This window comes from Centrocercus urophasianus, unplaced genomic scaffold (genome assembly GCF_019232065.1).
Source record: "Centrocercus urophasianus isolate 14NV4802_14NV808 unplaced genomic scaffold, USGS_Curo_1.0 seq_17, whole genome shotgun sequence".
Lineage (NCBI taxonomy): Eukaryota > Metazoa > Chordata > Aves > Galliformes > Phasianidae > Centrocercus > Centrocercus urophasianus.
The window spans coordinates 12449169-12592727 of record NW_024884722.1 but is presented as its reverse complement, the minus strand read 5'-3'; the positions used below and the strand labels follow the sequence as shown (position 1 = coordinate 12592727).

Genomic DNA, 143559 nt, shown 5'->3' with positions numbered 1-143559 from the left:
CATGCTGGCTGTGCTGCTGTTCTGTGCTCCCAACAACACTGCCCTGATTTCTATCCCAGTTTCCCAGTCACATCCAAGGAGGGGATAGGAAGGTTTCTGCCAGCTCCCTAACCATCTTGTCTCTCCATTTTCCACACTTTGGGCTCTGCTCAGTATGAAGGGGATATGTTGCTGATAGAAATTGAGGGGTTATAAGCTGTCTATGCTGCCGAGAGATTTCCTGCTTTGGGGACTAGAACCTTGTGGATCTTCATTCTGCACTTGGCCAAGATCCTTCTCTGTTGGCATGGCTTGCCCTGCATCTGCTGCTTCCATGTAGGATTGCAGTTGTTGGTCCTGTGTCCAACTGGAGGCATGCTTGGGTTTTTAGTCTCTGCCAGCAGTTTCATGGGGAATTCTCTCAAAGAACTGGCAGTCCTCTCCAAGGAATTGACTGATAGTACTGAGGTGCCCAGAGATGAACATGAACAGGCAGCAGTTGCTGTCATGCCATGAGGGGTTCTTCTCCATTCATCTGGTTGTGTATGAGGTTTGGCCTCCCTGGCTACCCTGCCCAAATTGCAGTTTATTTTCCAAGTCACGGTGAAAACAGCTACAAAGGGCAAATGGCCCTCCTGGTGCAGTGGGAGGAATGTACGCAGCTTGTTACCGCAGGGCTCAAACCGTTCTGTGTTGTCACTGCTGTCGGTATTTGGAAAAGGTGGCAGACATGGATAATAAGGGAGATGTCAAAGGTTAAACAGCAGAGATTAGATGAACACAAAGACATGTTAAGGAAGTGTTAACTTCTTACCGATTAGACCAAAAAAAAAAAAAACCCAAAAAACCCGAAGGAAAAAAAGCAGTACACAGAAAAAAAACACTGTTTCAAAAGGCCTTGGGAGTTATCAATGAAACAGCAGCATTCTGCTGCCCCAGGACTAAGGAGAAGGGAAGAAGAATGGCTTTGGCTGGCCTCAAACTAAAATCTGTGACAAGATCAAAGGAAACCAGATCTGCCTGGCCACCCCCTCCTCCTCCTAACATTACCACTGCCTCTTGCTACAATAATTGAATCAGGTTTGGCGTTTGGGGAGAAGGCTTTCTGGGTTTGTTTTTAGAGTTTAGTTTAATGGATTTATTTTACAGCAAGAGGTTTTAAGCAAATCCCACTTGAGCAGCCCTTGCCGTGGCCAGAGGGAATGGGAGTGACTGGTGGATGTGAAGAGCTCCGTCTGGGCTGGGAAGGTAATTTCTGCTGAAGCAGGGAGATTCTCTGCCCTCGTCTCTCACCCCATGGCCAAGGGCAGTATTGCACTCTGAGTCTCGGTCCTGGCTTGAGAGCCACAGTGCGTATGTGAAGTCACCTCTATTTTTTTCCCTACTGGAAATCCACTTTTTGTCAGCCTGTAGGGAAAACTGCTACTGGTATGCTGAGAATTTATTGCTGAGCTACTCAGTAGTGACTTGGCAACCCATCCTGATGCTTGTGCCTCTGGCTGGCGGTCAGCGCAGCTCTGCTGCTCAGAGGCAGCGTGGCTGACTTCCAAGGGTTGGAGAGGCTCTGAGGTTTCCTTTCTCTCCCATAGTGATGCACGCTCTCGCTGTGGCCGCCCCATGCCTTTGTTGCTATCTTGGAATTAGTTGCTGAGTGGTGCCTTGCCCTGGCCAAGACCCAGGAGAAATGATATAAGATATCCTGGAGCCTGTACAAGTACTCCAGTGCTGGAGTCTGTCCTGCTCCCCACTGAGGTGACTTTCAGCTTTAATTCCCAAAGCCCTTAACTTTCATCTGCAGGCCACAAGCAGCTTTCATGTCCTTCAGCTATCTCTGACACTAGTCTGTGAACATGCAGCTGCCATACGATTGTAGGACAACTCTATGTTATCCTGAGAATGGTACAAAAAACCTCAAAGTCAGGTAGGACACAGGTGAAACCTTAGTGTACGTTATAACCTAACAGCAGGCAAAGAGGTTCCCACATGCACACTGCTATTAGTAGGATGGGAAGTAAATAAGCTTGCCAATAATAGCTGGGGGTTGGACTTAGACTCAAACAGTACTGCTTTCCATGGGTACCCACTTGTACCTGGTGAGAATCTCACTCATCTTTGCTACTCAGGTTCCCCCATTCTTTTATTGCAAATCCTTCTCTGCGGATTCAGGACAGAAACCTACTGTATTAGAGCTGAATCTGCTTTCACAGAGCAGACCTCCCCTTCCTACTGTCAGCTTCCTCCTGCTTTTGAGCATCCAGGCGTGCCTGTGTACAGAGCTCAAACTTCCCCTTGCCATGGTCTCTGATGTGGTAAACCACTGTCTGAAAACTGTGGGTTCTGCTGTCCTGAAAGCTGTTCAGTTCCCAAGCAGAGCGAGCTCCTTGCCAACAGCACCACCTACAGCCAGCAGCAAGGAGCGTTGAAAGAGGGCAGGGTGCAGGCCGGAAAGCAACGCTGCGGTTTTTACCCACGAACCTGATCCTCCCGGGTTCTGCAGCAGTGCTGGGGAGGAAAGGCAACCAAAGGACAGGCTGCCCAGCTTTTTGTACTGATGTATTTATCCCAGTCTGTAAATAGCTTTCACTGCCTGTCCAATATTCTCTCTTGTTTTCCTAACACTCCCTCCTTGCTATCTCTCCCCAACACTACCGCTCATCCTGGCCTATTCCACTGAGGCAGTTAAGGCTTTGGGGCACAGTGCATCTCATTCTGTAAGAGTAGACAGGTAATGACAAAGGTTAAACGATGCTTAAGAGGCTTTTTTTCCCCTCCCTTCTTAGTTTTCTTTTGGTAGAATATTGTGGTGCTTGCCTTTCTTAGATTGCCTGTATTTTTTCTTGCTACCTCCAGAACAAAAACTATCATTGTCATTTGACTACAGAGTAAGTTTTCAAAGGTGCAATCTGTCTGAGTGCTCAGAGCTTGCACTGTGCTTACTGAATTCTGCAGGTCCATGCATTCTGAGATACAATGACTAAATCAAAGTACTGTGTCTCAGGAAGAGGATGGGAAGCTCTAGTTTCAACAGGTCTGCAAAGGTATTATTTCCTTTCTCTTTGGGAATGATATTTGACAGGAACAGAACAGACTAACCACCTTGGTACTGAACTGTGAGATAAGTTTGCAAAGTCCACTTGTTGAGCCTGAGGGGCTTTTTGCTCAGTCTGAGGCAACTGGAAGTGGAAACTGCAGTTGGCACGTCTCTTTCTGCCTAATGTATGGCTCCTCGAACAAAGGCAAGAGAGGACATCAGCCCTCTGCCAACACCACCCTGCCCTCTGTGCCAGCCCACCCCGAGGGACTTTCAGCACTGGCAGTGCTGTTCTTACTGACTTCTTGTTTGTGGTCCGGATGACACAGCAGCGCTGCTCCTTCTCCACAGAGACACTGTAGACCTCCTTGGGGTAGGGCAGGTTACGGATCCGCCACTGGAAGCTGGTCAGGGTGTCCTTCCTCATGAAAACAGGCTACAGCAAACAAGTACCTTTAGCAAGGCCCCTCCAGCTGTCTCCTCTCTCTTCCTTGTACCCTTTCGCTTTTACTACCCCAAGAGGCTCCGTATGGGACTATTTCTTCTTTTCCACTGGATTGTTAGGGAACAACTCAAGAAACTGCCAGAGCACCTGTTTTGAAGGGCTAGCACTTACTGCTAGCCTGCTCTGCTCTGCTTGTAGGCAGAAGCTAGAAGCAGAAGCTGAAGGCATTTACCAAGGGAGTCCCGCAGCAGTGTTACAGTGAAACTGGGCCTCTGCCCCAGTCTGCTGCGCAGAGCTGCTCTTGTGTTTCAGGTCTATAGAAAAGAAAATGAGAGACTAAAACCTCTGCTTCCTACACCGGTGGGACAGGAGGTTAAAACAGGCAGTGCTGTGTTGAGGAGCAGCTCGTTACATACTGCCTCTGTTGGCCGTCCCCATTATCACCTCACTTTCTATCCACTGATTTGTCCTGACTCTTCCTTTCAGCCTACCTTTTTGGAAGCTAGCACAATAGCTGGCTACCACAGCAATGCAGTTTTTCTATTTATATGGACCACAAATCTCCTGAAGACCTCAGAAGAACCTACACCATGCCCTCTTTCTCCTCAGACCTTTGGGATGCTTTGGAGTAGAGCGCTGGGCAGGTTAAGGCTGTCTCTTGGGGCAGTGAGTGATCTACAGACTACAGATTACTGCTGTAAGCACAAGGCTAGGTAGACAGTTTTAGGTGCAGTGGTGCCTGCAGACTCTTACATACATTAGAGCTGCTTTCCTTTATGAGCTGTGATTCCAGTGGTCCCAGGAGAGGTGAAGTTGGGTCTCCCACTTCAACCTGCCACTTGCCAGTGCCCCCGAGGGTGTTCTTCTCTCGCCACCTTCTACCTGTAGAAGGGAGAAGAGATTTTGTTACTCTGTTTCATATTCAGAATTCCAGCAAATTACCACCAAAGCTGTGCAGCACCCTAAACTGAAATGATAACAAGCCTCTTTCCTTAATTTCAATTATTTCCACTTCGGTATAAGTGGATCAGTTAGCTGGACTACTCCCAGATCCAAGAATTGTGCACTAACTGCCTCTTTTTTGCTATTTGATATTGAAGCCATAGTAGGTTCACAACAGATGCTATGCCGCAATTGTGGTTTTGGATAAGATCTGTAACCAACACCTTGTCTGTCTGTGGCCACAAAAGCCACCAAAAAGCACGTTTCACCCCAGCACGTGCCGCAGCCCCTGTCTGGCTGTGTGAGCTGGCAATCCCGTTCAGTGCAATTATGTCTGCTGTGAGTGACGAGCAGTTTGGGAGTGAAGCAAGGTTTGCTCGAGGAAGTGAGAAAACTCTGGGTCTAATCAACCACAGTTATGTCCCTTCAGAAGGAAGTGGGAGCTCCAGGAACAATTCTTTCTGGAATATTTAGGAGCACTTCCTTCCTGCCCAGACAGTGCCTTCCACCACTCCAGCCCTGCAAATACTGACCTACCACTCCACTTACTCACTAACTGGCCAGTCTTCATGTCATACTCTTCAACCATCTCCTTCCCATCCTCAAACTGGTAGTGGATCTTCCGCTTCCCTAGAAGTAAGGCAGGGTTGAGAGTCAATAGGAATAGGCTTACTCCTGGGAGTAGAGCCCCGTCCCCTCGCCTGGGACCGCACCCCCTCTCCCGGGACCTCGTCTCCTTCTGCGAGGGCAGCAGCGCAGGGCCGTGTCCCCACGTTTGCAGACCCGTTTCCTCCCTTAGGACCCAGGCCGCGCTCTCTTCCCGCAGGGCCGCCCGAAAACGCCCCGGCTGGGAATAAAGGAGAAGGCAGGGCCCCATCCCGGCTCGCCGCTTCCGTTACCGTCCTGCACCAGCGCGGTCTTGCTGGCGGCCCGCAGCCTCTCCAGCCAGCTCGGTACCGCCATGGCGGCCGGGGCCCGTTGCCACGGCAACGCGACCACTTCCGTCGCCGACCGGAAGTGCTTTCGGCCTCTGCCGGCGACCCGTAGGTGAGCGCGGCCTACCGCGGCGCCTGGGCCCGATGCCGGGCTCAGGTCCCTTCCCTTCTCCTCCCCTCTCTTCCCCTCCCCTCCGCTCCCCTCCCTGCGTGCCGGGGCCTTCTGTCAGCCCTCGGGGACCTCAGGGGATCGCTTCCAGCCCCGGAGCTCGGTTCCCCAACAATAACAAACCAACAAAGTCTATGAGCAAAAGGTGCAAAGCTTAAGTTGTTCTGATTGCACGCGGCTCTTCTCAGCAACTTTCTCCTTTCTTAGCGCTGTTCAGCAGCTGCAGCCTCACAGCCTCACTGCTCCCCAGGGGAGCGAGGCGCAGCCCGGCCTATGGAACCGCAAGGGATTGTCAAAGCCTTTCCCAAGAGGAAGAAGGTGAGGGATGGCTCAGGGAAAAGCGTCCCTCCAAAGATCCCGAAAGAAGGAACGGAGGAGCCCGAGGGTAAGTCCCTGTGACGTGGTGTGGGATATAACGGCCGCATCCCAGCTTGCTGGCTGAAGGTTCTGTGCCCCAAAAGGCTTCTTCTGGCCCCCGAGTGCATTTTCTGTAGAGGTATGGCTGGCTTGCTTCAGTGTGCCCAGCCGTGGTCTGAGATATGTAGCCCATTTGCTTCAGGATGCTGTTTCTCTGTCGCTGATCTCCTGTCCTTGTGCTTTTCCTCAGCGGAGTGGCTGAAACCAGTCGCTGCCTATGTGTTGCAAGCTGGCATTGGCCAAGCTAGGGCAGAGATCTTCCACAAGCAGATTGTCCAGAATGGGGGATTTGTACACAGCCGTCTCTGCTCGGAGGTGACACACGTCATTGTAGCCGAAGATATGGACTGTGATCGGGCCTTCCGGCTCCTCAAATTAGCCAAGCTGCCTTCGAGGTTGCAGCTGGTGAAGGCATCCTGGCTCAGTGATTGCATTAGAGATCAGAAGCTGCTGAATACCGCTGGCTACAGTGTCTTTATCCCTCGGAGGTAGGCAAATACCATGCTGTTTTTCCTCCATGTAGTGCCTCAATCCTAAATTGAATTGCACTAAAATTTGACCTCTGCTCACAATCTCAGACTACATCTCTTCACGGCTCCCTTGGGCATGGCTCAAAATCCTTTTCTGCCATACAGATAGTGAAATTTAGTGATTCTGTGACTGGTTGCCATTCTATGTGGTAGCAGAACTTGGAGCAGAGCCCAGAGTGCTAGTAGGAGTCTTGTTGCTTACTGCTGGTGATAAAGGCTCTTCTTAATCTATCAGTGATAGAAAGATTTTCTTATTTTTTTTAGAAATACTGGGGGTTAATTACTGTTTCTTACTGCAGATGAAGAGCAGAGAATTGACAACTAGTCACAAGAAGAAATAAGGAGTGGAACAGCAGCAACCACATTTTAGGGTCAGAGTGTTTTGATGGAAGTGCAGAAGTGTTTTAAGGCTGAGGTAGATTGGAGTGGAAGTTGCAGTTCAGTGGAATGAATTGAAACTGGGGGGATTGAGCCAAAGCCAGAATAATCTGGGAGTAAAATTCACATTGTTTGTTTCATTCCAAAATATGTGTAAAGGTTTTTTGGACAAACTTCTTGGAGCTCGTAAGTACTCCTCTGCTAAGGTGTCTGATCCATGGCAGGTACCGGGAAGAGGGAGAACAGCAGCAGCAGTTCCTGGGCAGTGAAGAAATCCAGTCCTCAACAGAGGAGAGTGCAGCAGAACCAAATGTTAAAGCACAGGTGGGGGATTCCTCACAGCAAAACCTGGGCAGCCTGGCACAGCAGCAACCGTCTGAGGTGAGGCTTCCCATACAGGCTCTGCTTCCTGTGGACAGGTCCTGTGTACTACTTTTGGTAAGAGCCTTTCTGCAGGGCTATGATTTTCTGAGCAAAGGGATGTTTTGGGTTATTTCAGTGGGTTGATGTTGACAGGCTTGGACTGTAGATGTGGCTACTGCTTCTCTTTATCTCTTCAGATGTTTTAAGTAGAAAAAACACCCCTTAAATTCCCATCCCTATCAGAATATTTCTAGCTGAAGCAGTCCAGGTGCTCCTATCAGGCCAAGGCTCACTCCAGTGTTTCCCCTGCCTCTTTTTGAGCAGTATCCCCTGGCTGAGAATATCTCCCTTCAGGAAGCACTGATATTTCATCTCATGTTCCTGCCTGAGCCACACTGACACATTCTCTGCTCCTTGGCAAGAATTCTGTTCAGACACATGTGCAGTGGATCAGATTGCTACTAGAATGATTGTGATGGTGTGCTTAAAATATCTGTGTTGGGGTATTGGTGGCCTGTGCTGTGAGTCAGCTTCTCCAGGTCTGCCGTCAGCTTTGTCGTCTTTTCCTGCGTTTCTGTCCAAGTTTGCTGAACTCTTTTCTGTGTTGGCATTATCCAGATCTATCTGCAGCAAAGTCACCCGGACCTCTTAGAACATCAGCTACCTTGTAATGCTGGTAGCTGGTGCTGTGTTTGCTGACTTGGCCCCAGATCGTAGGTGCTGAATTTGTTTTACGAAGCACTACAATTACTTTCTAGTTGGCATCCCACCAGGGTCACCTTTATTTTAGGCTTTCCTTTTTCATGAACACGTGCCTGGGGGATCTTTTCTCCCCACGTTTATTGTCTAGTATGACAGGGTTGGCTACTGCTTCTTCACTGTATCGCCTTTGCAATTACCCTATCTTTGCCATTTATTGTAACTCCAGTGGCAGTCATTAATAACAAATCTCACACTTAAGAACAAGAAAGGGACTTCTGTGCTGTTATGGATCCTGTGGCAACTGTCCTCCTTTCTTCTCATGTTTACTTGTGGTGGTCAGACAGCTGATGGAGTCTGTGGGAAGCCTTGCTGCCTTTTTTTCTTTTAAATCCCCTCAAGCAACCATACTTCCTGTTGGTCTGCATGCAGAAACAGTATCTGTAGGCACCTGAGTAAATTCCCTTGGTCAAAGCTTAGGGCTGTGTGGGTTGAGAGGAGAAGCCACTGGTTCTGCTCTAAAGGCAGTACCTAACACTTAAAAAAATGACACCAACAGAGAAGCTGAAACTGAAATCTTAATGTGGAAGTAGCATCCATTTAAGCACTGAATGTTTTTTAGCATGGATGGATGCTGTTCTCTAGGCAGCAAGGAGCGTGCCAGTATATCATACTGAATGGGGACTGCTCTGAGAATTCGGGGTTTGGATGTGAACTCAGCAGAAGTCCTGTTGCCAGTCGGGCTGTAGCAACTGCCTTGTGATTGGCATCAGGTTGCTGTAGTTTTCTACAAGGTAGGAAGTGGTGCCAGTTATTCACTTATGGAACCCTGTCACTGTTTGCTCTCTGTCCAGTGAAGTGTTGCCTCAGCCACCAGGCTCAGGCTGCCTTTCTGGGACAGACAAACCCGGCACAACCCATTCTCACCCAGCTCTGCAAGCCACCTGCTGTAGGATGGTGGAGTAGCTTAGAAGCTCACAAGGCTGTCGTTTTGTATGCGTGCTTGTAAAAAGTCCATCAGCTTTTTTGGCAAAGCACAGAGATTCTGGGGTTTATGTACTGTTTCACCTATGTGACACTGCTGGCTGAGAGAATGGGAATTGCATGCTCCAGCTGCAGAGTTGTTTACATTGTGCTGGATAACATGCTCCTTAAATGCTTTTAAGGGGCTTACTAAGCGATCTGAACACTCTGAGGCTTTGCTGCCCTTGGAGGGAACTTTGTCTTCAGGGAGTTGCATACAGGGTTTCAGAGCAAATAAAACTACTTCAGTCTATCAAATCCTCAGTCTGACCCAATTTTCAGAGTTATAAAACAAGATTACAAAAGGGAAAGCACAGGAACATCCTGCCTCTTCTGCCTAATGGCTTCAGCTCTGTATCTTGCAGGGACTTTGTTTGCAGGCCTCCCTAACCAGCAGGAACAGGTTGTAAAGATGTGGCTCTGCCTTAGGCTGATGCTCTGCAGAAACTCATAACGGGACTTGTGTGCAGCGTGTAACTTCAGAACAAATCCCAAACAGCCCTGTTTCTTTCATATTTACTTCCATGGTACAGGAGCTCATATATCTCCATAGACTCCTGTGTTTATACATAAGGAGAGAGGGGGACCCAAATGAGCAAAGCAGTCTTCAAAGCCTCTGTTCAGCTTCCTCCTTCTATCCCTTTTGTTCATTACCTGAAGCCAGGGGTCATTGTTTCTTAAGTCCACACAGAGGCATCCTAATGCTGAGAGTATCAGCAAATGTATACATTGGTTCTTTCTTCTGTCACTGAGGAATGTGGAGTCCTTTGTGGCATTCCTTCCTTCCCCTTTTCTCTTGCAGATAGCCACGGGGAAAATAGGGAGGGGGGGGGGGGTGTTGTAATTTAGTACCCTGTTAAGATTTTGTCTGCAAAGTGAAAACAGAGTACAGGGCGTATCTCCTGTGATCTGCATGGTGGGGTGGAAGGCACAGAGACTGAATGTGAGAGATGTGCCTATACAGACAGCAGTTCAGCAATAAGTTCCCCAGTGGGAGTGCGTGTGTTCTTGGGTTGTATCTGAGCTGCAACCTCTGTTCTCCTGTGCTTTGTGAGATGTGCGTGTATTTTCAAGGGGTGCCTGGGTAGCTTAGAACATTTAGAGCTGTGTATGCATATAACTAACAACTTCCTGAGATGGCAATTTGAGCACTGCATACCCTGGAGGTTGGTTAGCGCTCTGACTTCCTACTCCCAAGAGCAGGCTGTGCTAACGGGACATATGTGAGGCATGCACTTATTCTCACATGACTGCTTTTCTACCTCTCCCTAAAGAAAGTCTGTGATGATGAAGACAGCGAAGGAGAAGATGCGAGTGTCACTCAGGGAGATCTGGAAGCACTGATTTCTGGCCACTATCCTGTGAAATTGTCAGAGGAGACCAGCGGCAGCTCTTCCGCAGTGGCCCAGCCTGTCAGCAAGTGGGTTTGTGCACAGTCCTCCCACAGCAAGAAGGAGAATCACAACCAGTGCATCACAGAGAAGCTGGAAGTGCTGGCAAAAGCCTATTCTGTCCAGGGGGACAAGTGGAGATCTCTGGGCTACATTAAAGCCATCAATGCACTCAAAAGCTACCACAAACCAGTTACCTCCTACCAGGTAAAACACTTCCCCAGAGTAGTGGAACAGAGAGATGGACTCTGCATCCCATCTTTTTTGTAAGGCAGATCTGTTCCTGTTTCTGTGTGAAGTAGCTGATCTTCGTGCCTTGGGAATTGTGTTGTAAGTTGTTATTTAGCGAGTTGGATTCGTTCACCACCAGCAGAATCTTGGAATCAGAGCCTCTACCCCATATTCAAACTCAGAGCCTCTTAGGGTAGGATCTGAGCACCCACGAGGTAAATGCCTTCCCTAGGTTCAAGGCAGGGCCATTTCCACTTTCCTCATAAACCTCAGCAATGGGCTAGCATTGGAGATAACATATAAAATCAGTTGAATCTGGAGCTGGCTGACTGTGACAGCCCAGCTGTTCAGTATGGTAGTGTTTCAGTCCTGTTCTGCATGCTTGTCTTTTTTCACTTGGCATTGAACCTATGTCAGCCAGATCTGAAGATGAGCAGCTCACAGAACTAATCCTGCCGCTTAACAATCACTGATCTGACTGGGTTCTGAGTGGTAACAGCTCCCCAGCTTGTGTGTGGCTTCTGTCACCTCTGATTTCTTTCCAGGAAGCCTGTAAAATTCCTGGGATTGGGAAGCGAATGGCAGAGAAGATCCTGGAGATCCTGGAGAGTGGACATCTGCGCAAGCTGGATCATATCAGTGAGAGTGTGCCTGTGCTGGAGCTATTTTCCAACATCTGGGGAGCAGGAGTCAAGACAGCTCAGATGTGGTACCAGCAGGTAAGTTTAGAGCTTTATGCAGTGGCTCTTGGGCTGTGATTTGAGGACTGCTTGTGAGTACAGCGGGGAAATTACTTTAACAAATAGTTTCCGATTGCCAGTATCCACAGATAGGATTCAAATCTGCATTAATGGGAGTAATTGTGAGGCTGGGTCCTGTTGTGGGTGTATTTGGGGAGAATGGAGTGCAAGCAGCCAGGACTGAGTTTGGTTGTGGGGTAGACGGCGAAGATGTGCGATAGGAAGAGTGGAGGAGGACACACACTGTCTATTCTGTTGCCATCACTGCTTGCAGACTCATCTCTGCTCACTGAGTGACACTGTTAGGAGCCAGCCTTGAGCCAGGATGTCTTGGGTGTCAGTCCCCAGTCCAGTCGCTGCCCTGTTGTCCTGGCTGGCTCCTATAGCTGTTAGAGCAGCCACCCACCTTGGTGTAAAACAAGTGACAACATGAGCCTGTCCAGCCCTCTGGTTAAGTTCCTTCTCAGAAGGCTCATTGTTTCCTGAGCATTGATCAAGTGAAGCCTGCCTTCCTGTAGTGTTTTGCTTGTGAATGGCTTCTTTGCTGTCTAAAAATATGCCTGTGTTTCCACCATCGGCTTTCCTTTACCTGCACCACTTGATGTCATTCAAGCTGTAAAGAGCACAGAAGCCTTAAGAACAGAACCCTTCTGTCAGGTTCAGTTAGCTTTGAAGTCATTGTGGGTGGAACTTAGGAGTATGTGTGAGGATTGCCTAAGTATCTTCTTTCCAGTAACGAGGCTGTAATCTCTACATGCAATTTCAGAAACTGTGACTAGCCTGGTCTTGAGACAGGTTAAATTCAATCTGCCCTGGTGCTAGTGGAAAGCATTTGAAGAATGAGGTCTCAGCAGAGGTGTGTTCTGCACTAGGGGTTCCGGACGCTGGATGATGTCCACACGAAGGCGTCTCTCACCAGCCAGCAAGCCGTGGGCCTGAAGCACTATGAGGATTTCCTGGAGCGCATGCCTCGGGAGGAAGCTGCAGAAATAGAGCAGACTGTGAGTAGCTTGCCTCTGAGCCCTTGGAGTGCAGGAGCTGCTGGGATCTGACAGGAAGTTGCAGGCTGTGGAAGTGTCCCTCTGTTATAGCTGAGTTCTTGAGCAACTTCTCTGAGTTTGTCAGTGCTTGGGTGACTGCTCTTGGCTATAAGCCCACCAAGCACTTACTTTAACCTGTGAGAACGATCAGTTTGAGTGCTTGGCAAGAAGGAGGATACTTCCCAGCTGTCAGTTCCTCACAGTGCTTCGAAAAAGACTAATGTGGCATGATGGCTCGAACAGGTTCTAGCTCCCCTTTCCTGCCTCTCATCTTCTCTGATATCTGGTTTTGGCCAAAGGCCTGAGCTGATTTCTCTGATGCTACTTCTCCAAATGAGTCCACGAGCATTCTGTGAGCTGGTTGTTGGTGTTGAGACAGACCTTGGATATCCTTGGTAGAAGCAGAGGGGATCCAGGCACAGAAGGGGGTTGCTCACTCTAGTAAGCCGTGGCTCTCCAGGACCGTGGGGTGCTAAGTCAGTGTACCCTAATGTGAGCAGAGAGGAGCTTGGGGCTCCGTCATTGCTACCCCTGTACTCTCTGATCACCATGGAGGCAGCAAGCAGCGTGACCCTGTCACTCGGCCACAGGGCCTGGCCACAAAGAATACCCTCCTGCCAGGCTCCTGCTGGGGTGTCAGTCCCGTATGCCGGATTAGCCAGTTTGGTTGTGAGTGGTCCTTTTCCCATGCAGGCTGGTGTGAGGAGCTGGCTCTTGGGGCTGGGCCTATTGTTATCTTGATGGGATTACTGTGCTCCCCTCCATACACAGGCACACACCTCTGATCCAGGCCAGGGAGAGAGAATAAGGGATTAGTCACTGTCTGTGCCGCCTGTCACAGTGAGAGCTGATGAGCTTTTAGGCTTTTGGGTGGGGTTGGGAGTTTTCTAGAAATCTTCATTTAAAGCCAGAAGGGGGGCAAGGACACCAGAGGAGGGCTTGCTCCGCATGAGAAAGGGTTGTGGCTTCTTGAAGCACCTCTGGGGCAAAGGTTAATGGGTTTATCTCTTGCTAATGAAGGATGATCCCCAAGAGTGACAAGGGACTGTGGGCATGGACACTACCTTCCTGAACCTCAGCCCCTTGGCCTCGTCACTGGGAATTGCTGAGCCCCTAATTATTTGCTGCCAACAGGGTTATTGGCACAATCAGTCCAAGAATACTTCTGTCCAAGAACATGGGAGCCTTTCTTAAGCATTTAATGAATGAAGCCATCAGAACTGGTTCTGTCCATGCAGAGTGAGAGCTGGGATCCAGCCTGGAGGGGGCTGCAATAGTGGTATCTCTGATGATGCTGCCTCCCTAAAACTGCTGCATCTTCCAACTTGTCCCAACCTAGCTGCAGCCAGGCCTTCCCCAAGAGCTGATACCAATGGCCAACTTGTGGCAGCAGCCTAGTAGATCATTGTGTTTTGGCAGCGGGCTGGGCATTTGCAGGACTGTATGAAAGCCATCCCAGCACACGTGGCTTCTGACAGCAGGCCAGTCTTCTCCTTGGGGCAGTTTGCCATGCCTGCCAAGTGTCAGCTCTGTACAGAGGCTCTGGAGCTGCAGGACTGGCTGAGGCAGGTGCAAGATCATTTGCTGTCTGGACAGAGAGGGCATTAAGAGAGTAGTCTGTGACTCTTCTCCCCTCTTTCCCCCTCTGTTCTTGAAGGTCAGACAAGCAGCCCTGGCCCTGAAGCCTGGGCTCGTGTGTGTGGCATGTGGCTCCTACCGTCGTGGGAAGGCCACCTGCGGAGATGTGGACGTGCTGGTCACTCACCCGGATGGTCAGTCCCACCGTGGGCTGTTCAGCAAACTGCTTGACAACCTCCACGAGAGCGGTAAGAGGGCTGGGGGCTGGCACATGGTGCTCGAAGCTGGTCTTAGCAGAGCCGAGCCAAGGAGGGACTGAGGTCAGAGCTACGCATGAGTAGCATTTGTTGAAGGGCAGGTGATCGCTCCTCCCGTCTTGGGAGGCCGTCGGGGCTGAGGCTGTGTTGTTGTAGGGACCCTGCAGCACACCGAGACGCCTCAGCTGCTGCCTGGATGGTGGAAAGTTCAGAATGGGGATTCCAGGTCTGCTGCTCAGTCCCCCTCTGCCTGCTCCCTCTCCTCAGGCTTCCTGACAGATGACCTGGTGAGTCAGGAGGACAACGGTGAGCAGAAGAAGTATCTGGGGGTGTGCCGCCTTCCTGGGCCAGCCCGTCGTCACCGCCGTCTGGACATCATCGTGGTACCTTACAGTGAGTTTGCCTGCGCCCTGCTCTACTTCACCGGCTCGGCCCACTTCAACCGCTCCATGCGTGCCCTGGCCAAGACCAAGGGCATGAGCCTCTCAGAGCATGCTCTCAGCATGGCCGTGGTGCGAGGCCCTGGTGGTGTCAAGGTGGCATCCGGCCACGCTCTGCCCACCCCGACCGAGAGAGATGTCTTCGCTCAGCTGGGGCTGCCGTACCGAAAGCCCTCGGAACGGGACTGGTGACCCCGGTTGGCAGCCAGCACTCCGAGCTGTGCTGATGTTTTGAGGGGTGCTGGCTTCTCCAGCGCTGTTCTGTGGTGGCTGTGAACTGGGTAACGGATGGCAGCAAACGGACTCCTGCTGCTAGCAGAGCTTTGTGGCTTCACCCAGCAGAGGGCGTAGGCTGGAAAGGCTGCCCGGCGTCACGCGTCTGCCTGTGCCTGGTTCTCAGGCAGCCCCTGGCTACTGAAGGGGCTCACTGCCCATCAGCTAACCCTGGCCTGGCTCTCTCTAGGGAAGCTCCAGAAGGCTGGCTTGGAGATCGTTATGCCAAAAGCCCTCCTGGTGCTTGAGTAGTGGGGGAGAGTGATGCATCTTCCTCTCTGTGTGAGCACAGATGCCCCATAATCTCTGTTCTGAGCTGTGTACGAAGGCAGCGGGGATCCTGCCTGGCCTGGAAATGAGCCCCTTTTCTCTGCTTGCTGCTGCTGGCATCTGCTGCTGTGAGAACTGCAAAGGTCTCCCTGTGCTGCTGCTATGTCTTCTCTCTGTCTGACTTGTGTTGTCCAATGGGTCTCATTACACAGTGCCAGGCAGCTTCCCCTGGAGCCAGGTGAGCCCTGAGGAATATGTAAAAACCCAGTGTGCTCCATCTACATGTTCTCAGTCCATCGTGTGCTGAGCATCCTGCAGTGCAGAGTGCTGCGATCCTCCTGGCCTGGGCACAAGGGCTCCTTTCCCCTCTGTGCAGGAAAGAAAAGGCCCTTTGGCTTCAGGGTGACTGTGCTCAGGATTGTAATGGTGCTGAATGTAACCTGGAAAGGCTGTGTGTTTGGTGCATGCAAAGCATAGAAGCAGAGAGAAACACGGATAATTCAGTGTTAATCCGGGCAAAGCAGAGCTTTCCCGTTTTTTGTGTGTGATGACCAGGAAGTCACCTGGTCTGTATTGATCAGAGCCAGTGTGTGTGTGCACATGTACAGGTGTGCTAACCCCTTCTATTCCAAGGGAGTGAATTTTGTTTCTCAGGAAACCTCAACTATTTTTATATTCTGGAGATGAATTTTGTGGAGGCTTTCAGTGCTCTGCGGCATCAGCTGCTGGTGAGGCCAGGGTGTTCCTGCCTCAGTCTCTGGGGCTAATCTGGCCTTACACTCCCTTGTCTTGTAGGGGACCTGGCCACCCCCACTCCACACTTTGCTGCATCTTTGTCACGTGCAGGGATGAGCTGTGTTTGCTGCCAGGGCAGCCACTAGGCCATCAAACCTGGCTGCTGGGGAGCTGCAGTGGGGCCTGGGCATTTGCTGGGGAGGACTCAATCCAGGCGGTGTCCTTGGTCAGCCCAGCCCTTGTACAGAACGCCTGGTGGAAACGAATGTCTTCTGGCATGCACTGGTGCTTTGAAACATGAAGTGTAATAAATCCTTTCTCTCTTTTTCATCCAGCTCTGGGTGCCGTGGTGAGCTCTTCCTTGGGGGAATGGGGCTGCCCCTCTCGCCAGAGTCACAAGCTGGGGACAATGCTACTGGTGGGGGAGATGCAGTACTGCTGTCCCCCATCTCTTTTCCCTTTGTCCTTTCCTATGGGGCCACAATTCATTCTGTGGTGCCAATTGAGTGCTGCAGCAGCCATGCAAAGCTGTGGTCTGGCTGTGTCTGCTTTTACAAAGGGGGAGGGCTGGGGCCGTTCTCTGGGCAGCGCAACTTTCATGGGGACATGAAGAATTCCTGCCAGCCCCCTGCACTCTGAGGGAAGGGTCTTCTGTCTGTCCCTGTCCTCCCATCCGTCAGCTCCCTGTCCAGGAGCTCTGGAGAGGACAGAGAGCCCTCCCGTGGCCAGCAGCAGCTGCAGCTGCGTGGTCCAAGGATGGGGCCATTTCCCCTGCAGATGCAGCACGATGGCCCTGCCGGTCACCAGGAGTGGTGCTTCTGGGTTCCAAAGGCTCCCACTTCCCCCTTGTGCTGGGCCAGGCAGAGCAGCACCAGTGACTGGATCATGCTGGACTGGGCAGAGCCTCCTGCCCTGCACGGAGGGGACAGAGCACCCGTTCTGCATCTTCTGAGTCACTTGCAGACCTCAAGGTAGGGATTACCTCCACTCTGGCATTTCCCAAAGCCAGGTGTGGCTCTGGGACCACTCCTCTGCCTGTGCAGCAGAGCAGGAGCTGGCCACTACGTGTCCCCAGCCCAGCTTCTGTCTCTTCTAATGTCACGCAGAAGAAGGTTCAGAAGAAGGTTCAGGCTCAGGGCCCCAACGGAGCTCCTGGGGTGCCTGGGATGGGTGTATGCCTGTGGGTGCTGAGCTCTCAGGATGGCTGCAGACAGGGTGAGCTTTAAGATTGCTTTAAGCATCTCCCATGGGGTGTTGATTGGTTCCTGCACCCCAGGAAGGGCCTTCAGTGCTTTCCCCCTTCCTGTCCTCCCTGGCTGTGAGTCCGATCATCCTGAAAATTAAAAAGAAACCCGAACACAGCAGCACTTGAAGAGACTGAGTGGGGACAGGCATTGAGTTCCTGCCGCAGAGCCCCTCGCTCCCACTTCTGCCCTGTGTGCCCCCAGTGTGGGCACACTGTCAGGCACTTCCTGTCCCACCCAGCAGCTCTCTCTGCCCCCAAAAGTAAAAGGAAGAAAAAGCCGTGCTGAGTCACAAGGCAGCTCTTCCCACCCTGCTTCCTACCCCATGGGGGGGATGCCTCACCCCCTGTGCCTGTCCTACAGGGGGCAGAGGGGTGCAGAGGGGCCCTTTGGGCTCCTAGCGGTGGCACTTTGTACCATGAGCAAATATTTGCTAATGGCAGCACGGCCGGGAGAACCTAGCGGAGCTGCTCCCCCCGCCGGGGCAGGCAGGGAAATGAATATGAATTTATCATGATTAGGTGAACCCAGCAGGGAGAGCGGGAGAGAGAGGGCCAGGCAGGGAGGGGGCGGGCGAAGATGGATCTGTGCAATAAAATTAAATAAGGACACCAAATAGAGTCGCTGCTCGCGCGCCTGCCCGCCCGCGTGCGGGGCCTCTCCCGCCCTCCCTCGCTCCTCCGGCTTTGCTGATTTCTCTCTTTCCTCAAATTTATGAGGCCAATTATGAAGATGAGGTTGGAAGTTCTCAGAAGTTCACTAAATGCAAAGTGCGGTCCCTGCTGTTCCCATCAAATTAATTAACCGAGCGCTATTGATGGCCGGGCGACGTCGGTGCGGCGTGGAGCGAGAGGGAATGGCTGCTGGGGTGCAGCTGGGGGGGACGGGGGACCCTGTGAGGTGTCCCAGGGCAGCAGCCGTGTGCCCGGTGCACCCCTGCCCATAGGGGTGGTTCCTGGGGGTCCTACACAGCCCCTATGTCTGCTGTGTCCCCATAGCAGTGAGATACATGCTCTATGTGCGACCTGCTGGGATGCTTGTAGGTGGGAGATGCAGAGCCCCAGGCTGAGCTCAGCCACCACCCAGCCAGCCCTCCCCTCACTCATTTTTGGGGGAAAACAAACCCAAAGCAATTATGTTGCTCAGAGACACCTCACCCCTGTGCTGCAGCCAGTGCTTGAGGCTGGCAGGGGACGGTCCCAAGCCCTTTCAGAAGGCCTGGTCCTGAGGCCCCGGATCAAACCCAGAAGGTCTCCATTTGCTGCTCTGCCGCTCTGTGCCTCAGTTTCCCCCCTCCTTGCATTTCTTGGGGCTGTTTGCTCCATGCATTGCCAAACCAGCATCCCAGTTTCCAGGGAGCGCAAAGACACAGAGAGATGCCCCCCAGAACAGCCTGATTTGGCACCAAATATTTGTGCCATGGATTGCTTGCACTATCCAGGCATGAGAACCTTCACCCCACAGTGCCACGAGGTCTGAGACCACGCAGCCCCCCCATCCCAGGGCTGTAGGGCCGGCTCTCCTGCTGCCCCGTCATCAGTGAGCTCTGCTTGGGCCACACGGCGGCACAAACAGCTGCGTTTACAGAGGCGTTTCTCTCCAGCAGAGCCATAACTCAGCTCCCGTCACCACGGGAAAGGGGAGGCAGGCTCTCCAGTCTCCTCGGATGGGAGACGTGTTACTTGCCGATAATTTACCTGCTCGTGTCAAATCGAAAAAAGAAACAGCCCGGCAGCTCCTGGGCCGCTGACGCTGGGCTCAGAGAGGGAAAAAATCAATCCCAAACCCAAAGGAGCGGTTTGAGAGCAGCCGGCTTTGGGGCCGGGCTCCCTGCCGGCTGGTGCTGTAGGGCTGAGCTCGCAGCCTCGTTCTGCCCCGCAACCGGCCCCAGCCACGGCCCAGAGCTGCGCAGGTGGGGTGGGAATGGGAGATGATGACGAACCTCGTCGGGAAAGGAGGCGGAAATCAGGGAGAGGTGAGGGGACAGGCAGCAGAGGGAGCTGGAGGACCGGGTAAGGGCAGCGCGGGGATGCCCGAGGTGGAGGCGGCCCGGCTCCGTGCAGCTCCTTGTCTCGGGGATGGGATGCCGGGGTAGGAGGTGGGTTGAGATGGCGCAGTGACCCCAAGCCAGGGGCGGGCTCAGCCCGTGCCCGCAGCCCGGCTCCTGCACCAATCCCTGTCACCTCCTCCAGTTTTACTCGCAGCGAGGTCCTGAGCCGGCAGCACTGAGCCTGGAAGGACGCTCATCCCAGCAAGGGGATTTGGATGGCTCTGTGACCATCAGCAGCAGAGCAGTGAGCCATCAGGGAGCGGGAGAACCTGGTGCAGGTACGGCAGAACCTGAAATTGTCCCCCTGCTCTGCTCCCTCTGCCTCCTGCTGAGCCCCGGGGTGCAGAACTCACCAATTGTTCCTGCAGTCAGCACAGTCTGCCTTCCCATTTGGCAGGCCATGCTGTGGGTCTGAGCTCTGGGGACACCGATCCCAGCTGCAACCTGCCGCCCTCCCACCTCCCTCCCTCTACCCTTGCCATTCCCAGCAGCAGGAGCCAATTCACAGCCATGGGTGCCACGCTGGGACAGTATGGCCCCTGGAGCAAGGGTGGTCGAAGGCACTTGCTGCTCCCAGGAAGCAATGCCCACAGCAGGAAGGTCTCACTTTTGCTGCTGTGCCAGGTCCTGCAGTGGTCTTTGTGGTGCCTCCAGGCTTCTGCTGCTGTGGTCTCTGCCATTCCGGATGGGAACTTGTCATGCTTTTCAACAGATAGCATTTTTCTACTCCCCATTTCCCATGCAAAGCTGCAGCAGCTCACAAGAGATGCGGCAAGACCCCCCACCCTGCTCCTAAGATTGTACCACTGGGACACGCCAAGAGATCGCCATTGAAACACCCAAAGGAGGCACCACTGGGACACCTCAAGGGTTCCTATGGGAACACCATTGGGACACCCCAAGGATCCGTCAAGGGGACACCCCAAAGGGCCATCACTGGGATGCTCCAAGGAGACACCATTGAGACATCTCAAGAGGACATTATGGGGACGCTCCAAGGAGAAGCCAGTGGGACACTCCGACGGCCAGCACCCACAGCCACTGGGGGATTTGGGTCTGGGGGGGCCCTCTTGCTCATTCTCCGTTTTCTGCCTTAATTAGAACCCGGAGAGACCGGGCGAAATCGCATTAGCGCGGGGCCCCGGTGCGCGGAGCCATCCATCTTTTTTTATTACAGCGTAATGGGGCTGCTCGCGAGGCGCCGTGCGATTTGTCACAGGCCTCGTTCCCTGATAACGGGCATTTGTCATCACTTTCTTCCCGTGTTAATGTCATCATCGGCGGGCTGACAGGCGGACCCGCGCAGGGAGCGCTGGCGACAGACCACATCCGTCAACCTAATATTTCCGTGGCTGTGGGGATCGGCCGGGCTGAGCGCACGCATTAAGGCGCTTATGGGGGAGAGAGAGGGAAAGGGAAAAAAAAAAAAAAAAGCTAAAAAAAAAGCTAAGAAAAAGAAAAAAAAAGAAAAAAAAAGAGCCATTTTCATTCATTAAAATGTTGGCACGAGCGAGTCACTGCATGGGACACAGCCATGGCTTTCTGCTGGAGGACGCAGCATCTCCTGGATCGCATCTGGGGCAGCAAAAGGTCTTCGGTAAGAGGGGAGGAGAATAAGTGGGGTGGTTCCCCACCATGTCCCACCCCAAGGGTTTGTGCCAGGGCTCATTGGAGGTGTTGGTGGGGTGAAGTGAGCAGCCTCAGCCCCCATGGGGTGATGGGAGGGAGGGGAAACCCCCAGTCCTCCCACCAGGGACCTGACCCCGGCCTGCTGCTGATGATAATTTGTGGTTGGGGGCACTCAGGGCTTCGCCCCCCAATATTTGGCTGTTTCCATGGAAACTGGGGGTGGGGATAGGGAGAAAGGTGCTTGGGATCATGGGTCTTCATGGGGGGGGGGTGTGTGTGTGTCATTTTCAGTTCTTTTCTATTCTTTGGGTAATAACGCAGAATAAGGATTTTTAATTTAATGTCTGTATTTCTAATAGCTCTGCAGGGCACCTGGGGGCTTTCAGCCGGTGCTCCCAGCCACTTCTGCCCATTGCCTCCCCGGCTCTGCCCTGCACATCCCAGGACATCCCACCCTCTCCCAGGTTGGGAGTTTGGGGTTTTCCCCAACAGCCGATGGGGAAACTGAGGCACACAACGCCGCTCCCCCAATGCGCTCCCACCGTAAATCGCTGCCCTCCAAGGGCCGACCGCCTTTTAGGAAGGATTTGTTGGGGGTGGGGGGATGGGAGGAGTGGGACACGGCTTGTGTGCGGCGGCAGCGATGCGCTCCCATAAATCGAGAGGCAATAGCAGCAGTGGGGGGGGCACGGAGCACCCTGCCGCCCCATCCCTGCACTCTGCAGCATCTCCCGCTCTGCACAGAGCGCAGCGTGGAAAATCCCCCGGCGGGGAGTGCGGACGCGTGTTCTTTGTAAATGAAGAACATAATTAACATTAAATTAAGGTAATACAAATGAAGACAACACAGCGCCTGACAGGATGAGTGTTTGGGGAGGCAGTAGAGAGAAGTGATTCATATTTTTAATTTACTGTACAAATAGACTAGCAGGGCTGGGGGGGGGGAAAGGGCCATCCGAGTGGAGTGGGGATTTCTTTGCTTTTTTTCCTTCTTTTTTTTTTTTTCTTTTTCTTTTTCCCACTGTTGTTTTGCTGTGCTTTAAGCACACAATGACTATTAAAGTCAACTGCCCATATAATAGGACATCTCCTACATGAGCGCTCTCCGAGAGGCAGCTTGCTGCAGCCATAAATCCCGGCAGTGCCATCTGCTGGCGCGCACCTCGCGCCCCGACCGCCCCGGCGCCGACCCGCTTCGCCGTACGGGATCCTTCCTTCTCTTTCTATAGGGAAGCACGCTTGTGCACGTATAGCTATTTTCTGAATAGCTCATCCTTCAAAGACGCGTTTTGGAGAGGTTGGGTTGGGGAGAGTTGGATCCCAGGAAACGTGCTGTGGTTTGGAATGACACACATCTTCACTCTCCTCTCCACCCAATGCTCCCTCCCTCAGCACTGGGCACACGTAGGAAGGCACCCGGGGCAGATCACCTCTGTCTTTGCTTCCACAGATCCAAGCAAGGCCGTGAGTACCCTCACGGTACCGAAGTCACTTCTCTGTAACACCTCTGATTTTTTGAAAGCCTTCCCCTCACCATCGCTGTGTCATCCCCTCATCCTCAGTGCCCTCGGAGTATGGCTGAATCCTTTTGGTGGGTTTGGGCAGTGCTGGAGCCCTGTACTTCTCCCAACCCCATGAGGGATTATTTAGAACTACAAAATTGTTTGAGTTGAAGGAACTCTTAAATGCCACCTGGTCCCATGCTCCTGCATTGAACAGGGGCACCCACAGCTTCGTCAGGTGCTCAGAGCCCATCCAGCCCGACCTTGGGTGTCTCCAGGGAAGTGAATGTCCCCACCCCTCCCCTCTCTGGACAACCTGTGCCTCGGCCCCAGTTCACTGGACAATTTTGGTGGTAGGAGGTTGTTTGGACTCAATGATGTTAGAGGTCTCTTCCAACCTTAATGATTCTACAACATGACAGCAGGGCTCGTGGGTCACACCGGCACACAGGGGTCGAGGGGTCACTGCTTGCCACGAGGACGGCACGGGGCATCTCCCAGGCTGCCCAGCACGCCGGGTGGGAGAGAGAAATAAATACCGGAATAAATAAATACCAGTGGCAAAGAGGCCTGAAATGATGCTGTCGTTTGCTGGGAATGAGAGACACAAGTGTAATTTAGGTTTTGATATTATGAAAGTCTCGCTGCTCTAAAACAGCAGGGCACTCAGTGCCTCATTAATAAAGGATAAACTTGGAGTCTATTTACAATGCACTTTTTGGGGTTATTTACACTCCATTATACATATGTAATGCTGCACATATTTACCGCTCTGTTCTGCTGCCGAGAGCAGCAGAGTCGGGAGGGGGACGTGGAGGATGCTATGGGGCCGTGATCTCTGCTTCCACGGTGTTGGACCAGGCAGTAGGGATCCATACGGACCAGTCGCTGTTCCCATGCGCATCGTCGGGCTGCGGGTTGGCAAGACGTCCAGCAACACCCATCGTTGTCCCTGCTCCCCTCTCAGCACTCGCTGGGCTCAGGGCAGGCTGTGCTCTGAGCCCTCCAGGCTGCTCTCTGTGGCCCCATATCCACGGAGCCTCAGCAGCCCCACATGGCACGGTGGGGCGAGGGGTTGGCGGGCAGCAAAGACACGGCTGATCTCCACGAAGGTCTTGTTCTTGGTCTCGGGGACGATGAGGTAGACATAGAGGGCCACCAGCAGGCAGACCCCACAGAAAACCAAGTAGGAAAAGGCACCGGTTGACATCTGGGGACAAGGAGAGGGAAGGGTTGGGGCGGCTGGTCTCGGCTCCTGGGGGAGCAGAAGGGTCATGGCCATCCCAGAGCCCAACCCGAGGCCATTACCTGAAGGAACGGGAAGATGAAGCCGATGGTGAAATTGCAGAGCCAATTGAGAGAACCCCCCAGGACATAGGCAGCCGAGCGGTGGGACTGCGTGAAGAGCTCGGCTGTCATCAGGAAGGGGACGCCAGCTGTGGAGGGATGGTTGGGTCAGTGGCAGGGGACCAGGATGTCACGGCCCTTTGGGACAGTGGGATGGGTACTGGACAGGGAAGCTTCAGTCCTGGTGCTGTGCCCGGGGTCCCAGTGCTGGGGATGCTCAAGTCACCCTCGTGAGAGGTGCTCCAAGGAAGGAAATGAACAAGCAAGCAAAAGTGATAATAACTCCAGGAGGAGTGCAGCCCCCGATGGACTCTTACTCACAGCTCGCCCAGAATAGAAATATGTATATTTTTGTTATAAAAGTCCTATTCATCATTGTTTGTGAACAATGAGCCATTAAAATCCTAATTAAAGATGTAATTACAGTGAATAAAGTCTGGGCTGAGGATGAATTATAGATCTGCTAACGGCTCTGCTAATACATCAACTGGGTAAAGCAGGGCAGGTTCTGTGCCTGAGGTCTGGAGCACCCAGCTCTATGCTGTCCCGTCCCCACCCCTGGCCCCACAGCCCCCAGGCCCACCTGGCCCCATGCAGAACCCAGCGATGATGCCCACCACGCAGGCGACGGCGACGTAACGCATCCAGGGCAGGGCAGTCTGTGGTGGGACACGGGATGGTGGGACACCAGTACAGAAGAGAGATGGGTGGTCAAGGGCAAAGCAGAGCCAGCTCAGGGAGCACCCATCCCATCCACTGGAGGGTTGGACTTGGTGATCTCAGTGATCTTTTCCAACCTTAATGCTTCTATGCGTCTGTGATTCATCCCTTCACCACCCAGCCCTCATTAAGGGTTGCCCGGGGTTGGAATCTCATTAAGGCACCCAAGGCCCATGGGATGGCAATGTCCCAGCCCTACCTGAAGCAGCAGGCAGCCGGTGATGCCTGCCAGGCAAGTGCCCATGGCACAGAACCCGGTGATGATGAGGGGCCGCCGGCCCAGCTTCTCAATGGTGAAGCACTGCCAGGGGAGAGCAGAAAGCAAGGGGACAATGGGGATCCCACGGTGGTGATGAGGGTACACTGTGGGTCCAGGTCCAGCTGCAGGCATGGAGTGCTCCTGGTGGCACCTCTATGTCCTCATTCAGATATATGTCCTAAAACTGAGCCTTCTCACCCCGTTCTTCCACCCCGTTTTCCTGCCACCCCCCTGCAGAGAGTGGCACAGATGGTATATGGGGTCTATCTGACCCAAGGCTCGATGGTGCTGGGTGCTGTCTGTCTGTCCATCCCTCACTCACCCCAATCAGCCCCGCAACAACTTCAATGGCGCCGGTGCCCACAGTGGTGTACGGGATCTGGGATTTGGGGATCCCTGCGTTCTGGAAGATGGTGTTGGTGTAAAACCAGATCTGCCAAGGAGGGGACTCAATGTGAGTGGGGGCACAGAACTCTGTGTCCCAGCAGAACCAGGTTTCAGGACCAGGACTCACGGCATCGATCCCTGAGAGCTGCATGCCCACATTCACCACCGCCACCGAGAGGGTCTGCCAGCGCACCGAGCCGTCCCGCAGCAGCTGTCGGACAGAGACCGTCTGCACCGAGGAGAGGGACTGCTGCTCCTCCTTCATCTCCTCCAGCACCTCCTGCACATCAGGTGTCCCCAGGAACCGGCGCAGCGCTGTGGGTGAGGGTGGATGGGTGCCCATAAACACGGCATGGGGGGATCCACTGGGCTGTGCATCCCTGGGAGTCAGGGAGATGCCCTGACACCACAGTGATGGGCACCAGGGAAATGCTATGGGATAGTTGAGTGGGAGAGAAGATTTGGGTTATACGGGGTATGGGGGCTGTCAGGGTAGTGTGGTAGGATGCATACAAACAGGTGGTTCCCCCCTAGGACAACCCTCACCCTCAGTTGCCCCACAGACATCATTCCTCTCTATCAGTAGGAACCGTGGGCTCTCTGGGAAGCAGTGCAGCAGCAGGAGCTGGAGGGAGGCAGGGATAGCCACCACCGCTAGGAACAGGGGCCAGTACCCGTCCTGGGGAGAGCAGAGATGGAGATGTGTCATGGGGAGGGCAGTGCAGGGCCTGTGGTAGGGGCACAAAGGGGACATTCCATTGGGGGGTAACCCTTTGGGAGGGCATCCCACTGGGGGACATCCCGTTGGGCAGTACCCCATTGGGTGATACCCCATCCTGCTCACCTGGCCCAGCAGCTCAGGCAGCCCCAGCACCTGTGCGCAGAACACCCCCAGGCAGATGAAGATGCTGGGCAGGAGGCCCAGGAAACCCCGCAGGTTCTTGGGAGCGATTTCTCCCAGGTAGAGGGGCACCACGCTGAGACAGATACCTGACAGCATGGACAGCAGGGCCAGGCGGTAGGCAGCGAGGTGGCCACACAGACAACCCCCAGACCCTCTCAGGGTTAGGGTTAGGGTCTTCTCCACCCACCTGAGTGCAGCCCGGTGATGGCACGGCCGATGATCACCATCTCGGGGGCTGCCAGCTGTCGGCTGAAGGCCATGAGGCCACCGGCCAGGAGGACGAGCAGAGCGCTGCGTCCCAGCGTGCCGTGCCTATGGGGTACACACAGCAGTGGGGCAGCCCCTACGGCCCCATCTGCCCCGTGCCACCCCCTTACCTGCCATAGTGTGCCACCAGAGTCCCCACCAGCAAAGAGCCCCCCAACCCGCCCAGGGCGAAGACGGAGACGGTCAGAGAGTAGAGGAGGGTGAGGGGCCCAGGGGGCAGCCCGTGCCCATAGCGCTGGGACCACGTGGCGTTGTAGAAGGCCTTTATGTGCTGTGGGGCAGAGAGATGGGCACTGACTGGAGAGGAGAAAGGTGGGGGGCCAACAGCATCACAGCCAGCCCTGGGGCAACAGCCTGAGGGAAGAGCCAGCACTTCACTGTTGGGCAGGAGTTGGGGTCCCACCGCCTCCATGGAGGGATGCAGATCCCGGTGGGGCTGTGCCATCCCTTACCGCCGCTGGCGAGTTCACCACGGCCAGGTTGTAGCCATAGAGCATGGAGGAGCCGAAGGATACCAGGAGGGTGACGGAGAGCAGGGGGCAGGTGAGGCGCTGGGGGAGAGGAGAGCAACAGAGCCCTGTTCCAAGCACATACCCCAGCCCCACAGAGCTCCCCAGTAGCCAAATCCCAGTCCTTGGAGTTTCTTCTCCCCCAGCCCCCCTTTCTGAGCTCAGTAGTCAGATCCATAGCACTCAGCAGCTCCCGGCTCACGCACACCAAATCCTCACTAATCCCAGTCGGAATCCCGAGCTGGGAACTGGGGGGGGGTTACACACCATGAGGGATGTGGGGAATGGGGATGGGGCAGCCCCCAACCCAGACCCCTGCCTACCCAACACTCACCCCACTGATGTCCCTGCTGGGCCGCGAGGTCCCCTTCTCGTTGGTCTGAGGATGAGGAGGAGGGGAGGAAGGCAGCCCCTGTGCCTGGCTCTTCTCTCCCATTTTCAGATGGAAGGAGGGAAGGGAAAGGAAAAGAAGGAAAGGCAGTCTGAGTATTGTCCCCTGGGCTCATTGGAGGCTTCAAAGTGGGTGGAGGAGGAGTCTGGAGCCCTCCCTGCCTCAATGGTGCTCCTCAGGACTGGAGGCAGAGGGTTGAAGGGGATGCCCACATCTCCCAGCACCGCCATCAGCCCCCCACCATCACATCGGGCTGCGAGGCAGCTATGCCCCATCTGCTGTGATGAGGGTAGGAGGGCTGGTGACCCACGTGTCCTGATGAATGGGGGCATCTGCCCTTGTCGGGACCAGGGTGGCAGAGCCCCCAGCCCCAGGGTGCAGCCCCCAGCCCCAGAGAGTAGAGATGCAGCTCATGGCAGCTCAGAGGAATCCAATTTTGCTGCGGCCAGGAGCTGCCTCCCCTGCTGCTAATGAAGTGCCTTTAATTAGCAGCCTAATAGCAAGCTCTTAATTTGCTGAACAGCCAGTCAAAAGGATGGGGACCCCACTAAGCCAGGCTGGCAACAGCTCCAAAAGCTTAAAAGGGACAGGCCAGGCTGGCTGGCCCCACCGTGGGACAGGTCCCTCCATACGGGACTACCTGTGTCCTGCAGTGACGTTCCGAGAGCCCCTCCATCTCTCTCTGCCTCAGTTTCCCCATGTCTTCACTGGGACATCGACCCGCACAGATCTGTGGGACTTCGAGGGCTCTGTCCTCAGAGCAGAAGGACAAGGCTGCTGTCACGGGGCTGTCACTGGATTTAGGAGTAAATCTGGGTTACTGTCACTGGTCCCCAGCAGCTGCTAAGAGCTTTGGTGGATGTGCAGGTGGGGACAACGTGGCAGGAAGGGAGGGGGGTGAGGAGGAAGCCTGAGGTGTCAATTAAGGGCCACTGGGGAGCCGGGTTAATTGGAGACACTCCTGCGACCTGACCCAGCGATGGTGGCACACGGTCGATGGGGACAAGCGCTGGCAAGCAACCCCCACTGCTCTGTGCTGGGATGCAGCTCAGCACTGCGTCTTACAGGCAGCCCCGGTCCTCCCTGACTCCGTGTGCTTTGGGGGGAAAGCAGGAGCCAGACCCCAATCCATCCCATTCCCTCCCACTCTCACCCCTGCAGGACCGCTCGCAGTCACCTCCTTATCTGGGTGCTCTCCCACTGCAGGAAGGCCATGTACCTGCACGGAGCCCTTCCAAGCCCAGGTTTTCCTCCTCCAAGCCCAGCAGCCCTGGCACAGCAGCCCCTCACCTCAGCAAACATCCCCAGCAGCCACGAGGCTCCCACCATTAAAGTGCCCAGCAGGCCAACACCGACTGATTTCCCTCTTCCCCAAACACTCCTTGCTGAAGTGTGCATACAAAATTGAAAGAAAAAACAAGAAAGAAACCACCACCAGAAAATTTCATTTTAAAGCCGTGGGTCGATCAAACGCTGTTAATTTGGAGATATGGCAAACATTACTTTCCTTCTTCATTTGAAGTGGAAATAAGGCACACATTTTTAAAAGGAAAGGGTAATTAAGCACTGAATCTATTTAAGATAAGCTGCCTGGCACTCACTCTGTTCCTGCAGAAATTTACAATGAAGATTGCTTTTCTGTCTCAGATCCTGTGCTCCTGGATGTGAAGGCAGAATTGCTGGGAAGTTCTCCAGCTCACTCTGATGGGTTGGAACTGGATGGTCTTTGGGGTTCCCTCCAGCCCCACTATTCTGTGACTCTCCCATCTTTGGGGTCCCTTCCAGCCCAACCATTCTTTTCTCACCTCCGGGGTCCCTTCCAACTCGATCACTCTGTGATTCGATGACCCTTGTCTTTGGGCATCGATGGGAAGGAGAGGAAGGGTTGGCTAGGGATAGAGCAGGATAGGAACAGCAGAGGATAAAGCAGCATCAATCGACGATGTATGTATTAAAAATCCAACCCTCTCCAAACAAAGCATGTGGCTGCTGGGAATGCTGTCACAAGGAGAGATGGGGATTGGAGGTGACAGGACTCCCAGCCCAGCAGAAAGCAGGAGGTTCGCCATCTCCATCCCCTGCTGCTTCCCAAAAATGGAGCCAGCAGGGAGAGCGGCAGCGGGCGCGCGGCAAGTGTTTGTTTTCTGCCCACCCTGGGAGCCGGGATCTTAAAACCGCAGTCGCCTTTGTGTTAAAAGGGGCTGTGAAGTAAAACGGGAAGATCTGAGGTTGCCATCCGCAGAGCATTTTTAAGAGAAAGGTATTCTGAGGCCAAGGGTGCTCGCGTTTGAATTGTCAGCATTTCAGCATCCCCAGCCATTGTGTCGCATGGCGGTGCAGCGATATGTCAATTACTCACTCATTATTGAACAGCAGGATTCTGATTAGCTTATAAAACAAATTTGTGCTTCTCCTACCAGGATCTTGCAAGTGTACCCAGAAAAGCACAGTCTTTATACTTTTATAGGCAAGATGGTTGTGGCTCGGTGCGTCGCATCCACTCTGACTTACAGGGCAGACGCATTCGACCCAGCTAGAGGCCACCAGTCATTCGGTGGAGTTTGTTAATTAAAAAGTATGCTGTGGTTTTAGGAAAAAGTCGTGGTGGTGGTGGTGGGCTTTTTTTCCCCTCTTTCTGCCTTCCAGAGCACAGACAGAGGCCCGGCAGCAGCCCCCAGGCTGGTGCTGGGGCAGGGAGGTTCGTGCATGTCCAAGTGCAAGGCACAGCCCTGACGGTCCAACACTGTCCTTCATCCCAAAAGGAACACAGGAGAGGTTCACAGCTTAACCTTTGTATTTGTATTTAAGTTATTTTCTGAACAGTTAAAAAAAAACAAACCACACTGTTACCATGACCCTAGCTCAAGTGAACATTAGTACATTAACTACACATCACCGTAACATAATCACAAAATTCAAAGCACTCGTTACTTAAGAATCCAGATAACAAATATAGCAGAGTAACAAACCAAAAACTCTGGAGAAGCCACGTCCTTCCCCCCCTCCCAGCCCTCAGTCTGAGCAGGGATGCAGCACAGGACAGTTTTTGGGGTGACCACCTACTACAAAAGGGACCCATCCAGCAGTCAGTTACCACACATTAAGGGCTCGTACATCCATGCACATCAGCATCCCTCTGATTTTCAGTGTATCAGTTTAACGTCACCGAAGATTAACCAGTGGTGACAACTCCTGTGAGATATCCACGGGACAAGCAGGGAAGCCCAGCGGTCTTTGGGAACAAGCACAAAGTCACGGGGAGAATTTTCTGACAAGACAAAGGATGATTTATTCTGGCTGTGTATCAAAGCTCACCATGGGAGAGAAGCTCTGGGAACGTGCCAGGAGTTAGGCCACAGCTCATTAAAAAAAAAAAGGAGTGAGGGGGAAAGGAGGGGAACCAAATCTCAGCCTCAGCAGGCGACCACCCCTCCCAGCCCACTGCTGGGGATGGGCAGAAGGAATGTGCCCGTGGGACCTGCTGCTTCTGTTCTGGTATTAAGTGAGGACAAAGACTGTGGCCCTCACGCCAATCAACCCAGTGGGCAGGATGAAGAAGGGATTTCATACAGAGACCTCTCCAGGGACAGCTGGGTCTCCTCCCGTTCCCCTTCCTTCTGGGAAGCTGTTATTGCTCCTTGGGGAACAGCAGCAGGGCAAGGCTCAGCACGTCAGTGCATCATGCATGCCACTGGGAGACCTGGCAAAGTCCTCTTGGTCACTGCAGTTCAGACCTCTCACCCTGTGCTCCCATTGCAACTTAAACGTGGGCATCGCTGGACCCGCCCATTCCTGCAGGCACTGCTTGATGACCTCCTGGCATTTCTGACGTCCTCACAGTAACCCTTCATCCTCGTGAGCCAAGTACACCAGCTAAGAACCCTGTTTTTGCAGCACTGTCCCCGCTCGTGCAGAGCTCCATCTCACCCCCCCGCTTCCCTCCTAGCCTTCAGCCACACAGTTCTCTCCTCCTCTCCTCCCCCGGCCTGCAGCAGGAAGGCTGGGGCTCCTCTCCTCGCATCTCTCCCCAAGGAGAGCTGGTAGTGCTGTGCCTCAGCACAAACACCAACTGCATCAGCCACAAGTCAGACCTACAGGTGTGAAAGGAAGGCGCTCTCAGAAACGTGCTGCCCCGTCAGAGCCAGGATGCTGAGGGACTGAGAGCCAAGCCTGGAGCCCTGCTCAGACTGAGGAAGGAGTGAGTGACAGGGGCAGGGAACATACCTGGGGCAGGGAACGCGCATGGTAGTCTCCAGTTTTTTCAGTGTTGTTAAAAAAAAAAGCAAAAAAAAAAGCAAACAAGGATCCTTTAGAGCTGGAGCAGGTGGCAGATAGGTGGAGCACGGTGGTCCAAGTCAGCTTCCAGTTCAGGAACAAGTGTAAAGCATTTCAACGTTTCTGATGATCAGGCTTCTCGACTTGTCACCTGCATCCTTCCCTTCCGGCAGCGGACGTGTCTGTCCCTGAAGGTTACTGGGGAGGAGACAGCCACACAAGTTCCCTCGCTGCAAACTCCTTTGTGCCATTTTCTATTTGCATATTTTAAAGCAAGCTGAATTCCTCTGAAGATGAGAAATATTTGCAGCACAACGGTGTCAAGGAGTCACAAGCAGGAGACGGTGTGGCCAGAGGGACTGTCCTGCTTTGGATGCCCCACACCTGCAGCACTCGGATCCCGCAGCGCAAGGGGAAGGCTCTGCGAGCTCCCTGCTTGTGGGAGAAGTGACCATCTCTATGCAGCAGAGGTATTTCATTTCAAAGCCATGTGCAACACTTAAAGCCCACAGACACCTTCAGCCCCTTTTATCTCCTTTCTGTAGGCAGGTGCTAGCTCTTTTCATCATAAGCTCTGCAATTACTCCTACCTGGCTGAGGGATTACCCATTCAGTTCATGCTGAAACCTCTCTCACAGGTGCTCTTGCACTCTCACGCACAAGCACACGTATGCTAAGGGGGGAAGTTTAAAAAAGCCACTCTTCTCTGACTCTGAGAGATGTACTTACCAGACCGCTCCTCCCTGTGTGCAAATGAACACCACCAAGTGCCAGCTTGTGGCAGCTTCAAGTTCAAGTTACATCAGTTCAGTTTCCTTCCTAGCTATCAGAAAACGTGTACAACTCAGGGATGGGTTAAGAATCCTCAGCCTCCTGCCGTTCTGTATGAAGTACCCAGACACAGTCCTTACTTGAAGGGGAGACACCGTTCCTATGTTTGCCAAAAAATGGGAGTTCAGCTGTTGCTCTCAAACTGTACCTTAAAGAGCTCTGGACAGCGGAGTCTGAACTACAGTACCACTTGAAATACCCAGCACTTAGAAGTTACAACACAGCAGCATGGAGCAGCAGGGCTATGACAACCATGGCAGTCTGCAGCAGTGTGCTCCCTGCGCCTGGCCAGCCAGCCTTCTGGTTCTCCCAGATTTCTGCAGACAGTAAAATAAAACACACCTCTGCAGGTGCTACCCACAAAGATGCAACTAAAATATTAGAAGTTCTGCAGCCGTCAGAGGCTGGAGTAACAGATCACTGTTTTCCACAGTAACCTAAATGTGAAAGGCAGAGGACCGGACAAGATGAGGAAAGTGACTACCAGACCTGAAGCCAAGCTTTATCCCCTACTGATATGTAACCATGCTGCAGACCTTGTAGTAACTGAACTAAGAGGAACTGTGTGCAAGTAGGATTAAGAATTAGACTCTGAACTTCAACTGAGAGAAGTCTGGGATGTAAACTTGGATGCTCTCTGCTCCCCTTCCAGTTTTGCTCTGGGACTGCAGTGCAGCTGATATGTGTAACTGTCTGAAATCCACAGCAACCTTCTTAGACTCAAAAGTAGCATCAAAATTAGTTGCAAATGAACTTATTATTATGATCCAGAACATTCAGGGCTCTGCAGAGGTAGGTCATACTGGCAGTGCTACCTGAGCAGAGTAGAGCTAACCTGTGAGATCCTTTTTACAGCAACAGTTCCAACAGAGAACAGGAGTATCATCACACGCTCTGAGCTGCTCTTTTGAACTGAGGCAGTCTCCAGGCTCAATGAACATACAGGAGCTGGGTGCTCAGCACTGCTGCCCACGCATTTCAGGAACTACACCAGGTGCTCCTCAAGCACCTGCTTTCCATTCCTCCCTACATCCACTGCCATGTTGTCCATCCTGACTGTCACCAGAACAATTTAAGCCCTCTGGACTGCTCTTTGGGGACTCTTGGTCCAGCTCCTTGCAAAACTTCATTGGTAGAAAAAGCACATCCCAAGCAATTAGACACAACACAACTGCTTCCCTAGCAAAGTGAAACTGACGAGAATAGCTGAATAAAATGTCCCATCTGCCAAGTTCCAAGTTTAAAGGGTGTTAGAAAGCCTGTTTAAAACCCTTCCAGCCCAGAAACAAAGGACCCTGTTTCCTACTGCAGGACTGGAGCACCTCCCCACTGAAGCAGTGAGGGTTATTCAAGACGTGGGCATGGCCTGGAATGGCCAGGGACTGATATACACCCTCTCCTGATCCAGTTGCAGGCCTGCTGCAATTCCCTTCAGCTCAGTAAAAAGAGGTATGTCACATCAGATCTCTGTCTAGTTCAGAGACATGCAGAATTGTTTCACACGTCCCTCTCCTCCAGGGCTATTTTTATCTTCTAAACAACAGCAATTTGCAAAAGACTCAGCTAGGGAGCAAAGATCCAGCTCAGCTACCAGCAAAGGGACAAATCATCCCGTGTCCCTGAACCGCAATGCAGCATGCACACAGGTTAGACAACAAAGGCGATCCTATCCCTCCCACCTCAGGCTTTTTAGCAAGGCCAGCCCCAGAAATGTTGCAGAACTGCTAACCTTACTGCCTGTGCTCACGGCCACCACTGCCCACCTGCCATCACCAGGGGACCGTGCCTTTGGATGGAAAGGCAGGGGCATATCCAGCTTGCCTCCTTGCCCCAGCCTCAAACCTCAGCCAGAACAGAGAATGGTTCCTAAGCCATCGGCAACACACTGCCTTCAGGGAGAAAAACGGGGGCCAGATTGTCCTTTGCACAAATGATTCCTTTGTTAGTGAAATACTGCCCTCAGACAATGTTGCACCGGGACAGGGGGAACTGGACATCAGCCCCAGTCCCTCATGCTTGGGACTTTGGCAGAGGAGAGCTTAACTTTTCACTGAATAGCATTCCTCAACCAAGCAGATGTTAAAGGAGACTACAATGCATATCCAGCTTTCAGAGGGTTAGCAGAGCAGGCAGGAGAGAACAGAGATGGATTTGGCTCATCACAGTCAAATTTCAAGGGTCCTCTCTCCAAAAGAATGGTCAGAACAGCCAAAAGCTGCAGTGGTGTGGGGAGTGAGGCCTGGCGTTTCTGTCGCTCTTCGGAGCTGAATGCTTTACAAAGGCCTAGCAATGGAGATGGATTTCAGCGGGAGAGCAGCAGCCTCCTCCCCACCCACCCTCCCACCCTGAGGTGACTCTCCCAGCAGGGTGAACTGTGGCTGTAAGTCTTCTGCTTAACAGCAAAGCAACACGTTCTGGCAACATCTTAAATATATTCACAGGACATCTGTGACTGGGTTTGGAGGGAAACCAAACAGGGTAAAGGGAAGGGGAGTGAATAGGAAAACGGGGATGAGGGAGGAAAGGGATAGATGGAGAGGTTTAAAAATGTAATTAGTTCACGAAAGATAAAAGTCATCTTCTGATTTAGCAGCACTTTAGCAGTCAGCCACGCTGAGTAGACCCTGTCTGAGATCAACCGCATGCCAACTTTGTTCCAGAAACAAGTCTGAGAGCCTTCTCTCTTCGGCAAGTATTGGTTACGTGGATAGTTCTTTTGTCCTGGCATTGGCAGATAATATAAATACTGCAGCTTAAATGAGTCCTGAGAACAAAAAAGAGAAGAAACCAAACAAACCCCATTTGTACTAAGCCTTTCAATGATTGAAAATAACGTCTTACTGATCAGAGTGTTTGAGAAAATCAAGACAGCTGATGTGACAGCGCTGACACATCACTGCGTATTTACTCATCAAACAAGATATAAGATGTGCTCCAGAACAGAGCATTTTCATGGAAAAATGTCACTGCGAACACTCCCTGCAGAAGCCTGCCAGCTCATCTGCCTTTTTTCTCAAGCTACTAACAGCAGTGGTACCCATCACAGTGGGCAATCATGCCATGCCACTCTGATTACAGACATCAGACCCACTCTGCAACTGACCCAAACTTAAGAAACACAATTTCCTCCCCATACTATGTTGGCCAAGACAAAGGGATAAGGCAATAAGCAAACCAGCCAGGCTCAGACATGAGCAATTTACACCCATGCTGTAGCAAAAGAAGTGCTGGGCCCAGTTAGTAAATGATTTTGCATATTGATGCACCTCGACTTAATTTGCCTGGTCTTGTGCCTCAGTGCCTCCTCCCTTAGCCAAACAGTTCTCTTGAATCAGCTTGCTGCAGAGTGAGAAGGATGGTCACCACTTCAGCAGGAGGGAATAAAGCTGACGCCTCTTGGCAAAACGCTCCTGCCTGGTGAAACTGCCCAGGGTCAGGCCATCTGCACCTCTTGTTAGGCAGCAGCTGCTCTACTCGCTCTGCAGAAACCCTTCTTCCTTCTAGACAGCAGTAATAGCTGATTTAATTATTGATGATGATGGACAGTGGAGGAGTTCTTCAGGGGAACTCACAGACACCGCATGTCACAAATACTTGGATAAAGGCCTTCTTGTAAGGCAACAGAAACCACTCCTTTCCTTTTACAGGACACTGCAGTTACTGTCCAATCAAAATGAGAAATACTGATAGACCCAGCTACGTATTCAAGCTGCATGCTCACATTACATCCAGTGTCATCTCTGAGATAATTTTTACCTGTGCGAGTGTGAGGTACAGTGTACTGTTATTTATCTTGAGATGTAGGTGTATGTTCTGGATGGGGAACGAGTGGATTCTGCTTGGGCAGCTGGGTCATTCAGAAAATCCCAGATGAGGATGGTGTCATCGTGTGAGCTGCTGACGATCTGGAACTCGTCAAACTGAAGTCGAAAAACTCTTCCAGAATGCTCCTAAATGGAAGACACGGCATGTGAATTCACAAATTCTAGCATTATATTAATTTCTCAGTCAATAAACCTCTTATGACACATCGTCCAGCCCCATATCTAAACCAGCCTTGGTGAAACAAGCTTGCTCTATCTGCATTCTTGGCTCGCCAGGAATTTTACATTACATTTATCGCATTACTCCTTCAGTCCCCATGAATGCACTGTGAACAAACCGAGCTCCCTCCACCATACAAGGCAGCCTTGTGAGGCTGATGGGAGCAATGCCTTCCTTGTTCTTTGGCTCCTTCCTGAAATCACGGTGTTCCCAGATGCAGTAGGTTACAGGGGGATTAGGATTTTGCAGTCAAGGCTTGGCACCACTGCTACTGCTCAAGAGGGGAGAGCTTAATACTGGAGGACACTAAGGAGCCTGTTGTAAAGTCCAGTGACACAGTAATAATTCCTCTTAAGTAGTTCTAAAAATATGAACTAGAAAGAGCATTCTTTATAGCCTGCATTTTGCTCAGAGGCTGAGTGGAAATGGCATGATGATTTGGCAACAGTTCAGACTATAATTAACAGAAGGTAGCAGAAAGATCCTGGATATCAAAAAGCAAATCCACTAGGCTTTCCCTTTTGTGCTAGGCACTTTTTCCTGGTGCTTACTGCCACAGGAGTGAGCAGCAGCCTCCTCAGGAAAAAAGAGGACACCATGCAGGCGGGACAAGCCCTCTCTCTCTAATACACATTTTGCTGTGGTTCCCTGTGGCCTAAGGTCAGGAAAAAATGCTTAGAAGCATTTTATAGCTTTTTCAAGTATTTGCACAAAAGAGAATTGTTAGCTACTAAAAAGGAAGCCTGTGTCTTATGGCACAGAACTCTGAAAATACAGCTTGGTTTGAAAGCATGGAGAGAACAGAACAGCTGCCTTAAAGGGAGCCTCTAAAGCTCCAAATTAAATACACACACTCCAAAATCAGATTCTGTTTTTATGACAATTTTGTTATAGCAGCCCAACCATTGGGACCTTCCTGATCTTCTGACCCAATAAGTGTACCTTATAAGCACTTCATGGGCTTCTACTCAGTTCCAAAAAGAAAAGTATTTCCAGATCCTGTTTTGTATCAGTGAAGTAAAGCAGTAGTTGCTAAAAAAGTACCACAACAATAACCAGATCCACCGAGGCACCCTTAACAAAGGCACCAAGAGAGAGGTATTTCTACAAACTATTCTGAAAAGTCCTTTTCCTCCCAGCCCCTGTAGGCTAAGTAAGACTGCCCTAGAAGTTCCACACAGCCCTCCCCAACACGGTTGCAGTGGCAATAAGCAGGCTGCACGCCCTGAGCTCAGGCTGCAGGGAGCTGGGCCCTTCGGCTCAGAAGGAGAGTTGTGCTGTTTGCTTATTCTGCGCCTGGAAAGCTTCTGTGACACTCGTGTGGCCGCTGCTCCAGCTCACGGGAGGGACCTGGCATGCAGCGAGCATTTGTTATCTGTGCACTTTCCTCCTACTGTTTGAAAATTGAACACGAGCAGCGGGAGACTCACGATGTTCATTGTGCAGCCAGGTTTAATTTTGGAGGCCGAGAGAAGAGAGGGAAAAAAACAAACAGCTATGGGTAAGCGTGTATAAGGACACCCTGTTGCCATAAACATGAAAAGCCCTAAAAGCACTACGACAGCCTCCTCTGCCCCTCCTCTTCTGGCTTCCTCCATTGCTATCAGAAAGGGATTTATGAGTATCCACGTGTTGAGATTCCTACAGTGTTTCCATCCCACCGCTTCTGATTTATAATACAATTAGCTGGGGCACTTTGGCTGTCCACTGCTGGAAAATGCAGAGGAAATCGCACCAGTGAAATTAAGTCTACAGGTTACTAGGCACACATTTGTCTCGGGCTGGAGCAGAAACACCACTAATGTCACGCCGAAGTCTTGGACTCCTGGGATACGTGTTCATGGGCACAGAGTTATTCCACAGTTTGCAGCTGGGTGGCTGACGACAAAAGGGTTTTCTGGACTTCAGCCACGAAACTATTTGTAGTTTTCTTCGGCTACCAAGGAGGTTTTTCAACACAGTACCTGCAGGCATCCAAGGCTCTCACCGACTCTTACTTTGCAGCTTATGGTCCAAATACAGGATTGGAAAAGAGCTAGTGTGGCTTAACGACCTACTGCCTGTCAACCCTCAAAGCCTGTGCAAAATGTGAAGCAAAATACTTTAGTGAAATCTACAGCAACTGTAGCAGTTTGGGTGGTAGATGAGGGTGTGGGACAGCTAGAGCAGCAGCAGGTCTGATGTCCACCAAACTCCGACATCATCCAAAAATTTATTTGCTAAAAGAAAACAATAATTCATTACTTCTTTTTCAACACGGATTCAGCACTGGACCAAAATCTTTCTGCAACCCCGACGTAAGTCTGTCAGAGCAGAAACAGCAAACATGTCAGAGGAATGCTTATAGGAAGCATCCCATGGCCTTGGCTGTGCTGGTGGTTTTGTCACAACCTTCCTGCATCATTCCAAGATCAGTGCAGAGCCACTGTTAAGCACGACGGTGAATGCTGTGAACACTCACGCAGTGACATTTTTATCACGCTATCATCAGACCTGCACTAAATATCACTGGAGAGCATTAGAAGCTGCTGTTTAAGGATGAGGCAATCTCACTGTCTGTTCCAGTCCGTAGCCCTTCTCTCCTTAAACACACAGAAGCCACTGAAATGCAATGCAAAGGTTGCTCTTGTGTTCTCCCCCCTCCTCCCTCAAATTTGAAATTTACTACTTTTCTTTAAGAAATTCCCTGTCAACAGCTCATGGGAATAGGCCCACTAAAGTAAAGCCACTAACACATGGATTCCAAAGACAAGTCTCAAAAATGACTTAGTTTTTAACTTCCGAACAAGAAACCAGATCTCTAGAAATGACTTCTGGATCCTGCAGGCTGGTGCTAAAATAACTTGAATTTCTGAAGCTCAAGACAGTCCTGAGCAAGAACATTTTCCTGCTCCCTCTCCAGCACCCCTACCCAAAGCTCTTACCACAAGGGTTCGTAAGCAGAGTGTCCCTGCTGGAGCACGGGGGTCCAAAGCAGCCACCAGATCCCATACCTTAATTTTCCTAGTAATGAAAAAACAGAGAAACACCATGGCTCTGTTAAAAAGAAAAGATGAAGTGCTCACAGAAAACAAAAAGCTGTTAGCACAGCCGAGCTGATACAGCAGCTCAAGGAAAACTACAGAAATCTTTCTGCTCCTGAAATGTGGTTCTTGCTCTTCTCCTCTGTAATGCTCATAGAGCTTCAAGGGAGAAAATAATACGCTGTTGACAAAATAAAATATAAAAAAGCAGGCAACAATAACTAACAGAAACATACAGGAGGGTTAATGCACACTAGTCCTAGTGGCAAATGGATCAGAAGACAACCACAGAAGGCAAACACTGTTCTTAGCAATGGTTGAGCTAGAAGATGTTTCGGATCAAATCTATCTGATATTCTTAGGAGCTAAAGAAATGGACCACATGCATCAAATCCCACTGACTTTTTAAAAAAGAAAATACAACAACGGGTGTACTTCGTAGAATCAGCCTGACTCAGTGGCCTTGACCAGGAGCTCTGGGTATGACAGACAAGAAATTTAATTTCTCTGAGGAAGATCCAGCAAATTCGTGTGAGAGACACTGAGAAAGACAGGAGGATCCAACACATTAGCTAGCCTCACCCATCGTACGCCCCGCTGACTATCCTCTTGTTGTCAAAGCGGATGCATCTCACCAGCTCTTCGTGGCCTTCCAGAACTCGCAAACACGCCCCACACTCGATATCCCACAGCCTGGAAGAGATCAGGAAGAAGCACTGAGAATTTCCGAATTTCTGATCATTTCAAAGAAACGTTTGGTCTTTGCTCGTAGTTAATGAAAACTAGGAAATAAAGTTTATGATGAAGCAACAAACAACAAACAAACTCCTTTTCCTGCAGTTCAATCGATGCATGTTTTTCAACAAGACTCTGTCATGTGGCAGTATCATATGGGGGATTACCCAAACATTTTAAGATCAGCCACGCTCACCATCTAGTTCTCAGTTAACACAGGACACGGGATATCTCCCAGTTATCCTCATGAGGAGCCTGACTTTATTTTAAGTCAGTTTTTCACAAAAGTGTCTTTCTTTGATTTGAAGATGTTAAGTGAGAGAGACTCATCAGTCCTCCTGGAACCTTGTTCCACAGGTAAAAGCACCTGAACAAGGCACATGTCCCTGTCTATGCCTATTTCTGATTTGGAGACTAACGTCAGACCAATTGTGGATACAGTAGTGAAAGGAACTAACAAGCCCTTTATGTTTGTCACTTTCTCCCACTGAAGGTGTATTTGCTCTGTAATGAAGACAACTTATGCATAAGCTAAAATGGGCATTTTGTGTTTATTTATTCATAATGCATTTTCTTCTTGTGGTCAAACCATTTTTTAAGAAATAAGCCTATATGCTTTTGATACTTTTGTCAGCTCTTTGAGGGGATTGCGAATTAGAACAGATGAAGAAAAATCATTTGCCAACAAGAACTGAAATTCTTGACATGTATCACCTACAGGTGTTCCACCTCCAGATGACATCAACTTGGTTCACAACAAACGGAATCTTTCAATGCCAGTATCTGCTGAGGCTCTGACACACAGCTGAGAAAAAGCAGTCACAGATGTTTGTGAATGCTCGTTCAATTAGAGTTCAGACTGACAGGGACTGCATGGTAGTGAGGTTCATGGTTCACGGAATTTGTCTGGATGACACCACACAAAGAAGTACAGCTGCTGTGGGGTCAGGTCACTTTTCCTTGAGAAACTAAGAGAGATAAATCGTCCCCACATATTTCAATCCTGAGGTCCCCCAGGGAATAATCCAGACCCCGTGGATGTGTGCACAAGGATGGTGGGTAATCATTTCATCTGTCCTGCCACAACAAGCTGCTCTCGCTATGGACGACTGGGGAATGAACAGAACTCTTCCTATAACTGTACTGGGTAAGGGTTAGTTTATCAAAGAATCATAAAGATTGGAAAAGCCCACCATGATCACTGAGTCCAACCATCAACCCAACACAGCATGGCCACTAAACCACGTTCCTAGGTGTTACACATCTGAGGCCAAAGAGGAGCAGATGATTCCTCAGTCTATGAAGCTCAGTGTTCATCAGTGTGTGAAGACTCCAATGGTTTTGCATTAGCACCAGCACCAGTTAAGGTCAGAGAAAGTAAACCCATGGTAAAGTTCAGCCAAAGGCACTCTGGCTGGCCAGAGAGCATTGCGTCTCCTGCCAAGGACTGCAAACAGGATGCACAATGCCAGAAGTGAATTGGTGCAGAAAGGTCTGAAGCGCAATCTTGTGCCAGGAACTTTTGTGCCATGTGTTTCCACCCCTTGCCATCAATCCTGAGGTTGCCAACAGCTCGGCAAGGCTGCATCACATTAACTTAGACTTGTATTATCAGGTTCTAGTCTGAGTTTTCACCTGAATTTGACTGTGATTAGAAAAGATGATCGCAGCCCTTAGCTCTGAGAGCAATGGGGTTCCACACACAAAAAGAGTAACTGCTGTGTAAGAACAGCATATCCAGAACTGGTTCCAAGGGAACTTTCCAGATTTGGTAATCTCCTCAAATTTCTACTTCTTTAAATAGTCAAAGGATCAAACAGAAACAAGACTGCTCTTAGGCTTGAGAACTAACTTAGAAATTTCGCTATGAAGTGAACACAGGCAAAGGAACAGCGACTCTTCCTTCCCAGAGCTTTGGGAGAACTTCTATAGTAGAACACCTCCAATTACCACGGCCTTTACTTCTCTTGACCTCCTGGAAGGAGGAAGTAGGAAGACAAACAGGAGGCAGATGAGCCTGAATCCCCTTCTTCAAGAGTCCAGCAGCAGATCCTCGTGTGCACACACTGGTGGTTGAATACATGCACATACATGCACCCATGCCAGCCCTTCATTTAAAAGTGAACACAGAATGACACAGCTCATTTTTTTTGCCTTGGCACTAGTGGCTAAGATACTTAAGTGACTAGATTAAAAAAAAATAATAATTAAAATGATGGGCCACTTTTTTACTGGTAAAAATCGGCACAATAACAGCGATGCCTATGTAGCTGTATTCTTTCACACTTGCGAGAACTCCTTCCTAAACCAAAAACCTAAGTCATTTTTACGCATGGAGCCTCTCTGCAGAAGAAGGATACGGACTTCTCAGCTACTTCCTTAGATTCACGGTTGAAGAATGAGTAATCACACACAGTCAGCTCCTTTTGCAAAAAAAGTTTCCCCGTAACCGAGGAATGGCCAACTTCAAATTCAATACCAGAAGGCAATCCCTACTAAAGGCCAGCACAACATCTGGTATTTTACAATGGATTAAAATCAAACATGCAAAACACCAAGCCACCCACAGAGAGGACTTAGTAACCTGCCCTTGCTTAATCACTCTTCCACTGACATGTGCCTTCTGCTAATGGCTGGGAGAAAGCTACGTGAACAGGTAAACCTTGTGCCTTGCCCACACACAGTTGCCAAATCTGACTTCCATTAAGATTCACTGCCAACATTCTTGAAATTCTAGCACAGTTTATCTGTCAGTTAGGGATTTTGTTCAATGTAAGCATAAAAGTAATCACGCTCCTCTTTAGCATTATCACTACACTGACATTTATTTTTATTAGTATTACTCATATTTTAGATCCTTCCCTAAATGGTGTAGCATTTAACTATTTCTTACTCTGAGACCAAGTTTCACAGTACAGAAGCAGTGGGTTATTTTTTCCATCTGGAGTTTTTACTACATATATGGTGCTACTCTTACACAATGTCTATTAATATTTATTGCCTTGATAAAAGGACAGAAGCCCCAGCTCTTTAGCTCATGCTCTCAGGCAATCACACACTAAAACCTAGTGCAACAATCCAGTGATGACCATCAAAGGACCACCATTTTCCAGAACACAAAGCACAGAGAGGCACCGTTTTGCAAGCAAAGTCCACAAACATCTGCATGAATCATTCTCACTAAGGAAAATAAACTCCGACATCAAAAGTGAAGACTTTCTGCTTAGGCTGTCCAGACTTCCAGTTTTATCAGAAGGAACACAATTCTTCAAAGCAGTGATCAATACAAAATGGAGGCTCCTCCTCCTCCTGCTTGAACAACAGCCACCTCCCCACACAACTTACACTCCTATTCCAGCTCGCTCAGTACACCCAGAGATTAGTGGGACACCCCTCTGCCAGCAGCTGCTGGATGTAGGCAGAAATTCTGGCTCATGATACCAGAAGGAGTTAAATCTCAGATTGCAGCAAGGGCAGCTGGAGAAGTGCAAAAGGCAGCAAACTGAACTTCATGCTCTAAACCAGCTGTTCCAAACTTAACCCGGTGCCAAGTACCACAAGAAGAGCTTGGCCAGAGCCCAGGAGGATTTCTGCAGAGGATTAAATGCCTCTTACTGCAAATCTGACCCCTTTAACTAGACACATAGCCCAATTAAAATATCACAAGAGGACATCACAGAAAGTGTTACTTGCCAGCTCTTTCATACACCAGAATTGCCAGAGCAATGCAACTTGTTGATTAGTATAGGACTCCTGAGATACAGAGAATGAAAGACAACACAGTAAAACAGACTTCTAATATCTCTTCCCAGTAGTTCCCAATGTTCTCTACCAAAGGAAGCATATTTCAAGGAAGACAAGGGTACAGAGCACTTTGCTTGTCTAACCTCCATGCATCCCAGGGATTCAGAGACAACATGCTTGCAAAGATCTCTGCAACGGGGAGTGTGTCTCTCACCTGATAGTATTATCTGAAGAGCCGCTCACTACTAGCCTGTCTCTGTACTGCAGACATGCAATGCCTCGTTTGTGGCCATTTAAGGTGCGCACAAATTCGCAGGTACTAGTGTTCCATACCTGTGACAGGAAAGGTGAAACCACACAGAGACAAAATTATTAAGAAGAGACTAACAAAAGATGGTATCTGTATGATACAGAGGTGCACCTAGAATGTTCTTAATTGAACACACTTCCGTAAGAACAGGAAAATTATCCCTTTGATGACCTGTGACTATTGCCTGAAAGTGTTCACAGCTTGGGCCACAGCACATAGAAGGTTTTTGTCATACTGTACTAGAATTAGCTTCCAAAAACAGTCTTCGGCCTGAGAGTGATTTAGTCTGTGATTTAGTCTACACAGGAACTGGATTTTCCTCAGTTTTAATGCAGCAGATCCAGATCATAGCAGTAACACTCAAATGACTCCTACTCAGTCACCTTTTTTTTTTGCCCCCGTGTTGCCTTCTGATGACTCTTTGTATTACCAATGCTGAAACAGATTGTGGAACCAGTCAAATTGAAAAAGAACACAGGGAAAAAGGGGTCCTTTTTCAACTGCATCTGCACCGGGGTCTGACTTGTCATACAGCTCTGTCAACAAGACACACAAGCTCAACAGATGAGGGATGAGTGGAAATGAGCAGGAGGAATACTGCTTCTAAAGGAAGATCAGTGTAATAACAGCCAAAGACTGTTCCCTGTCTGGTCATTGCTTTTTGTTAGTAAATACTCAGCGCTGCAAATAAAAAAGCCTCCGAAATACCTCACCTTTATGGTTCTGTCACCTGACGCTGATACGATGTACTTGTCATCAAAGTCCACTACGTTGACAGCAGCACGGTGCCCTACGAGCACCCTCCTCAGGGTGATGTCTGTTGGTGAAGCCATGTCCCACACAGCAATGGAACGGTCTTTGGAACACGTCACCATCATGCCGTTATTGAAGCGGAGGTGCAGTACTGCTTCACAGTGGTGAATCAGTGTGTTCAGCATCTCGCCTGCGTTCACGTCCCACACCCTGCAGTTTCAGATTTCAAACCAGACAGGAGAGAGTTAAAAGAATGTACAGTAGTTTTTCTGCAGAGGGAGAAAGGGAAGGGGAGAGGTAATTAACTCTCCAGCAATATTAGAGATGCAAATGCCACAGGTTATAGCTAAATCTATTAAATATTTCATTAAAAGATATGTTACATAAACCTGTTGATTACGCACATACTGAGACAGTCCAGCAGCCAAAATCCCTGCAATGCAGTTAACACCATAAAAACAACCCAGCCAGAAAAACAAAAAAAATAAAAAAAACATTCCTTAATTAAGAGAATTTAGTGCTCAAGGAAAGGTATGAGATTGACAGCCCTAGAGTCTGACGTCTCCTGGTCAGGTCAGCCTACCATTCTCCATTCCCAGACACTGAGTGCTTAAACATGACCTGTGGAGAAGGAAGTTCAGAGATAGGTTTCATTTTTTACTTCTCTCACAGGACTATCATCTCATAGGATAACTTACACAGAGGCGAAGACAAGGTTATGCCTTTCAAACAAATGTAATTGCTACAAGTTGCACAATGGGCTGCTTTTACTCTGCAATGCATCTGGTACACAGCTACATCCTAAGAATGTGCTGAATACCCAAATTAAGACAGAACATTCATGTTGATTTAATGTTATTGGAACCAACTGTTTGTACCGAAAGATCATTTAAGATGTAAACTACTCAAAGGCTTCATATGGAACTTCTAGGACTTGAAATTAAGATTTTAATCCCCAAAAACGTTTTGGGCTGTCCTGTTTGCAGGCTTTTTTCATTCTCCACAAAGAGATTTCTTTTGGCACTATCACACCTGTATCCCACACACACTGTGAGAGAGCAGAAAATGGCTGCATCATTAGGCAGATCACACTGTAAAAGCTGAAACTTTCCTCTGCCAATATGGTGAGCAGTTAGAAAAGGCAAGATGTGAGAAAGGATTCTAATGCCTCATTTTCTAATGCATAGAAGCTGAAGCAAGTCAACTTCTGGTTTATAAATGAGAAAGGAAAGTACACTTCCAATTACAAAATGCAAAGTTAAAAAGACTGCAGACTGCAGACCTGAGCCATTAGCATATAAGCAGTTTGCAGACAAGGTTGCCAAACTGAACAGGAGCTGGAGACCTACTGACTTCTCTGGACAAGTGCAACCCTGAGCTCTCGGAAGCATTAAGTGCCCATCTGTACTGTCTGTTGGACAAAGCCCCTCTTTTTCAGGAGACCCAAGGATAAAAGTGATGCATCCTATGTGCCTCGGGGGTCTGCACAAACGTTTATAGCTACAGTGGAAAACAAAGTATTTCTGGGCAAGTAGCCAGTCTGCAATTTGGCCTTCCTGGCCTGATATGGAAAATGATAGTGCTTGTTACAGAAATAAGCATCTCCTTTTGCAACCTGTATTTAGCACTGAGCAGTTCTCACACAAAAATTCTGGATTTCTACAAATATTCGGATCCCAAAACCTAACAACACCATTAGACTACATGCATCACGTGTAAAGTACTAAATGAAATGGTCACTCGTTTAACAGTGGTAGTTTGCATGCAGCACAGTGATAACCATGAGCAGCCTGCAGCCATAGGAACACATGGTAATAGCTTCAGAAAAGGCCATTGGCACAGCTTTTTTGTCATCTGTAACTTCACTGCATGGGCCTCGCTGATTCTCTGACAAAAAGAGGATATGTAACAGCATGGAGAAGACAGGCTTGCTCCTCTGTGTCCAAGTTCACACTGCAACTCACTAATTCGAATGTGCCTGTATTTACACTGCAGGATTTAGGCTCTCTGTGATCCTGTAATACGTCTAGTGGACTTTACATCTGCATAGTGAAAATGTGCACTGCATGTGCTGACTTAAGTGTCCAGCCTCTTAATGAAGACTGGAAAGGAAACAAAGTTAGAAAGACCAGGAAGAAACGTCATGCTGAAACTTAATTAAAACTCACAGGAGATCTAGTCACACATCTTTGTTAAAATTAAGGGACAACAGATGACTAATCCTTCAAGCTTGCTTTGAGTACTTAACCAACTTTTAAAAAGTTATTCCTATGGAGGATGTAAAAGCATTCCCAGGGAGTGTCCAAACAAGCAGCACCTTGGTGAAATGCCAAATTGTTTTCCTAAGTCATCTTGACCTTGGCTGACCTTTGCTTAGGTTGTCATTTCTCCTTGACAACCACTCGTGTGGACATCTGATAAACAAGGACAGTGCACTCCTGAGCAGATGTGCTGAACTAGATTATGGAGGTAATTGAACAGCACAGATTTAAGAAAAGATCACTTCAGCAGCTCACAAAGCTGAACTTTCTGAAGCAAATGGAAAGCTCTGAATCACAAGTACACACCTGACAGTCGAGTCTGAAGATCCAGTGATAATCACCCGTTCATCATACTGCAGGCACAGGACAGAACCCGTGTGTCCAGTGAGAATTCGCTTGCATTCTAATGTATTTTTATCCCAGATCTAGGAGAGAGCAAACATTACAAAACAGACAGCTAAGGAAGGTTTAAATCATACTTTAAGCACCTACTGCTTAAAAAACTGGTCTGTTTTTCACTACAACGGATCATCTACACTGCAGGCAGAACTACCTCAGTGGCATGGGCTCATTGCTGTGGTGACATGCAGGCTGGTGTAACATGCTAACATCTTTTGTATTACTGGGTTTGCTCTGAATACTCGCCTTACCTCCTCATTAATGCAGAGTAGTTATATAATCTGTAATTACTGACTGAAAAGTCAACTAACGAATTCTGTTCAGAAAGAAAACAAAGTCTCTCTTGACTAACATAAGAGGTATACATGTTGCTTAGGTAAGAGGTGAAGGAAAAGGTTTGTTTAGCAACAAGAGGTTGGAGAAGTGCCACTGAAATTAGGACACTACTGTTTATGGCACTAGTGTCATGTGCCATTGGCATGTCATTCTGGAGAGTTCTCACCTTGATAGTGTTGTCTCGTAGGCCACTGACTATCTTCTGATCATCGTACTGTAAACAATAAACGCCTTTGCTTGTCTCACTACGGCAGTGGATTCTCTGTAAACTGTGCCTCCCACACCGCCAGTTTGACTCTATTGTCTTGAGAGACAGGAGACAAAAGAGAAGTAAAAATAAAAGACAAAACTCTCTCTTCCTTACTTTCATTTGCTTGAGAATCACACAGAATCACAGAGTGGCCTGGGTTGGAAGGAACCTAAAGGATCATGAATCTCCAACCCCCCTGCCACATGCAGGGCTACTAACCTCCCCATTTAATACTAGACCAGGCTGCCCAGGGCCCCATCCAACCTGCCCTTAAACACCTCCAGGGACGGGGCATCCACAACCTCTCTGGGCAGCCTGTTCCAGCACCTCACCACTCTTTCTGTAAAGAACTCCCTCCTGACATCCAACCTAAATCTTTCCTCCCTCAACTTAAAACCATTCCCCCTTGTCCTGCAGTTATCAACCCTTTCAAAGAGTTGATTCCCCTCCTGTTTGTAGGCTCCCTTTAGGTACTGAAAGGCTGCAATGAGGTCACCCTGCAGCCTTCTTTTCTCCAGGCTGAACAAGCCCAGCTCCCTCAGCCTGTCTTTGTAGGGGAGGTGCTCCAGCCCCCTGATCATCTTGGGGCTCTCCTCTGGACCCTCTCCAACAGCTGTCTTTCTTGTAAGTGGGAGCTCCAGACCTGGACACAGGACTCCAGATGGGGCCTCACAAGAGCAGAGTAGAGGGGGACAATCACCTCCCTGTCCCTGCTGGCCACCTCTCTCCTGATGGAGCCCAGGGTACCATTTGCTTTCCGAGCCAGAAGACAGCAGATACTTTACATTTTTTCCTGCAGCCAGATCCATAGAATGACACAGCAGTTTTCTAGAAGAAGCAGCATGTGATGAAACCAATGAAACAGGCAAAGGCTTGGAACACATACTGTGGCCAAACTCCCCTGCATGCTCTGGCATGGTGAGGGAGCAGTGACCCAGAAGTTGTTTTTCACAAACTTCAACCTTTAATTCTGTGACTCTGCAACTAAACAATTGCAGAGAAAGTCTCAGCTGAGCTCTAAGGGCTTGTGCAAATCTGCCCAGGCAGTGCCTGACCACCTCTTTTGCCACTATGCAACTGTCAGAACCGGGCACTTGACACTGGCTCTCCACCAAATACAAGGCAACACGGCCCAGTTGCCTCCTGTTTCCCTGGGTTTTTTAGGGACTGCACTTTCTCGCTGATTCAATTCCTGAGATCCATCTGTTATCACCTTATTAGATTCATGTGCATGGATGGGGCAAAGGACCATGGAACAGAGAAAGTCAAGATGGTAGTGTTGCTATGACATCTGATGTGCAAAGTGTGGAGACTTCCTGAACAACGCAGCTTCCCCTCTGACTAACGCAGTGACGATGGCCTGGGAATTTATACAAAGCCCAGATCTTCAAACTCCCAATGAACACAGACACATCGTACTTAATGAAATACTTCATCAGCACGAAACAGAATTTGAGCATGAATAAATATGAATAAATGAGAGAGGTTGTTAAAAAAAGCCAAACAAAACAAAAAAGCCCATCACACCTGGAAGTCACTCCTTACCTCTATATCCTGTATAATTTTGGGGTAAAGTGCTCTGTAGAAGGAGTTGGGTGGAGCAGTCCCATCAGGGGGCTTATTTTTAAATAGGTATTGACCCCTGGAAGACAAAGAACACAGATCACATTTTAGCACTGGGGAGGAAGATCTCTCTGGTATTTTAGAAATGGGTACCCATTGCTGAAAAGCACACAAAGATTCACAGTCTAACTTCATTTACTTAGTAACACAGGGTGGTTCCTTGTTTGTTTGTCCTGTGACACGTTGAAGTTGCATCTAGTCACTGAAAAATTAATGACAAAGCAGTTCTTCCTCACTCGGGGAAGGAAAATGTGCTATTTTGGACGCGAGCCCCTTCAACTCAATAAGAGGTTAGAATGGCTCATACCCACTGCATACATATTCATATCAGAGGTCACCTTTAAAATAAAGCATACAAAAAAATATGAGAAGCTGAAGAACTCTCAAGCTCTCTGTGCATTCAGGACTAGCTTTGATCTACATTAACAGGAACAGCATCAGTTCTGGAACACGGACATTTTACTGCTACTACTTTATTTTGGTAAGCAACGCTTCATCAGTGGTGCCTTCCTCATTTCAACACTGATTTGGAATACTCATATCCCAAGCTAGATTTTTGCTACAAAAAAAATCCATAAACAGCAATCACTACCTGCTGTGTAAAAAACTTAAATTCCTCATCCTGAAGTTAAGAAGCCACCAAACACGGTGTGGAAGCTAGTAAACCCCACCATGGGCGTACTAACTGCTGCTCTGCCTGGCAACATGCCTCGCAAAATGGAGAGAGGCACAAATGCCTCCGAGTGTAATCCTGGCATTGGAGGCACGGAGTTTATACTGGGCCAGCTCTCCACTTCCCCCTCCCTCGCTCCATTATGGCATAATTAATTGCTCAATACTTCGTTGTGCTTTCTTTTCTTGTCCTTTCCATACAACATGTCTTGAGAGGCTGCACTAACTGGCTGACATACGTTGGGCAAAATCCAGGCTAAATCATTGCAATTTTAAGGTATAAGCGGGGAGGTAAACTATAGGATTGAACAAACAAAACAACAAATGCTCAAGAAAAGATCTTTTGACAATTAAGGAAACTACTTTACATTCAAATTAAGAGAAAGCTGCTTTCTACTTAGGACAAAGGAATCATCTGAGTTTTCAAACAGTAACCGGCAGTCTGGGGACAAATCTTTGTGAAGAAGGGACATATGGCTGCGTGCAAACCAACAATTAGGTGGATCCTTACATGATCCAGTTTGGAAGTGCAAGAAAATTACTACTACTGGCTTGGGGAGGGTGGAAATGGAGATGTGCAGAACAGCTACGGCACGCTACAGAAGACTTAGGGTAGGTCTAGAACAATCTGTATACAAGCCTATGTGCCTGAAAACCTGTCTGTTGTTTGCACCTTTACTACATGAGCTATTAGAAGGCCCTGCTAGCCATACACAATGTCTTGCTACTTGTAAAGTCAGTTGCATATAGATCAGCTGAGGGACTGTTTGGAATTTCCCTGGTATTCCCATGACTGGGATAAAAGCAACCATTGTTTGCAGTTTCTGATGACTGGCCAACTCAATCAAGTATTCAGATGGAAACAACAGTACCCAATCTTGGGCTTCTGTTTTGTTTTTCTCTAAATCTGGTAATGCTTGCTGCTCCCTGACAGAATAACATTGAGTGACCGTTCTTTGAGATAGAAAGCAGGATTTTTGATTGGAAGAAGGCAAACCCAAGGAAATGGTGGACTGTCCAAATGAACTTCACAGATTGCTCATTGTAGAGCACACGATTAGATGAGTTCCTAGAAGATGAAAAGCTGACCAGCAACAGCCATGCTGATCAATCCAGAATAAATCATGTCACACGGACCTAATTTCTTCTCAGAGGTCAGTTTCATAACTTAGCTAGAAAGTATAGTGGTGGAAGTGCTCAAGGGTGAACACACAAATGGCCAGCAAGCACAGCTTACCAGCCGTGCACTGTCAAAAAGAAAGGCAACTGGGATCTTGCATGAAGTCTCTCCTAGATGTGTCATATTAGACATTTTCATTAATGACAAAGAATGGAATAGGGAGCATATTTACTCTGTGGCCAACGATGCTAAAGCTGAGAGAAGATACAAGCACTTTGGAAGACAAGATTAAACTCATAATGCATCTGACAAAATGGAGAAATACTAACCAGTATACAGAATCTAATTCAATAAGGGAGTGCCAAGTTATCTACTTATAACATAAGCATTCAAGATGAGGAACAACAGGTAAGGAGAACTTCCACAGAAAGGGTAATTAAAAGTTATATATAAAATAAAACCACTGTTAAAAAAAAAAAAAAAGCTCGTGTTCTTCTGGAAAGCCTAAAATGGAGCATCCACCATAAAGCAGAGAAAATAATCCTTCTCATTAAACTCCGGTGATGCCTCAGCAGAAAGAAGATCATCAGCTGAAGTCACCATCCTCCAAGAATGGAGAAGAGTAAGAAGAGTAACTGGAGTGAGGCTACTCAAAGCAAATCGAGAACGACAAGAGGGCAAGAAGACACAGGGTGAGCATTCATTAGTACATCCCATGTATAGGAAATATGATCATCTCCCAGCTATGCAAAAGATTGCTACAAAAAGCAGAAAGGGCAACTGTTCTCTGTGTCTGTGTAGGCTAAATGTAACATCCTGAGCTGTAGATAGAAGGATGATGTTCACCAGAACTGGCTGCCCACAGAAGCTGTGCATGCCCCATCCCTGGAGGCATTCAGGGCCAGGTTGGATGGGACTCTGGGCAGCACAGTTAGCAAAACAGTGGTACTGCTTGCCCAGGCAAAGCACAGAGAATCTCCATCATTAAAGGCTTTTAAGAACCATTAGACAAACATCTGGGATGACATAGAAAAAAGAGGATGAAAAAGTTACCACTACCATGTCTGTGTTCATTTTATACTCTTTACAAGCACTGTACAACTGGAAGCAGATCAACATAGTATTTATTTTTAAAGGACATTTCATAATTGTGAATTACTTGCCTTTACCTTCTGAGACAAGCAGTACAACAAAATTAACCGTGAAACAGAAGTCTTTGTTTGCAATTCTGTATCTTTTTCTTTTTAATAGCAACCAAAATGCCTGAGCTGTCACTTTTATCTTGTTTATGAAATATTCATACCCAGCTTCGTTTCTGCCAACATCCTAGGGACACCCTTGGAAAAGAAAATTATGTATTAAAGGACGTAGCCCCTGAGAGGGAAAGTTCTAATGAAATGTTAACAGAGCAGCTTCAAACTTGAGTGAGACCCACACTGTAGTAAGGCTATTCCAGCTGATTATTAACTAATCTATCTGCATTTCTAAAGTCCCCTATTCTCTGTGGTACCTACCCTCAGCTTCCAGTTTGAAAATTAAACAGATATCTAATAGTGAAAATCTGCTGAGGAAAACAAACAGACCCATCAGGAAACAACTAATACATAGCACATGCTGCCCCATTGCCACCCCCAAAAAAGCTCTTCTGCTCCGAACTGCTGACTAGTTTAGTGTTCCCCTGGGGTGTACACAGCTTCTTAATTTGAACCGAATGACAGCTGGGCGTAAAAATCTCACTCTGTATATCCCACTTGTCACAGTGGGATAAGAGCATGATCAGATGAGGAAAGTGAGGAAAAAGCCCCCTCGCTGTCTGCACAGCCAAACGATGCCCTAAGCCCCCAACCCCTGGATCTGGCCTCTTGCATTTGTCAGGTTTGGAACCAGTGTGCTATTTCGGGATGCTACGTATTCTTCTTCAAACACTGTTTGAAACACAGAGCACCCACTGTCCTAAATGGGGGCAAAAGAGGTAAAGATACAGTTCCCTCACCATCCTCTCCTCTCTGACAACCCCCTCCACAGTGAGTCTGTCCTGACCATCCTCTCGATCAGCTTCTTCCACAGCATGCCGTCCGACGTCACGCGGTACCACTCCTTGCACACCAGCTCAGCAGCACACAGCGATTTGGCATCCAGGTAGGACAGGATGTTCTCAGCAATGTGATCCAATCCCCGAGCTGCAGGGGGAGGAAGGAAAAAAACAACAGGCGTTATTTGCTGGGGAGAAGGGCAGTTTAAAACAACTTCCCTTACACATACAAATACACCCCCTCTCTCCTATTCCTTTCCATCCACTCTTCTGCATGCAGAGCTGGACCAAATGCGCAGAAGAGCATCTGCAGCTAAGTTCAGGAGTGAGCAGTGTTCTCCAACTTCCTTTGGATATAACACAACAAGTCATTAAAAATAATAAAGAATCCAAGAAGTCATTCCAATCTATTTCGATGGGTTTTAGCACTAGGGGGATATTCTATGGATGGCATTTCCAACTCAGCGACGCAGCCCCCAAAATCTCTCTATATTAGGACCATTTCTCATCTCACTGCTACAGCTGTTCTCATGTTCCAGCGGCTCAAAAGCTGTTTTTGCTAAAGCAGTAGCTTTTAAACGTAATGAAGAAAAAAATATATATTCCCAATGTGTGCCCTGAAGGGTAGTGGTACCTTTAGACATGGGGGAGGGAAAGATATGCAGATGCACGGGGAAGTGGAACGGAAAGAAGAGGCTGTCTGAGGAGAAAGTGAAGCAGGTTCACCAGCTTCATTTATTAAAGCGAGTGGAGGAAAAATATGCACCATAATTGTATAATGTGCAAATATTTTCCAGTGTGAATACCATGACTGGCCTTCTTTCAACATGGTTGGAGTAAAAGGCAAAGCAGTTGAGCTAAAAAGGCAGCAATGCTTGCAAGGCTTTGGCTCTACAGCCTGGCTCTACAGTCTTGCAGTACAGCTCGCAAGGCTTTGGCTCTACAACCATCTCAGTGTAATATCTCCACACAACACCATGCTCTGTCTCTTAAACAGACAGATGGGTCTAGCAAAAATGTGCCCCTTCCCACTCAGATCTGATCACCTACCAGACATCAGAAAGATAAGATGCCTTTTAAATGAGGTGTTGCATAAACACAGCTTCTCTTGGAGGCTGCTTAATTCATAAGTGAGACACAGTGTCAAGGGATCCTCCCTCGTCACAGGTCCAATTGCTGAGGCTTTGTGAAAGTTGTGGTTGAGACCCTAGAAACCCTCTAGTTCACATGTAGGACATGGTTGTATGTGTCCTTTCTTGCTTTTGAAACAACAGCCTCAAAGAGCAGGTCCTGCCTGTCAGTGACAAAGAAAAAACAGTGAATGCTTTTGTAAAGTCACATGCCCATACATCAGCAAACCCAAAATGGGAGCAATCAGCTGATTCCTCTGGAGCTCGTAAGAAACAAAAGGCCCAATCTCTACTTGGTTTTGTTAACTGAAACATCTCAAAATTATCTACTGACACATGAAAATGAGAAAACTCAGCATGTCTTCTCTCGATCCTATCAAACATCTGAGATTTATAATGCACATTGGGTGAGACATTCTGCCCAGCATTTTATGTTCCCATTCATTCAGAAGAAAAAGCATGGGAATGATCCCAGACACAACCAGAATGCAGCAAGAGGGCTGACATTTCTTATCTTTATAGATGCAAAATTAGATGTCAACCTGCAAAACTGAAGCATCAGCAACCTTTATTATGTATTTAATCTGAAAAGATAAACACAGCCATTACGTGAAACTCTCAAAGAAGAGTGTTTGTAAATCCAGGTTTATACTACAGCAATTCATAGACCTATGTCTATGTATGTACGTCTATGTATTTTGGTGAACCTGAACCAATTCTGAAGGACAGAAGTGCACAACTGAAGGTGTTTCCTTGCTTCCCCACTCTGCAGTCCTGAGCTCTCTCCAGTGAGTAGAAATGCCTCATTTTGCCATTCTTTCTGACAATCTTTTCCATTCCACTTACCATGTGGGAAGGGAAGGCCAAAACCTCACTATTCCTTGTCTTCACAGAATCAAAGCTATTTTGGGGTGGCAGCAAACTCAATGGTATTATTATGTGAGATACATATCTACTGGAGCATTGCTTCCTTTAAAAAAATTCTTCATGCACAAAAGCTTTTGCTAAACTAATGTGAAACACGATTAGCCCTTTGGTCCTCCACATCAAGTATTAAAAGAATGTTTCAGTTATTTCACACGCCAAACCCTTATGAAAATGACTTTGCTCATAAAAAATGTTAAACAGCTTGGAAATGCTAAGCAAAGACCTTGTTTGGTGTTTTTGGTTTGTTTTTTTAAAGAAATGGAACAAAGTCTGTAAAGTACACAGTTAAGCTGCATTTTCCCAACCTTCATTCCGTCCAAAGCGCTGGGAAAATAACCTCAGTCAATTGTTCTCTATATTAGCCAAGCCTGCTCATGACCTAAAACCATCTCTGGTTATTCTGTGGCACAGTGCAAGGAGGACAGAGATAAGATGCCTCAAGATTTTGGAGAATCCTTATTGTTTTGAGGGGGAGAGTAGGAAAGAGAAGGAAGGCATAAAAATGAAAGTGGAATACTGAGCACTTGAGAATTTCAGAAAGCTACAAAATACTTAAATAGGTTAGGGTTTGTTTGGTCTTTTTAATTGACTTAATTCAACATTTTAGGTTCAGCACTCTTTCCTCAGCAGCTCCCTCTTCCTATCACCCTTACCAGAAAGCTGCCTGCACTGAGGGCATTCTGCACCTCCCAGGCTGCAGAGCCTGAGCCAGCCTGATTCCCTGCCATTCATTTTCTCCCGTAGAGCCATATTCACCAGGACATTTGCACTTTGCCAATATGCAAATTGATGCACATATATTATTTAAGCACACAGTTCCCACAACTGTTCACATTCTCAGACATTAGCTGCCTAATATCCTGTCTGTTCTGTACTTGGAGGCAGTAAAATTCAAAGCTAGAGCTGCTTCCTAGATAACTCTGAAAAGACCACTAACAAATATGGCACGGCAGGCAGATTTTGGATGCCTGTGAAAATATTTCTAATATTTGCCCAAAACGATCAGAAAAAGGCTTGTAGGATGAAATTAAAGAACAGAAAATATGCGGTATTTGCTTGCTCTGATGGAGCTTTGTGGAGGAAGACCCAGAAAAATTGTGTAGCTAACTGTATATATGCTTTTACTTTAGAAGTGGGGAAACCAGTGTGCTTTCCAAATATTCTGTCTTTCTGAAACAGAACAGCCTCGCAAGTTAATGCTGCTCTAAGTACACAAGATTACTGCCACTGGACTACTAAAAACTAACATAAAGAAGGTACTTAGCATAACTAAGATTTTTTTTTTAATGCTACAACAACCATTTGATTACTGGACACAATGAGCTTAAAAATCCAGAGACTGCATACTTAACTGCATAGCAAAACTCTCACACTGCCTCTATGCTTTGCACAATTCATAGTTAAACCCTAATTTTTTCCACCTTTTTTCCAACCCGACATTTCCAATTTCAGGTTAAGAAATCCCCTCCAAAGAATGATCGAATGACTGGATGGAACGAACTGTCCAAGTTGATCATTTCTCCAAAGGGATCCACAGAACAAGTATTTTTGCAAGAAATTCCTCTTTTCAGCTGGTTATTTAGATGGAACAGCTGTAGGACTTGCTCAGGTTCACCTGAAACAAAGGGATTGCTAACCTGCTGACTATTTATTGAGGTATGATCTAACAGTCTGGAAAAATTCGACAGACAGGAATTCCCATCTGGCTCTGAAATTCTATGGCTTATTGTTCGCGTGCCTTATCTCCTTTTGCCTCACTTTCTCACCTGTAAGATGGGGTCAAGACACTATTTTACGTGTGCGTTCTCTGAAATACACCCAATGCCACATGTGAGAACATCTGGGACAACATCTTGAAAGGAAAGTCCAACAGAGGTGCTAAAAATACACTGAACATTTTCCATTCTTTTTTCTCATGTCCTCCATTCACTATGGGCAACAAACAGATAATCAAAATGATGGCCTCAGGAAGGTATTTTACTAGCACCAAAATAATCTACATAAGAAAAGAGAAAAACCTTGGCTGAGCAGTGGAAAACAAGAGTAGTTTTAATTTTTTAAAAACATTATTAATGAATCATTGCAGACATTCTAAGCACAACTGCCTGTCTTCTAGCTTGTGACAACTCCCCTTAAGATACAGATCAGAGCTATCATTCACTCCTGGCCAAACTATGCTGATGTTAGATCAGCCCTTCAGTGATGGTAGGAACACAGAACAAAACATTCCTGTATTTTGTATTCCTATAGAGCTTTTCATTCAAAAGCTACAGTTTGTTTTGCTAGATGGCCCTAGAAGAGACTTCTTCAGCAGGGCAGGCCAGAGGCACAAGAAGCCAAGGAGAATAGTTTTCTGGAAGACAAGAGGAAGGAGCACACTTCCTCCACCTGCAGAAGTACCTGGCAGTGCAGTGATGAAGTCCCTCTGTAACATGGGCTTGAGGTAAGAGTTTATATGTCCATGCTGGTAGTGACACATCTGGGAGATGAGGTGCTCCACAAACTCCACCTGGTCAGACTCAGACCACTGCTCGAAGTACTTGACGCAGAGCTCCTTCTCCTTCTCATAGCTTGCTGACAGTTTTCTCTGCTTGGGCACAATCATACTGGAAGTGCCATTGGCAAGTTTTGTCTGTGAAAGGAAAGAAAAACACAAATCATACATATGAAAAGAAGATCGGGTGCTCTGATAAATGAAGTTGGCCAGGACTGTGCATCCCATTTGCAGCTGAGTGCAGAGCTGTAACTCCAGCAGAACAAGGCCCTGGTCCACGCCTGAGCTGCACACAAAGGACTGCTTGGAAGGGAAACCATGAGTGCCAATTTAATACAAACACAGTTTTATTTACGTCTTGCAGACAGCAAAATGCATTTGGATTCCTAATCTACAGTTACCAGTTATTTCAATATACCAACAGAAAACTGCATTTATATTTCACTTTTCTAAGAATGGACTGCTACTACAACTCATAGGAAATGCCTAGAACAAATGAGGGGAAAAAAAAAAGAGCACTTCTTCCAAGTATAAAGTCATACTGCAAGGGTTAAACCAACTAAAGCACACCCTGATATCTGCTACATGCTTCCTTCACAGAATAAAAGAGCTTATGTTTTCCAAGCACTGCTAATATCTTGTCAGAAAGGCTCAGCTCAAAGAAGAGTTTCAGGGACAATACAAAACACTGACATTTCAATTTACTTCTTGATGGCAAGATGTAATTTCTGCTTCCTAAACGATTTTACTGGAAGAAAAGTGCACATTTTGCATTGTAAGGATATCCTTTGTCCAGAAAACATTATTTTTTTTTCTACACTGCTCAGTTTGCATTAAATGCTAAATTGAGACTTTCGTATCTTTTTAGGATTCATTATCCCCACACACACACTTCTGTACATCCCCAGTCTAGGAATACACACTACAGGCACATGTTTAACCAAAGCAAGGATAATTTTCATTTTGCTTTTGTAGATTATTCCCACTGAAAATAAATGATTTTCCCTTTTTCACCTCAGTGGTGTAACACCAAGCAGCTCTGTAAGAAAAGTCAGCAATACTCCACCGCTTGTATTTACAAAATGCAATTTGAGGTTCACTATTAATTATCAAATCATTAGAAATGAATTACAGACAGTGAAATATATAAACCATTGATTCAGGGGCGCCGTATTTCTGCTGTATGATAAAATTCCATGCACCAACCTCACCATGAGACTTCATTCCTTTTAAAGGAAAAGATGAGTACCTAAATCTGCCTGTAATTACAACTAAAATGTATGGATTTACTCATTTTACTGGAAAAAAACACAAAACACAAGACAATACTTCTTCTCAAGTGCTGAAACACTGCGTTTAGAGAGCAGAGAAAAACATTATCCAGTTAGGGTTTGGAATGTGTGAATTCCTAATTGCTCTGGAGAAAAGAATTCTTGTTCTTTGATACCCACCTGCCCTGCCAGCAATTCTCTGAAATACCAAAAATACCATCATTTGAAAATATACCTAACTATTCACTGCTTACATCTCATTTTATAGCACAAAGCCACCTAAATTTCAGCCTCTCCAGCAGAGCTGGACAGATTTTCTTCAGATGGAAAAAGGTGGTAATTAGCCACCATATGTAGCAAGCAATTTCTACTACTTCAGTGTCAAGTCTCGGAACATGGAGTACACACCACCCGTACTGAACTCTGCAGCTCAGGGTTTTCAACCTCCCTTTTCTCCCCACAGAGCTGTGTGTGTGTTCAGTAGGACTGTGTAAGACAAGGGCTATGACTGATTGACCCTATTTCATTCGGTCATCCCACGGACTGCACTGCAAGTGAATAACAAACCCAGTATTGGGCAGCGGGAAGACATTCTCTTGGGACATCTTTTTATATAGAGAAACCTCTATAAAAGGGGCTGTGGGAATGACGTCCTTGGTGTGAAAGACTGAAGTTTTCCTAGCAAAGTCCGCAGCTGGCAACAGCCAGGCAAAAAATCATTACCAATGGACTGCGCTGAACATTGGTCTTGGGGGACTCCGGTCATTTCTGCTGCAGTTAAGCTGCCTGCAAAACAGACACCCCCGTAAAAGTGCTGGATTTAGACAGCAGAGAGCTGTTGTGTTCTACAAGCCTGATGTGGTTTAATTTCTCTTGTTTGTTTGTTGGGAAGTTCATCCCACAACAGGCTGTCTCAGCTTTTAATTTGAGAAATTTTAAGACCGAGCAGCAGAGTAGGCAGGTGAAGTACAAAGACAAAAGGGGCTGCTCCTCCTGGCGTGGGGCTGCAGCAGGCTCTGCCCCTGCCTTGACAAGCTTCCAGCAGCCTCCTGGCCCCACTTACCTCTAAAACGTCTGCCTGGGACATCAAATAGAAGTTGCAAAGCCCACAAAAACAAGTAACAGATCCTGTGTGCCTAAAATCAGATGGCTTCGGTGGGCCAAAGCAACTCACCTTGCTTGGGTCCCAAGTAAATACAGCCTCTGAGGTAGGAAAGAACAAATTAAAAAGCCCACTGACCAACACTTGTAACTTGAAGACAAACTCTGCACTTACGTTGTGGATCTGCTAAGAAAAGCATTCTATGTGTTTGTATGTCTGAATTAGCAGACAGGAGTACAACGTGTTTTCAGGTGTTTGTGTCCTACTTCAGCCACATTCTGACCATATAAACCTGAGACATCATCAGCGTCCCTGCCTGCTCAAGTATCCCATCGAATAAAGCACACCCAAGGTCATCATAGCATGCCCAGGGGTCCCATGGTCCATACACCAAGGACCAGAAAGACTGTGCGGGCCAGGAATACCCCAGCTCTGCAGGATTCAAAATCCTGCGATCGCCCTGTCCATCTGCAGCTAAGGGTAAGAAGATTCCAAAATTTCAATTTGAAGATTCCTGAAAATCCACCGAGGAGCTCGGTGAATAAGGCCTGTTATTAAAAAAAGCAACGACACAACAATGACATCAAGCATCTGTATCATTAAAACACTGGGGAGGTACCGGTTACAAGCAGCAAGAGAATTCATTTAGCTTTCTAATAAACCCTGATGACTCAACCATTCTGTTCAGCTGCAGTTCATGACAAATCAGATTCCATTTCCTGCAGCACACTATGGTCTCTTCAATGGTTCCTTTTCCAGGCACAGCAGCAGACCTAACCTGAAGAAGTGAGCACCGACCTACAAGCAGGACACACTGCTATGTTAAACAGGCATCCAAGTGCCACGTTAGTGCTTATGCTTTTTATAAGCTTCACTTGCCGAAGTGGCGGAGAATAAGCAGTGGTAGCCCATCATCACAGGCGAAAGCTGCGTACAACGAAGGTGCAGGCTCCACTGTGCCTCAGCTAGCTCCAGGTTCCCCAGTGGCAACTCCTCTGCAAGAGCCACCAAGATGTTCTGCACTGGTGTGCCCGAGCCTGTGAGCTGTGCTGGGAAACCCAGAGGACTGGCTGCCTCGGGTTGGTACTACCTCAAGGATCTACGTACCGTGCTCCTCTGCAGCCCATAATTACATGAGCCTTTCTCCAAATGGCTACATTTCACACAAATGCATATTTGTATGCCCTGCAAAGTAGAATAGGGCTAGTATATGAAAAGAATTCAATCTAACTAATGGTTTGCAACTATAGGAAGGTGCCATATTTCAACAAGATAAATAAAGCCTAGATAAATCTCCTACTCTGCATAGTAGACACAATGGCCATGGCATATTACAGCTGTAACCCACATATGACAACCAAAGTTATTTTTGATCAGTAGAGGGGACTAAGAAACCTTCTAAAGCACAACAGTAAGGATCAGCACAGTTCTCTGATGGTGTTACAGGCACAATATTTCACAGCCCACAGTAATGGACAGAACCTATAGCAGCGGTCAAAACCTAGTAATAATCAATTTTTTTTTAATTAAAAAAGTCCTCATAACATCTTCTAATCATTGCAGAGGACTTTGTTAAGGCACTCTCCACAGCATGGGTGAATTTAGTTTACACATTTCTTGATGTAAGAAGACAACTCTTTTTAAGAAAAAGAGAAAGACAGAATATCATGTGCGGCTTAAACGATCCCAGCAAGGTTTGGAACCTTCTCAACCTTCCAGATGTCCTCAAGTTGGAGTTCCAACATGACCAACAGATGAGGTCAGCACTGAGCATCTCTCCAGACCAAATGAAGGGACCTTCCTTGGACAACTCAGTACCAAGGGTCCATGCTGGGCTTCCCCCCCCTCCTCCATACAGAGACTGCAGCGCCAATCTGGACAGGTGGCTCCTGCTGTTCACTGGCAGCTGCAGTATCCCACCCCCAGCTGCTTGTGTTGCTGGCCACGGTTAAGTCGCTGATCTAGATAGAGCCACCTTAACAGGAATTTTGGATGGGTCTTAGTGAAGGGGAGGAAAAAAGAGGACATAATGTTTAATTATAAGAAATGATTGAAATAGGCACAGACATACCCCGGGTGCCTCTGCACTGCAGCAAGCTCTAAACTTGTTATCGTTAATGGTTTAAATTTCACTGTGCTAATCATTTCAGGACACAAGCCTTTCTTGATAATCTAATGAATTATTCCAACATCCTTCAGCAAAAAAAATCCTCCATGACAGCACTAATTACAAGACGTTTTCCCAGTGCTTATGTAAAATATGACAGAGCAGCAGCTTAGGGAATTGCAGAAAACTGCTTCTAATTTCCACTGAGAAACTGACAAACACCTCTCTTTCATCTCTCCCAGCTCTCAAGTAAGATTTAACTTTCTCATTTAGTTAATTACCGAGTGAGGATCATCATTTTCCCGGATCGGAGCGGCACAGAGCCTTTATCGTGTTAACTTGTGAACTTGATCGATGGCTGCTGCTAAAACTTAATAACTTCACCCCCTGGCAAATTGTAAGATAAATATAATAGGAGAAACTCTGACAGTAAAAACCTGCCAGAAATGAGCGCTGTGTTTATGTTTCTTTGCAGGCAGCAAAAAAACAACCGACAGCTTATTACTGGGTGCGTGTTACTTATATTTAAAAGACTCCAGGCATTTAACTTTCTGCGTACTGTTCAAACTTCACTCACAAGATAAAAGACACTGGGGGGGAAAACAAGCAATGGGATGACAAAGAAAAGTGCCATGCAGGTGTATGGCTACAACAGGGGGAGATTGTAACTTTGCAGTGAAAGCAAAGCCACACCAGTGTACACATCCTGAACGTTCCTCACAATTAACTCCATTAAAAAACCACAGTGCTGAAACCAGACACGAAACCTGTAGTTGCAGCAGCAGCACAAACAAAGATCAGGAATTCTGCAGCATGCTGGAAGCTGTGTGAGAAAAGCAGGGGATTCAAAAGTCCAAGTGGTGGAGAGATGTTTTGAGGTGATGCCTGCAAAGCTGCTTGCAGCCCCAGAACACTGCACAGCTCCTTCAAAGCCACTCAGTAGATGTGAAGCTGCTCCTGCCCGTAGCACTCAGCCACCCCAACGGAGCAACGTAGCAAAAGCACTGAAATGGAGCTGAGAACCTCTGCCAGTCCTCCACCCTACAAGGCAGAGCCAGTATCTCAGAGTCCTGTTGAAGGGGGCTGTTTGCACGCCTGAAGGCAGTAACAGCATAATTAACAGGACACAGGTTCAGTTTCTATGACTGGCTTCTTTCTTTTTAGGTTCATAATTGCCAAATGCTGCAGAACAGATTCCCAGATCGCCAAGGCTAAGCAAAGAGGATGGAAGTCGTAGCTCCTTAATGCAGCTCCCTATGGCAGTGCTGCCTTGTTTTAGGAAATGGGGTGGGGGTCTCCCCATAAGGAGCAGGACCTCTCCTGCCACAGCACCTGTATGGCACAAGAAGAACAGCAGCTCCTTTTAAAAAAGCTCACTCTTCTCCTTTGCAGAGCAAATCTGCTTTTCTGATGTTTGACTTGACAGAAAAGCTACAATCCTAGGTCATTTAACAACTCACTCCATTTACTTTTATCTTAAAAGCTCAGTTTAGAATCTACCCGTTTCCGTCTGCCTCCATCTCGCACAACAGACTCTGCGAGGTTAACCATGGGTTTAGCGCACACACGGACGGAGTCGCTCAGTACTGAATTAGTTTCCACGCTGCACAGCTCACCACAACATTCTGAAAAACGATCAGAACTCAGAAGCAGATGATCATCAATCACATCTGAGAGTCAAAAGAAAGCACCATGAAAGCACCATCGCGACCGTTCATTTTCAAGTGAAAATTCAAAATACAGGCTCACACTGAAATTAGCAGCCCCCTGGACACTTAAGGACCTCACAGTTCTGCCAGTTCGTGACTTTTAGCAGCTTGCCCACATTTGGTCTCCAAACATCTTCAGAAAAGAACCTGGATAAGAAAGGATCAGTCTAGATGAAAGATCACTGGAATTACACTGGACACAGCAGCCCAACCAGCCGCACATGCTGAAATCCGGGGGGGGGCAACCGTTTTCAGAGGTACCATCCAAGTGCCTACGATGTGATAGGGCACCCAGCTACAGATATGGCCTCAGACACAGAAGAAGGAAAATGCTGCATTGTTTCAGGGCCAGAGAAAGCCACAGACACCTGAAGAGGAACATCCTGGGTCTCTCCAGGGACAGGGGAGGCAGGACTCGGCCATGTGCACTTGCACAGCGGCTGTAAAAACTGCAATAACACCTTGCTGGAGAAGCTGCTCCCCTCCCACACTGCTACACAGTAAACAGCAACAGGGAGAGGAGATTAAAAAACTATTCTTTTAAGATAATAGTTAATGTTTCAGACAGACTAATAAAGTTTAATTGTCTGGAATCTCGTAGCTCCTATTGTAAACTTTCGTTTGATATAGGTCTCCCATCTAGATTTTAAGTGCTGGTAAAAACCTCCAAAATAAAATTTCTCTGATGCCAGCAACGGATGTGAATTGGGAGTCCCTCTCCTCCTCCTCCCTTATCTTCAAGTTGCCTTTGAAAATAACAAGCACTGATGAGAAATCTGCTTGCATCAGCACAGCACTGGCATATGTTACTTTCCCAAACTAAGATCCCTGACCGAATGCAAATCTAGACATATGGGGCAGGGAGGAGCAGCCACCGTCACTCTTAAAGCGATCATTTCATTAGGTATAAACTGATCATACACCGATGTCAAAGCAGATACTACAGTAGTAAGGAACTACTTTCACTGGAAGTCACCAAAGGAAATTCTTTCTCAGAATGGCTACCAGAACCTATGTTGAACTGCTGGGACCATTATATGTTATTACTGTTAATGGAGGGAAGGAACACGCACATTATCACTTGGAGAACCAGTCTACTAAAGTCATTGGGTAAATGGCCAGCAGCAGCAAAGGGCTTGTTTATGGCAGGGAAAGGCATAAGCTATGCTCTAAGCAGCAGTTTCATAGTTTTCTAGAACAGTTGCTTCTGTTTTAAAAACATCCAAGCATGATTTACTGCCTGAGTGAAGTTTTTCTTTACGGTTGATTTTCTTTTTGCTCCAAGTACTCCCTGAACTCGGAGAGAAAAGCAGCCAGGAACAGGCAGATGGACTAAAGAGGTTCAAACCACGGCTAAACCCTGAAGACTACACCACTGGGAAGAACCCACAAGTAGAGGGAGAGAACAACCTGAAAGATAATACTGTCTGCATTCAGCAGTGCTACAGAGATTTTGAAAATGCTATGATCCTCTAGGTAAAGCGTTTATCATCAAGAACAAAAGCCCTCCAAAATAGCTCATCCAAGAGAACACAGCTCAAAGCAGCATTATTTTCCAAGAACCTCCTTGGAGATGCACATTGCCACCGCCAACAAAGAGAGCACAAAAGCACCATACGACCAAGATACGCAACAAACAAAAATGCAGCAGTGATCTAAAGAATGGCAACGGTCACAACAACGCTTGGTCCCACTACAAACACACTCCTTAGATCTGCTGGCAGAGTTGGCTGCATGCACACTGCCTAACCTATTTCAGTCAAAATAAGCTTGTTAGCAAAGACCTGCTATTTAAACTGTCTAAGCTAAAACACCTCATCTTAACTGAAAGCAGGGTTGCAGTTTTGCTGACAGATCCTGGAGGGCAGCAGCCAGACAAAGGCTGTGTGGTGTTCTTTTTTACCAGCACAGCCAGGTCTAGAAGAGGACATCTAATGGGTTCACACTCATTGACACCAACATTCCTGCTGTTGGCAGCCATCAAAGAGGCAGCTGTAAGAAAGTCCATGGAACAGAATTATGTAACTGTTTTATTTTGAAGGGACCCTTAAAGGTCATCTAGTCCAACTCCCTGCAACAAACAGGGGCAAATACCTTTGCAGAGTGTCAAAGCTGGCCAGTAAACACCTAGACAAGACTTTTCATACAGCCTCCTATGGTCTCTTCTAGATAATCATGCAATTTTCACCCATTAATAATTACTGTCTTCTCAATACTAGCTGTTATGTTAAACTTGCAGTCAAACATTACCTTGCTGGCAAACTGGGGCGATTCCCAAGAAAGAGCACTAAGATGGCTGGGGAAGCTGGATGTTTGGTCTGGAAAAGGCTGAGGGTGTCTCCTGAGAAGTTACAGAGGAACGTGAGATGGGATCTGTTCAGAAGTGAGTAACGAGACAAAAAGTGGCAATAGGCACAGGCGGTAACTACCAAAACTTCGGTTGTTACGAGAGAGAGAAACAGAAGCGGTCAAAGCCCTGAGCAAACTGAGCTGGCTGTGAAGGCAATCTTCCTCTGAACAAGGCAGTTGGACTGGAGACCTCCAGATGGTGTTATCCCAGCTTAAAGCTTCCCTTGACTTTGTATCTTAAGCTGCTTCGCTGATACATGGTAAGAGATTTATTATCTGAGCAACAGTTTCCAAAAACAACCTGCAGATAGCCTCTGGTGAAGTCCACATTTTCACACCTCGCACTGCGCTGGGTTAGGCCAGACAGGTAACCGTGCGTACATGGGAGAAGAAAGGCGCGAAACAGTCCCCTCAGCAACACCAAGCAAAGGCTCTGACCAGAACAGCAAGGTGTGTTTGGTTTCAGAGATGAGCAGACTGCCCCTATCAGCTGCACTCAAATCACATAGCCCAGATCCTGAGTCACAGGCGGCGGCACCAGGGATTCCTTCATGGCTCACTGCTTAGCTGCCAACTAGCTTCCAGAAAAACCCTCAAGTTAAAGGAGAGAGGAATAGTCCATTGCCTAGAACAGACTCAATTACACAGGGATTGTGGAAATAGACAAGCAATGTAAACATCCCAGTAAGATGGGGCAGAACAGGACAGTCTCATCTGATCTGAGTCTCATCTGATCCCTCGCCATTTTGCATTTCTCATGTAACATTCAACCATTCACACAAAGGTATGATTCCGTGGTTTCTTTTAAGGAGATTAGCAAGCAGCGGGAATAGTTTCAATCTACCTTCATTTCCCTTCCGACAACAATAGGCTTATCTTTCTTTTCATCCCACTTCTGAGCGTTCCTTCCCTGTTAATTTGTAAGACTTGTCCTCCTTTCTGAAAACAAGTGTATATGAAGGTTAGACTTCACCACTGTATGTTATTTGTTAAACATCTCAGTGCTATCTCTCACTTGTTTCCTGTATATTCAGGGAGCTCACAACAGCCTGCACTAAGCCTAGTGTTTGCATACCTAAAAACACACTATTTGCATCTTCTCAGCTCGAAAAATGCAAGGAGTCAATTTGGGACCATACCCAGAAAAAACACAACACAACTTTCTGATGCAAAAAAAAATTATGAGAATTCAAGACTTACCAGGGACCAAGCTGGACAGACACACTGCTCCTGCTCCCTACATCAAGGGGTTAGAGCTCCCTCTAGCACTCTCCAAACAGAAGAGCCATAGATTCTATGCTGTGACTGTATGATCTCATCCAAACCAACCTTGGGTGGTGCTGTCCATGATTTTTATTTGCTTTACTTTCTGCTGTCACATGAATAATTAAGAATACATTCACCAGTTTGTCTGAAGCTCGGGAGAAACAAGTGTCAGAAGAATTTCTCTCCATAACCGATTAGAAATAGTCAGATTGCTATAATTAACTGTTGTGTTTTAAAATGTAATTTAGGACCGGTTGAAGGATCTTCATGTCAGCTGTATGTAGAATGTGAAACGTAGCAAGAAATTAAATGAAAAAGTTGCTGAAATTTTCAATTTTCACAGTATAAGAAAGTCTTGCTACCTCGCCCTACCTTGCAGCTGACAAACATCCCAGTGTAGCTGACAGGTCGCCTACAGCTGTGAATTAGGTGTTTCTATTTCAGCATTAAATATTGAGCAACTCAGCTTAAGTGAAACTCAAAAGGTGCAACCCTGCTGAGTTCTGCACAACGCTGAAGACAGAGAAACATCTAATGACAGAAGGAGTGTCAGGCCTTTTTAATCACAGGTTATTACTTATTAATTCTTGATAAACTGAAAGCTGGCAGTACAAAGTAAAACTGAGAAAGGAAAATGGGAGCCAAGCCTTTTCAGTTTTATTCCTAACTCTCCTGCTGCCTTCCTGAGCTGCCGTAGGCAAGTCACCCCTCTGCTTTTCACGAATCTCTTGTTAAATGTATGTGTCCTAATGCAAGTCACACTGAGACAGAGCAAGGCTGCATGCTGGTGAAGTCCAAGGAGGCCGCTGTGTGGAAGGTGCCTGGTGAAGCAAGCAGAGCTGAACAACAGCACACCTCACTGCCCACATGTAAACATCCATCATCACACAATTATCTGAGTTGGAAGGGACCCTTCGAGGCCATCAGGTCCAACTCCCATGCAGTGAACAGGGACACCTACAGCTCCATCAGGTGCTCACAGTCCCTCCAGCCTGACCTTGGGTGTCTCTAAGGATGGGGCAGCCACCCCCTCTCTGGGCAACCTGTGCCAGTGTCTCACTGCCCTTACTGTAAAATGCTTCTTTCTTATATCCAGTCAAAATCTCCCCTCTTTTAGTTTGAAACTTCTTCCCCTAGTCCTGTCACAACAGATCCTGCTAGAGAGTCTATTCCCTTCTTTCTTACAGCCCCCTTTAGATACTGAGAGGCTGCTATTGGGTTTCCCCAGAGCCTTCTCTTCTCCAGTGCTGGCAAACACATTTGACCCTTAAAAAATAAAGAGTTGTTAGCAGGGTCTAGACATCATCTATTAGGAAAAAAAGCAGCCAGACTAATAATTTTTGTGGTCTTTGAAAACAAGATCAAAATTTGTGTACATCAAGAAAACACTTTACCTTAAGTTTTCTCAGGTGAGCCACAGCACCCATCTACGCATCTTAAAATCCATGCAAATGTGGAAACAAATCCTCTCCCTGCACACAAGTGCCCTAGAGTGGGTACACTTTAGTTTCTTTACTTACCACAGCAATTTCAGTATTTAACCACCAGGGGACTTCTGAACACTGCTTGGTTTTAGAAGTTTGCAATTTTAGTATTAGTATGTGACCAAGATGAAGAAACACAAAGGATGTCAGGCTATCCCACTTACATTGCCACTACTCTGACAAGTCCAGTAAGAAGGACTAGAAGTAATTAGAGCCGAGGAGATGACAGAAGCACCTGACAAAAACCATGCAAACCTCCTGGCATAACCTGCCTGCGTCCCTCAGCCCCAGCTGACAGCTGTCATTGCCATTCCAGGCCGAACTTTCTGTACTGCTCTGCTGCTGCACTCAGATCCTGACACCCAGACCTTCCCTCTCACGGTACAGATAGCATCTGACACTGCTTCTTTTATCCCCTTGAGAGGACTTGGAGAAAAGCACTGGCAACTTCTGCTTGCTTCCCACACCTCTCCCATGCGGCAGGAGAGGATGACAGCAGTCATCTGACCTACTGAACGCCAGTGGAAGGGTGTGCAGAGGGACAGCACGCCTCAGAGGAGGACAGATAGGACTGCCTCAGAGCAGCCCAGCCAACGATGTGGCTGAGCAGTACTCAGCTGCACACTTGTACTGCCTAGATCTGTGGGTGCCACGGGAGACTTATCCCTCAAATTGTAAAGTAGAAGTTCTGTGTGTGCAAAACTTGGGAGAAGCACGTTGCTAAGAGTGGAGGTTACCTTGTAATGAATCCAATGCCAACCCACTCTGAGCTGAAGTCGGACCTTACGAGGTCTCTTCCAGCTTAAGTGATGCTGTGTTTCTCATCTGACAATCCTCAAGTCAACACTCACCTATACATCCCAGTTGTTTGGAAAATCCTGTTTAGGTTTTGGCCGAAATCAAAACAGAATTGTCTGATGCTGATGTATTTCATTTATTATACATGAAATCTAAAATTCTGTTTAAAGACACTTTACAGAGAATTACTTTTTAAAGCTTTCCAGCTCCGGGCTTCACAAGCCTTTGCTTTTCAATTATTCATTCTTTGCAATAATCAAATACCAGACTCTTCCAAAGGGCACTGCAGATCTTCCTGCTCTTCTGGTTTTGCAAGTTGAGAGCATGCAGTATGCAAAATACTGCCCTGCTTGAGATGCCCTGCTCAGATTGCTGATCTCCCCCTTCCATTCTGTCCATCCAGCTACTCAAATTTTGCCAAAACCTGTTGATTCTGTCACAACGTGTGTTGTCTCTGAATTGCAGCTGATTGTATTCAGGCATTTCTGCATTTATGACCCAAACAAACTGCAAAATTCAGGTCTCAAGCAAAAAAGACTGTGAGGTCCAGTCATCTTCAGAGTCTTCTAACACTTGCACTGCAAACTGCCCACGAACTGAGATTACAAATTACTATCAAGCACACGACAGGCAAATCTAAACTAACATGGCAGGGGAACAACCTGATTCCACAGAATCACACACGTTTGTAAAATCCAGGGACTTAAAAGAAAACGATGCATGCACATAAGTGGCATTAATTAAGCAACATTTTTATTACATACAATCAAAGACTTGTAAGGAAGGTTTATTTGACAGAAAGAGGGCTTTTTTTTTTTTTTTTTTTGGCCAAGAAATTACCATTCTTACTTAATTAACAATCCAGTTTTTTCATAGTGTAGCTGTTAAGCTTTTTTCACTTTTGTTTTCACCTAAATGGATATTATGTAGGGGAACTTTATCTAAACACAAAAGCAATTACAGAAGTGGGTCAGAAAAGACAATGCTGAACTATTCTAAGAATCATGCATTTTATTGTAGTTTGCAGCCACCGTTGCAAGAGTTTTGTTTTGTGTTGTGAAGCAAGAGGAGGGACACACAGGAGAAGAAAGTTAAACCTGGACTTGTGCACACAACTAGGAAAGACCTATCATGTTTCACAAATTCAGGACATACTTCTACCATGCAGGCAGGTTTGCTTCTTGCACACAGAGCCCAAATAGCCTGGCTGCACAGAGCACCTTTTCCATTCTCTAACTTCAAACTACTCTGTGAGCTGAGCATGTATGGACTACTTATCTGTCAAGATTCATTATTACTGTAAAACAAGTAATTGCAGCTACTTGGAATGCTACTTTCAGATCTGTGAGAGCAATTATCTGGTTGCTCATTTTTAATTTTCCTCAACAATAAGGTTCAGCAATCTGTACAGTGAGTACTGCTGTCTGCTCCCAAGCTGCAGCCTCAGCTAAGCCCGTCAGTCACATGCAGCAAGGGACTGCCTGCCCTGCTGAAGTTATCTTGGATATGAGCTTCCACAAGCAGACTAATTTGAATCTATTTTTGTAAATTATAGATTGTGTTAAATATACATGAAGGAAAATATGGAACAGTTTGTTTTACTGCACAACATGAGTTATTTCACAATCTAGGTTCCCTCTGAGAAAACTCTCAATTTTAAAACTTGCCAATTAGTGGCAGTGACTATTGGTGAGACCTAACCCAGGCAAAGATTATTTGCTGAATGCTGCAAAGGGCAGAACAATGCTGCAGGAGAATGAAGGGAGAGGAACAGCAAGAGGAACAGCAGACAGGAACAAGGAGAAGCACAGAGTTACTTGCCCAAGCTTCCTTTCCTTTAAGAAGAACTGAAGGTTGTGTCACTTTATGTATTTTATATATATATATATATATATAATATGCTATATATGCTTTAATATGCTATATATGCTTTAATACAACAGTGAAACATCAGCCAGAATTAGATCTTTGCATGCAAAGTGAAAGTGAGTGTTAATTGCTACAGTAAAGTTCAGGACAATTATTAGACAGGGTGTTTGGAAGAGAGCACGATGCTCTTCATCACTACTCTTTCCTCTTTTTCAAATGAAGACAATCCCATTCAATCCATCCTAATAAATAAACACAAAGAGAGCATGATTTCTTCCAACAAACATATGGGGATAAACATAAAAGAGGGAAGGGATTTCTAAAACGGAAGGAATAAAGAAGCAGAAGAATCAAAGCTACAATCCCATTACGAGCAAGCTAACTCGGCAGCCTGGAGAGGATTTCCAGTGTTCAGAACTACTGAGCTGCGGAATGATCTTCTGGTGGTACCAGAACGGAAAAAAAAAGTTCAACCTTCAAGTGGCTGTCAAATAAAGCCCAGCGAGTTCACCAAAGGGACAGCACAGTACCTGCAAGAGCAGGGAGCTGGAACCAGTGAGCTGAGGTCCCAGTAGGTAGGATGATAGAAACCAGGAAACGTCCCGCTGTGCAGGAGGTCATTCACCACCTTATAGCTCACACATCATCTGAGACGGCACAGATGCAGACTTGTTGACTAGTAACTGAGCAAATTGACCTTCAATGAGTAGAGAACATAGATGAGACCGCGGACTCCGCTCTATTAAATATACAAAGGTATATTGATTCCTCTATCACGGACGATAGGCCACTGCGTCAGCCAGAAAAAGCAGCTGTCAATTTTCAATCTGAGCTTGAGCATACCTGAGATTTATGAAATGTCCAACCTACACCCTTCCCACTAAGTGCTGAACTGCTGAGTTCCACAGATACACAGGAAAACTACTCCAGTACGTTTTTATCCATCTGTCTCAGCTCCAGGAGATTCACAGATAACCTCAGAGTGCTCCAAGGCTGTATCCACTGTGACTGCAGCTGGTTTGACAGGGTACCCCTCCTAGTCTCTGATGTGTTTATAACAAGTGTATTACATGGGAACAGAGGAGGTCTCTGTTCATACATTCACAACTCCCACAGGATGTGGGGCAAAGCCTTAAGCTGCTTGTTCATGTCATGTTTGGATGTAAGATGACGATGGGATCTGGCAGGTTGAAAAGCAAGTGACCTTAGAGTCCCTGATATGCATGCACTTCTGCTGGAGGATTAGAGAGGAGATACCTTCAACTCACTCACCACTGACAGAGAAGACTAGGCTGTGACTTGCTGGGCAGTGAGCTGCAGTGACTGTGAACTCTTCTGTCTCAAGGGACAACTGTCTACTGTCTCCATAATTAGAAGAAAAGATACATTTCAACTTTGCTGCTGTCTTCTGCTAGCTTTTGCCTTTAGCTGATCTGGGTATAGGTTGCAATGGATATCTGTCATATACTCCCACACTTTCACACATTTCATGAATATTATCAGAACCACAAGGAGCAATCAGACAGGTATTAGTTGGAGACCAGCATGACTCCTAATCAATTCTTAACGACTAGCAGGATCAAAAGTTGTCCTGCCAGCTGATGGTGGTCTGCTGCAAGAAACTGACTGACAGGCAAGTGTCTGACCTCCATACTAATTACACTGAGCCACTTCAGGTCCAACATGAGAAGAGTTCTTTAACTTATCAGGAAACTCAGAAGGTAAATGTGACACAGTGGAGGACAGCATCTGAAGGCTGCTGATCTAGTCTTTCACATTAGCAGGGATACTAATTGTCATTGCTTGATCCAAAGAAGTTACTGAGGTGACAAACAGCCAGAAAGTAAGGTAAAGACAGTAACATATTTGTAAGTAAACTGAAGGTAAGGAATCAAGTTCTCCATTCCCCAAGGTTTTATTCTATTAAACATTATTGTAGGAGATGAGATTGCAGACTCAACAGAGCTGCTCTCATTTCCTGACTGACAACTTAGCTATGCAGCCTGTAAGTTCACACATCCCACCCCCACCCTCATGGGAACTGCGAGACACATTTTAGGGATTAGTACTTCAATACACGTATTGATTTCATTAGTATGGGCAAGGTTTTATAATCCTGCTAAAGAGAAATGATATTCTGTAGCACTTTGTAAATAACTGTTTGCCTGTTAAAAACTTAATACAAAATGATCTGTCTTTGAGACAAACCTGTCTTGCTAAAAATAGCAAGAAATTTTCAAGACAACAGCAAGAGCAAGGTTTTGCTAGCCCCCCTAGAGCACAGGAAGACATGGGTAACTGAAACAAGCACAACACAGAGAGATTGCAGCTGGAGGTAGGAAATATTCTAACATTTAATAAAAGCAGGCTTCAAAAATAGCATCCAGAAAGACTTTTGCGCCACACAAAGCACATGAGTCTGTATATACAAAGTAGATATGTGCTCTCTCCACATATATACGCCAAGTATAAGACTCTAGGAAGCACATGGGTGGGCATAGGATCCACGGAGCCACTTTGGCACCAGTTCCCAGGGGAACTGGGTAAGGATGGCTTCAGATGGCACAGGCCAGTACAGCTCTGTTCTCAGAGCACAGACAGCACAGTCTGGGGACCAGGCTGCACATCAAGGCCTTTGGGTGGGTCAGCCCACCACCAGCTTAACAGGAGAAGGCATCCTGCTCTAAGGAGCTCCCTTCTGCGTTGGTACTGATGTTCAGGAAATTACATTCGCTTAAGGAGTGTTTCAAGGAGGGCCTGAGGAAGATATGATGGTAAGCAGCAGCACTCTACACATGAAAAAAGCTCCAACGTGATCAAGCCACAGGGGTAAAGTAAAACACCTGGAGAGTGATATCCCCCAGCCTGAGGCAGCTTGCAGAGCGCAGGGCAGGGAAAGCACTTGGAAGGAGTGGGAAAACTGCACTGAGAGAAAGCAAAACCCAAACAAGTGATGGGAAAAATACATAAGCCATTTTAAATAAAACTGACTGAAAACAGGGTCCTACAAACTACCAAGAACTTCTAAAATTGACAAAATCAGACAGTTACAAAATCTGACCAGCAGCTGGAAAAAAACGTATCAGGTTAATAAAGAATTAAGATTTGCTGCATGTTCATTTTAACATGTATGTCAACACTACCAGTCCGTAGGCTGCCTATTAATTCACATGTGGCATATTTACATTCATTCTGATATTACGCCCCATGCTAGGACATCCCATTACAGAGTCACGGTAGCAGCTCCATACTTAAGGTGTCAGGAGCCGGTGAATTCCGCAGCACGTTGCCTTTCCCCTCTTATTCTCTTGCAGTAGAATTACTCTGGGGCAGGAATTTGCCATTTGGTTTTCAGGCCACAAGGGAATCTCTTAGGGAACTGACAAACTGATTTAAGCAGCTGTAGAATAATTTACTGGTTTTTCCGTTTTATTAAAAGTGGAGGGGAGAGTGGGGGAAGAAGGCTTTGACATCTTTTGGTGTTTTTGCAACAAGAAGAATAAGCATTTGTCTTAGAAAATGACCACTTTTTCATAGATACTGCCATTGCCTCCTGTAAGTATCGTATTTGATTGCAAATTTGGCTGCAACCACTGGTGGTTGGGAGGCACCAGTTCCCCAAGACCCATGGCTAACACAGACAGACCTGGGAAGAGAGAAGGTATCAGAGGAGCAGAACCCAAATCAGCATTAGGTGTATATAAACAAAAGCAGCGCTCAAGCAGAAAACACCCTTCAACTGGTATCACACTTCCAGATCCCCAGATGTCGAGCAAGGAAATATTAAGCAGCATTATCGCATTTCACAGACAGAAGAATTGAGATGGAAAAGCACGATATGACAAAGACAAAAGGTATCTCAAAATCCGGAGCCATAATTCCTAATCTAATAAACTTCCTGTTAGGCCTTAGTGCTTATTACGAATATTTCATCCCTAGATTTCAGTCGTAAGAGCAACTTTGAACTCCTCCGCAAAAAAAGGATGCTGTGAGTCCAGCCCTGGTCCCAAGAAACATGGGGAGGATTAATTAAGGCTTGTGAAGCACTCAGACTGCAGGGAAATCCCCAGGAGGAAGTTCGTATTTCCATATTCTGACCAGGGCTTGAAAGGCACGCAATAAACACAGCCTGGGGCACAGAACAAACAACACGAATAAAACAAAATACTGAGCAGCTGTTCCTTTAGCAAATACCCTCTGTCCCACACCAAACTTTATTTCTGCCTCAGGCCGCAGGGAGGGAGTGGGGAATCAGATTGAGGGAGAAATAAACTTTTACTTCAAGAGGTTAAACGGTAGCAGAGTTATAAACAAGGGAACCTGTTTGTTGTAAAGGGAAATAAGACATCCTTAGCAGGCAGAACCGCCAGCTACAACAGTTACACCACCTTCCCATGCCAGAAAATGGGATGCCTACCATGAAGGCAGCCTGCTTAAGTGTCCTAATGAGAAAAAGGAACAAAAAGCAGCACAGACGTGCAGGAGCACAGCCTCACTCCACAGCCAACACAGCTTCTTTGGGAATCACCGGGAAAGAGAGGCAATGCCTGAAAAACACAATGCAGAGAGCAAGGAAAGACGAACATGAACTGTGTTAATCAGCTGGATTCCTCTGCACTGCCAACACAAATGCTGTTTCGTAGTATTTCTGATTTTCCTTCCCACAAGTCACCTCCTAACACCACTCTTTCCTCCACAGCATTTGTTCCCTTTACAAATATACCTATTTTTGAAAGACTGCCGTTCATTCAGAGCTGACAATCATTAATTACTGTTTCGGCTTTTAGACTGTATTTGAGAAAGCTGCTGTTTTATCAAACCTCTACAAAAAAAACAATCAAGTCAATCTTCTCAGCAAACAGCTGCCAAACCTTTCAAATTACAACTCGTCGATAACTGAATAAACTGAAAAATATTGGTGCAAAAAAAAAAAAAAAAAAAAAACCCTACCAAAAAAACCTCCCAAAATGCAAGCAGAGAAAGGAGCAGCAGGAAAGCAGCGCAGTATCTGCTCTCTGCTCCTTTTTGCTGCTGAAAGAGGCACGGCATGCATAGTATTTTTAACTAAGGAGTCTCACTGCAAATATATGCCAAGGAATCTTATTTCAAACATATACTAAACAAGGAGGGCAGTAATAAAACAGGCAGTCCCTTACTCTAATTTTATCCGTCTCCCTCCTCTTCTTTCCTTGATGCAGTGAAACTTTAAATCCAACACCAAACCCCGTCTCTCTCCTTCCTTTTTTTTTTTTTTCCCTTAAACAGTGATCAACATTTTCCTAAATGACCCCCGAAAGGACCTACTTCTAAGCTACTCATTAGTAACAGCCACGTTTGCAATATTAACCTGGATGCGGCTGTTTATTAAGATCTTTTAAGGGGTTTCGAATGAAGACACACTGCCGGTGTACAGGGAGCACAGAAGGGGTAATTTAAAACCCGTGTTTTTCCTCCCCCTCGCCAAAAACATGCCCAGCATTGTGCAGCTGTGCTGCCAGCTTCATCACTCCCTCCGTCTCCACTCTTGCTAATTAAAAGGTTGATCACAGAACAATGCTCTTCTCATTAATTTCGGCTTTCTGATTGGGCAGGATTCCCGCTCGCCCCGCCTGATCTTTTCCACACTGCTGAAGTTAATGTGACAGGAGCCCGAAGATGGATTACCCGCTGCCATATTGCCCATCACCTCCAATCAGCAGCTATCTGGGTAAACTGATTGTTCTAATTTGCTCTCATTATTTTTACAATATCAGGAGAAAATAACGCACACAGCTCACTGTCAAAGCCGTGAAAATCAGCCATTAGTTAAACCCGGGCACTGAGTGCCTTTATTAGAAGCGCTGCAGTTTATCGACGCGGCTTCTGTAAACGAAGAGAATACCTGTCCTCTTAGACACACTTTCTGGTGTGTGGTTACACGGAAAGGAAACATTTATCAGGATACTTTTGGCAACGCTCGCCATCTCAGCCTGTTATCCCAACCCGCTGGCACACAGCGACGAGGAAGAACAATAGACTTGACTTCTGCAGAAAGAAGGGCAAAATATGCAGCATTACCCATGCAGCAGCCTGCCTGAACATCTCCACTATTATTTACTGCTCAAATAAATTAAATCATTTCAGCACTAATATGACAGGCCAATACATAAATACACCTCCAAAACACAGGAAATATTGTAATAGAGTGAAGACAAACATGGCATGGTGTGAGCCGTGCGCACAAGGTCAACATTTTGGGCTGGAGCATTTGTTTGGGTTTTGTTCTGCTAAGCACAGGAGCCCCGCATCAAAACCCAGCAATCAAGAGCAGGAGTTTCATGCACTAAGGGAAACCAGCACGTTCTTCAGACTGGTTCTGTTCTGTCCTATAGACTGTTCTTCCCCTACAAAAAAACACCGTGCTGCGACAACTTGGGAGTGAGTCAGAGCAGAAATGTCATTCCACACTGGAACCTCACAGGATCCCATGGCTAAGAAATGAATGAAGTATTGTTAGCAGCATGAAGTCAGGCATTTTTACACTGCAGTGCTGCTACAAGCTACTCTCAAAATCCTGGACCGCTGACAGTCTCCACACTGTACAAAAAGGGACCTACGTTATTTTGGCTGCTGCCTACCAGCATCTTAGCAAAGAGAAATGCTAAACAGAAGGATTAACAGAAATATGATACTTTAAATCTTGCTAAAGACAAACCTTAAACTGGTGTCTACAACGCTGTGACTCACAGTGTGCTCCAAGAGTGACAGGCAGAGCACAGAGCAGACTGATTTTACTTTTAAATAATATCTAAATTAGATTAGCTCTTTGTGTAGATCTGCATGAACCAGAGGGGACATTCATCATTGTGCCAAAAAAGTTAAATTCACTGGGGCACGCTCAAAGTGAATGGTTCTAGACCTACGTTTTATCTCTCAGACACATCATCAAGATGCTGTGCCAATATGCATGAAACCAGCTAGGAGCTGCAAGAAAGACAACGGGAGGGGAACCGGATACCAGAAACAGTTTCATTTTTCCCATTGTAGATTATGAATTGCCTGGGACAGGATCTGTGGTTTCCGTGTCTTGCAAGCACGGAGCATCCCTTTCACTGTGAGCTTCTTTTTTAATATTTAAACGGATTAAATACAAGGGAGGGTATTCTCTTCCCTCCCCCTCCAAAACAGATGTAATTCTAGTTCCCCTCCCTCCCCCCGCTGTAATTTAAAACACCACAATTTTCACTACTGCTTTTTAACATTTGTAAACCCTCATCAGCTACAGCCCTGAGTTCGGGGCGATCTTCCCTCCCTCCCAGCTTTGTTTGGCATTTCTTTTGACCCTGGCTAATGGCTTTCTCTCGGAGGGGTGTGCCACCCTTTTCTCCTTAAAATTCCTGCACTGAAAGGCTGCACCGCACCGCGCTCCACAAAACGTGCTGATGGCACAAATTACAAGCCCCCAGCCGAACGCTCCAGCCCCCACCATTCGGGCAGATTTATGTGGGCTCTTGCCGACGTTATTACAAGTCAGAGTTTATTGGGAAATTGTTACATTATGCGGAGTGTCTAACAAATTGCTTATGCTGCTATAATTGGATTACAACAGCCGCTTGCTCCCACCGGTAAGATTAGGCAAGTAGGACTCCTGCCGATCTCTGAGCGTTAGCAGTAATTTTATTTGCCTTGCCTCTCTCTTTCCTAACAACATGCCTCTTTCCCTGCCAGCTGTCTGCTGAAAAGGCACAGGCTTGTTCCTTGGCCCTAACAATGCAATTACAGCCCTGCAGATCGCACTGTTTGTGCATTAAGTACAGAGCCAAAACGAGGCGAATTGATCGTTTGACTTTTGGAGGAGCCATGTGATCTCTGCGTGCGGGTGATCCGGCATGCATCAGTGGGCAATGCTGCAGTACATGCCTGATGAGGAGCTTGCTTCGTGCCATTTCCCCTCCCCGTCTGCTCCGAACAGCAAGGACATTGGAGCCTCCCATTAATCTGGATCTGTCAATAAAGATGGGTTCCTTTTTGTCACCTCTCTTGCTAGGTTCAACTCAGCACTGATTTTGCCTTCTGAAACGTGATGCGTGGCCCCACTGATGGCATCCTCGCCGTGGGCTACAAGATGAAATGATTATTGCAGCATTTCACACTTCCAGCTTAAGCACAAGATTTGGACATATTTTTCGAACTACTTTTTTAACCTCTTGCTTTTGAAAAATACTGAAGACATTTCTAGGTAATGCAATGATTGTAACGTTTGTATCCTCTGCCATCTGAGGGTGCTGTCACTGCAGATGACTACTTGAGAGGTGATGCTTCTCTTTGCCTTTACCTCTGCTTACCACAAATCCCTCACTGACTTGGATTCTGAACTGTTCTGTATTTCCATCACAAAACATCCCTACCTGATTGCTCTCTACAACAACCTGAGGAGAGGTTGTAGTGAAGCGTGGGTTGGCCTCTTCTCTTGAGTAACAGTGATAGGACAAGAAGGAATGCCTTCACATTGCACCAGGGGAGTTACCAGTTGGGTATTAGGAGAAACTTCTGCAATGAAAGAGTGCTCAGATGCTGGCACAGGCTGCCCAGGGAGGTGGTTGAATCACCATCCCTGGAGGCGTTCAAGAAACTTGTAGATGCGGCACTAAGTGACATGGTCCAGCAGTCAGTATTGGTGGTAGGTAGACAGTCAACCTGGATGACCTTAGAAGTCTTTTCCAATCTTAATGATTCTATGATCCTACACTCTTACCCTGGTGAATGGTTCCTACAAGCTTAATGTGGCAGGACCTGAATCAAGACCTCAGGACTGCAATTGTTTATGCAGAGGATCAATCACATAGCAAACATCTAGGGTAGAAGCACAGCATATGGGAACACACAATACCAATGTGCAGGGCAATTCTAATCAAGGATGTTCTGTCATTTTTATAGATTTATATCACATCTGTACCTGCACACTTGGAGCACTGCAGGACAACCATTAAATGGGACCTAGGGAGCTCTCCAGTCCATCCTGCTCAAAGCACAGTCTGTTGAAAGGCTAGTGCAGGTAGCTCGGGACTCCATCCAGCCTGCTTTTGAAAACCTTTAGGGATGATGTGCAAAGCGTCCATAGGTAACCTGTTCCAGCTGACGTTCACTGTCATGAAAAAGGTTTCTTTACAGCAAGTCAAACCTGAAAGGGAGTTTCTAATTCAGGAACCTTTTAAAGATACGCTAAACTCAGCTTCACTGCCCACACTATCTGCTTTCTCAAAATTCCAAACCCGGGGATCCAAAAAATAAAAACATCTCCACTGACTTGGCTAAAATTTGGAAATTACTCTTGGTATCAAGATTTTCACATCACATGACCATCCTCACTGCGGAGCTTTGAGAGCTGATCTCTGAATACGCCTTGAGACCCTAAGCCATAAAGTGCTTTACGACAAGTAAGCTTTATAATAACATTTCTTCAAAGTCTCTTTTTCATTTAAAAAAAAACAAGTGTAATTCTTTTTTAATTTGTGGCTTCATTGACACGCAAAGTCATTTTGGGTGCTAAGAGAAGCAGAAATGACAACCATAGTGTTTGCATAACTGAAGACTAAAAAAGCCTGTTTACATGTAGTTTAACACTCAAAAGAAACTCTGAACAGCTGAAATGTCTTATAAATAGCTCAGACCCAGAGGAAGTGCAAACGTCTGCATTGTGAATTGTAGATCTTAATTACAGACAATGGCTGGTACAGCAAGTAGCACGGAAAAAAAAAAGTGAAACAGTTGCACTGTTCATGGTTGGCAATAATTCTTCAGGAAAATATTTACTATCAATCAGTTATGAGAAAAGGGACTCTGCGCTCATAAAACAGCACGTTGCTTCTCATACCAGGACCATTTTGCTTCAGCATAATCTGAATTTAAACAGCTTGTTTCCTGCGGATATAATTTTGGAAATAAATAAAACAAGTCTATCAAAATCTGGAGAATGTGTATGGTGGGGTAGGGTGGGGGAGCAGGATATCACATTTCTTCCTCAGCCATTTGCAAAGAGGTTATTAGACTGAGGCAAAGCTAAAGCATAAAGACTGTCTTGAGCAAAAATAAATAAATAATTAGAAACCCACAATTAAGATAAAAGTAGCCACATCGCTACGAAAAGAAAATCATCATTATGTTAACAGTCTAAGACAAACCTCTGGTTCTGTATACCGCTTGAGTTGTCTAAATACTCAGAATCCAGCGCTGAACTTCATGTTTCATAGCACCTTTTGAACACAAACCCACCTTCAGCCATGTCCCTGCAACACTAGCTATTCACAACACCCTCTTTCACAGAGACAACACAGAGCAGAAGAGTGAAATGGCATAAGTGGTATGCCTGGACCTCTCCTGGCCCACAGTGGCTGAGCAGGCATTTGTAGGCAACGGCCTCAGAAGCTGATGTCCCAGTCATGTCCCCAGCATACAAAAGGGAACACTGCTAGCAAAGGTTTTGGAGCTGGAAGCGTGACAGCTGACAGCCTCTCTGCATCACTGCACAAAAGCATAATACAAAAATAAATTTAGGATGTGAAGGAACATACTTTCTCATTAAACCAGTTGAAGAAGTATCAAGAAACAACGTAGTTTGTCAGATAATATTCATTCAGGATTACAATGCTCTACTATCAATTCAAGGACTGGGAAGGTTTCAGAAGCACTGGAAAACTACGTTATCTGAAGATACACTGACTCAGCAGTGTCTCACAGCAGAACTCCAAGCTGCATGTGCTGCTCATGTAAAGCAAACGCAGCGACACTCTCAGGAAAGAGGAGCCATCAATCTGTGACATAAAGGGAGTTGAGAGTCCAAGAGGGACACTCTTCAGATCAATTTGTCCTACTGCCAACTGGAACATCCAGCCTGGAACCCTAAATGTTTGTTTGTTGAAGTGTAGTCGTGGTTTCTCCACAGAATTTCATACAAAAACTCTGAGCTCAGTGTTATTACTGTGCGGACTACGCTAACCCGAAAAATTCTGAAGCAGAGATGCAGAAAGAACTCACAAAGAAAAGCTGGTTCCAATTAGCAGCTCCTTCCACCACTCCCCCTCTTCTTCACTGGAATCCCCCTTGAACGTAAGAGTGCAGCTACAGCTAAATACTATGCTTCTTTGCAAGAATATGTCCCTGGAGGACACGACACGCTTGGTTTGCTGACACCTTAAGAGGCAGGACCAGGGATCATACATGGGCATGGCAAGGAGCAAGGAGTGCTCAGCTGCATTTTGCTTTTTCCAATTTTGTTCACCTCTGGTAATAACAGGGGCTGGGAACCTGTCCCAGCTGCTGCCCAGCTCAGAGCTAAGCAGATATGCAGGGATGCTGTATGACATTTAAAAGGTGTCTCCGTGCTGTCTGTGGCTGCTATGCCGTAGGTCGTCTGGCTCTGGCACATACAGAGAAGAATTTAATGTGCAAAATGAAACTGAGAACACTTCCCTATGCAGCAGATGCAGACGAACTTGATCTGACTGCACGAGTTAATAAAAAAAACCTATCTAATGAATACAGGAAATGGGTATTGACTGCAAAACTCCATCAGATCAGCTCCTTCTCCTGCTGGGAAGCAAAAGAGCACTTTGAATTAGGAAAATATTTCCACAATCCAAGGAAGTGTACTATCCAACAGACTCCAAGTGAGCAGCAGAAGTCAAACCTAGCACAGCCCACATTATCAAAGGGTGAAACGGCAAGACCTCTATTTAAAAATATATAACCCATCTAAGCAAAGACTCAGCCAAGGAGAATGGAGACAAGCAGAGCCTCCCTCACTGCAGGGCAAAGCATGAAGGTCACTGCACAAATCAAGTGGTCCAGGATACAGGACAGGAGCATCACAAGAGTCCTAGGGACAGACCAGATGCCAGGGGATTTTTAACTGAGGATGCACCACACACCAACACCATTATCTGACCCGAAGATACTGGCTAACAAAATATGGAACAAACAATGGGAACAGATGCTCAGTTGGACAATTTTCAATAACCCTCATTAAAACCAAACGCCCTGCCCTTGCAGCTCAGGTTCATGTTATATTTCTACCTTATTTAAGCACCTTGCACCAATTTCTGAGAAACTCATCCAATTACGGTTGCACACCAGTACCACTATCACAAGAAATGCTCTTGCAAATATTTTGCAGTTTCCAAAGGGAGGATTTCTGTGTGCGAGCAGCATCTATAAAAACACAATTAGAAATTACATTTGCCTTTTAAAGACATTAGGTTAAATATATATCACACTTGTTGATCACTCAGAGGCAGTGGCAACAACATGCCCAAAGATTAATGGAAGAACTCCCAGTGACATCTGTGCACCTAAATATATAATTATTCATTTATGATCACTCCTATGCAGTCTAGGCATGCACATTTTGAACAATTTTTCCTGTCAAGGCTGATATTGCATTGCAGAATCAGAAAAGGTAATCATCATTTCCAAACTAACCCTTTTTGCCCTTCAATATCACTTTTAAAAAAGCAAGCAAGCAAACAAACAAAGAAAAAAATTTACAGTACTTTCAGAAAAGTGCTGCAGACAAAGCAACTTGCATTTATGCTTTCCAGTATTCACCCTCTTGACAAAAGATTTTAATGTTCAAAGCCTTAAGACATCAATCATGGAGGATAAAACTCGCCATGTGCATAAGGCTACGAGAAGGCCTCTGAACTCCTTAAATCCCGTTTAAGCCCTTCACCGAGGGAACCTTTAACAGTTGTGCCATTTGCCTATGCCATCACAGAGCCATCTGCATCTAGCTAACTGGAGTTTAAACGCTTCAACACTTCTGGAATTTGAAAGATAAGCTTTCTTAGAACCTATTTTACTTTGTTTTGCAGCTGGGAAGGCGGGGAAAGGGGTACAACAGCCAGACAACGCAGTTCTAGGGGAAATACATCCCTGTAAGAGTCATTCTTTTACATATAGTATATAATCATACAGTGTATGGAGACACAATACTTAAGAACATACAACTTCCTATCTCCAGAGTGACAGTTCAGATTTATCCTCAATAATACGAAACAAGACTTGCCGATCTACTTCCAAACTTGCCTATTTCTCTTACCATGACCCCACTGAATAGGCTGCTTCAGGACACTCAATTATTTGGGACACTGGGAAGTTAAAGGTATGTCATCTCAGTTTAAAGAGGCATCACCTAAATTAGCAGTAATTCCTGCACATCCTGCTCCTCAGTAAGAAGATCAGGATGGTGTACAGTACATGGCATTGAGTGGGTTTACTCCTAGCTAGCTCGCTGTGAGTTGCTCCACTGGCATCAGAATAGTGCTGTATGCTGATATAATTCAGTAAGAGCTAATTCAAGAGTTTCACTTTGTATCGTGAAGGGCCTGAGGAAGCAACATGCAAAACCAACTGTCTTAAGCTAGGAAAGCAGATTTTAGGATTCAATATTAGCACTTTGTACCAGGATTGGTAACTTGTTTCTGAAGTGCATGCCCACTGAAAGGCAACCTCGCACGGCAAGAGCAGTTTACAAGTGCTAAGTCACCTGAATGCATCATGGCAAACTTTTATGGTGGCCAATTCAGAAAAAAAGAAAATAAAAGTAATGGGACGTCCAAATTTTACTAGAAAAATTCCAAAGAAAAGATTCAGCTGGGATTAGCTTAAAAGTCAATACAAAAGCAGGCCTTGAAGAGACAAGGCACCTTTAAAGTATGGGGAAAAGGGGGACTTCAAGAATATCAAGGAATTTAAAACAGTGAAAGAGAAAACAGGCTTTCGAGTGGTCAGGTCGTGGTGACAGAGAGCTACAAAATGCCAGCTGGTTTCAGTAACAGATGGCTGTGTGCACTGATCTGTCCTGCATGCCCATTCTAACCCTCCTCACAGTGGAAACACGAAGCTTATACAAGGCTAAGTACATCCTTCACACAGCCTTTTTATACTTATTGCATCATGGTTCAAATGTTTTCCATTCACAAATAACTCTGCATGTATCTTATTTTACTCCAGTTACGCTGAATTTTAAGAAAAGAGGGTGGCTAATGGCACCTCCTCTGTTCCAATCACACCTCGTACAATTTTCAAGGAATGTATTTTCTCTGATGCATGAATATATCTATTTTCTTACCAATCTGACTGTGCTTCCCTCTTCCTTTCCTAAATAAAGCATTCACTGGATTTTAGTTAAAGGGCTTTTATTAACAACTCTTTTCACACATTCCTTCTGGCAGCTACGAAAGGGCACCATGACACAGAGTTCTCATGCTTCGTATATTTTATAAATACAGATCAGCATCTATCTGGACATTTATCACGTGTAGTTGCCACAGCTAATTACATGACAGGAACAGCTCATCCCACTGCAAAAGCCTACCTGGGTAGCAGAATAAACTCTTCTACCCTATAGATCGTTCAGGACTCAAGTAATCATTTCCAACAGAGGAAAACAGCACATCTCAAACTCTACCCCAAAGGATGGAAAAACCTACCTCAAGTAGTTACTTTCCATTTAAACACTTTTCCTAACTGCCATCCTTAACAAGAATTTTTCTTTGATTAACAGTGAATAGAATGCTAAAGAACCTCTCAAAACCAAAGCCATTCTGTTACTTACTTTGGCCACACAATTTTCAGTCTTCATAGCCGTGCTTCCTAGACATACTGTTTCCTGGTTTAAGCACAGTCTGGCACAGCTGTTGTAGGTCTGCAGAAAGATTAAAATGGTTATGAATAGAAGACGACAATTTTCTTTCAGGCACCATATTTTTGGCACCAGAATCCACGACAACACTGCTACATTTCCTTTTTCCTACGGTGTAATAATTTCAAGCCAAAATAAACTAATTTACAGCAAAAATCTATGTCGAGGGCATGCCTGTTCTCTGAGAAGCTGTGCAGTTTTACAGTTCTGAGATACGCAGATTGAAGGGATTTTTTTTTTTTTTTACTGTGACTAAAATTAAACTTGGATGAAGTGACTTTTTAAACTAAAATGTCTGAAGAACTCAAGAGTTTCTAATGGAGGTTTTCAGCACCTTGTTAATGACTACTTGATGAAGCTCACGTTTGCTAAAAGGAGGAGGACAGTAGTTCCTAGAAGTCCCAGTACTTGATTAAAACCCCAGTGTGCTATGCCTGGTGCTAACAAAAGACTATTCCCTACCCCCAAAGCACCCACAATTTATGTGCTGACCAAAAGACACAGGAAAAAAACAGTGTGGCAGTCAGCAGATGGTATCAGCTGCCTTAACCAGTGCAGTATCGGGGGGAACACTACAGAGCAGGACTGGTCTGTCACTGCTTACAAGGGACTGCAACTCCTGCCTGCATCCAGAAGGAAAAACAGAAATTGCCAGGCCCAAATCCTTTCCAGCACCATGTGGCTGAGCAGAGTGCATCTTTCAGCATCTCCCATCTTTCAGCAGGGAGGTTTGCATTCAAACCAGGATTAGGCTGCGAGCAAACAGAAGGCTGAGGGACTCAACTCTGCCTCCTGCAAATATTTGCCAACGTCATAAAACTATCACTCTGGTATGCACAGCACTTTTTTCTCAGAAGAAGGATCAGAATGGCATAAACTATAATAAATTGTGGCTTAGATGCAGTGGCTCAAGTGGTGGACAGAAAAGTTGACACCATCTGCTCTGTGCCGACGTTCAGACAACACCACACAGACTTCATTTCATCAGCATCACATCAGTTAAATTCCACCAGGCTCTGAAGGTGGAAAACCGTGAAGAGTTGGTAATATTCTTTGTTCATTATTGACATTTGTGTAATTTAACCCACTTATTGTAAATCTGTGATCTCCCTCGTTTGCATTTGCATTCCCAGCATTCCAGTAGCAGCATTTCTGCCCAGTGTACCTCGTATATACTGCAATTTCAATGAGAGGCTCAAAGAAAGCTAATACCAACTGCACTTTGCAGATGAAAAGCTCAGTCACAAAAGCATTTACTGAAAGAAACACGGAAGCCTGTGGCTTCCTGAACTCAACCGTGAACCAACTCACATCTTTTTAGTCTTTTTCCTCCCAGAACACGTATCAAAAGGCTTGGAAACAAGCCAACTTTTTAAAAAGCAAGCTTACAGCAAGCCTTCTATCGCATACACAAATAGAGTGGATAATCCAAATATAGTATGTAAAATAATAAAGGCAAAAAACAAGAGCTTTTTGAGAAGGGAGCTCACTACATCACTGTTCAAAAGTAGGATACGTGACAGACACAAATAATTATTCCACTATACCATTTATTTTTTATTGCTTTTACCCTCATAGTACACCTTAGCATGGACAGCACCAAGACAATTTCCAACATAACTCGTTCATCAAATCCCACAGGATCTGGTGACACTTGATGGAACTAATGGAGTACTTAAAAATAACAATAAAGAGGAACAAAAGGAACCTGTTCATTAGACCTGATAGCAGCCTTTCAGTATATAAAGAGTGAGCATAGGAAAGAAGGGGACAGACCCTTTAGCACAGTCTGCCGTAACGGGACAAGAAATGGTTTCAAAATAAAAGAGAGGAGATTCAGACTGGATATAAAGAAGTTTTTTTCCAATACAGTCAATGAGGCACTGGCACAGGTTGCCCAGAAAGGGGGTGGATACCCCAACTCTGGAGATGCCCAAAGTCAGGCTGGAGGGACTCTGAGCACCTGGTGGAGCTGTAGGTGTCCCTGTTCAGTGCAGGGGAGTCGGACCAGATGGCCTTTAGGGGTCCCTTCCAAATCAAATGACTCCATGATTCTGTGATTATATACCCGGAGATCTGCAGCTCGCTTCCATGGGATACTATGGAGAGAAACATCAGAAGTAAAAATAGGGATTAAACGAGCTCCGGGAGAACACGTGCAGAGTATGGGCCAGGATATCCCCTGGACATCCCCAGTGCCGTCTGCCGTCTTTCTGCAGCATCTTCCACTGGGCACTCCCATGTGTGTCCCTCTGCCCCTGCAGCACAAACCAACAAGTCTTACATCCCTCTCAAGCTTTTCAGCCACACAAATGAGACAAGAACATATTTTTATTGTGAGGGCCAACATTTGTACAGTAACTTTATTATGTAAAGATCTACGTAAGCATCAAGTTGCCAGACAACCATTCAGTCCTTTGGCAGCTCTTTGTTTCCCAATTAAAGGAAAGCTAAGAGGACTCAACCCATCAGGATGCAGAACTGAGAATCAAACACGCGAGCAGTGATCAGCACTTCAACGCCCGTTATTATGTTTGCACATTTACAAAGTTCTCCTGGTCTTTTTCTCACATTCTCAGAGAATGTGAGAAATCATTAGCTGTGTGATGAATAGAGATGCTAAAGATGCATATGCAAGATCTACAACGTGGTCAAATAACCTCAAGCAAAAATACTGAACAACACTCCTGGAGGCATCCAAGGCCATGCTGGATGTGGTTCTTGGCAGTCTGGTCTAGTGGTTGGCAATTCTGCACACAGCAGTGGGTTCACAATCGGATTATCATTACGGTCCTTTTCAACCCAGGCCATTCTATAATCTGTGATCTAGTTTTGCCCTAACATCCAGGAAAAAAGAAAAGAAGTCATGTTGCTCTAATGGGTCTCAAAGGAAATGTTATGGTAATGTTGAGAAGATGCAGCATTTGGCTCATGAAGAGCAGTCATGAGGAGCTAGGAGAATACATGAGGCACATGGAGGTATTGCTGTATGGATATCTCCTACTGTTTCTCTGCAGGCAGCAGTTACCAGCTGCTGTGAGACACAAGATCACTAAAGATGTGGTTTCATCTGGCATTGTCACGTTGTGTTTGCACACCAACAGTTTCTAGTGAGCAGGATGAACAGAAAAGAGAACAATTGTCAAGTCACTGGATAATAACAGAGACAATCCAGCTGAAACACTTCATGGTGCCTCACGATACACTGCGAAATATCAGAGCGCTCCTTTTGTTGCCTCAGATGACTGCAGGAACACTGACTACTCTGGAAGAAAAATGAGAACATCAAACTCTGAACCAGCCCTCAGAAAAGCAAATTTCTCAGCTCATCTTTAAAGCTCGACCCTTTTATGCATCTCATCTGATTTGCACCAGAACCGTTCAGGTTTCTCTTCACCTTTCATCAAGATAAGAGGTTTCCTTGCCAAGGAAAGCAGTCTGAAATGGCAGCCTGGTTCAACGCCACAGGCGGATAGCTTTGCGTTGGAGTGCTTTAATATGTTTTTATATTGCATATAAAGCATGCAAACATAAACCAGTTTGTTGAAAACTACCTTCTTAGTGGAAGCCGGCTGTAATTCTGAACAAGTTTTCAATTTTCGCACTGCTGCTAGGGTAAAACATTTTAAAGAGTTTAATTTTTACAGAGGCTTCAATGACACAAGATTATCTAACAAAGTAATGGTTAATCAATAGAGGGTTTAGTTGTCAGGTGAAACATATAACACACTAAAAGGGATTGATTGCAAGGCTCCTCCTTATTTACTAGGAGGTATATATTTAAAATGACACAAACTTGTTACCAAGCCGCATTCCTTTAACCTTGCAAAAGCCGTTTGAGAACGGTGTTAAGCAGCCCTACAGCAAAACAAGCTCTAATGAGAAAAAAACCCTAGGAATATATGGTGGCACCAAATCATGTCAGAAGCAGGGGACCACAAAGCTGTATCCACTCTCAGCCAAAGGCTCAAAACACCACAGAGACGCGAGGCTATAGTTCACTAAAGATAGAGCTGGATCTGATCTCATTCCATAGGAGTCTTTGGTTACATTTTTCTTTTTAAAGAACGCACGGTGCTGCTCTCTGACACAAACACGGAACCATCCTCCCCGCGTCGGTGAGGCTCGGGATGAAGGTGGAATGCCAACTGACGCCTGGAACCAGGCTGAGCTGCGAGCGTGCGCCTCGTCTCAACCCCAGCTCCCCGGCCATTTATTCAGAGAATCCCCAGTCCCTGAACAAAACTCCACTTTTTAATAGAAGCTGCAGCCCAGGAGCTCAATAAGATTTCCCCCCCCCCTCAATAGTTAATAATTACATGATTTATCAGAGAAAGATAACACTAATAAAAACGCGGCCAAACGACAAAACCCATACCCTCCCTCCAAGTCATTTTCAGGGAAAAGATTATTAAACTGTTCTTTTTGAACAAGGGCTTCTGTAGCTGAGCACAAATTGCCAAACGGTTAGAAAAAAAGTTATTAGACTCCGAAGAATTGAGCAGAAGTGGGAAGTTATATAAACAAATCACTCCAGCAGATTTGGAAAGATCGCTTTCATCTCACTTAGAGCCTTAGGAGACTTGCATTAATTACCCTTTAAAGGTCTTTCACATGGACTATTTAAAATAAACGCAATTTATTTATTTATTTCAAATGAGGTGCTTCTTCCGAAAGAATTAAGTAATCTCAACAAATTTAAAAACGTTTTTATAAGCAGGTAATTAAAAAGGAGACTAGAATCAAGGCAAGCTGTAAGACATTACCAGCCATTTGCAGCAATTATTTTCCGAAGCCTAAATTTTTGGTGCCCGTAGCTCAGCCCGCGGGAAGGACAGTCGCCACAGAAAGCCATCAGCCGAAATAATGACCAGCCAAACAAAAAAAGCAGATCATTCACGGCGTTTTCCCCAAAGCACAGTTTGTCATATTGCAATTACACCTTGCCTACTGCGAAAGGCAGAGTCCTTAATATTGCCACTAGAGGGAAGAAGTGTCTCAACACATGGCGATGGTAGTTGAGGAGTGGGGTTTTTTTGAGCAATTACCATAACAAAGCTCCCTTGGCTGTGTGTACCTTCTAATTACTCAGTACAATTAAAATGACTTACCTAAAACAAACAGCAAAAAGAGAGGCCCCTAAAACAAAAAACCTCACCACAATACAAACAAAAAGCCTCACTCCAATCTGCCTGTTATCTGAAATTACATTAAAGATGAAGATCTTTCTTTCCTCATCCATCAATGCACAGGGGCAAAGAAAAAAAAGTAATGTCACAATGCCCAAACACCACAGGGTCTGTTCAGCCAAGTAAAAGCATTAAGACCAACAAAAACAAAGAGCAAAGAGAACTACATCTCTTGTTAAAATAAAGAACAAAAAAAGAAAAAAAGGAAATGTCGTGGTATTTAGCCATCTGGTAGCTGCTTGAAAACAAATTGTCCTCAAAAGAGCAGAAATACAGTATGTCTTCTCTCAGTTCACTGGCTTATGAATCAAGATGACTTCTTTTTTTTTCCCTTTAATTCAGGCACAGCAGTGTTAGACTTTGTGCTGCCGCCCAGCCCTCTCTTGTCCCGCCGTGCAAAAATGGCCATCCCCATCAGAACCGCTTTCTGTAACGTGGACGCAGCTTTTGCAGCCTTTCAGGATCCATCTCGTTGGGCCCATTGTTCCAAATCCCCCCGGATTTTTCTTTTCCTGACAGCTACTCGATGATTTTTTCTACCCTTAAATCTTTCATTTTATAAGGCGCGTCATTAAGGGAAGATGGCAGCCAAGCGATTTTTCTTCCCATTGACAATTTGTGACATTTCTCCAGCAGCGTGCAAGGTGTTGAAAACCTGGCAGCTGTTACCTCCCGGGATGAAGCTCCTTTTTTATCCTCCCTTGACAGTTTAACTCAATGGGTCAGCACCTTTAAAGACTGCAAAGTACCACTGAAGTGGATGGAGGCTTGAATTACTGCTCCCTCCCTAATCAATGTAAACCCTCGCTGCAGGTGAAACTCTTCATCTATAGAGGTGCATGGGGGAGGAAAATGTAATGCCCTGAGCCAGATGGTTCTCATCTTGTTTTTTAAAGAAGAAAGGAACAAGCTAACAAGGGAACAGCTACTTTGTTAGCTCCTTGGCCTCTCTCATGGCTTTGGATCCCCAGGGTTCCAGCCACACAAGAGAAAGAATACAGAAAAACATAAACACTTAAACATAACTAAGGGGTTGGCAACACGCTGCTTTCAAAGACTTGAGAGTCCTGTTCAGTGCTTTATTTATCACTGCCCACGTTCTTTGGATGGTAAGTGGACGTGGACACAAAAGACAGGGGGAGCAGACAACACTTGCAATTTACTCAATTACACAGGAATGCAGAAATGCAGCAGGGTGACAGATTCCTATTAGCACTACTGCTGAAAGAGCCCAGTGGCCTTTCTGCCACGAGGCAGCATTCCACTGTAACTCCAGCTCCACTACAGCCCAGGTTGGCTCGTTCGTTACCACACATGGAGCATTACAGACAAACGGAAATTATTTTTTCCTTTTGTTTGAGAACAAAATATAAATAATAAATACAGTGAGTTCAGGATGTGTTTCTAGTGATTTTAGAAGGCTTTTTTCAACCAGCACCTCCCTGCTTGCAAGCACTAAAAAGGTAAAAGCTGAGGTGTGCAGGACAACGCTATTGACCCGGTTGCACCTGCACTCTGCCAGGTGAATCAGAAGGGCAATGCCTTCCCCAAGGGCTGGAGGAGCCTTGCTCCTTCCCACCATGCGGCTGTTCCCACTGCAGAAACAGAAGAAACACTCCTGGAGAGCATTTCGGAGCAGCCCCGTGGGCAGGACGAGGCCAGCAGAAAGGGCTGGCTGCTGCTGCTTTTTGTCTTTCTTTTGCTCTGCCTTCTTTAGCTGCTTTCTAACAGTTTGCCCATGTATGACTTTAAGCCCTTTAAGAGTGGAATGTGTCTACTTGAACACCGAAACAGCGCCTAGAGCATGTCTTAGGTGCTACATGTAATTTTACAAAACGATCTCAAATCCATAGGAGCAAACTGAGGCAACACTCTGTGCCAAAACGCTAGCAGGAAAACAACCCTGAAAATGCAGAGGAGCTTGCCTGAATGGGGAGCAGGCTGGGATTTTTCCCCGGACTTCCATCTGGAGGCTTGATGAGCGACAGCAGAGAGCCAGGTGAGCTTTGCAGAGGGTTGCAGGAGGGAGGCCGCAGCAAGCTGCCGGCATTTCCCCCCGTGGCACCCCGACAGCCCCCAGGAGCACAGCGCAAGGCACTTCGTCATCGCCCCGCCAGGGGACGAAGGGCAGGGCTCCAAGCAAGCCGCATTGTGCCCGTCTTCTTTAAAAACCAGAGAGGTAATCAAGTTCAGGGCAGCCCTGGACAGCTGCCCTGTGACCTATTCATGTTGACCCCCGCTATTCATCACTTTCCTTAGGACTGCGAGGGCAAGCTCCCGGGGAGTGACCACCACAATAGACAGATAGGAGCCAACAATAATACGGTTCCCGCAAAAAAAAAAAACAGATGGCACCGCAATAAATTTACAAATCTGCATTCATGGCGCTGTTAAAAACACCCAGAAGCTAAAAGGCTGGAGGGGCCCCCAGAGAGCTTCCCCTGCCCGGTTTCTAAAGGCCGGCTCTCTCCCCAAGACTATTGAGCTCGTGTTCTTCATAAATGAAGAATGGAGACGTAGCCCTTAAAATAACAAATGCCTGACCCAATCAATCTAGCGTTTGGGGCTAACACTAAATGATAGGCACTGAAAACTAATTATGTTTTTTGGCAACGAAGTTGAATTAAAATGGAAACACACAGGTTAAAAAGGCACTGAAGCATTTGTGAGTCCCTTTGAAAGGGCGGCACGCACACACACACGCTCACACGCAGGGCTTCAAACAGGAACCTGATTCAATAACTCATGCATTTATTTTTAAAATGAATCAGATTAGTCCCATGTGTGACCTGCCGGTCCATCTGTATGAGCTGGACTTAATGGGCACTCTTCTCACGCTTACTTCAGTTTGAAGTATGAGAGAGATAAATTTAGTTTAATTTTCAACAGATCAAGCTATCCATTTTCCAAATGGACCATCTGGATCAGCCTATTAAAATTAATTTATAACTTTGCAGTGTGAAAATTCGTTTGTTAGCTTAAATAAAGTTGCCAGAAACTTTTGCCACTCATCATTGTTTTTTTCTGAAGTTTTCGTCCTACAATTGTCAGTTTACCCCTTCAAAATGTAATTCTGTCAGATCACACGCCCAACAAGAACTGAGCATTTGCATCCATAATTCAAAACCTGCCACAGCTTAGATCTTTTTCCTGTTCCAGCTATCAGAGTCAAGTTCATTGCCTGTTCCTGCTTCTGTTCCCACTGCTGATCTCCGTGTCCCCTGTGCCCTGCAGACCCTCCTGGCAAGCCATGGTTCCCATGGTTCCCACCCGCACAGCTCCACATGCTGGCACTTCTGAAGGTAACCTTGTACGACAACCACCTGAGTCAACAGAAGGGTTCCATTTCTAGTAACAAGTCCACAGCACTCAGCTATGGGGGACTTCAGCCCCTGTGCACAACTTCAGGTGCACAAACAAGCACCTTTTTGTTACCTCCACCTCCTGGTACGCCTGTTCCACAAACCCTCCTGAGGACACGTTAATGGCCAAGGCTGCATACCAGCACAGCAACCAAGAAACAGCACCGCACCTCTGCTTGCATACATCAGCTGGTGAACATACCAACACATCACACCTCCCCTGAAGCGGTCTGTTGCATCTCATTCACTTTCTCTAACAAATCAGTAAGGACAGAACACAGGGACACTTTCAGCAGAAAGACCATGGAAGTAAACAGATCTCCCCCTCTCTCCACACACACATATTTGTTGCTCCTGTGCAGGAGGCCCATGTTTCTCAATAATGAAATTTCAACAGCGGTATCCAAAGGGAGGGACAGAAAATATGAAGCCGTATACTCAATATTTACCAAGTTAGCATCTTTCCACTAAGGTACTAGGTACTGAACTCAGCACTTTTTGTGTGTTACTGCTTTGACAGCATTTGCAGGACAGATCTTTTTGGTATTACAAAATATGCACAGATGTAAGGCAGGTTAATCTCTTCCTCGAGGATATGCAGATCTTTACTCATTGACTAAGACAGAAAAAAGCACAAGGCTGCATTTGTCTCTGATTTCCCCACTTAGAGCTGAAAAATTCTCAACTGCTCCTTGACCATCATTAACAGAGAAAAGGCACAATCTGAGCTTCCAAAATGCTTTGACAGTTCTATTTATGCTTATATAAAGAACCAAAATTCCTTCCACCATAGGCACAAGATTCGGGCAACCAACTCCGATGATCTAGACAAGAGGGCATTTGCTTTCAGACTATAGCTTGTACTTGGCCACAGGCAAGCAGAAGTGCTCAACACATAAGGTGCCACATAGCAAGCAGAAGGACCAAGGATTTTGTCCAGCATCTACCCTGCTAAACACTGGGCAGGAAGATGAAGGCTCAAGAATACATGAAATGCAGCTGATCACCATGCTTTGAACTATGTCTTTTGTTGATGAACTGGTAAGAAATTTGCTTTATTATAGATAAATGGCAAAGATATTAAGTTCTATCATCCCACTCTTCCTTCTACCAATTAGTAATATATATGAACATATAAGAAAATAAATTAGTCATTTTTCAGGTTATTAACCTGAACATCACCTCCAAGAAAATTCACCTTCAAGGGTAATGGAAAACTTAATTGTTCTGGAAAGCTCTGACTTTCTTGAATGCATGACCTGAAACAAGATAAAATACACTACAAACAAGGCAGGAAGCATAACAGAAGAAAAGGCTGAGGAGAGCTGCATGAACACCAACTGGAGAAAGGTGAAACTAGAGAGTTCCAGCTGACTGCACTATGCAGAAATCAAGATTTCCTTAGAAAGGCTCATGAGACTCTCCTGAAAGCTAAATCCGTATGGCTGATTTTCCTGGGTACACTGTGACTCGCTCAGACCCCAAAGGAGAAAAGAAAGAATTTCCACCAGTGTAAGTCAGACTTGAGCTTCCAAAAGCATTTAAGGATTCAAATAGCTAGAAAGTTTTATTGCATTCTTAAGGAGACTGATCACATACCTGTCTAAGTGAATTCTTCTCAGGAATGATCTTCCTAGGGGGCTCATCATTATTACAGTCTTCTCTCTCAGAGGAGTTCTGCGAAAGAAAGTAAGCTTTAATTCAGTTCTTATCCCTAGTATTACTCTGCGAGGAGAAAAGAAACAGAATATTTGTACAACGCAGGCTATAGCATTTTATGTATGCACATACAGGAGGCTAACATGTACTTCTAAGCCAAACAGCTTGTTATGGCAGAAAAAGAATCTCCTCCTCAACACAGCAACGCACCGTTGTGCAGGTACCTATGGAAGAAGCCTGTGCTTTGGGGATTTGTTCTGAAATTACCAATAACTGCCTCTCTGACAAGCTGGAATAACGGCTGGATGAGCATGGTAGCACCAGTGCTCCTAGACACCCCAGTATACCCATTGAAAACAGTGGAACCTGATGAAAACAAGACCGTTAAAGCATAGGCAGCATACGGTCGCATGGCTACGTTTCTCCCTCCTGCCCCTGACTCCACCTACAGACACGTACCGTTCCTGGGAAGTGTGAGGCTGCAAAACATAAGCTACCAGATCCAGAGAAGAGATCAATAAAGCAAGGGAAGGGGACAGGAAAGAAGAACTACGAGGGCTTTTGCAGAAAGCACAACAGGAGAGTTTTTTTTTGTATTAACCTCACAATTAAAGCCAGCTACTACTTGCTTTAGAGTAAAGATGGGCTAAAGCTTCTCTCAGGATAGGCATGAACTTTAGCAAACATCTGATAGAAACTGCTGGGTACGTGGGAGAACCCCGTCCTCCCATGGCAGTTCCTGTGCACGGGTTCAGTACGCGCCAGCAGTGTAGTGACAGCCAGCTTTGGGGGAATCCCACACACATCTCAAATCAGTTTGATCACCACAGTATTCGTAGCCTTAGGCCACATTCCCACACATTCAGTAGTGAATAACTAAACAGGTTTTAAAGAGAGACAGAAAAACTGCTTAGGGAGAGCTCTGCCAGGAAAAGGGTGGGTTTCCAGTTCCTTGCAGATGAGCTCAGGGTGCAGAATTCCCAGCAGAAGCGTGCATGCTGTGCTGCTTTCCCCTTTGCCCCCACAGAACCTGCCTGGCTTCTCTGAGGGCCAGCTCCTCAGGCAGAGGTGGCTGCAGGGCTGGCAGAGGGGAGGAAGGCGCAGCCAGGAGGTACGGGCAGAGAAACAGCAGATAAGGGAAAACAGTTACAACAAAAACTCAAATGTTTGGGATGTCATCAGTCGGTGGGAAGGACCCAGTGCAAAATGTGGCTTGCAGACCAACTAGAAATCTTTTTTGCGTTTTTTGTTTGTTTTTCCAAACAAGATATAGAACTCGCAAGGCACTGTGGCATCTGGGATGCTGTAACCAGGGTTTTATAATGGAAATCAATCCTAAACAGCCCTGATAAATCGCTGCGAGAGGTCGGTTTTTAAAAGTTTTCATATGAGGTCTCTGCCAGGACCCAGTTATTGCATTAAATCCAGCCTAGGAAGGACTGCGATCGTAAAAACACACAAGCTAGAATCACATATCTCCAAAAAGAAAGGTCAGACATTAAAGCTGCTCTCTGCTACTCATGAAATACAGCCTGGTAAGTGGCTAAATTCAAGTGAGGATTTTAATTTCTGTGCTTTGGAGAAACAGACCAAGTACAAGAACCACAGGAACGCAAGGTGAGTGCTGTGCATTTCTTGGAAATGCATTTAGTTGCCCAGGTTAGGGAGTCTGGGGGGACTGCTTACTCTTTCTGGATGGTTTTTCAACAGTCGACCCCTTCCCTACTGCAAGTGCCAAAATGTTTTCCCAGTCTTTTCTATGGCATTGAAATTTTGCATCTTTTCTGCATTTCAAACTATCCAAGATTTCCCTTCCAAAAACACCAAAAAGGACAAAAGTCAGTGCTGATGCTGGAAATTCCTAGTTCCTTCACAGCATCAAGTTATCTACTTTTCCTTTAAGCCGAGCATCTGATTTTAAGAGCAAGCAGAGGACCATTTTGCATTCATTATCTTTATAGGTGGCAAGGCTAAGAGGTTGGCTGAACAAAGACCAGACAAAGACTGCCAAGTGCATATGGTGGTTCACAGCTTGGCGCCTCACCATCCTACAGCACCAACACAGCAGCTCCAATCGCAGCCTATTAAAGAGGAGAGCTGCTCATGCACTTTTGTCGGCAAGTAAGTTCCGCTTGGTGAAGACAGAATGACTGCAAAGCATTACACTTAAGGAAAAGCACAGATGTTTGGAACTCCCGCTCATTTCTCAGGAATAGGAAACCCATCGATCCAGGTGCAGGTACAGGATCCTGCATATTTCAGGACTAACTGTGGCTGCGCGGACGTGATTCGCACTTGATAGGGCGACGCTCAGCCACGGCCATGGGAAGAGCATAACGTAATTGACTGAAACGGCACCTCTATATATTTCTCCTTGCTGAACAAGGTGGGAGGAGGGATAAACACACGCGAGGTCACAACAAGGTTTGCCTCGGCAGGACTTCAGCGATGCTCCCGGCCACAGGAGAGGAACAAAGGGAGGACTGCTCCGAGCACCCTCTCGTGGCTGCTGAGACGCACATCCCAGCACAGAGCTGGAAAGGAGCATTTGGTATCCAGACGGTACCTTGGGTTGTACTCACTGGGAATATTAAAGTGCGGCGATTGTGCTCAATACAGAGCGGACGAGCGACGAAATTTATTAGGGTGAAAGAAGCAAAGAAAAGCAGTGCACACAGAAGCTGAAAAAGCCAATGCAGGGGAAAGGGATAAAATCCCAAAGGCAAGCCTTCCTTCCCAGGCTGGAGCCAGCCTGGCCAAAACCAGGTTGGTTACAGCTGCAGAACCCACGTGCAAGGGTCTCTCCTCTCACACAAGGACAAGCGAGGTACAACAAGAAACACCAAGGTCTCCAAACCCCAGACCGATCAGCCCTGGTGAGATAAACACACAGGGTTGCCACAGACAGGCAAAATAATTTCCCAAGGTCACACAATGACGGCGGAAGTGCCAGGACGAGAAGGCAGCAAACCCAAGCTGACGTTTACGTAACCTTCAAAATCTGCCTCTAACAGGAGGCTCTTACAACAAGAGGCTTTGCCCTCCGTAGCTCGTTTTTCCTAAAATGGCCACTACTGTCTGGAATGAGAGCCTTTTAAATCCAATTTGCATTTAAAACTTCAGCCTGTAATTAACAGAATAGAATTCCGTGGCAGGTTGTCTTAAAGACCACTACGAAATTATTACTATTTAACTCTCCCCATGACGCCTCCTCCACCACTAAACACACCATGCTACGATGCGTACGAAATCCCCAGGCTGAGGCGTTTGATGGGAGATGACACGCAGTATTTTGTGTACACAGCCCAGCAAAGCACTGCTGGGAACGAGATATAATACATGGATAAATGCACTCCCAGGGACTACCAATTGGGCAGAGCTACCTTTAGTACCGCCTCGCTCGTCGCGGTGGAAATCAGAGCCCTGCCAACTGGGGGAGGCTTTCTTCGGTGCCGTGCTGCCCAGCACTAATTATAAAGCGGTACAGATGCAGCCTTTTTCCGAGCGTGGGGAGGTGGGGTGGGGGGAGAAGCGTGCATCTATGCGAAGAGCACAACTATTTTTTATGCTTTCAAATTCTTAATCCTGTTTGGAGCTGTCAGTGGGGGTTAATGGAAGCCTTGGATAGGAGAATTCCAATCTGGTTGGCAGATGGATAGGTTGGTTATAGCTGCATAACTATGTCTTGCCTGCAGGCACAATTCAGAACACTGTTAAAGCAATATAAAGTCTCTGTCAAGCTGAACCATTTGGATCAGTAGCAAGGAGAAATAATAATAAAAAAAGGAGTTCATTTCTGGGCCTTCCGCGTTTACGCTAGTATGCAGAAACTGATTAATTGTCATCGTGTGCTGGTCTGCTATACCTCGGATTTCTACTTCTGGAGTAGATTTTGCATGCTAATATAATCATTCTCCCTCTTGAGACATTAGCAAATAATCAAATGAAAAACAGGATCATAATTTACTGAGATTCGGGCAATTCTCTATGCAAATTTGACTTGTTATTGCTGCTGCCTCGTTAATCTGAATGCCTTTGACAAACTCCTTTGATTTATGAACTCGTGACAACTCCAATGTGTATATATTTTGCTAGATTGACATTATCATTAAGAGTGGGTGGACTGAGCTCACATGAATGGCTGATTTTATTCGCTGGTGTCTGCTGCTCAACAGCTGAGCATCTCCTTCTCACAAAGCCCCTAAGCACCAGGCTCTTCCCATCTACCCATCCATTCATCATCTCGATGTTAATTGGCCCAGGCTTTAAGCAAATTTTCAACACGATTTAAAGGCACGATGACACTGATTACTGACCCTCTGCCATACGGTGCCTATTGATTAACCTGACAGAGATGATGAGCTTGAGGGAAACTAGGTGTGTGCAGACCTCAGGGGGAAAAAAAATATATTGTTTATGCAGGCAAAACACTTGTCATTATCCCAAAGGCCAGAATTTGTGCTGCACTGGCCCTTAAAACACACTATTGCTTTAAACACCTGCATCCAATACAGAAAATGCTTGCTTGCTGTGGAAAAAATGATTACAAATCTGATGTCATGCGCAGTCTGTATTTTAATCGAGTTCCCTGATAAATAGACCCCCTCCAGCCAGTCGAGCTTCTCTCCAGCCACAGCCTGTGAATGCATCGGCTCCAACAGGAGCCAGGGCAGGGCATGCTTTTAGTGGCATCAGCACATCCAACCACATGGAGGAAATCTACTTGGGTATTTCAGGTCCCTAAGCAAATAATGCAGAGGGAACACTGTGTCCAAACGGTTAGAGTAGAGCAAACGTTTCAAGGGCAAACTGGATGCAGATGCAGCCATCGCGGTGGTTGCTGCCACATTAAAATAGATGCTTTAGTACACGTGGGCAAAATACCACGTTTCCCCTTTCCTAGTGCAAACTGTTGACGGCACTTGACCCCCAATCTCCTAAGAGGATTCAAGCATTTTAGCAGAGCTCAAAAATAACTGGCATTCCCTTTCTTGCCTCTTGAAGGGTCCCTGCCATGCACTTGCTCCTCCTCACCGAGGGCAAAGGGCTTCTGCGTTCTGCAGCTCCTTCCTGGCTGAAAGCAAGAACACCAGCACCGTGCCTGCAGAGCAGCGCTGGATGGAGGGAAAATGAAGCCGAAGGGCCGCTTCACCCCACCCAGCCCCAGGTGAAGGCTGCCACTCACTGCATGCTGCTCTTCCCCAGTTCAAGCCAGCCAGCAGCCCAGATGCATCTCGTTTAGTCTAGGGAGGGGGTGGAGGGGTTGTTGCCCGAAGATGTTAGGAAGTTGTCTCCTCATTTGCATCATTGATTGCAGGAGACAGAACAAGGCATCACTGGGTAAAAGTACGGGGAAATGAGCTGCAACTGTCTGATGCCTGTGTCAGCCAGAGTGCACTGAAAGGGGAGAGGGAGGGAGGAGAGAAAAGAGAGAGAGATGTGTGGAAATAAGTGCCAGGCTAAGACTACAGGCCCATATAAGCCTTACGTTCCCTTTCCAATAACCTTTGTAAGTGATAGATGAGTCCAAGCCCATTGTTATCGTTAAGGGACTGTCAGCATCCTGATTTTATAAATGCTGTCTGTCAGTTTATAAATATCTCAGCCATTTCAAACAGTGCTTGGATGAATCCTGGCATAGCCAATGTCAGCCTGAAAGCAGTATTACCGTTAAAAAAATTATGGGTCTAGCACCCACTAAAAGCATTTAACAACAGCTTCTCCTTTTTCTCCTATCACAAGGCCTAGAGCATTCAAATTCATGCTTATTTGGCTAGTCACCTTGCTAGATAAAAGCAGTCTTTAACATTGGTAATGTTCTTTGAAAGGAAAAAAAAAAACACCAAGTGTAAAAAAAATCAAGTTTTAAGGCAATTCTCTGCCTGTTTGGTATATAAAACAAAAATGACAGCTGTAACAACACAGGGAGATCCATGGCAATGAAAACGCAGAGATAAGTATTAGACCCCATTCCTCTCTGGCACTTGCTGCTCTGAACATGCACTGAGATTAGATCCTTTCAGAGAAAGCCATAAATTGCAGTATGTAGGCACGAGGGGGTGACTTCAGCCCGAAATGGAGCACAGACAAGTTTCCCAGCCCTTGCAAGTTTCAAGTTAAAAGGCACTTCTGCACGGGGTTTATGCCTCAGCATAGAATAATGGCAAGAGAGCAGACCTGCTGCAGCCTTGGAGCAACTAAGAGCCGAAAAGGAAAGGAGTTGAGCACAGCTGGCTCCCAGCTCCTACCTGTTTTTCCCTTATTTTTCATTCACATCCATAATTTTAGAATAGAGGAAGATACATATTTTCAAAGCAACGCAACTTGATACTGGAAATCCATGGCATAAAGAAGGCTTTCTTATCAAGTTGATTTAACTCACTAATCACTGGTTCATTAGAAATGGTGGCCTAAAGAAGGGGGGAGTCTCAGCATCACAAGTACAGCAAATTCAGCTTCATGTTAAAATATCAGAAGCCAGTATAAGTATCCGAGATCTGATAAAGAAATGCACCGAAAAGCACGAATCTGAGTCGCAGCTAAAAAAAACACCAAAGAAATCCAGGTGCGGGGAAGAAGGCATTTAGGGAAATTCTGAAAAGCCAGCTTTACTTCGTAGACATTTCTCAAACAAGAATGGGAGAGAGAGAGAAAATACGGCTAATGAGAACAGCCTTCCCTGTTCCCCGGGAAGCAGCCCTGCTTAACATTTCTGTTCTGTGAATTTAAGAGAGTCAGCAGTGGTAAATTTGTTTTTAATATTCAAGCTTTCAAGCTTTGCGAGCTAGTTGGCCAATGGCCCTTTCTATTCCAGTGTTTGTTGGTGCCTTATTTACACAAGCATTACATCCGGAGAGCCTTTGAATATAATTTCACGTGGATTAAGGGAAGAACATTTGCTTCTGCTAATCAGGACATCTGGTTATTTTTGTAACTCAGACATCTGCATTAGGCAGTTCGACTTCGCCATTCCTCATAACAAGGTTAGAGCTTAAGAAGCCTTAAGGACCTCTGGCTAAATGTTATTATTTGCATTTTTCCACAGCCAGCTCTGTTTCAGAATTTCCTTTCCTCAACAGCGCAGATCGATCAGCACCTTTGTAGGTATGCATGCTTTTATAGCTAGCACTTTCCATGCATGATTTTATAGCGTACATCTTGTACTCAGGATTTTATAGTAGTTCAAAGCCATCTACATCTTTTTAAGGAACAGAGCGCACATATTCCCAAAAAGCCTGGGTGAAAACACCCAATTAACCTTATGATACACAGAACACGGGTATGCTTTGCATACGCCATCAGGCCGCTTACGTAAGAGCAGTCTCAGACCCGCTCTGAACCTTGGTGTCGAGATGCTTTCAGTCGCCTCTTACCAGCAAGTCACCCTGCGTACCTGCTCCCACACAGCACAAAGCAGCCCTCTCCCATTTCTGCTCTTTAGAACAACCCTAATGATTTCTCCAATCTTTTAAACCCTGGCTCAAATTCTTTAAGTGGTTTCCGACGAGGCTGATTTGTCTGCGGGGCTGCAGAGTTGTGCCATGCATACTTCAGGAAGACGGATTTTACATGCAACAGAAGCTTCTTAAAGAGGAACAGAATCAATCACAGCTTGGCTCTCGTTTCTTTGTTGCTGTCATTTTGCTACATTCCTTTCACAAAAAATTCATTTTCTACACTCATCTGTGGGTGCTGAAGCACTGAATGTTGAAGCTACACACACTCCTGAGTTCGCAGGATTCTTCCCTCCCCTCCCACGAACCACAGCTTTTATCAGCGTGTTTCTTTCTTCCATCTTTGAGTAAGATGCTTTGCTGATTTTTTCCAGTGCGTAAGGAGAAGGAAGCACAAAGCCTGATTTCACAGGCTGTGGACATGAGCCAACATCCAAAAAAGGTGTCAAAAACATATTTCCGGTACTAACAAGAATCAGGACGAGCCAGCAGATCATGGGAGAACCTTTTAAAACTTTTTACTTATTAAAGTTCTCTAGATAGAGATTAACTTTCTTCCTACAATATTCATTGCAGATTCATCTGCACAGGAACAGCAAGAGCTCTGAGAAATGGTCCGTAATACGGGCTACTCTTGCTGCAGCTTTCATGCCTTGAAGGATTTTGTGACTTTTTACAGGACCAATGCTGTTTCATCACTCTCACTACAGAGCCCCCTACTCTCTCATCTCTGGTCACCTCCTACCTTCATTATTTTCATCTCTCCCCGTCTTCCCCCCCCAGAGTCTCTCATTTGGAGCTCTCCCATCAGACCAAAGCTCATCCAAGACTCCTTGCGCCCCTTCCTTAGAACCCATGGCTCACTCCTACACATCTAATCCAGACCCACTACCCTCACCTTGCTGCACTGCTTCATGCTTCTCCTGGTCAGCTTTCTCTTATTTTTCCCATTTTTTCATTGGGGGCAAGGAGGAAAAGATATTTAAAAAAAAAAAAAAAGTCCATCCTTGGGCAGATGTCTGCCCAAAGTCAAAACGGCACCATCAGCAAACAACCCCCAAATCCTGCATCCTAAGCAGATTTTTCAATCACAATTCCTCCTAAAACAGTAACTGCAAGCAGCACACTCGTTTAAAGGGAGGGCTTTATGTCATGAACAATGAGAGCCAGGTGATCCTGCAGCCAAAGCCACTTGGCATTCCATCTGGCAGAGGTTTCGAGCACCATTCAGGTGACACAGCCCCAGCTCCCTGGCCTTTCTCACAGCCCGTGAGACCCTGCCCAGGCAGGTCTGCCTGTACGGTCCAGCTTCCAAAGTCACGCTCGCCCCAAGAGATACCAGCCACCACTGGGTAAAGCCGGTTAACTTCCAACACACAGCACGTCCACTGCTACAGAACGAGGCTGAAAGAAGTCAGCACTCATTATATACAACGGTGCGAGTCTAAATGTGCCCTTCCATCTCATCAAGTTTTTTTTTAATAGAAAAATATTATTTTTTTAATAGAAAAATACACAAAGGGAAATGACAGATCAGCACTTCATGTCTTAAGGTTTTGCTAGCCTGTAATACGGCCTTATAATAACAACTAGCACCCAAGAAAAGAAACCTGGGTGCTCCCAGTTTGTCTATACTGAATTTAAACATGGTAACACAACACTTTCTCCTGTAACATTCCAATTTAAAAGCTCACAACTTGCTTCTGTTATTACAAAATAATTCCAACACCGAAACACCATTTTCTTGCAAGAAGGTACAAAATGTCATTGCAAATCTCACTGCCCTGGGTAAGGATGAAGAGTTGGACCTGCTATGGAGACCATCAAATCAAGCAGGTAGCCAAGCAATCAAAGAATGAAAGATAAAGGTGTATATACAGTGTGTCTTTGGATACCTTTGGGCTAGCAAACATTTTGTTCCTACAGGAAATTACACAGCTCTAGATCACCAGCTACTGAGATCCACTATTTGCAGCTTTTTGCTACGACATGAATGGCTTATTAAACCTACAACATATCGCTTTAGTTAACTTCTTGGTGGAGAGGGGCCAGGAAAACAAAATGTACTTAAATGCTGATTTTTTTTTCCAGGCTGAATGCCTTTCATCCAATAAGACATTCAAAGCAGTGACCCAGCAAATGGATTGAAAAAGCAATCTTCCGTCTCAGTGCCACATTATCATTCCTATTCAGTATTCTCGGTGAGATATCTCAATCAGCTGGATGTGTGTGTAAGTGACAGCGCAGCCCATTGCTGGGTTAATTAAACATTTGACTTTAACACCCTCCCCGTCATTAAGCAAATAAAAACAGATAATTCAAACTGCACTTCATCCACGGGGTACACAACATACATGTCAAAATTAAGAGAGTCCAAGGCCCTCGGGGAGTTCTACTCGGGGAGGTAATCAGTTTAAATCTTATCTGGTTTATCAATTATTCTATTGATTAAAGCAGGGTGATTATACAAAACTCCTTCTTGCCACATGGGATACATGTCAGCAAAGCAGGACAACACAGGGAGGCTCAAAAACCATTTGAAGGAAATGCAGACAGATGAATAACCGGCTATTAGTAGATGCCAGCAATCCATAGACGGAAAACCTGATCCTTCCTTTTAAGCAAGTCCTTCCAAATTAGACTGCCAATGTTGTTGTTACTTCATCTGCTTTCAAATCAGATCTATACGTTGAAAGGGCAACATCTCTTCATTTTAAATGGACAAGTTCTTTGCCCGCATGTGAAACGCGTTTTATTGATACTGGCCTCGGAACATAACAAAGACACCAAACACAAGAAATTACAGACTCTGAAGGGCATTATGCTTGTCCATCAATGAGCTCAAAAAGCAGATGGAAAGGCCGTTCTCAGGACTTGAATTCTACCACAACACAGCCGTAAGTAACGTGCTGTATTTTAATGATCAAAGTGTGACAGCTCAGAACTAAAACCTGCGCTCTGGGCTTTGGGGGATTTTTTTGCCTTGCTTCAGAGGATTGCAAAATATGAGCAATTTTGTACATTTTCACAAGGCTTACAAACACCACCGCCATACAGCAGTCCTCGCTGCTCTTCTCCTGCATTCAGCCACAGGACACAAAGCAACTCCAGTTACTGCTTTCTTGTTGTTTGCAGATGAAGAGAGGCTGACCAAAGGACCAGTCTCCAACACCTGCTCACACCCAGTGTTTGTGGGCACAGTCCCATTCTCACTACTTTCCCAGTAATACTTTGCCTCAAGTTTTTTAGAATCATAGACCCATTCAGGTTGGAAAAGATCACTAAGATCATCGAGTCCAACTGCTGCCTCATCCCCGCTGACCACGTCCCTCAGTGCCACATCTCCGTGGCTCTCAAACACCCCCAGGACAGTGAGCCCACCGCCTCCTGGGCAGCCGCGCACTGCATCACCACTCTTTCCAAGAAGAAATTGTTCCCCACACCAATCTGATGATATTACTCCCTTGCATCCTAAACCAGCTCCTAAAGCTGGGGGCACAGGGCCCTGCCTTACACGTACAAGCTGTCGGAGCTTTTAAAAATGTAACACTGCAATCTAGGAAAGAAACAACTGAAATTTATTTCTAGGAGTTCCTCAAAGCAGACAATCAGCAGTAGAAAAGAGATCAGCCTTAAACCAGAGACTTTTTCTCCACCATAACATCCCTACAACCTGCTTCATCCCATCAGCCCGGCTCCGCCAACCCCTTATTATTAACCTCATCATGTCTCCGCTTTAAACCAGGACGGAGGCAGAAGCACAGGCGCGCCTGGCTCACAGCACAACAGGCCAGAGGCCGCGATGAGCTGCTCCCAGCTCGATGGGGCTGCAGTCGTAGAAACGTTAGGAAAGGAGAGCTAAAAGCAGGCCTCAAGTGCGCTCCTGCCCTTCACCTTCAGAGGGGCTCACAAACCTCTCTGCACTGCGTGTGCATCCAACCATTCTTCAGCCTCTTTTCGTCTTTGGAAGCAAACGGGAAGCCTGCATTAGCATGCTGTATTTTACTCTCTCCACTAGAAATACTGAGGGTGCTATTTGTAATTGTATTCTTTTAAGAGGTTTGTTCTCTGCAGCTGTTTTCTGCTTGCAGTGTATTTTGTGTAATCAGCACATCATCATAAATACATTGGCTGTTCCCCCGAGGGAAGCTGTCACTGTTTAATTTACAGAACAACCTGGCCAATGTGAATTCTAACACTACAGCACTATGGCACGAAGTTACCACACTCAGAAAAACAGGTTTCTATGAATTTTTATATCAAAAGCTGGTCCCAGGACAATTTCAGTTCTAGAAATAGATTGTTTTTAAAAGCACTTTACACACTGGAAGGAATGGGTTCCTTCCCACTTACAGCTTCTTAAGGCAGCACTAATCTCACCCCCACCTTATTTTAAAGGTGACAACTCCAACCCCCCCCCAACACCACAGCTCCACTGCTGAGTGTGCCAAAAAAGGCACCACAGGAGGTGTCCTATGCTACCCATTTCTTTCTTAAATGAAGAACAACCCCAAGCATCAAGGTGTTACTTGTCCTCATTTCAACAAGGAAACGTACTCTGTTGCAAGGTCAAATGTTATTACCTACATCAAAAGGTTGCTGCACAGTTTATTACTCTGAAGACGCCACAGAAGCGCAAAGCATATTGCTGAAAGACAAAAAAATGTATGCAGCTTTATTGGCTGAATGAAGAGTTGCTTCCTTTGTTTGCTGGATATAAGGTTATATTTTGAGAGGGAATAAATCACAAGCTTTTTTCTTTTTTGTAGACGGCACAGAAAAGACTGAAGTTTTATCATTCCCTATGCAGACACATTTTAAGAAGTCCTACAGTGGTGCCAAATTACATTTGAGAGCAAAATGTGAACCCCAAGTACGTATTTGGGAATGGCCAATGAGTTAGTCAGGTATTTCAGGGGCAATGTCTACTAGAAGCAGTATGACCATTTGGGAAGGGATCCAAGCAGGCTGATGACCCGACTATTTTACTTATATATGTACACACACATACTTACATATGTATATATAGATATAAGCATATATGAACACACAAATGAACGCTAAAGAGAGTCAACTACAAACCTAAACAAATCAAAACCAAACAAAATTGGTTGGGAATTCTCCAGAAGCAACGCACATTTTTTAAAATGTGTAAAATAGTTATCTGTTATCCCCCTTAAAGGGAGTTAGCCAAATTTTGGTGCAACTAGAAATGCCCAAGTTCTGTGCATGGCAGCACTTTGCTGGTTCTCAGCAGTAATGAGAAGCCTTGTTTCACATCTCCAGACACAGGACAAGTATACAGATGTAGTAAAGAACCATGCACATCACACAGTGTTGTTTAAGCATTTTGACAAGCACGATTTAAGCTCTACCCAGTTTGCACAGCATTCTAGTAAATTATTTTTGTCTCTCTGAAAAGTAACAAAATCTAGGGAGCAACTGTTAGAGCAAAATAAATACCAGCTTATCTCTCATACAGTTTGTGAGAAGGATGTACCAAGGAGACAAAAAGCTGCATGGAAATGGATTAAATTTTATGGACAAATAAATAGTCTGGTTGAAACTGTATGAAGGGAAGAGAAGAAGAGGAAAAGTGACAATAAAGAGAAAAAACCATGAAGTAAGGAGACGCTGAGCCCCCGTGCCGCGCGGCGCAGCGCCGGGCCTGGCCAGCAGGGGGCAGCACAGCCCGCATCATCGCCGCCCCGCGGCTCCCGGCCCGGCCTCACACGCATGCGCGGTGATTCGCGTTTGCTCGCACGCACACACACACAGGCTGGTTCTAATTCAATTAGTGCAGTCTGCAACTCCAGAAAAGAGTAATTCAATTAGTGCATTGTGCAGCTCTACAATACCTCCAAGCAGATGTTCGCAATCCTTAGGAGCTGGAGCTCGCTTTAAAAATACCTGTATGCCTTCAACGCGGTGCTGCATATGCTGTTTGTCAAAGCAGCTCTCGGCACCCGGCTTCCAACGAGGGAGGGGGTAAAGGTGGGGCCGGGCAGCAGTTTGGGTCCATTTTTCAAAGCGATGAGCCTAACGAACACAGTGAGCGAGGGACCCTGCTGCACTGCGCTCAATGAGACCCTCGCTGCCGGGCACGGAGCGGGGCTGCTCGGCCACAGCCCTGAGCTCATCCCCCTGCTCAGCACGGGATGGAGTCCAGTGTAATCAATCAATCAATCAATAAAAATCAATGTATTCGTTTGGCTACACTTCTGCTCCTTCCCTTCCCTGCTCTCATGCCTTTATAATTGCTCCTGCCAGGCGATGAGGAAAAACATGAGAAAGCGATGCCCCGCAACGAGAAACTTTGCTTAAAAACCCAGGTGTCACATTGTGGCAGTTCAATATTTCATAGCCAATACAAGGAATGTGCAACAACACTGCAACTTTAAATCTCTGCCTCTGTGTCAGTCTCTCTCCTCTCATTGTAATGCCAAAGGGAACAGCAATCAGAGTGGAGATGTTCAACGTGATAGAGGTCAGGACACCGGTGGATCAACGTACCAGAAACACGACCTTGTTTATTTTTTTCCCCGGTGTTATTGTTTACAGGGTGCTTTGCTCATGTACCTTGTGGTTCTTAGCTAAAAGATGAAATTACAGCCCAGGATGAAGCGCTCAGGCACACATCCAATTTGTGTTTCCATCTCAGAAAACAAAAAGCTTCGGAGGCCCTCGGGCTGCCATTCAAACTTGGAGAGGCTGACATTTTTAACAGCATGAACCAGAGACTGGCAGAGGGAATGATCTAATGCATTTCTGACTTGTCAATCAAAGGCCTCACCTCTGCTGTCTTGTAAACAGTTGGGGGCCACCTAACTACGTCCATAAACAGGGGCGAGCTGCCACCAGCCGGGGGTTCTACAGCCAGCTGCTCCAGCTATCAGCCACCAGAATTAGGAGTCAGTTGTAGGGGCTCCCTGCAAACAGCCCCCAGGCACGTTCCACGCAGCCTCTGGGGGAGCTGGACGCAGGCTGGGCCAAGGGACCTCGCTTCTCTGCGCTGGGGGCTGCAGGCTGGACAGCTGTCTCCCTCCCCACCTACACCTACCAACAAAAGTCTTCTCCAAAGCCTTCCTTCAAATGCATTTCACGTGAACACATTTCCACCTAAACACAGCTTGCCCACCTCAAGCTTGCCTTAAATATCCAGGAAAACCATAAATAATGTACTACTCTTCACACTTACTACGTATTTCAGGTTGGATGTTAGGTAAAACACCTTCCCAGAATGAGTGGTCAGGCTCTGGAATGGGCTGCCAAGGAAGCCTCCATCCCAGGAGGTGTCAGAGAACCTCTGAGGGACGTGGTTTGGTTGGCATGGTGGCGTGGGTGGATGGCTGGACTGGATGATCTTACTGGCCTTTTTCAGCCTTAATGATGGACTCCATGATTCTCAGTAACAAGACATCAACTCTTATGGTAAAATCACGCTGGTACTGCAGAACCTCAGGTGTGTTCCTGCTTACATCAATGTGACCAGCATGGGGTGCCCATGCCTTCCTTCCTCAACCAGGACAGAGCTTTCTGCCAACAAGGAGGATGCTTCACTTCTGCAAAACCAAGCTGGATGCAGGTATTTGTGATCAATTCAGTAACGCATTACTCGTCCCATAACATTTACCATCTACACTGGAACCAGTATTTGTAAGGGGTGTCAGTTGGGTAAGAAGTAAGAAAGAGACTCTTTCCTGTGATTACCCCAATGCATAACCTTCGACAAGAATTTAAAATTGCTCCTTAAGTGTCTTCATCCATACAACTGCCTACAGAAATAAACTCAAAGAGATATTATGATCTTCTGCAAACCTGGAAGGCTTAATGCAGTCACTCTCTTGGCGTAGCTGATGGATGTAATTATAAATCAGAATTTTCAAAGAACTGCGACTATTAAAGGCAACATAAACTGAGCCCTGTAAGCATGCATGGCAAGTACTGCAAAAAGGGAAAGTAATCACCTTCAAATAAAACTGTCATGAAAACCAGTACCAGTTGGCACATCTGGAAACTTCAAAAACATGAATTTCTAGGAGAAAATACATTCTACACAAGTTTATTTGTATTAGAGGAATCTACTTGCAACCTAGTTTTCAGTTGCTCTGCAGTAAAACTTGGCGTCCACAACACTGAAAATGAAATGTCTGGCCCTTTTCTAAAACAGCCTTTAGGAGTTCATGTTCCAATTTGCTGCCTCCTTTCACCACGATCTCTATAAAATTCAGTTAGACTATCAGTTCCAAAGCCTTTCGAGATAAAAGATGTTAAAAAAACAAAAACTGTTTCTAGCTCCTTAATCCCTCATTGCTGGATTTAGCCTTAAAACCTTTCCCACTGTGAGATGGTTGACAAACAGAGCTGAGCAACCAGAAGATCCTGTTTTCACACAAGTGTCTCCAATAATAAAAACACACAAAGAAGAAAAATGAAGTTATCTGATGTATTAACAGAATCATCTCTAGATCGACTATCTGCCAATGTTTCCCATGAGGAGTCAGCAGGGCTTCAACTGAGCTATTCAAAAAGAGCCTGTTTCCACATTGCTGTCTGAGCATCTGAAGGTAAGCATGTAAATAACCAGACAAATTCAGCAGTGACTAAGTGGCCTTCCAGATGGCACCTTCTCTTTTGCCACAAGCAAAGAACATTGATATGCTTCTCCAGTTACTACGAGCTTGCTAGGGAAAAAATAAAATAATACGAGAAAAATTGCTGGGCTACAAGAAAAGCCTTTAATGCTTTCCTGCAGATTCAATACTAAAACAGACATTAAGAAATGATGAGATATTCCAACCTCGCAGTTTCAAGCAGCCTTCCAACCACTCCCATGTAGACCACCACACTTGAAAATGCTGAAGCCAATCCTCCCACTGGGGAGCTCTCCTCAGACCATGCAAGTTAATGGGAATCAAAGCCCATGGAAAAATGGGCTGAAGAACGGGTGACTCATTGCTGCAGAAGCTGTTGCTGGCATTTAGTTTCTCAACTGGCACTAAATGAGTTCCTCAACGTTTAGTCAGAGTGCTACAAAGACGACCAGCGTACCTCTTCTGACAGCAAGTGGGGCAGGCCTCCCCAATTCCCATAGTCACTAAATATCCATGGAAACGTCTCACCAAATCGGCAGGAATGCGAATGCCAAGAGCCCTCCTGCACTTCCAAGAAGGCACTACATGGTGCACGGTTCAGCTGCTGACTCATCTGATCCCAAATATCAAGAACGTGCTGTATGAGCAGAAAAGTTACTGTTCATATCCATCAGTAACATCTTGAGCTGCCCTTTCCCTTTTGAATATATGCTTATTGTGAGTAATCAAAAGTAATTCAAGTAGAAAGAAAGTCACAATCTGAGTTTATAGATTGTTTTCAATATACTGCTAAGGTTCTCTGAAACCTGAGCTTAAAGAGATCAGAGATTTATACAGCAGCAGATAGCCCAAAAATGAGGCCCATCCGAATTAGTCAAATTATGCAAATCAGGATTAGAAGTAGGATTCTAAATTCTGCCTGTTGTCTCCAGAGTCCTCTTAGACTAATACAAAGTCTTCTTCCCCCTCCCCCACAGAAAGCTCTGCTAAAAGCTTGCTTCAGCAAAGGAGGGCTGGCAGGACACCTTCCAGAGTCCAGCAGTGCTGCTGCTGGCTCAGCAAAAAGAGTTGCAGCAAAATGATGCAAGACACTTAAGCCTCCCCTGAGACTGAGACGATTATTTCCGCAGCACTCTCCTAGTCCTGGGAGCAGGAAGCCAAATGCGAAATAATCTCTGCATGCAATCCTTTAGAGGCAGATAAACATCCATCAAGATGATTCTGAAGTTTTCAGAAAGATTCTGGTCTGTTCGTTGTCTGGTATTGCAAGATGCTGGTGAATAAAACTCTCTGCCACTGGTTAGGACAACAAATCCTGCAGCATAAGCCTTGAAACAAGCCTTTATGCTACCATGAGCACGTTCTGCAAAATTACTTCTCTAGTCCCTCACTCACTGCAGTTCACACAGAACCATCTCAGACAGAATTTACAACACAGACAGAACATCTCTGCAGCCCAGCCCGGCTCCTCCCCGGTTTACACCCACATGCCATCATTAAATGCTTACAATGATCCTGAGAGCTCTGGTTAGGTTTCTAGCCACCAGCCTAGCAGCTGCCTCACTCTCTCCCCACAGGAGAGTGGCTGAATTCCGTAAGCTTCACTGGCCATCTAAAACACCTGAACAAATTCTGTTCCACAGAAAGCTGTCTGATGACAGAGAAAAGCTTGAACCTCACTAACTCAGAAGCCAAAGAAAACCAGGCACCTTGATCTGCCATCTGACTGACAACTTACTTGTACAGTAATTTTCTAAAGTCAAAGCATCCGCACTACCTCTACCAAACGTGAAGTAAGCAAAGGCAGGCATCAGCCAGCAGCGTGGCAATGAACCCACCCCCATCAGTCCTCCAAATGGCACACGGAAAATTTAGACGTGAAGGAAATCACTGTTGGACTTAACAATCCTGGGGGCCTTTTCCAACCTTGGTGATTCGATTCTAGGATAGGAGACTGTACAATGGATACTGTTTGCAAAACAGAATTGAGTGGTACATTTTGGACACAACTAAAAGCTGATGGAAATGCTGATGGTACCGAGCCAATTCAGGCAAAATAATTAAGTTAAACCGAAGCGATGGAAATGCCCCAGTACTGAGCCGCCCTGCATCTACACAAGATGGGTTTAAATACTGGAGGAGTTCTGAACGGCACAGGAAAGGCACACGGCATGAAGCAGGGCAAATGGAAGTAAAGCAAACAAAGAAAAGAAGCAGATGCACACAGACATGGGTGGAAAGAAGAGCGGAGAGACGGAAAGTACCTGGAAAGCTGGGAGTGCGCCAGTCCCTGGGTTATACAGGCATCGCAGCGAGGGCATGCTGTCCGCCAGGCTGGAGCAGCCCAGCCACAGAGATCTGGGCATAGAGCACTGCAGAGAAAGGACAACTATGAGATGGGACCGAATGAGACAGGATGGCACAGATTACAGGAACTTTCAAGGCGTAGCCAAACGGCATCAACACAACTGAAACGAGCCTTAAAGACTGAGACACCTTTAAGAGAACACAAACTGCTGATGAGACTTCCTTCAGAGAAGCTTTACAATGGCAGAATAGCAAGAAAAAAAAAAGTACTACGGACCAGGAGAGTAATTTTTGATCATTTCTCTAACACTAACGCGAGAGCTTTTCTGCTAATAAAAAGTTCCTTTCCAATTAATCAGACCTCTTCCCCATCCACAGCCACATTCCAGGCACAACAAAACACAAGGGATGCCGAAAAGGAATCAACAATTTTAAATGAAATGCTGGCAGGGAAAGAAAGGATTCATATGTTTGGGTTTAGAAGGAGAAACCTGCAAGCCAAGGTGAACAGCAACTTGGTGATACTGTATAAGAGTTCTGTGTTTCTGCTTGCCTCGTTAGTCATTAAATAAAATACTGCTATTACCACAAAGAGGCTCTGTTTGTCAAAGCACAAATACAAAAAAAAAGGAGCCAAAGCAGCCAGTCAAGGAAAACGCTAGCCATTTTGTATAGTTAAAGCCAGCACTCGCCAAATACAGGCAACTGCTTGTTCATTTAAAATCACTGCTATTAAATTTCAGGATACATTATGATAGCTAACGCCTTTACCAGCCACACAGTTTTGGATGCCACAAGCATTGCTGCATTTGTCTAATTACTCTTAAGGAAGGAAAAAAAAAAAAAAAGCAAGTCTATTTTAAATGGACAGCTAGCTATGAAATCTATAGGATGTGACAGATTAGATGCTGGACGTTTCAGATCCTTGCACCCTTCTTTTTTGCAACCCTCCTGCCCATTTTTTTTTTTTTTTTTTTTTTTTTTTTTAAAGGGGGAGGGGAGGAAATCTGAGTGGGAAGGGCAGCTGGAATGGGTATGAAATGACAGCTGCCTTTTGAGCAACCATTTCTTGCTCTGAAGAGGTCTAGAAAATCTTGCACTAGTTTACTATGTAGGAGCAGTGCAACCCACCTTGGATTGAGCAGAACAGTGATCACCAACATACAGAATTTGGCACTGTGCAGACAGCCACAGAGAAATTAACCCTATCACCACGTTCTTCAGTGCACTTTATTGCAATTTATGCTGCTGTTCCAAAAATAGTATTGAAAGACCACTGGGGAGCACAACCTATACAAATGTGCTTTCTGTAAGTTTATGGGACCTTAAAATAAATTCTCCATCTCATTTTCTTTTTCAAAACCTCTTCACAAAGATACTGAAACTCAAGAACTTGAGTGCTTTATGGCATTTCACCTCACAAGATAATGTCCTCCCTGAAGACAAGAAGCAAAAAGCAGACAGTATTGTAGCAAGCACCCAAGCCATGCTCCTTCTCTGCCATCCCAGCCGCCCAGAAAACATGCACTCCCACATACAAAACCTTCCAAAGGCCAGCAATTTTCTCTGTGCAATGTAATGTGCATCACTCCTGCTATTACAGCTGTTGCGATGATCAGTTTTGAAAGTGACTGAATAAATGAAATGAAGCAGACATTTACTCTTTTCACCAATTTCTTCACATATTTACATCGGTCATCGGTGCTCTCCAAAAACATCGTGGCAACAAAAAGGGATCAACTACAACACAGTATCCCTGATGATGCAAAGCAAATTCAGTAGGTGAGCATCTTATATTTACCATTACGCATCACAGGATTCAAAAGATAAGAATAAATCCGGGGTTTCGTTTGGTTTGTGCATAAAGGTTTATCAGTGTCTCACCCCAACCACTTATTCCCTCCTCCCAGGCTGCCCCATTCCCTGTGCTCACTCAACATTTTGCCACATGATGAAGAAGAGCTGACTGTCACTGAAGTAGGTTGGCCAAACGAAGGAGCTTCCTTTAAATATTTGTAGTGAGCGAAGCACAGCAAGAGAGGCAGCAAAAAAGAGGACATCTGCGTTAGCAGCAATGCTAGACTGCCTTGCCCCCAAGTTTCCATGAGACGTGACTAAAGTGAGATGGAGTCACTGCGAGCAGCAGATTGGGCACTTACGAGGTAATGCCTTCCTCTCCAATTGCCACGGTAACAAAGGAGAATACTGAGGGCCCATTGTCCCTGCACCTGCAGAGGGTATTGTTGCTCACCCATGCACTCCCACTGCTCAGCATTACTGCAGAGCTGGGAAGCACACAGTAAATAATTACCAACACCTCAGATGACTTCTCAATCTGCTCCGGTCTATAACAAAGTCTGTATGAGCGATACAACTCTGTTACCCAGGTTAAAAAGAAGAGTGAAGTTGCACACGCAGTGGGGGAAAATGTCACTGCTGTACTTGCTGTTACCTATTGAAGGAAGCAGAGACTCTAAATTACTGCTGGTGACTGAAAGAGGCTTATTCACAAGCATGAACAAAAGGCCCCAGGTGCTTCAGGAGAAACAGCTTGTGTGTAAATCAGATGAGTGACCCAACAGAACAACTTCATTTACAGCCTGATCTCAGGAAATCTCAGCAGCCTCTGTCCCCATCCGCCCAGCACGGCGCACCAGGGACGCTCACCGCTGTGCCGTCAGCTCCTCAAACGAGGGACCGGCCCTGCCTGAACGCTGCCTGACAAAATCCTCTCCTGAACTCGACTCTGTGCCCATTGAGTCTTCAAAATAAAGACTCGGAGCACAGAGGCCGGCCCGCAGCAAGGCACTGGGATGCTGATGCTGCCCACCCAACGCCAGGCAGGGTGCACCACCCGAGCGCAGAGGTGCAAAGCTGATTCTTGGTAAAAGCTAAGCATCTTTAAAAGGCATTAAGTGGCATTAGATGGGGAACTAATTGACAAAAATCCACTGTTCCTTTTTCCTCACTGCTTTTTTTTAGTCCCATTCCTTGACCTCTGAAATGTTTTCCCACTACAGAAATGCAGAGAGCAGAGTTTCAGGCTAGTTCAGCATCCGGCTGCTGGTGGAGGTTGGAGCAGCTGCTCTGCTTGTGATTAACACAGGCTTGCTGCACTTTGAATTAAAATAGGCTGAGCTGAGTGGGCAGCAACTCTGCATTGAAGGGAAGCCATATTTTAACCTATTCAACTACTCTTGTAACTATACTGCGAGAACATTTTTTACTACGTCGGATGGTTTGCCACTAATAGTCTACTTTCTATTCCAATTATGTCACGTCCTAAAGACAAATCTCAGCCCACATTCGATGGTGAGACTTTTGCCAGCACAAGAGTTGGTTACTTCATTTATTCCCTATTGCATTACAAGATTACACGCTACAATTTCAGACTGTTCTTTATCAAATTTGCTCTCTTCTGGTCTTTCGCAAATACAATATACTACAGGTAACTAACAGAGTTTTAGTAAATTATGTTACAGGTCAGAAATGCATCACCTTCCCCTGTACAACAACGCTTCTGCACGGGGAAAAACCAAAACCCTCGGACCACTGCAATTAACCACCACAGCACACAGGAGGTGTGAAAGCACAAACGCACCGCGCTAAACTCAGCAACAAGAATGGAACACTGGTTTAAGGATATTTTCTTTATAAACACTTTGGAGATCTTAATTAGAGAGTAGTACAGCATGAATGTCTTTTAAGCACGTACCTTTTCCACATGCCGAAGGGCAACAAACTACTATGCACTGCTGAACTCTGCGCTCACAATGCATTTCACATACCCACAACGCCTTTGCTTTACAGCCAACATAACCAGTATTTGTGCACTTCTCAACTAGTCAGTGGCAAAGCCAGAAAGGAAATGATTTTTTTTCCCTAATTGCTGATTTTTTCAGCATCTGTACCCGATGCTCATTGCAGCTCCCAGCCACACCTATCTCAGTCCTTTCCTAGTTCAGAATTACTCCCCTTCTAGCACAGCATCCAGTGTTCAACTCTGAAGAAAAACCAATACTATTTCTGCTTCTCTTAGGAGATGGTAATTCAGATCCTGTTCACACATTTCCATGAAGGAACACAAGTAGAATACAACACGCTGACAAGACGAATGGTTTAAAAACTGAGAGAAATGGGGCTTTTGCAGGTTGGCCCACTGATCACAGTGAGGGAACTGGATAACACGGCACAGAGAGAAACAAGTACTTATTACGAAAACTGGGACAAAAGGCCAAGAAGTAGAAATTCTACTGGTCCACAGCAATAAAACAAACACGCCATACTAATCCAGCCCTTGGCTTGATGTGAGGAGACAGGTCTTTCCTGTTTCTTATTTCCATCACTGCAGAAGTGCAACACGGGATGGCTGTGAGGTACAGTTCTCCTCAAAAGGCTCTCATGACACTGTTTCCTCATGCTCTCCAAGATCCAAACGCAGGAAGCACTCCTTAGGAATGCTGATCCCATACCACACTTCATCACATCAACGCCCAGATGTTAGGAGGATTCTTAACAGCCACAATTAGTTCAAATGTCCTGCAGAAAGCAGAAGCAAGCCCCAGACTCCTCACTCCCACTCAGCTCCTCTTAGTACATTTTTTTTTGGCCACGTATTTAACTAAGCCAAAGCCAAAAATACAATACATCACTTCCACGTTGTGCCAGCAGGCACTATTCCTGTCACCACAGAATGCAACACATTGTATGAAACGTATCAGAGCAGGGGGCAGCTATTTACAATACAAATGCAGGTGTCATGAAATCTAACCCCAGGAATGTGCTTCTTGCTAAAAAGTCATTTTGGCTCATTTCTTTGCTCCGCTTTTCAACCTCTCACTTATGGGACCCTGTACATTTCCCCTCTGCTGTTCAGATAGGTATCAGTTCAATTAAACACATGATATAGATAGAAAAAAAAAGGAAAAAAAAGCACCTCCCAGTGCCATTTGCATACTTTCAAAGTCTGCCAAACACATTCTATTTTTTAGCTTGATTGGCGCTTGATTGGCACTTGATCCTATGGGCTAAGTTCTATGATATAACTTCAAAAAAAAAAAAAAAAAAAAAAACCCTTTTATTTTATTTTAGTAGATTTTCGTGGGTCTTTGCTTTTTTTTCTTTCTTCCCCCTATCCAAACAGTGGATACAAGGCACAGTAAATACGTAATTACACGACAGAGCCACCCAGCTTCCAGAGGAGCCATTTCAGTGAATTGTGTAAATAATATGCCTTTAAACCCCCTCAACATATGAATACAGATTCACCAGTTGTGCAGCAGTTATATACCTGAGAGACAAAAAGACCCATTTAAAAAAAAAATTCCTGCCTAACTCTATGATTCTGTGATTCTAATTATGAACTTACCAAAGAGACCAGCATGGCTCAGAGCAAATTAATACTTTTATAACTTTTGGATAAAGTTCTTTTTGTATTTTTTTTTTCCAGTTGAAAATAAGAAAAAGACATGAAAAGCTGTGAGCCTTGATTAAGCCAAAAACAGCTGCCAAGAAAAAAAAGTTCACACACCTCACACCTGCACACATGTGCAGGTCCCTGTTCCCTGCACATGAGATAGTTCTGACTGCCTTTACCACTGCCTTCATGGTGGCTTTTCCATAGTAAGAAGATGAAGTTATAAAACAAAGGGAACTGCAGAAGCCCTTTAGCACAGCCCATGCCTCCATGAGCTCCCCAGCACTTCCAGCTGGAAGATGCTGCACCACACCTGTGTTGGGCAACGCGTGTTTGCTGTCACAACCACGGCTTCCAACAATTTCTCAGCTTCTGCCACGCTCAAATACTTTGGTCACATTTCCACAAATACGTACAAGGACCATCCAAAGAGGCTTGTGTTCCTGTACTGTTGTAATAAGCCGCTGAGCCATTTACAGGACCTTGAAGCACTCCACTAACCCAATTCCTCACTTTCAGAAGACGGAAGATGTGCTCCTGGAACACTGCAGGATCGCTCTTTAGAACAAGGAGATCTCACAAATCAGATGGTGAAGCACACTGGCACGGCTCAAGCATAGCATTCTTCCCATACCCCAAACACCTCAGGTATCAGGCTCACACCTGCACACACCACTGAATTCAGTGCAGAGGTTTCCCCTCTCACACTGTGGCTCTGGGCTCAGTGCATTCTGCAAGCTCCGCAGTGCACAAGCAGCTCACAGCACTGGGAAGGATCCCTTTGCCTTTAGCCTCCCACTTCTCACATAATTGTGCAGTAGCTTTCCCTGAACATGCATATTATGCAAACTCTCCTCTAATTTTCTGCTAACTCCCTCGCTTACAGTAACTTTTTACAAGAGATTCCAGTTCACTAACTACTCTTAAATATCAAATATATGGGAGTTTACATATTCAGATCGTCCAAATATCTTCTTACCTGAACAGGATCTGGGAGGATCAAATCAGGGCTTTTAGGAAAATGTTTGTGAAGAAACGTTTTCCCCAAGGAGCGGCTACTGGTTTTGTTGGGGGATTCTGGGATTCAAGAGCAGCAGAACTTACTTGCCCTAAAGAGGAGCTTGCTTCCCAGCTAGGAGGTGTGCGAGATCCTCAGCTGCCAAGTGCTGGAGGAAATTCACGTAGACCATATCTGAACCAGACAATACTGATGTTTTCATAATTACAGCTCTTTAATCCACAAAGCTGATACATATATAAACTAGTGCACCTGCAAAGCTTTGAATCAGATGCCATACCCTTCTTGGTGGAGTGGAACAGGTAGGGACTTGCGTGTGCTTCTTTGAGCAACAAGCGCGTTCTTAAAAGCGAGACCTACCCAAACGCACTGAAACCAATCCCAGCAAGGCCTAAGTTTAACAGCTCTCCAAAAGCTGACGATGGAGATGCTCTTGGTCTAGTTTAGAGTAGAAAAAGTTGCTGTTAGGCAACATCACATCCAAAACCTGATTTTGTCACCATTTCTAACAATTTAAAGTCACCCTATGCCACAAGACACGGGAGAGGATAAGACAGCCTGAGGTTCAGCAAACTTGAAAACCCAATTCTTGGACCATGTTCGCTGCATGAGCTTGGGTAACGAGTAACAGGGCCCCTCAGCTCCACGCCTGCCCACTTGAGAGGTGCCACAGACCTGGGTGCTCTGGCTCTGAAACACAGACAGGGAGTTGAGCAGAAGGCAGTCACAGCAAATCACCGCCTATGTGACAAAAAGCAGAAAGAGCCACAACACCAACTGCTTAACCAGCACTGAACCTGAACACCTACGAGGTCAAAAAGAAAAAAAATCCCTCAAGCCAACTTTAAGATTGAGTGGAAGCCTTTCCAGCTTGGGACACTTCCATCAGCCAGGTCTGTAGCTCTCCCTCAAAACATGCAGAGAAGAATCCTATGCTGGTGGAGAGATGGAGAAATGGGAGTTTGATAGATTTTTCCTCCACCCATAGTTTTGCATAATTCTTTAAAATCTCTGACAATTACTGCTAAGTTATGCACACATCACATTACCCCTTCTCCCCAAAACGCTCCTGTCTGCACGGCGCTTGGCACTTCCAAAGCACTATCAGAATGCCAAACATTAATTAGGAACTGCAGAATGCAAACGTGCTCCTACTTCCCATCCGAGGGATTACTGCCTGAATCATAAACAGCACACGGAACCATCAGAACCAGAATACACACCTTTGACGTTGCAGAGGAGACACCCAATGACAGAACTACTAAAAGAAAATATTTCCAGCCATTGCATGTTTTTAAACTGGGGAAGTGCAGTTCTAATGCAGTAATCCTGTTTTCAGCCTGGTCGTGGTTTTACACTCTGTTTCCCAGCTGACTTGACTGAAACACAGGCTGTTAATATCTTAGGTGCCCTGTTTGATCATAGCGGCCTTTGCAGGTCCCAGTCCAGCAAAGGCAGCACCAAGAATTTCCAGCATAAAACACATTTATAGGTTCATAACTTGGCTCTAAAAATCCTACTCCAAAAGACACTGGGAAGCAGAAAGTCTCAGATGAACGCATTATATTATGTATCTTGGGTGATGTGTACTTGCTCACAACAGTGTACGAGGGAAGGGATTCTCTTTCACAAGCCACTTAAAATGATGCTTTAAAATTCCTCGTTTATGTAATCAAAATAATGTTTTGTAAGTGTTTCAGCTAATTAAGAGCCTAATTTGCCCAATTTCATACTTTAGCTTAAACCACAGAAGGCATCAATATAATACAGAATTGGATTGTCATGTCTTATTGATCGAGTCCCAGACAAAAATCCCCCCTCCCCTCAGAAGTCAATTGCAGCTTGTCTTCACAGGGTCAGCATCTGTGATGGGATGTTACGGGCTGCCAGCAGCACAGCGCTGCCGTTTGAAGACAGGATGAAATGAAGCTCAAGGCTGAACAAAATAACTGCAGGTGTTCACCTTTTTGTAAGGGATAAACTCGCAGCAAACTGCTGGAGTAAAAAGAGCTTTCCTTAAAACCCCTTTCTTAAAGCAACACACGTTGCTGGACACCGGTATTGTGCTTCCTCCAGCCCACATGTGAGCACAACGCAGCTCTGCACTGCAGCACAGCAACGTTAAATACAAAAAGCTGCCATGAAAGGGCAGAGGGTAACAATATCAGTGTGGGCGACCCATGCTCAGGTAGTGTTCAACTATTATCTCCTATTTGAGCAGGCTGAGAATACGCAAATCCAGCCAGCACTGTTTTTAGATAAAATTGTCAGTTTTATGGATATTTATAGTACATGTCCAGTCTTGCAGAACTCCATCTTCCTCCACCTCGTCTGTAACACAAGCTGCTTTTAGCTCACATTAATACACTGTGTTATTGGGATACTTCTCGTATTCTGTATAAGCCAGGCAGCAGATCAATACTCAGCTATGCAGAGGAAAAAAAAAAATCATTACGTTAGAATCCTGTTAAAAACACAAACAGACACCAGAAGGGATAAGTCTGATGCATAGACACCATTCCATCTGCATGCATATGTAGATTACTGCTTTTAAATAAACCAAAGTGGTTTTCTTTCCAAGACACGCTTTTAAGACTCTTACAGGTAGGGCCTTTGGATGCATCTCCTAAATCAAATCATTCTGACCTCAAAAATTCTAAGCTTATCAGAGCTCCTCCTTTTGATCAGAAATTGCCACGCTTTGTACCAACTCCCTTACCCTTACACTTCCTGCAGTGAAATCGCAGCACTGAAATTAGAATAGTAGAGCTATTTCCAAGACAGCATCTGCTCGTGACACGAGCTCAGGTTTATAACTTCTTCTGGATCAAGGAGGAGTAAGGATATATAAGTTAAAGGCTTTAGAACCAATAACAGTAAACACAAAATCAAAAGGAAAGCAGCTACACAGAGAAGTATAAGGAACGTGTAAGTTCTTTTATTATTTCAGACTGTCTAATGTGAAGATCTCTGAGCATTTTGTTTTGTTGTTGTTTTGGGTTTTTTTTCCCCTGAGCATTTTTCAGAGGCAAAAATGCCTATTTTCCACCTGCATCAGAGAGAGCACTGGTAACAAACATAGTAAGAACTGATGCAGGTCTGTTTGCCTTTGAATTAAAAATCAGAAGAGCACACAATCTGCTCTCTATTGTTCTCTCAGCCTGCCACACAAGAAGGACTGACGCTATGCCCCATAGGTCAACAAACTTGAGTTCTGAGAGACATTAATTGCAGAACCGGGATCCCTCCGAGACGCTGTGCCTCCAGCTCAGCAAAGCTGAAATCAGGAAGGCATTGGCTGCAGTGTCCCAGCTGACCTTCAGCAGTGTGGGACTTCCAGGCAGAGGGAAGCTCCAAACCACTTCACCTTCGTGGTACATCTCTCAGCCAAAGCAATGGTTTGCAAACACAGCACGGGATTCAACGCCCAACCTTCTGTAAGCGCTCCAGCTCGTCTCAGCTTCCCAGAAGTCAACATAAGCTGAGGGCAGCAAGCAACTTGCACTAACAAGTTACCGATAGTACTTGGAGGAGAGAAGGCTGGAGAAAGCCGAAGCCATCCTGTTAGCACCTGCAATGAAACTCTTGTGCTTTAAGGCTTAATGCTGCTGCTGTTCCTAATCCTCTCCCGCCCCACACAGGTGACTTGTCTCTTTGTCTGTGCCGGGCTCACAGCACCATACATCCTTTCACCGCCACTTTTCATCATTTCCACAACTCCAGTTGCCACGACAACAGGATGCGGCTTCTCTGTGCTGTTTTCATATTTCCCGTTGTTGTTGCCATAACAACACAACCATTCTGGCTTTCTACTACACCAGCAACTTTAAGCCGTGTGTTCCAAAGGACGCCAGCTTCTCTTGTGAAGATCCACATATGATGGAGAGATTGATACAAGCAATTTGTAAATTAAGCTCTTTTTTTTTCCTGAAGGGGGATTTTTCACTCACAGAAGTGAAAAAGCTGACAGCAATCGCTCGCGGCAGACTGCTGAGACATCTAAAGGCTGGCCTTTAATAACAGCAGAGCAATATAGAGCTGGGCCGCTCCCGAGCAGGGAGTCCCCGCAGTGTCAGACTGTGTCAAACAGCACAATTGGTATGTGATGTGAGCCAGTGTCCGTGCTTGTTCCAGCCAGGCAGATCTGAATGGTGCTGGATGCAATCCTCTCGTGTTTTAACCCATTGGCCTCCCCATTATTACCAGCACCACCGCCATGCAGCTTTGTGTTTGAAGGCCCATTTTAATTCTGTAATTTGAGCTGTTGCTGCAGATTTCTTTTCCAACTGTGACCCTTTTTGCTTTCAGGTGGCTGCTTTTTGAACTCTTATTTACAGGAGGTGCACATTCATGAGACCGGTGAGGAAATGTTATACAAACACAGCATGCACAAACACAAAACAGTGATGGCTATGAAGGGTATCAGCTAACATGGCACCGTAACTTCATTATACCCTCATTTATGTACTTCACTAATGAGACAAGCACAGGTGTCCAACACAGTCCCTCACATGAGATGAATAACAATAATACAGTCCAACCTGCTTTAGCCATGCTTGGTATCCAGAAGATAAAAGTTGGAATCCATCTTTTGGCATGTGTATTCGGGGCTAGGAGAGAATAGACATAAAGAGAGACCTCCTTTTACACCAGGACCTAGCTAACCTACAACTAAATTCTGGAGCATTTTAAGCAATGCAGATTTTCTAAAGCCACATATGACAGTTTGGTTCCCATGTTACCTCTTGTTTGCTGCCTCAGGTAACAGCTGCTTTAGCAACACTTTCCTAGCAAATTCACCACTACTTTATTTATCTATTTACTTATTTTTAAACCATTTCCACCATTTTACATTCCAGCTCAGTATATACAGGTATTTCTTTTGAATTCCCCCAGAAACGCACCTGGATAAGCACAACCTGTTGTGGATGTAGTATTAGCACCTACCAGACATCATTAATGCTTTGGCCACTTCATAACACCACATCACAGAATCACAGAATTGTAGGGGCTGGAAGGGACCTCCAGAGATCATCGAGTCCAACCCCCCTGCCAAAGCAGGTTCCCTACAGCAGGTCGCACAGGTCGGCATCCAGGCAGGTCTTGAACATCTCCAGAGAAGAAGACTCCAAACCTCCCTGGGCAGCCTGTTCCAGTGCTCCGTGGTATGGAAACAGCAGTCAGGCTGTGAGTGTGTCCTTAGTGCCACTACCCTCAACACGGTCAGACACAACAGTGGACAATGTGGAGATTATGGGGCAGCTCTGAAAGGTGCAGCCTCAGCATGGACTATCAGGAAACTACACTCACATGCTGTCACATGATTCAAACTGATGGACAAACGTAACCTCTTCCCCGGTTTATTGATTCTATGCCTTATCAGGTTGAGACCAAAGCAAGACACCCAATTGCTCTGGAAGTACAAAACAAAAAGCATAATTTACAACTTAAAAAAAACCAAACCAACACCAAATTAAGCTTTCCCTAGCATAATATTCCCTGACACAATGTTCAAAGAGTCTCAATACTCACAAAACTAAGCAGATTCAGCTGTGCCTATCCCCCACCCCAACCAAAAAAAAAAGGGGGATGCTTAGAAATTAAAATCATATCTGAGCAACAGGACCAGGCAGGAGATCATCAGACACCAAATCCCCCATCTTTCTTACTCTTGGCAATTATTTCACAATCCCTTTTCTTAATTCGTGGCAGTTCTCCTCCAAACCAACAGATGTGTGCCCCCGCTGCTCCTTCTAGAAAGCTGCAAACATCTCTCATTTTCAGGACAGATCTATTCAAGATGATTTAAACTCCACCCACCCTTGCATCCATACAATATATTTAGTTTGCACAAACTGCGTCCACAAACACTGAAAATAAGAATTGTTAGAGAGAAAAAACATGTGACCTGAATGCTGAACATTCACAGCTATGGGCAGGAAGCTGTTCAGCCTGGGAATTTGAAATAAAAACACGAATTGGAATGTACTAAAATCTTGCCTCCCAAGAAAAGTACGGGCATAGACCTCAAAACGCACTTCGATTGGCTTCTCTCCAGTGCAAATTTAAATTCTCCTAAATCTTTCAAAACAGTAGGAAGATTATGCCCTGGTGTCCTAGCCAGGAATCTGAGTTAAAGCTGAATTTCAGTAACCACCACTGAGCTGATAAATTAGAGTCAAGTACATCCTGGTTATGGCACTCACCCACTGAGTGGGCTTCCAGTACCTAACACATCAACAGAGTATGTTTTAGGGGACCTCTAGCACAGCTAGAAGCATCCTAATCCTTAGTTCAACACCGACTTCATGGGTGGTTGGTCTCTCTACTGCTGTAAAATGAGGACAACACTTATTTAACCCACCTCACAGGTTTGCTGGGAGGAGCTGCTGACATTTCTACGTGCTTTGAAAATGGAAGAAACTAACATGTGACATATCTAGCAAGACCCCTACAGAAAGCCATGCTTCACATCTGGCTCAAGTGCTCCAGTTGCTCTGTGAAAGTTGCACAGCATGGTACCCCCTATCTGGAAGGAGTTAAAGGGGAAAAAAAAAAAAAAACCTTCATAAACAAGCAGAAATAAAAAGCTTTTTGGTTAAATCCCAGTGTCAGGAGTAAAGAGACCCAAACACCAGTCTGGGACCTGCCCAGGTTCACCCACGTATCTGGGGAAAATCGCCTTTCTTCTTCCCCCACTTCAGCCACCTAGCCTGGAAATTAGAGGATAACAGCAAAGCTTTCTCTTAGGACTGGCAGGCTGCTTAACGTCTGTAAAGCCCATCAGCCTGGAGTAGTTTGAGTAATTGATTTAAGAATGATTTAAACCATTTAATTTGAAGATCCCAGCCCTGTAAACACGCAAGTAAATTAACAAATCTTTTGCCATTAACAGGATTACTCGTATGCAGAAGTGCCTGCAACAGCAAAGATAGCACTGCATTTATACAACTCCTGCTAACACCAGCTCCTTCCAACCTTAGTGCCTGAGCATTAGCAATAAGAGTAATCAGGCCTTTCAGCAGATGAGCACTAATTGTAAACTCTGTTTTTCAACACTGGCCAGTTAAATACACAAACAGGAGAAACTAAGGCCCACTGCCATGCCTGCAGACCCCCTCACTGCAGCATGTCTTCTCTACATTTGATAAGCTTATCCTCATCCAGAAAAGGAACTATACAGAAGAGAAGCAGTCAGTAGTGCAAGGTGTGTCACTGCTGTATGCTGGTATGCTGCTGCCTGCTCCACTGAAGCGGGACACACACCCAAGTGAGCCTCCATTCACACCCAGTGCAATTCCTGATGGAAAAGTGTAACCTCATTAAAATCTCTGGAGTTGATTTATCAGCACTTAATTCAAATGCTCTCCTCATTGGCTAAACTTCATTTTACAACCAGTCTCCCAAATTTTGAACTTCTGTGGCCTTTCTACAGGCACGCTGCGAACGACCCAGGAATGTCCTCTTTGGCACAAACAAATAAGTACACCTGGTTAAAGCTTTCCAGATTTCTGTACCCCAGTGACAGCAGACACATTCACGCTACAACTGTGAATGACACAACAGAAACCCACATGTTATCAGTCAACACAAAAAAAAAGAAAGAAATCACAAACCTGCCCCTCCTCTTCTCCCAGCCTCTACAAGATCTGGAATGCTGACAACTACCTTGCTGGAAAGTTGTGCTGTTTTATCAGTCAACTGTACAGTCTTCCATGGTTACGATCCATTCAAGGCAGTTCTACCAACACCACAATTGCCCAACAAGACCTACTCATTTTTGGGTTTTCATGAGCACACACTGTTTATGCTCATGATTACAGTACCATAAGAAGTTTTATTTTCTTAGTGTCTGCTCCAGCATTTTGCACAACAAGATGCTGGGCTGCTGGGGTCCGTTTGCTCTTTTCCAGTACCCACTTCCTGAGGAAGGCGATCACAGGGCTAACTTGGAAAGCACTCTAACTGCTAATGCTCTGATCTTTTCTCCTTCAACACTTAACTGGCACTGTTCCTTTAGCCATCTACTCTTCTTTTTAATCCATTTGATTTCTGCAGTCCCCAGCAAGGCCCAGAACAACAGAATGATTTCTGAGAACAAGTCAGCAATTTGAAATTCAGTGGTGCCTCTTTCCTTCCCGACAAAGGCTGATTTCTGGAGGACATTTAATTACAGGCCTGAGTTCCTATTTTCTAGACCTAAACACAACCCCTGAAGGCTTACAATATTTGAGTCACAGCTGGAGCTTTGGTTACTATACAGTTTAAATATCAGCCTCTTTACTGTGCAATTTGTTTTGAAAATCAAATCAGATGCCGTGTCATAAACAAGTGCTAATTAAGTGCTGAGCGGAAATTGGGCTTTTTTGTGCAAGAAGGGTTCTTAAATATCTGCATCTTCACTTCCATGAGAAAGGATAAATATGTCAGTACGATAATTATAAAGTGAAACCTACTCTGTTACTGGCAAGGCAGTACTGCTACCTCTCCATTTTATCTGCTTCCATGCAAGAAGATATAGAGGGAAGGACAGGACGTGTATGAAATATACATATGCACTAAGGATTTTATTAATCTGATCATATAACCCATAATGCTTCCCTTTCCCTCAGAGAGGACACTGACTCTGGGTTTCCATCACGTACCATTCAAACAGGCAAGCTAAACCCATCTCTCTCTGCCACTGCAAAGCAACTGTAAGGCTACTTAAATTTTCATTTCTTTTAAATTATGACCCACACGCAGGAATTTATTTGAAGATAACATTGCATTCATTAGATATAACACCTTCCTTGATAAATACCAACTGAATAAGAGGAATAACGCATTGTAGTACTCTGATGGTTGCCTCTGAGTACCGATATTCAAAACTCCATTAACTAACGGGCTCTCGGCTACAAAGGCAGAATTAGATCTGCCAGTCACTGACATGGGAGGGCACGGCCACTTGCACCAAGGGTTGTCCAGCTGGAGTGATTTTCACAGAAAAGGAAAGTACCCCCTGCGGCACAGAACTTGTTAATGACTTTGTATGCATTACAGCAATAAATTCCTACTGCATAACATACCATCTCACAGCCCAGCTAAATATCCCATTCCACTGTCAGTGCTCTACATAAGGGGACAGAGTCTGGAGACTCCGAAATCCTGTATGTGATTCTGTTATCAGGTCTGATGCCGCTAAGATTTAAGCGTGCCGTCCGCAAGATTTCCGAGAATAAGCAGAGGCAACGAGTTGGTTGGCTGCCCGAGCTCACAGCTTGCTATGAAAACTGAAGGAGGCAACCCTCTCAAGCAGTAAGCTCTGCCCAGAAGCTACATGAATTCACTCCTCATGGAGCACATGCCTAACTCCAGTTCTTCAGTGAACTGGTTTGGAGCACATTGACCAAAGTCTGGCCAAACGTGTATCTGCACTCCTTGACAGACACAAAGACAGGAGCTGCAGCCACGGGGAAAACTACCCGAGTCACACAACACACCACACTACCTTCTCAAGGGCTCAAAGGAATACTAAGCTACAGCATTGTGAATCAAGTGGAGATCTGTGACGACACCTCATTAATCTTCAGACAAATACCAGCCAGCTCTGCGAGCATGCTTACTACCACAGCATAAAGACATCCTCTCCGTGCCCATGCGTAAAAGCATCCTCGATGTCACAACCACCCGACATTTCAAATCTGAAATTCAAGTCCTAGGTTCAGCCCCTTCAAGGCTGCAAAATCTATGGCAAAGAGAAACTACGTGTCTCCTGCTACTGTTTCAACTTGTGCCAAATAACCAACACCAACAGCAGCAGCCACAAGCGCGCACCGTACAAACCAGAAGGCAGCTTGTCTCGGTATCAAGAAAATGAAGACAGTGCCTTTTAAGGCTGTATCTTGTCACTTCTTTTTAAATCCATACAAAAGCCAGAAAGCTCATCTGGATACTAGTTTTTTTCACTGAGACTCAGAGCGGGAAGAATAGAAAATTCTGCTCTTCAGTAAAAAAAAAAAAAAAAAAGACGAATAGGTGACCTATATTAAGAAGTTTGGAAAACTACAGTCTCCATAAAAATCAAAAGAACTTCTAGTGCTAACTTTTACCTTCCTGTCTTCCTGCTAAATCCCAGATAACAGACCAAAACCCACATATGTATGGCCGTCCTACCCCAGCCCCTTTCCCTCACAAAGCACTGTGCCACAATTACAGCATGAGACCCATTCACTCATTGTAAGGAACTCGGAACCCAAAACTTATCGCTCTGTGCTTTTACTAGGATACATTCCAGCTCCTCCCCTCATTGCCCTGCACCAAGGGCACCTCCCAGACAGTTCTCAACTCTTCAAGACAGGAACAAGACGTAAATGCTCCTTGCTTGACCAGAGAAGGAATTTAAAAGAAGGAGTACCAGGGAAACATGCTGTCTCAGAGGAAGGATTACGGTGCAAGGATGAGGCAGGGACAACACAAGTGAGGGAAGACACCCAAAAGGCAGTCACTGGCAGCATCTGTATGCAGATAAATATTTGGAAAAAGACTAACCACAGTGAGCCTGAAACATTGCAGGACTGACTTCAGAAAAATAATAAAAAAAAGGAAGGAAAGCAAAAAGTACAAACTGAATTCTGGTAACTACGGCCAAAACAGAGCACTCGCCATGGAAGTAAATCTACTCCCAATGTAGAACAAATTAGAATTAGTGCTAGACTAACCCAATCTTCTTCTTTAAGAAGATCACCAAAGTCCAGACAAATTACAAGTAGTTAAGCATTTGATAGATGACACATAGGAAGTTACTAGTTAAAATGGAGGGGATTAGGATTAATACCAGAGTTGTAAGGAGGATAAAAACCTAAAAAGGGAGAGGATCATGGGTTATTTTCAAGAGGGAGCCACCAAGCTGTACAGTTGGGTCTTGGTTGAAATCCACTATTAATCTTGGAATTAGTTCTAAAATATTAACAGCTGAAAACCAAGAATCATCAATATGCTGAAAACAAACTTCCTTGGACACAGCATCTGGAAGTAACAGAACACAAAATGTATATAAATCAAAAAGTAACATTATTTCCACTGTAAGCTGGAGGCTAAAAAATTGAAAAGAGGGGAAGAGGCTCAGATGCACATTACTTTTTAGACTACTACACATAACTTTTTAGACACTTCTTTTTAGTGATGGTTCACCAATGTGAATAAGCTGTGAAGGTGAGTCCCACCAGAGAACGTATAACATGAGAAACTCCCAGCAGAGACAAATTAGTACTAATGCTTTTGTACAAGGGATCAGTAAAAACCTTTCCTGGAATACTGTGCATAGTTCTGCCCACCCGTGTCCCAGGTAGATTAATCACATTCTGCAGCTGTTTGAAAAGATCTCCTAGGACAATAAAACCTTACATGAAACATCCTATGAGGGAAAGAAAAAGGGGAAAAACAACACACCAGATCCATCTCAGAGGGGATATGACTGCTCTCCACAAACATACCCAGATGAACACAGAGGAGCAGGAAGAGCTGTTTAAACTCAAGAACAACACTGGCACTGGATCAAATGAGAATGAATGAATGCCATGAATGAAGTTTAGCTAGAAAAACATGAATGAGGATTCCAGCTAAAAGTACTATGGTTTGGAACAGCCTTACAATACCGTAGCAAAGAAAAGAGCACCCATGTAAGAGCTGCTCTGAGGAGGCTGCAAAAGGAACTGCAGGGTGCACTGCCTGCCAGTACCGGGGATTTGAAGCCATGCTTCACAAGAGCGCTCCAACCCCGACGGTACCTTCCCTGTTACTGATGAGCTCTGTACTGTTTTGCCTCTGCCTAAAGTCTTATTTTAAAGGCCAGCAAGAAATAACTACCTAGGAATCCTCTTGCCAGTAGAAAATTTTCAAGGCATTTTATTGTTTATTTTAAAAAAGAAGCTGTTTAAGTACAAAACCAATGCAGTGCACTGGAATCATCTCAGTCAAAAGAAACAAAATAAAGGACAAAAGTAACAAAAAAAAAGAAAAAACTGAGAACAGAGATCTTTGTTCTTTCAAACCTAGCCTATTATCTATAGAAACCAGCTTAGATCATATTTGAAGGTGTTAACACTGTCTAGATTCCTTCAGATAACTGCTGAGATGGTTTCAAGATAAGTCTTCTAAAATGAGACTGATCCAGTTTCTTGAGACTACACCCACTTCTTGCTGTTCTGCGTTGCTGGGGATGAATGACAGCTGGCTGCATTTCTCAATTCTTTTGAGACTTAAGCAGAATATGGGAAGAAGAGCAGTGAGCAGATTCAACAAACCAACCTTGTGGAGAATCACCAGAATCCTCCTATCAGATGGAATTTGAAGGCCAACATCCGAATGCTAAAAGCAACTCCCACACAAACACCGCTCCATTCTGCACTGCTCTCACAGAAAGATGTGTGTGGAGAGGGGGCCAGACCCTTTTTCTCTAAAGCAACAAGAGACTCTTTTGGCTGCTGAATGGGCAAGCCTAGAAGCTTCAAGATTTCCTCTTCCAGCCAGAATGCAGCCAAGCCCTGCTTCGTATCCAGCAAAGATCATCACTGCCTTCCTCTTGAGTATTTAATCCATTCTCCTATACTTGAAATACCTTACAATCTGCGGTAACACCGTCCTTAGATGCCAGCAACAAGAGACAGCACTCCTGCAAAGAAACCAAAGAATTCACAAACGGGCACAAAGCCGGATGATGGAAGAAATCCACACCAGGGTTCTGCACTGGCTGATAGTTCCCAAACTCCCTTTTCTACAGCTTTCATCACCTCTGTCTTGCTGTAGGTGCTTCCCTGCAACCCCTCTCACCCCAAGATGAAGCGAAGAAAACCAGCACTGAGGCTCTTTGCTTTTGCCCGCCAGACCGGTTCCTCCAGGAGGTGCCGGTTGGTTCCTGCTCACAGCCTGTGAGCTGTGACCCATCCCTCAGCAAGGCTGAAGCTCGCTGAGCTTTCCCTTTCCCTCCTTCCTGCTGCTCCCATCAGGATGATGCACAGACCCTGCTTCAGCACCGGGGCAGGGGGGAAATTAGATCAGATGTTTTTAATTCTTAGTACAGAGCGGGACCAAAAGCAGCAAATTGGTTTGTTTCTGAGCAAAGTCACCATGCAAAAGTAGCATAATTTTAAATGAGGAGTCTTTGACATATCTTTGTCTGCCTTCCGCCATCACAACGAGCAAATTGGGCTGCGCACATCCAGCTGCAAGCAGGCCAAGCACTCATTGGTTAACTGAGCTCACAGATGAAGAAAAAAAAAAAATGAATTTTAATGCAGTTTTTAGAAATACTTGTCATTGTTTCAGCACTGCCATTTAGTGAATGGGGCCGATTTCTCTCTCAGTAGGGGATGGTATTTTAATGATGTAACAGTGTACTTCCCAGAAGAAAGACAAGCCTCATGAGGCAGATTAAAACAAAGAATATTCAGATCCCATTAAAAACAGACAGTTTCAAGCCATTTTTAAAATTAATTTAGTTTAATGATAAAATGTGTTCTCTTAACAGGTGGTTAGCCAATTGTAAAATTAACCAAAACATGGTTAGAAGCACAAGGCTGGCTATTAGAACAACCGCTTTCCTCTGATGCTGCCTGCTCCTGTCGAGGTACTGCATGACCCTGAGCGAATTCCTGCAGTCCACAACACCATGTACGTTTCTGAGCTTCAGTTTCCTATCCAGCAAAGCAGGAGTAGTATTTGGACAACACCAAGAAAGCACTGTTGTTTATATAAAATATAGAAATAAATAACAGGTGCCATCTAGTGCAAATCTGAAGATGCTTATATCCAACAGTTTCTGTGGAACCAAGAAGTTTTCTCAGCACTTATCAGTGCTCATCAAGAAAACAGCTTGATGTTCAATTACCCATTAGTTGTATTTTGAGCACTTACTCTTTAGCTGCAGCCAGTGGACACCACTATGCTACAACCCTCTCTGCTGCCACAGCCAAAAAAACATCTCATTCAGCCCTTCAGTGCAAGAGCACCTATGCAATTTACACCTTGCTGAGCATCTCCTCAATTGTGAAGGACAAAATGAAGAGGGCTGAAGAAAACAGAGCATTGGGAACCTGAGGTAGTTTGCCACCAAGAATGGCTAAACATTACCCAAGTGTCAGCAGCACGTGGAGGTTGAAGACAACACAATGTAAGCAGACAAGGAAGAGAAGAAACTCCTTGCATGTGCAAATGGCTTATGCCATTCGCACTGCTGAATATAGCATGAAAATCTGTATACAATAGAAGCGATTTGCTAAGCTCACTGGTTAAACACATGCTCATCTGTGCCTTAAACCTTACTGTAACAATCACTCAAAATGAATACAAGAAGAAATGCATTTATGCAGACTAAAAACAAGTCAGTGGAATCCCTTCACTCAACTCTTAATGAAATTTCATAATTTCAGGTATAAACGATTTTCCTTGTAATAGAAAACAAGCATTTTTCATTAACGAGTTTTATGGTGCAAACAAACCCCAGCAGAGAGAAAACCAAAGGAAACAAAGCAGGGGACAAACAAATCCACTTGACAAAAACATGCAGTCAGCATTCGTAACTCAGCAAATACGGCCTGGTCCCCACTTTAAGAGTTTTCATAGCATGAAGTGAATTTTAAATCAGATCAGAGCATAAAGTTGTTTCTGCCACCTCATTTCTAGTTGCAGATCACCCTTTCCCCTGGCTCAGTCCCTCACACTGAAAATAAACAGCAGGATAAGAATGGTAGCTTTACCTTTTCCTCTCACTTGCTGCCTGGAGATCAGAGCTTGGCTGGTCACTGAAAACACTCTGAAGATCAGCTGCTGCAGTGTTTCTCTGTTGTTTTTCCCCCTCTCTCTCACTTAAGATCGCCCCTTGAAGAGGCAATTTCCAAACACCACCCACTTCCCACCTGTAGCAATTGGATCAATATGATGGCAAAAGGTGCTTCACCAAAGGTGTAATGACAGAAGGATGGGCACGATAGAAGAGTGCTCTAAAGGAAGGGAAGAAGATTGCTCACCTGTAACAGAAGATTCCGGGCTCACAGGGCAAAGCTTCACCAAGGAGGGATCTCCAGAAAGAGATCCCTCCCCAGTGGCAGTCTGCCCTCAACTGAGGTCTAGAGAGGTGCAGCCAGGCTCCACCCCCTCTGATCACCTGAACTGCCTTCACCTGTGCTCCCACGCTGACCGGGTCCTTTCCCCAGGTGCTCAGTCAGTGGTTAAGGCCAGCACTCAGGAGTTCCCACCACCACCTTACCCCTGGAGACAATACAGAACTACAGAATCAGCATTTTCTTCCTCTGAAACCTCCATTACCTCTTTCCATAGCACAGCTGCAGAACACTGAGGCCTCTGCACATACCTTGCATCTTCTAAAGATCAGTTGGGAAAAACTTTGCTTAACCAAACTCTGTGCTTAGAACACTCAGCTCCATCTTACTAACGAGAATGAGAATTTAGTACCAAATACTCACAAGGAATTATAGCTCTGCTGACTGGCAAATAATTTGCCAAGGCAGATTAGTTTAGCTGCATAAAATAAATATCCACCTGCACATGGTAGCACTAATCAGGGCGTGAAATTAAACTTTTTATTCAGTGGGAAATAACTGCTGCAAGGCGGCGATTTAGGCTAGGAAGCAAATATTAAGGTCAGCCTATTCTCTCTGATGTTTATAGAACATATAATAGATACAGAGAGCACGGTGCAACAAATTCTGCTTTTTAAGTCCTTGAAACTAAATACTTCAGCAATGTGAGAGCAAATTTGCCATTTGCTTTTCTAATTGAACACATTTAACGAAGCAAAGTGGCTGAAATGAAACATGACCAGGGAAGCAAAGGGTGAAGTTCTGGAAGCACCAACGGGGTGTGCTTAGAGCAGAAGAACCCCAACAGCTCCCTGAGTTTGGGGCAAAAGGAAAGAAATCAGTATAAACAGTGGTTCCTACAAATCCTCCAGCTGAGAGAACGTTACCTGAGTTCTACTGGAGAAAAATACTAAGAGTACATTTAAAATTCAAGGAGGTTTTGCAACCTCACATTCAGGAAGCAACTGCCGTCCCAGCTTCTGTTGTACAATTCAGAATTACTCCCATTGCTGTCATGCTACTCTTCCTCTGGATACCCAAGATTCTACAACAAAGTTAGCACGACATAAATGTCAGTAGGAAGGTGTTAAAGGTTTTAAAGCAGAGTTTTAAACAGCAGTTAATGAGTCCCAGCTCTTCAAAATCCGAGTGCTACTGATGCCATAAACCATACGTGTTCTGTGCAAAGGGAACCCTCTGATTTGTTTCTGTCCACCTGTTCTGCATGTGTGTGAATATACATATAGAAAAGAGCAAGCCAGGGATTCCAAGGTTTGGTACCTTTCAGCCTTCACTGCACTGACCACGTGACCTGCCAGTAGCACCTGCAAGGATGTAATACCAAAATAGAGGAACTTCAGACAAAAAATAATGAACAAATTCATCTTAAAAGACACCAGTTTGTGCTCTTCTATGAAATAAGAAGGCAATCAGGACCTTCTAGAATCACGATGCCCAGAAAGAAAACACTGATGAGTGTTAAATGGAAAAAGAAATTCATGAAGAACACTGGTATCAACATCCTCCTATTCACAAGCCAGGAAATTAAATGAAGTACTGCAAATTGATTCACCCAGAGAAACTGAGAAAGTGAAACTGCATTAAACACCAAGTTATTGCTTGCCAAACTATCCCAGACAGATCCCACGCTGGTCAGGTGCAGCTCCAAGCACTCCTAATTAAACACAACTGGAGTTGCCACAAGTCCATTCGCGCAAACAGATGTTACTTCATAGAGCCTTGATATTTTTCTTAAATACCTCTCAAAATGAGGAACAAAAAATATGAACTCTTATAAAAAGGGCTTTATTGTATTTTTATAGCATATTACATACCTTGTAACAATCATTCCGTTAAGTGTGAATGTCAGTTTTATTTTCTGTCCCTTTTTTCCTGGCTATTTACAAGCTTTCTAAGAATCGTTCCTTAATTAAGTCTAAACATAGTTTTATATAAATGGATTCCTGGAATTAAAAACGTTCAGACTTAAGAAATGATTGTTACAGAGACTGTAACAGGCCGTAAAAAAAGAATGCCACTTTAAACAAAGATTTCTCATTTTAATTAAAAAGATAATCATCAGAACATTCGTACACTTAACAGAACCATTTGAAGCTACTTTGAAAAAAAATATCTACTATTCTACGCAGGCAGATGTAGTTTACTTTATATGACATTTAATCAAAGTCTCAGTTGAGCCTATTGCGCTCACGCTTTAAATACTGTATCTACAGTTGTAAACACTTCATTCAACTGTGGAAGTTCCTCATCGAGCACCTCGTTCCCGGTACTTCTGTATGTGGTTATGACAACAGAAACCCCGCATTCTTGAAGGAATAAAAGCAGAGCTCTGTAAGGCACGCTTCTGTCCATGACGGTGGCTTTTCTAAACTAATGGGCAGAGCTGTCTCTCCTTTTAGCACACGCACCAGTCCCTTAGAGCTGCACTCTTCATGAAGCGCAGCGCGTATCTCAAGGGTTTCAGAAACACCAAAAGGCACTGGGATAAACCGAGGCGCCACTCCAACAAAACCCTTGGTGTAGCTGCAGAGCACTGGGCTGTGTAATTTACAACGTTGTCTTTTAAATCTATCAACTAGCTTTCACTCAAAAGAAGCTTTGAAAGATGACGTGTAGAGTGTGTGATAGACAACAGTCCTTTGCCAGCAGATACAGCCCACCCTGGTGAGCAGCTGCTCAGTACTGCATAATGCTCATCCGCCACAGCTGAATATCAGGAATAAATTAGGCCTTCTTGCAGAGGTAAACCGAGTAGGTGAATGATGCTAAATACTTTACTTAAAGCTGAAAGTATCAGATGACACCTATGGTAGCTGAAAGCACACCTGGAAAACTGGTAGCAGATATTACCCAAAGGCAACACCGTTCCATTGGCGAGTAACGGAGACAATAGCAGCCAGGGAGAACAATGAGATTTTAGTCTCACTGAAAAGTTACATACACACCAGCACTCAGAACCTTGTCTTTCAAGGTAATGAATACAGACACATTAAAAAATAAATGCCCCTTTTAAGGCAAGATAATGTCATTTATAAGGTTAGCACTGGATGAATTTTCCACGTGACATTTTTCTCTGAGACATGAGAACAGCAGGTCTGCCTTGCCTGATACCTTGTGACTCAGGAGCACTGCTCAAAGTCACTGCTGAAAATGAGGCACTGTCACTTAGTGGAAAAAGTATTATTTTCTAGAGAAGCCCAAAAATAACACCACCTACAGGGCTGCTTTCCAACACAAAATGAAACCCAACGCAAATTCACATTAGAAACAGAACCACCAAAAAGGCTGGAGAGATAATAGATCACACCTACAAAAGACATTTGAGTATTCACCTACAGTGAGATACCTCAGCACTGGGAAAGCCTCAGGGAAAAGTCACTAATTAACAGCAAAGCCCACCTCAACCCAAAGCACAGCCCTTCTGGGAAGGCAGCAGCACACAGAGTGCATCACACTCTCAGATGACAGAGTAATATGCTGTGAATGATTCAGCATTAGCTGAGGATCCACTACCTCCGTGCAGATGACTGTAGCAATGCCATTACTGCAGTACCTAAGCACTTTCTGAGTCCTGACAGACTGAGAGGAGACTTCCAGACAGACAGGAGACTTCCCAGCAGCACCGACCTGATATTTACAATGGGATCTCATTTATTGGAACAACCTACCTGCATACACCTCCAGCAACAGCAAACGGAGAACAGGGAAAGACCTCACTGAGTCTGACAGAAACTCTTGGTCAACATAATTAAAATGATAGAAGGACTATACAGATGCATGTCAAAGCAAGCCTGAGATGTGGTATAAACAAAAGCTTTTATCACTCTCAAGCCATACAGATATACCTAAAAAGTTCAAGGGGATCAGAGGGAAGCTCACTCTTTCACTGCAATTTTGCATGCATTTTGCTTTCAAGAGGCACTTTAATAAAACATTAAGGAACTTGGTTTAGCTTTTAGCTCTCAGTGAAGTCTGATCCTCGATAATTCTTCCCTTTATCTCGAGCCCTTACCAGATGAAGCTCTCATAAGAGCAGCTCTCTCTCATGCTTAGGTCTCTCCTCAGCATCATGGAGCTTTATTGTTCAGGTGGCACGCTGCCAGCTGTGAGATGAGCAGGGATTCCCTCAGGTCCCAGGCCCAACTTTATGGAAGACCGCAAATGCCTGGAACTAAGCTACTGCTTGGAAACTTAAGCACACAATGACAAAAGCAGTGCGCATGGGCAGCACACAGAAACATCTGAGGATACAGAAGTCGCTATGTAGACTAAGGCTGTCACCACCCAGCTTGGCCCAACATGATCACAGCAGGCTCAGGGACAGTCCTTTGGCCAATTGCACACCCAAGAAGGTGGTTTATTATTACTAATTGCTACCTTTCCTGTTTAGGTATCCACAGCATTTTCCCACTTCACTGAGCAGAGACCCTATAAGTCTGCCAGACTACAGGACTAGCGGCAAAAAGGTCACCGAACCACAAGAGAAACGAGTTCTGCAGGATTAAAAACGCACAAGTCAAACAAATGTTGCAAACCTCAAATAAAAAGAAAACATTTGCAAGTAGCACTTCCTCGATTTCACTTGGGTATACGTTCTGAAGGTCTAACAGAATTGCTTCCTTCTGATGAGCTCACATTTAGGTCTGTAGGACTGGAAATACCAACCCAAAGTCAACTTTCACCACGCACTGCCAGGCATTTAGGTGATGTCCATAGGGAAAGGGTAGTTTCAGGCACACAACATTACATTCCATTCAGATGGTACCAGCGTGCTTCCATTTCTAAGCTGCATGTTTCTAGCCCAAAAGGTTTAGAAATATCAACAAGTAAAAAAAAAAAAAAAAAAAAAAGGAATTTAACTACAGCTGAAGTGTCAGAAGCCTCAAATCTAGGTACAAGCGCAGAGCATCTCGGATGCGAGCAGCCCCAAATGTGCCTGCCATGGCCCAAGGGCGGCCCACAGGCCCAGGCCGCGCACATCCACCACCACTGCAACGCAGCAGGAGGTGAGAGCGAGGTGTCGGTGCGCGGCCGCGCGGGCAGGGCGGAAAGGAACACGGAACAAAGCTGCAGGGGGACGGGGCGCAGCACAGCACAGCCTAAAGTACGGGAATGAAGGGAAAAACCCGAGATTCCCCCGCGTACCGTCCCGCTCCGCGGCCCCCCGCCCCGCACGACTCCCCTCCCCTCCCGACACGGAACCCCCCCGCGGCCCAGGGCACCCCGACCCAGCGCCACTCCCCGCCCCCGCCCTGCACGCAGGTGCCCCCTCCGCTCCCCGCGGCCTCTCACCATGAACTTCAGGGCCTTCTCCTGCAGCACGGCCTCGGCCGGGTCCATAGCCGTGCGCGGGGCCGCGGTCGCCCCTCCTCGCAGCGCCAGGCCGCACCGAGCGCCGACGGGAACCTGCGCTGCCCCGCGCGCCCCCCCCCCCCCGTCTCACCCCCGCCGCCGGCAAAGCGCATGCGCTGCCCGCGGGCCCACGGGAAATGGAGTCTCCCGCCGCTCCGCCGGCGAGGGCCCGAGGGTGAGAGAGAACTACAAATCCCAGAGGGCGGTGCGGCAGCGGGTATGCCGGGAGCCGGGTGGTGCACGCGCCGTCAGCGGGCGAGAGAGCTGCTGGGAGTTGTAGTACGGAGCGCTGCGTGACTTGAGGGCAGGGGCGGAAAGGAGGCCGCTGTTTGCGGACGAGGAGAGCCCCTTTTGTGGGGACGTTTGGGCTTGGCTGCCCCAGGCCGCTCTCGGCGAGATGAAAGGTTGTCTCCCTGCGCTGTTTCTAATTAGCATCACACGAGTGGCTAATGAAAGGAGATCCCGAGTGCACGTTCCCGACGCTAGGCTCCTGGCTCTGCTGGCGGACCGCTCTGCACCGTGCCCACGCAGCAGCGATTTCTGAGTCACTGCTCACTTTAATGCAGCCCGGACACCACCCGCCACTCATCCCATGCACTGGCACGTCTCTACGTGGACTGAACCGGTACCAAACGCATTTAGAGAACTGTGTACGGCCGGTCAGTGGTGGGTGTTGCTGCCCCTCGGCAGCGCGGCACAAACTGCGGAGAATGGCAGCTCTGGAGGGGATCGCACAGACTGGCTATGCTCAAATCTCTCCACAGTCACCTCCTCACATTGCCAGCCTCCCGGGCTGCTTCTTCTTCCTTTGGCATAAGGATGCTAAATCACTTTTCCCTCAAAATGAGGCCAAACGCCTTGCTGCCTCAAGCAGTGAGCAACCAGGAAGCGCTGTCCAATGGCCCTTCGGTAACAGCTGCACATGGAGGAGGGTGTTTGTTGCAGCCCCCCGTGTCCCTGCTCCGTAATCTCCCCTATGCACGCCAAATCGGAGCAGCCCACTTGTTGGCAGCCATCACCACTAATCCTCTCCGTTTTGTTAATTTTGTCTAATCTCTTCCCAATTTGCCTGCATTTCTTACAGCCTGCCCAAAAGCTGAAGCTGCTTTACATGGAGCAGCAGAGAGGGATTGCTTGCTTTTACCTTCCAATTGCTTCCATTTTACCTTTCCCTATAGTAAGCATGACACTGTATTCCTATATAATTTGTGATCCCAATTCTTCTCCTTGCTGCTTTTCTATACGTGATCCTGCACCTTAAGAAGTTTACCCTGAGTTTCTTCCAAGTTAGATGCAAAAGAGCCAGCAACAAACATCAACTCCCTCTTGTCGATATTCGGCTTGAACCCATTCTTTCTGTTCCCGTGCTGGAGCGATACAATGAAGCTCCAAGCTGCAAGTACACTGCCAGCATCCCCTGCACACCAACCCTGCCCTTCAT

At 46.0% G+C, this 143559-nt stretch overlaps 4 protein-coding genes across 10 annotated transcripts in view; 1 reads left to right on the top strand and 3 right to left on the bottom strand.

Moving 5' to 3' along the window:
- Positions 1-5373, bottom strand: part of DPCD (deleted in primary ciliary dyskinesia homolog (mouse)) — a 7465-nt gene extending 2092 nt beyond the window's left edge. Inside the window, exons 1-4 of the mRNA XM_042818134.1 lie at positions 5297-5373; positions 4947-5027; positions 4213-4337; positions 3313-3446 (exon numbers count right to left, since the gene is read on the bottom strand). Coding sequence (XP_042674068.1) covers positions 3313-3446; positions 4213-4337; positions 4947-5027; positions 5297-5360 — 404 coding nt within the window. The 5' untranslated portion in view covers positions 5361-5373. The remainder of the gene's footprint in view (positions 1-3312; positions 3447-4212; positions 4338-4946; positions 5028-5296) is intronic.
- The window catches only part of POLL (DNA polymerase lambda), an 18183-nt gene extending 1983 nt beyond the window's left edge, over positions 1-16200 (top strand). Inside the window, exons 1-9 of one of the 3 annotated variants that reach the window (XM_042818133.1) lie at positions 5416-5444; positions 5709-5886; positions 6109-6406; positions 7051-7264; positions 10186-10509; positions 11079-11252; positions 12146-12274; positions 13971-14139; positions 14416-16200. In XM_042818133.1, the coding sequence (XP_042674067.1) occupies positions 5775-5886; positions 6109-6406; positions 7051-7264; positions 10186-10509; positions 11079-11252; positions 12146-12274; positions 13971-14139; positions 14416-14780 (1785 nt within the window). In that variant the 5' untranslated portion in view covers positions 5416-5444; positions 5709-5774 and the 3' untranslated portion in view covers positions 14781-16200. Of the gene's footprint in view, positions 1-5415; positions 5445-5708; positions 5887-6108; positions 6407-7050; positions 7265-10185; positions 10510-11078; positions 11253-12145; positions 12275-13970; positions 14140-14415 lie in introns of those variants that run through there. The other 2 variants (XM_042818130.1, XM_042818132.1) reach the window with 2 other exon arrangements.
- Positions 16201-23006: 6806 nt separating this feature from the next.
- Positions 23007-27414, bottom strand: LOC122160186 (solute carrier family 2, facilitated glucose transporter member 5-like). Its single transcript, XM_042818482.1, is given in 14 exon segments — positions 23007-23144; positions 23147-23198; positions 23319-23501; positions 23600-23727; positions 24222-24297; positions 24558-24659; positions 24940-25050; positions 25132-25319; positions 25551-25683; positions 25849-25994; positions 26096-26220; positions 26286-26446; positions 26628-26726; positions 27019-27414. Coding segments are annotated over 14 exon segments (1638 nt in total). The 5' UTR covers positions 27121-27414; the 3' UTR covers positions 23007-23112.
- Positions 27415-29851: 2437 nt separating this feature from the next.
- Positions 29852-142149, bottom strand: BTRC (beta-transducin repeat containing E3 ubiquitin protein ligase). 5 transcript variants are annotated; one of them, XM_042818170.1, is made up of 16 exons: positions 142059-142131; positions 126210-126278; positions 115192-115299; positions 96820-96897; positions 86583-86672; positions 57941-58172; positions 53445-53631; positions 49582-49678; positions 47953-48090; positions 47358-47476; positions 44751-45000; positions 43942-44060; positions 39831-39941; positions 39150-39228; positions 35938-36131; positions 29852-34945 (listed from the first exon to the last, which is right to left on the bottom strand). In XM_042818170.1, the coding sequence occupies exons 1-15, from the start codon at positions 142104-142106 to the stop codon at positions 35970-35972; spliced, it is 1887 nt and encodes a 628-aa protein (XP_042674104.1). In that variant the 5' UTR covers positions 142107-142131; the 3' UTR covers positions 29852-34945; positions 35938-35969. The 5 variants fall into 5 exon arrangements, with proteins under 5 accessions (XP_042674104.1, XP_042674105.1, XP_042674106.1 ...); XM_042818171.1 differs by lacking the exon at positions 126210-126278 and having other exon boundaries at positions 142059-142149; XM_042818172.1 differs by lacking the exon at positions 86583-86672 and having other exon boundaries at positions 142059-142133.
- Positions 142150-143559: the final 1410 nt, after the last annotated feature.

Excerpts from the sequence above, each read along its gene's own strand:
- BTRC (XM_042818170.1), bottom strand. The coding sequence starts at position 142,106 with ATGGACCCGGCCGAGGCCGTGCTGCAGGAGAAGGCCCTGAAGTTCATG. Across the intron at positions 86,673-96,819 it reads AGAAGAATTCACTTAGACAG|ACCTACAACAGCTGTGCCAG; the intron begins GTATGTGATCAG and ends ATCTTTCTGCAG. Across the intron at positions 49,679-53,444 it reads TTGTCAGAGAGGAGAGGATG|GGGTCAATACCTATTTAAAA; the intron begins GTGAGGGAACTG and ends TTTGTCTTCCAG.